This window comes from Acomys russatus, chromosome 9 (assembly GCF_903995435.1).
Source record: "Acomys russatus chromosome 9, mAcoRus1.1, whole genome shotgun sequence".
NCBI classification, from domain to species: domain Eukaryota; kingdom Metazoa; phylum Chordata; class Mammalia; order Rodentia; family Muridae; genus Acomys; species Acomys russatus.
The window spans coordinates 60,288,764-60,432,942 of record NC_067145.1 but is presented as its reverse complement, the minus strand read 5'-3'; the positions used below and the strand labels follow the sequence as shown (position 1 = coordinate 60,432,942).

General features: G+C 38.9%; 1 protein-coding gene and 1 pseudogene across 1 annotated transcript; one reads left to right on the top strand and one right to left on the bottom strand.

Moving 5' to 3' along the window:
* Nucleotides 1-22,806: 22,806 nt before the first annotated feature.
* LOC127193654 (keratin-associated protein 6-2-like) lies at nucleotides 22,807-23,788 on the bottom strand. Its single transcript, XM_051150880.1, has 2 exons — nucleotides 23,738-23,788; nucleotides 22,807-23,133 (listed from the first exon to the last, which is right to left on the bottom strand). The coding sequence occupies exons 1-2, from the start codon at nucleotides 23,786-23,788 to the stop codon at nucleotides 22,807-22,809; spliced, it is 378 nt and encodes a 125-aa protein (XP_051006837.1).
* Nucleotides 23,789-25,656: 1,868 nt separating this feature from the next.
* LOC127193690 (voltage-dependent anion-selective channel protein 1-like) lies at nucleotides 25,657-26,516 on the top strand (annotated as a pseudogene).
* Nucleotides 26,517-144,179: the final 117,663 nt, after the last annotated feature.

Sequence of the window (144,179 nt, the reverse complement as noted above, 5' to 3'; positions counted from 1 at the left end):
CACTACTCAGCACCTGAATGGCTGGAAATAAGGAAGACTTTTAAATAAACAATGAGTGTGTCATAGCATGGCTTGAGAGACTGGGACACAGGACTGGATGGGGGCAGTTTGACAGCTGTGGAGGCGGGGAATCTCCATCTCTCCTTAAGGCAAAGGCTCATAGCCTGAGGCAGTATGAGGGCCTGCAGAGCCAATAGGAACACTTGGTTATCTCCATCTGAGGTTTCCATAAATGTCAGGCAATTGAGGACCATAGAAGAGGGAAACACTAATGAGGGAACTAGGAAAAAGGAAAACTGTACATGACCCCAGTTCTGGGCCAAATAGAACTATGTTCGCAGACAAGTTGAAGAAATGGTTAATACAGCAGGAACCTCAGGCTTGGAATGGAGCTTTGGTAGCTTTGCTGAGTCTTTCAGTGGGGGCAAGGTCTTTATAAAGTTGGGAAGGGTTTGGCACTTCCCAGTGACTTAGACCAGCATGCAAATAGTGTCCTTAAAGTATAAGATCAAGATAGAGGAGATTAGAAAGTGGTAAAACAGAAGAAGAGGTCTCTCTAGGTTACTCAGAGACAAATGTGGCAAGGACTGTGTCAAGCTGTAGTTCCCAAGGTTAAAAAGAAACATGACAAAAAGCTAAGTTGTATGTCAAGGAGCTTCTGAAAATACTTAAAGCCTGAGAAGCAGTTATCAGCAAACACCCATGATAGAAAAAAGCAGGTAAAGATCTTGCCAATCCTGATCTGGGTAAGGATAAGTGTACCCTCAGACTAAGGATGGGGAATGTCCCTACAGCAAAAGGTTATGCTACAGGTGGAGATGGTTTACCCAGTATGCAGGTAGAGAGGAAACAGCTACAGCTACAGCCACACTGCCAACCCAGGGCCTGTTTGATTCAGGGAGAGAGCAGGTGTGACAGGGAGAGCAAGGCCACCTTACCTTTGACCCTGAGCAGGGATAATCAGATTAATCCAGGCCATCTGAATTCATCAGGGGGTAGAGAAGGGCAAGGAGCCTCTGTGGAAGAGCTCCAGGATATGTAAGCCTAATGGGCTCAGAGAGAATGACTGAGCGCTAGAGAGAGTTAATAAGGTTACTATCTTCTAGCAATGCTCGGCTCTCACCCCTGATCTGTGGAGGAAGCAGTTGATAAAAATAGATGGAACCTTTCCATGGTTTGTTCATGCTTGGCTTTAGTATGTCCTTTGTTATAAACTTCTGGGATCACCTGACATTTGCTGAGAACAAATGACAACAGACTTTCAGAGGCCTTCACCAAGGTTATCTTTGTAACCCCACTATCTATTATGGGATGGTAATTCAGGATGATGTCTTGTCTTACCCATTGTCTGAAAAAGGTTTCGTTGTGTAGATAAAGTAATGCTAAGCTCTGGGTATTTTTCAGAATCAGAAAGCCGTTGGACTTACAACCAGAAGATGTGACACTTCCGCTTACCTTCCAACTCTACTGGGCCTGAGTTAGTTGAAAGGAAAAAAGTCCAAATGGTACCTTACATAAGTGGAAAAAGACAGAGGCCATAGGGTGACTGAATGGGAGCCTTAGTACTGGGGTTCTTTTCTGTGAGTTGTTGACCAAGGAAGACCATGAGGCTCCACAACCATAAAGGCCTTTGCTAAGCAGAGTTGGTTGTATGCCCAAACTAGACAATGAGACCGTATTTCTGAAGACACTCCATGTGTATGCTATGATTGCAGAATGAGATTAAGACACAGAGAGATTATGCTGGGACTGATTGGAAAGTTCCACCCTGCTGGCTGGCTTTCATAGTGCCAGAGGTGAGCATGTAGACTGCTAGTGCAGAACTGTCACCAACATTTCTGCTTGGCTGTGGACTCTACAGATCAAAATATTGACCTACTAGGCAAGATATGCCTGCTTATGCAATAGTGGCTCAGCTATCATGGGTAGAACCAACAGCCTTTCAATCAGATTTAACACTCACTTAACAAAAGGTTATTTGAACATGCTATTATAAGCCAGGATGAAATCACTGCCTGGGGAGGTAGGTTATGTGCACCTATGATGAAGCAACTTATATTGTTTTTCTAGAAAGATGTGATGTACATGTCAAACATATGTATTTACATCTATAGATCACTGTTGTTGTCAGCCTCAATTCATATCCACTGGTGGAGGTCCAGAGAACAAGTGATGTTATTGTGGCATAGTAGCCTGTTTTTTAGCCATAAGTGGACATCATTTGTAGTCACCCCTTCCAAGGTCCAGAGGTCATTGAGAAATAGGGAACAGGAAACTGTAAGAGGTAGAGTGCTGTGTAATAGTGAGTGAAGGTAGAGTGAAACCTTCTATTCTGCATTCAAGCTCCTTAAAGAGGTAGGGAAATAACTCAAATAGCTTCAGGAAGTCCCTGAAACTGAATAGATTTACTGGTCCCCTTCCTACCAGAGTCAACAATAAAACTTGCAAAGAAGACTCACATAAGCCAAGCTGCAAAGAAGACCCTGACACCAGGTCAGCTGTCGGGAATAAGCAGCAACCAGTCAGTCAGTCTTCCATGAGGCACATGGAAAGGACACTTTTCAGCCTTTTGTTGATCTGCCTTTATGACATGAAGTACCATCCAGGTTCCCAGCTTTTGTGAGCTACCACTTGTACTGGGGTGGGCTTGGATGATGTGACCATCTTCAAGCCATTAATGCTTCTAACTAATCTTTCATCCATATTCCTGTGTGTAACTCCAATAAAACTCATTGTTTCATTAAGTTTGTCTTTTGTAGGATCTATACTTCATTTTGTCAAGGTATCCTTATCTGTGATGAGTAGACCTGTATTGTGTCTCCCCAGGAAATGTTCTGCTACCCATACTCCCCCTACTCAGTCACCCAGGATTCTCCACACTCTCACTGATGATGAGAATCTGCTACTTCGAGGTCTTTCTCAATATGCAACTCCTGCATAGAGTAGTTTAGGCCATATTTCTTCATGGCTCATTCTTTCTTCCCTTCATATCTGTGTACCTTCTTCTCAGACATCATTTTGTGGTATTGCTTGTCTACCCCATGTCAAACAATCAGCACTTCCTTCATTGCTTTATGTCTTTTTTCACCCATATTGCTATCTAATAAACTGTGTATTTGTTAACATATTGTTACTGTCACCATTTAGATTTTAAGTGGGTATTAACTGAATATTTCCTAGAATGTTAAATAAATAAGTTTTATTTTTTCTGCATCATAAACTTTTCTTCAACAGGATCTCATCTACTACCTTTTTCTATATTCTAAATTTGTATCTCCTGTTTAGTCTTTAGATAAATATCTGGAAATATCACAAACACAATCTCCTTTTGTTTATCCTAACTAGAACCAGAAAATTTTGTCTCCAATAACTCCTCACCTTTGATTCCTTTTGTCTCATCATATATTATCTCTGTCTATACTCTCTAAGTCATCCATTATTAAGAATGCCAGAAGATAATACACGTCATTAACCCATAGTTATTGAGGAGTAGTGAACATTTTGAAAGCAAAACCCCAGATGGAAACCTGTACTTGATCAAGACCACACAGCATTTTGTTTCGAATTCTACCCTGAAAACACTGCCCGTTGGTCACAGCTGAGTCAAGCCCCATACTCTGTAAAATCAGAATTGAAGGACACAGAGTGGAGCCAAAGAATGAAGGGTTTGAACAATGAGGAATGCAATTTCTAATTATATTTTGTGTATGTCACTATTTGATAACATCTGCGTATCCTAGCATGGTGTTTAATTGTATGCATCCACTTTTCTGGAGGACTCCGTGTGAGTGCGTGTGGAGGAAATTCACATCTAGCAGGGGGCTTTAGGCAGAAGGACTGAGTATATAAGATTGTTTTCCCTGGTGTGAATGGTTCACATCAGTCTACACAATTAAAGACCTGAAAAAATAATGAATAACAATCTGTCCCAACAGGACATTCTCCACAGTTGAGTGGAGAGTGGGTTTGACTTTCACACATACTCTGGTGCCTCACATTTCACCATGTCCCCTGGAGGGGGAGACCTGGTGGCACTCAGAGGAAGGATAGCAGGCTACCAAGAAGAGACTTGATACCCTATGAGCATATACAGGGGGAGGAAATCCCCCTCAGGAGCAGTCATAGGGGAGGGGAGTAAGGGAAAATGGGAGGGAGGGAGGGAGGAATAGGAAGATACAAGGGAGGGGATAACCATTGAGATGTAACAAGAATAAATTAAAAAAAATTTCGTCCCAAGTAAGAGGAACTCCAATTGTATGATTATCTCACCTATATCATTGGTCATTTGGGATTTGGACTCACACTGAATTGTCTGTTCTGTGGCTGAAGCCCTGGGACAAGAAATTAAATTATCAGCAACTTTTAGTCTAAGGCGTTAAGTCTTAGACTAGGATAAAACTATTGGCAGTTTCAGGTTTCTTCCTGGCTGACCACAGCTTTTGGAATATCTCAGCCTTCAGAACTGCATGAGACAATTCTGCGGAAAATCTGCCTGCTTGCCTAAGTGGGTCTACTTCTCTGGAAAACCCTGATGGATTCACATAATCTCAGTTGCAAAATGCTTAGAAATAGGAAGCTTGTGCAGTTTATCACCGTAGCCTCCAAGTCTGGCACAATGTTTAAAAACACTTCAATGCGTTCTCGGCCTAGTGTAAGCAATAGCTAAGCCTGTCATCTATTGAGTTTATTACCTTGATACAAAGATTGGCTTTGCTATATTTAAGATGTGTGATTTTTTTTTAAAAAAGGCAATTTACTTAGCGGTCCTGCGTCTTTGGTTATTGTTCTCAAAAAATGGACAAGTGGTGGCGCATGCCTTTAATCCCAGCACTCGGGAGGCAGAGGCAGGCGGATCGCTGTGAGTTCAAGGCCAGCCTGGTCTACAAAGTGAGTCCAGGATGGCCAAGGCTACACAGAGAAACCCTGTCTCGAAACCCCCCCCTCCACAAAAAAAGAAGTATTGTAACTAACACAAGAATAAACACTCATTAGGATTAAAACAGTATAGAGGTCATAGGAATGCCCCGGTGACATCAGCCACCGTCATTATGGGTGATGCATTGCCTGTATAGGAGCTATAATACTGTGGTGGAATGCTACAGCATTGCTTGTCTGTCCCTTATTTCTGGGAGGATCTTAGGTGATGATCCACCCTGTACTTTGGATACTACAGTATTGTCAATAGGACTTATATCAAGATGTAAAAGCTCATGGAATCAATAAATATACATGAATGAATGAGTGACTTCCTGCATTTTTAGCCATTGTTGCAATAATTAAAAAGAACTTGTCCAGAGTGCTTATAGAGTATAACTACATACAGACACTTGACTGTGACTATAACCTTTTAAAACACTTTTAGTGTAACAATTTTGTGTCTTCATCCTTGGTTCTTTTTTTAAACTTTCAGCCTCATCAGCTAACATCAGCTTCTTATGATCACCTTTTAAAAGCAGGTGTTGTAAATATAAATAAAAATTTAAAACAAAGATTCTGTCCAAAATGTGTTCTTCATTGGACAAAAGGTAACACAGAGCAATGACTTAAATTTTGAAAAATTTGATTCATCCTTAAGACTAAATTATTACAAAGAATTCTCTTTAGTTGCAAGGTTTCATATCTAGGACCTTACCCAAGTTCCCAAGAAACAGTGATGGGATTTCACTTTTCCTCACCCAAACTTTAAGTGTACAAAGTACATTTAGTTTCATTTCATGGAGGATTAGCTTACTTCTCTTACTAAAAGTAGAATACTATGAATAAATGTTTTTGAGGTCTCATGAACCTGAAGAATGAGGCAATTTAGTCATAAAATACAGATGAGCTAAATATTGTGATGGAGAGCAGTAAGTCCTCTACTGAGTTCTGATGCTGCTGAACAAGACCTACCCAGAGAAAACAAAAGCCCTCTGGAAAAGCATATTCAGCTTTCCAGATACATTTGTTGCTTTAGAAACGCTTATCTCTTTTAGCTTGCCCACTGTGGATATGAAATAGATTTGAGCGCAGGAAGGTTACGTGATGGGCGGACAGCAGCATGGATCAGCTGCCATCCTCAAACAGGACAGCTTCACTGAGGTGCCTCACTCTGTTCTCAACGCAAATGCCGAGGGCGCACGTGCTCTTACGTAGACAGCGCACAGGGCTTTTCATGGCTTCATTTGGGTTCTGTCCGATGACTCATGTTGGGTTTCAAAGGCCAAGTCAATGGAACTCTTAAATGTCTGTGGGATCTGTCACCAAAGCAAACAAGACATACCTCGAAGTTTTTAGTACAATTCTAAACCAACATAGGGAGAAAGCATCTGCCTGAGGCGTGCTTGATGTGCCCTGGTCGTCCAACCCAAGTCTTCTGGGGGGAGGAGAATAGCAACAGTGATCTCATGGCGTTCACTGGGTTTTATTGATACAAATTAAGAGAAGTGATCAAAATCTTGAGAACCATTTTTATCATACCCCAAAGTCTACCCGAACTGAAAGTGTGAGCTACCACATCCACAGTACAATGTTTTTTCTAGGACATAAAACAATGTGTCCTTTGCTTTACTCAAAAGGATAGTGTTTCAAATGGGGAATGCCTCCATTTACAAAGTTTCAGGGCAATGCTGTCTGGATTTCTCTAGCTTCTGTGTTATCGTTCACTGTGTTCTCTCAGGAACATTACCCTTTGCACGATCTTTCTGCAGCATATTTACATTTGCACACTACAAAAGTCTCACTGTGAGAACATTATTTAAGGAGTTTTAAATTTTTAAATTTTGATTTTTTTAATCAAAGTTTTCAAATGTTCATCATGTTTGAGATGTTTTTCTTCTTCAACAATCCCACCCTTCTTTATAACCCAACCAAAACATATTAGAAACATGTGGAAAACAAGGGATCTACCAAATCAGAAGAGTTCACATACACTGGACTGGAAAGAAGAAAGTAAAGAAGAGGCTGCCGAGGTGACTCAGAAGTTGAGAGAACTTGGTCCTGTGTCCTCTCAGGTGGGAATGGTCCTTCTGAGTTGCTCTGGTGTGTGGGTCAGGAGCAGTATTGAACAGTAATTCGGTATAAATTTTCTGATACATAATAGACAGGATGGGTCTCAGCAGCTGAAAGCAAAGGAACAAAGTTGACCACTGACTCCTATAGTCCTATCGGAGTGCCTACAATCCATTGTTAACTTTGTTTCATTCTATTATAACTGCATGTCTCTATGTATACATGCATATGTATACATACATATGGCTACATAGATAGGTATTCACAAATGTATAATGTAAGTTCACCATCATAAAATTTAAATGATTGTGTAATATGAACGATATCTAGAACAAGAGAGGAAGTAAGAAAATCAAATATGATATGTAGATTTGTTTAACTATTCCTTGAACCATTCACTCATAGTGCCCTCATCAGTGGTTATCTTTGTTGCTAAGCACTATTTCTTCCCTTCCCCACCTTCAAGCTTCTTGTCTGCGTTCCCAAGATGTGCAATAATTCATGATAATGCAGAATTAGCTAAAATGGAGATGGAGGAAGAAGAATGCTCAAAATCCCGCAGTCACAAGAACTCCCAGTCTGAGAAGTGAATTAATCTATCCTTCACTTTTCTCTTCATTCCCCAATGTGTTCCAGGGCCTCAGCCTTTTCTTCTGTCCTGTCTCATGGATCAGCCTTGCACTGAGTCACACTGCACAGTATAATCATCTCTCCAACTTTTCTATTGGAAGCATGAGCTCCACTCAGCAGATGACAATGGGCAATTCAGTCCTATTCGGTCCCTGACAGACAATTTAATTTGCTTTACCGAAACTCCTTTGTTTTACTTCAAACTCTTTCTAGATAACCTCTTCAGCAATAATTATATCTTCATGGTTCCCAGACACACTCTGTTCCTATCACAAAGACCATGTTAATATATGTAGGTTAAGGAGGTTCTTTTTGTCCTGTTGAAGGTCAGGTTTAACTCCTTCATTGGAGCTGTAGATAGCCTTTATACTTAGGAGAGTGTCATCACTGAGGAAGAGAAATTTACAATTACCTTAGAAAGAGACAACAAACAGGATCTTTTGTTGTTGTTTGTTTGTAGCTGTTTTTTGAGACAGTGCTTCTTTGTGTAGCCTTGAGTGCCCTGGAATCACTTTGTAGAAGAGGCTGTCCTTGAACTCACAGAGATCTGCCTACCTTTGTCTCCCAGATTGCTGGGATTATATGCACATTTCAAGGTGCTAGCTATCAAACAGAATCTTCAAACTATAAGTTTTAAAGCACCAGAATCTGCTTTGATATAAAACCAGTTTTTATAGTGGTGAATAAACTTTGAAACGAATTAGTTGTACACAATACTGAGAAGCTTAGATTTCTGGTGTGTAGTGTGTGTGTGTGTGTGTGTGTGTGTGTGTATGTGTGTGTGTGTGCTACATATGTGTGTGTGTATGTGTGTGTGCTACATATGTGTGTGTATGTGTGGGTGTGTATGTGTGTGTATGTGTGTGTGTATGTGTGTGTGTATGTGTGTGTGTGTATGTGTGTGTGTGTATGTGTGTGTGTGTATGTGTGTGTGTGTTACATATGTGTGTGTATGTGTGTGTGTGTGTGCTACATATGTGTGTTATGAATGTGAAGTGCGCATCTGCCCCAATACCAAAAGGTTAGAGTTGAAAGCCTATCCTATTGGATTTTGATTGTCCTTTGGTCTCTGCTGGAGTCCCGTCTTTGTATAAGTGATTTTACCATTCTCCATTTTAGGACCCAAAGGAAGGCAGTGAGAGCCTAGAAGGTTATTGTGACATGGATTTTTACACTTAAAATGGGCTTACAGATAGTAAACAATGAAAATTTATTAGTAGATTTCAGTGAAATATTCTATCATGAAATTGAATTTTTTAAAAAAAGATTTTTGAGGCTCTGATATAGTTTATGTCTGTCAAATTTCTTACTGCCCAAGATCTCACAGACACTGTGGATTAAAATACACACTGAAGGAAACCAGTGTTTCTTCAATACCAAGAATGTTTGAGTCACATGTCCCTCATAACAACATCCACAGCAAACAGCCCTGTAGATAAGGAACGAGGAACACAAGATAAGGCAGCTTCCCTAAGACCACGTGGCTTCTAACAGTCGGATTCCTAGGCCTGCCTCCGACTGTAAAACTCTGTTATCAAGTGGCCTTTGATACAAAAAGGCTGAATAAAGCGCAGTTTACAGACCTGTCACTCCTCGCATAGCGCAGTCTTTCCTCTTATGTGATCATTTTCCAAACCTCCCATTGAGTTAAAACTTCAGTAAAAATTCAGTGTAATTGCTTTCCCCCCCCCTTAAGAGTCATGTTTTAGAAACTTCAAGTATTCTAATAACAAAAATCTCAAAATAAAAGATCTTTTCACTACGTGAGAAAGTCCCTCTGGTAATTCTCCAAGCTTTTGCCTATATCTGTATTTCTTCCTAGGTTAATTTTTGTTACATTTTACCAATTAACTATGTGTTTTTGGGTGGGGTGCACATGTTCCAAAGTACATGAATGGAGGCCAGAGGACAGCTTTACAGAGTTGGTCCTCTCCTTTTGCCCTGTTGACCCCAGAGACGGCACTCAGGTCATCTGGATGCCTGGCAGGGAACCCTTATCTGCTGAGCCTTCTCATCGGCCCTTAGAGTTTTACTTCTTATAAACAAAATAATACACTTTTTTATTTAGGCCCTCTGATTTGCAATAAAATACTTATGGTCTAACTAGGTGATCATTTATGTATGTTTTTGTCTTGGTTTTATCACTGAGTGACATGTAGTCACAAAGCTGTCCTAGTTTGTTTGTACGCATATGTCTGATTGGAGATAGGCATTGTTTCAGTATAGGGCTGTGAGGCCTGACCTTAGGTGTCATTCCTCAGGTGCCACCCACCTGGTTTATGAGACAGGGTTTCTGACTACCTAGTATTCTTCCAATGCAATATGCTGGTTGGCCAGGAGGCAGAAGTTTCTACCTGTGTGTGCCTCCTCTGTGCTGGGGTTGCAGGTACATGCCAACATAACTGGTTCTTTTTGTGGGTTCTAGGGCCTGAACTCAGATCCTCATGCTAAGCCTCCAATTATTTCTTGGCTGAAATAATTCTAGCTCTTTTGAAATGTCTCGTATTTAATTTATATTTATATTATTTAAATTTTCAACTGTATTGGGCATTGTGTGTTTTTGAGCTATGCAGCTGGTTAGTTCTTTGGCATAATGGTTACATAATTAGGAGAGGAGGGCACATGGTCCCCAGACCTGGAAGTGGTGCCACTATTCTTAATTAGTGCATTGGATTGCAGAGGGCTTTGAGGCTTCCATCTCTTTCACAATATTCTTAACCATGAACTGTGTCTCTCCCACTGGAGAATTCTTAAGAAGAAACTGAAGCTTTCCTAAAAGGTTAAAGTTTATTGTCCTAGATTCCTGGACATCATAGAGAGTTTTTGCTCTCAGATTAACCAAGAAACCTATTTTTGTACAACCTTGTCTCAAAGATATAAGTGTTGGCTTTGTGGGTCCCAAAATGAGGTGTGTCTCATTTTTTGTCCCAACTATCTCCTAGCTATTTGAAGGTGTCACTTTGTCTGCACTCTCTGAGGCAGAACCTCAGGGTCTCTTCAGTTTTCTCTGGAATCAGCTTCTTGCCCACACTTTAGTCTTAGTTTTTGTTTGAGCAGGCCTCAGAGTCCAGTTTCCCATCTGATTGTTTGTTCAGAGTCAAGCACTCCGGCATCCTTTGCTGGTTGCTTGCACAGCACGCAGTGAAGTAGACAAGGCTTCTGTCTTATCTCTAGCTCCTGTGCTTCCAGTAATATAGGAGAAATGGAATATTTTGGTGTACACAACTAAAATCGAATTTCCAGTGATTGCAGAGTAATCTAGAAGATATTTCTAGTGAACATTATAGGATAATGATATTCTAGAAAATTGTAAGAGGATGGACTGAGGAAAGCCAGTTGTGCAGGAAAAGCAACTTAAATAAAGAGTCAACCTAGAAGTTCTATCCCTATAAAAAGCAAGACTGTCTAGAATGGTTGCCTTAATAGAACTTTCTTCACAGAATGGAAAATCCAATTTCTGTACTGTCCAGTATTGTAGACTTTAGAAACTTAACTTCTAAATTGTATTTGATTATAATTAATTGGAACAATAATAACCATGTAAAGTTATTAGTTACTGATGAAGCACTTTGATGATGAAGCTGAGAAGGCCGAAAGGTCCTAATATGGGAAGAGAAGTATGTTTTCCTTTCAGCACTTGCATAAGAGCCTTTCGGTCTCCTAATGGGGAGAAAAATTGGGTAAGAGGAAAGAGTCTTTCTGTAGGTCTCACTGTGTGCAGGACACTGAACCACACGCTGCATGTGCATTGTTTATTTATACCCCAAACAACCCAAGGAATCATTATTCTCAATGAGCAAGGAACAAAATTATTCATTAAAAGAGCTTTAAAAGTCATTATTCTAGCAATAATATTAAATGGTTTACTACCACTGAGTATTCTGTAACAAACATGTTAAAGTTTTTGCTCATGTATATCATTCATTTTGCATACATGTATTGAACTAAACACTGTCGTTAATTTCATATGTGAATAAGTGCATGAAAGTTGTCTAAGTGTGGGGCTGGAGAGACGGCTCAGAGGTTAAGGGCACTGACTGCTCCTTCAGAGGTCCTGAGTTCAATTCCCAGCAACCACATGGTGGCTCACAACCATCTGTAATGTGATCTGATGCCCTCTTCTGGCCAGCAGGTGTACATGCAGGCAGAGCACTGTATACATGATAATAAATTAAGTAATAAATCTCTAAAAGAAAGTTGTCTAAGTGTGCGATCTTAGATTGTATGCTAGATTTTTTTGATTAATGATAATGACACCTTATACTAAACAATGGTATAAAATGATAAGCTAAGCCCCTGAGAGTCTGAAGTAAGAGGATCAAATGTTCAAGGTCACACTGGGCTATAGAAGAAATATTGCCCCAAATAAACTTATAAGCAATCAAGTAAGAAAACAAATTGGCAAATCTTCATGTATACACTCATATGTATAAAAAGTGAGTTCATTATGATTTTATCTATGACATATATAATAGTATCAGTTTTAATATGTTCCACATGTGCACAGAGATTTTGTATATGCATGTATGTGCAAATATGTGTGTTATGTATACATTATGTAATTTTATTTGGACAAAGTGTATTTGTTGGGGGTAGTATTTTCTAAATGAGAGATCATCTTTCTATTAAAAAGTGATAGCAGGTTAAAATCACGTGAGACATGGAACCTTGAATGGAATCTCAGGCACCTACGTAATTTATAATATAAACATTTATATACTTCCTATCTTGGAACTTAGTTAATAATGACCTCTTGTTTCTCACAGAGATTGAGCACCATAACATAAAGTAAAAGGGTGTTCTGGCCTGGTCTGAATTTGTTCTTTCTTGCTTGACTCCAGTTGTGGGGCGTGAAGGAAGCCCGAGTACGTGGGGCCTTAGTGAATGTACACTGTTGATGGGAGTGGTCATGTCTGGGACCCCAAAGCCCCAGCCCCCAGGGAAATGACTGAGTCTATCCTTGTGGTCCACATCTGGATATTGATATTGTGTGCAGAAAATGCTCACCATAGTTTCTGCCTCCAGCTATTGTCAGCCTGAAGACTGCTCCCCTACAGAGACTGCTCCTCCCAAGATTAGCTAACGTGCTCTCCTCAATTCAGCTGTGTACAGCAATCTCTGCCTCGTCTTTCTGTATAGAAACAAACCTGTCTCAGTGTTCAGTTGTACGCGGTCGGTCACCTTGCCTCACTGTTCTACTCAACACAGTAGACATGCTGTGCTTCTGTGGTGCTGTGGTTTCTCAGAGAGCCAGGTACACGTGATCCAAGCTTTCTCTTCGTGTATCTCTCTTTTCTTCATGTCTTCACTGCTCCACCAGGTCTGTCCTTGGAGCCATACACAGAAGCAGCATTTGTGTTTTGAATTTCCTTTCTGGACAATCATAGTGTAGTAATAGTCTCTGCTGGAATATCATAAACAGAGCTGGAAGTCAATGGTCATAGCACTCTGAGCGCACCTGACCTGAAAGCTAAGCGGTGTTGGGTCTGGTTTGCTCTTGGGTGGCGTTTTATTTTGCTACTTCCCTTGAGGGCCTAAGCACTGAGTCATAGAACTAGAAAGTTTAAAGGCTGGTCATAACTGCCTAATATATGTCTGCGGGAGCGAAAGTCCCCTCCTGTAAAATCATTTACCGAGGCCTATAAACTGGCTTTTGTGACAGCTGAGTTTCATTATAATTACTCTCATGCTCATTATTGCTTTGATGATATTGCTGACTTTTTTAATCTATTGGCTCAGAATTTTGCAATTCATAGTTATTATACTTGTATTTTCTTTCTTCTATCAAAATCATGAGCATTGATGAACAATACCTGTAGGTAACAATAATAAAATACCTGTGGAGACAAATAAATGTGACACTGTTTGAGATGACAGAATAAACAGGAAGTAAGTAAAGCAAGTGATGGTCTGAGTGGTAACATCTCTCATTTCTGCTTTACCTATTGTCTTTCGCTGCCCAGGAGGAACTGCTGATAATTGTGAAGGCAGCGTTTGTAGATTGTACAGTACTTACTTTGCATATAATTATGTACTAATTTTCCCATGGGGTAAAAATAAAAAGCCCAGACTGGGTTATTTCAACAACAGACTCTTTCTTACAGCTGGAGGCTGGAAGTAGATTAGATATGAGCAAGGCATCTTCTTGGCCTGCACATCTTGGTCTTTTCCTTCTGTCCTCACCTTGCCACTCCTCAATGTACATCTGTGCCCCAACTTCCTCTTAATAAAGACATTAGTTGCATTGGATTAGCATCCCTACTTAATGCCTTTTTAAAAAATCTTCACTAGCTCTCTGTCCCCACATTCAACTATGCTTTGAGAAACCAAGAATAAGAGCCTCAACCTTAGAACTTTACAAGGGCACTAACCAGATTGAAACAGTCTGTATTTTACAATGATATAATTTCTATTATAAAGCAGTAAGATACATAATATTATCCCCATTTTTACGGAAAATTCAGAGCTATACAGTGATTCATTCAAGGGCATATGACTCAGTGAGATGAAGTCAGTGTTAGAACTATCCTTGCCCTCTTCCTAAGTCTTATCTGCTCCATCAATTCCCATATATTGGAGAAAAATAATGTCTTGCTAAGCAGAAGAATGAAAAATATAAACTTACATACATAGTGTGTGTGTGTATGTGAGAGAAAGAGAGAGGGAGGGAGGGATAGAGAGAGAGAGAGAGAGAGAGAGAGAGAGAGAGAGAGAGAACATGTGTGTGGAGAACAGAGGAAAGTTTCCAAAAGTTATATCCTTCCAGCATGTGGGTGCTGGGCATTGAACACAGGTCGTCAGGATTGGCTGCTAGCATCTTTAATTGCCTAACTATCACTCTGGACTAAGCCTGTCCTTTAGGATGTAAGGTGTTTGGATTTTCAGTTCTATTTGGAACACTTTTTGTTACACTAAAGTAGTAAAAACTAATCATAAGAAAACTTGTAAAAAATCAAGTATACATAAAGCATTAAGACTAGAAAATTGACATTTTTCCCTACCTGATTCATCTTCAGTTCTTTATATGAAAATCTCATTTTCCTTCTTCTGATGTATCACTTCTTAGAAAACAGCTTAAAGTAGATTGCTATGCATCAAGATTTTAGTTTTTTCCTATTCAGAGTTTATATCTGAACTAAAGGGTTGATTTGAATGGAATCTTTGTCATTTATCTTTGGTATAAAACATTCCCAAACAAGAATTTCCAAGATATCTTGGCAATATAAGTGTATAGAATAATTGACAATTCACTCCAATTACCCTGTCATAGAGATGAGCATATGTATGTAATTTGAATGGAGTCATCCAATCTTGTTATTTGTCATGTAGTTTTATTTTGTTCACTGTAATTCCTTCACTGTTATGAATAAAAATTATGACAAATCTCTACCCCTCATTTGTTTTCCAAACAAACTTGATTTTCACTACTTGTAAGCAAATGGAAATGCACCATTCAAGATCACCATTCCCATCAGTGGACCAAGCCTGACTGAGAAGATAAAGGCTGGGCAATATTCTAGACAGCAAAGTCTCTCCAAAACCCTTTTCCCTATGGTTTTTTTCTTCCATTTTTTTCTAGTGCAATTTATGAACTTTTCTTCTGCAATTTAAAGCTACTACAGTGGATATTAGGTAACAACTGACATAGATCCTAGGATAAATATTTTGGAAAAATATGCAAAAAAATATTCAGTGGTTCCTGCCACACAAGTATGCTATCTAGACTACAAGAAGTCATATAAAAAGTTAGTCTCAGTCGCTTGCATTTGTTATGGGTGCTGGGGAGTCAGACAGGTGGATCTCTGAGGCTTCCTGGACAGGGTAGCTCTAATTAGCATGCTCTTGGTCAACAGATGAACATTGAAAAGACAAAACAAAATAAAAAGGTGGATAGCATTTGTTGAATGACACTCAAGGTTGACCTCCAGACATACGCACTCAGAAATCTTTGAGTGCACGAGCACGTGCGCGCGCGCGCACACACACACACACACACACACAAACACACACACAAGCACATAAAAACACAAGTGTTGAAGCTATGGTTTCACAGATGGCGTTCCATAGAAGGTTAGGTGCAGAAACATGATGAAAGTTAAGCTTTTGTCATTGACCAGGGATTTGCGTTTTGAAGCCACTAATACTGTTTGCCATTAACATTCAGAAGAGAAACTTGCAAGAGAATGGCAGCTGACAAATAGCAGATGTCTTCCGTGTGGTAAATTCTGATATAGAGTTAATATATCCTCGTAGAAATTACAGCATTCTCTAGGCGGGGGGCCAAGTGATAAGCACCAGAGCTTTGAAAGAAGATAGTGGAAATGAAGTTGGCTGTGTTTGAACTGCATACTCCTGCCACACAGACAGGGCTCTCCTGAGTCTGTTAGAGTAAATTTAAAAAGCAGGGCCTGCACTGGAGGATTTTCTTCTGGGTTTCTTTTTAAAGGGTGTAGTTGAGGAAGGCAGAACTCTGACTCAGGGATTCTAAAGAAACCGACTTATTTCATGCCCTGTCATCCCACCCTAACTCCTGTTGTATTTTGGCATCATTAGCAGAGTGGGGACAGCTGGCTCAGACAAATGGGTTGTTGATGTGGGTGCTTGCCAGGGAGGGGATGTGCAATGACCCTCTTCCACCCGCTTGGCTTTCCCCTTGATACTGCATTGATCATTTCAAGAGCTTTCACAACATGGGTTAGGCTGACATTTTGCAATATCCACTGGCAATTGTGAGATTTTATGGTCATGAAAGAAAACTCTCTTAAGGGAATTTACTTCCACCCATAGCCTACAAAAGACACTTTTATATTTGATCATTATCAACTGCCTACTTGCTTGACATCTTTCTAAACAAGGAAGCAGCAATAACATGGTTGTAAATGTCTTTAGCTTTCATATGTCTTGGGTTACTTACACCAGGTTATTGTATATGGAATATTAATGGAAAGTTAAATTGTATATTGTATGTTGGTAGAAACTTAAGATCATTTTGTTTAACATTATGTTGGTAGAAACTTAAGATCATTTTGTTTAACATTTATTTAATGTATTATTCATGCACAATTTATTTTAAAAAGTGAAAAATAAGTGTTATAACTTGTTCAGGATGGTCAGAGATAGAAATTGGTAGTTGGTCACTTATAAATCTTACTAGATACTAAATTACTTAATTATGAAATAAGCTTTATTTAGTTTTTTGTATATGTTTTCAAAGGAATAAATAGATGATAGAATAGATAGACAGATGGTCTTCAAACACTTCAGAGATCCACAGAAAATAGCATTTAATAATAAAGGGCTTTTATGACAGAGACATATCCATTCCTGGCAGCACCTCCAGTCTAGTTATGCGGGCACCAACAAACGATAGTGGCAGATAGCCACTGATCAGAGGAACTTTGCTTATCTCTACTGCTGATGACAAACTGACCATCCACTATGATCAAGCCTGATATTGAGAAATTGGCTGCCTAGCTTTGCAGAGATTAGGTGGGTCAGTCCTTCAGGATTCTTGCTTCAGAGCAGTCTGTGAGATGCTTTGGGCTGGCTGATGGCTGGACTTCCTGCTAGCCAGAGGAGGAGGAGTTAGAAGAAGAAGTAAGGGATTCAGCCACAAGAGAGGAGACAGATGGAGAGAGGTGCCAAAACAGGAAAGGGACAAAGTGCAACCATCTCTGGGTTGTATGCTGGGAGGAAACCAAGTTAGTTAAGAGGCTTAAGAATAGAGTTAAAACTGCTCAGTTATTGTGCTGTGAAGCTTATTATTAAACAAATGTAAGAGTCTCAATTATTTGTGTGTTAGCCAAGTTAAGAGAGAAATGAAGAAACAAGCACAATTTTATAAAAGTGACATTAACACCCATATCTCCTTTGCTTGCAGAGAATGGGCAGTCTGTGAGATGCCTTGGGTTGGCTACCTGAAGATTGGATGTCCTGATGATGGAAAGGAACTTCTGACTGACCAGGTAGTCCACTCTCTGTCCTGTCAATACTTTTTGAAGTTTCTTGCCTACACTTCCTTCATATTAGATATTTTTTTCTTTTTGGGTCTCTTGTGGGGTTGAAGACTAGATATCCACAGTATTAATATAATATTAGTTAAAAAACAAAACACTTTAGACATTAGGATAAGAATCAGTAGCATAGTGGAATAATTTCTTAAAAATTGTTAACTACAAGTGGACTGACTAGTCCTTGTAAATGTGACTTAATGGATAATTCTTATTTTGTTGTATGTAGCTTATTTTATTTAAAAGAAAGGGGAGATGAAGGAGATGATTTGTTGTTGTTGTTGTTGTTGTTGTTGTTTAGATCACAAATAGGGGATGAGAAAAAGACTTTTGAGAGAATAGATGGTGTTTATCACGTTAGAAGTTGAACCACCGTGTTGGAGAGATTGGTTGTTAACCAGCTGAAAAATGTCCTTGAACACATTCTGAGAGGAGGTATAAATGTGAGCCAAAAACAAGAGGTGGGACCTTTGGAGACTTGGGATAGTTTTGCTGTTCATGGCTCCACTTCAAGATGCTCCTGGAGAGAACCGCTTGAGAGAAGGCTTAGGGGCTCCAGGCTCCTGCTGAGGTGCCAGCTTCTGGTTGCTCCAGGTTCTAGCAGAAGAAATCCTGCTGATTATGCCAGGAAAATTGTTCCTCAGAATTGATATACTTATGGTTTCATTATTGTATTCTTTAAGCTTCTTTTCCTATTGTTTAGGTTAGTTGGGTCATAAGTGAGGTACTTTTGGGTAATAAGTTCATAATAAAATAAATTTGTTAAGAAAATTGAGTCTGCACCAGGTAACTTACTGGCCATTATACTCACTGGTTCAATGATAGCTTTTGCTAGAAAGGTCTTACTTGACAACTGTTTACACGGTGTCATATTTGCTTAAACTGTAAATGTAGACTGGCAAGATTGCTCAGTGGGTAGCACATTTGCTGGGCAATGGGAGGACCAGAGTTTGGATGCTCAGTCCACACAGAAGACTTGGGTAAGCATGGCCGTGTGAATGCTATGCCAGGGCTTGAGAGGCACTGACAGGTGAGCATGGGCTTCGTGTAGAAATGCTAGCTCAGGACAACATGTGGAGAGGAGTAGAGAAGACATGCAGCATTAACCTCTGGCCTTCATGTGCATTCATATGTGCTCACATACAAGCAAACACATAAATATATGCACATGGGGCATGCATGCACACAAAAAGAACTATACATTTTCCTTAACATTTATCATTAGTTACAACAAAAATCCCCTCAATTAATACTGTCAAGTACATCTGATGTACCATATATCACACTATAGAGTTTGTGTACATTATCATTTGATGGCTACGGCAACTCAATGGCACTGATGTTACTTATTGCATTTTCAGTTTTACACACCCTGAAATTGAGTTGCAAGAGAAGTACATTTCTCCATCCGTGCACAGTAAGAGGTATAATTCTAGCCTGACTTGTTTTACATCAATGCAAACCCATACTCCAATTTTTCATGGGCTTTGCTTCTTCTGCCATGAATCTCAGACAGACAGGAGGGCATGGCTGGTTTCCTTGCCATAGCTCCTTGGCATCAAGCCCAGCTTCAGTGTTATTTGTGATTTTGAATTTTATGTGGCATAAGGCATGATAATAGGCTTTGAGCTATTCCTTAGAGAGCACTGGACCCTTGCACTCTCATGCTTTTCATGTATATGTACACCAAAGCCATTTGAAACATTATTTCATTAGACTTCTCATAATGTGTCTATCCGTTTATTGGTCTTTCTGTCTGGAAAATTAAAACGTCTGTAGATTTATTTTAATTTGAACCTTACACATATTAATAAATCAAGAAAAATAAGGAAGTGAATCAATCACTAATATTACTTGATAAATACTTTTTGGACATCTAAGTACTTGGCCACCTGTTAAGCATCAAAATATAAGCAGAAAGAAAGTGGAGCTGGATCTAGCACTTCATGCACAAACTAGCATAATAATGAATATGAAACAGCTTAGAGTAAGGTATAAGGATATAATGCAATGTCAGAAAGTGAGGCATTCCTGTGGGTCATCAGCACTGGGAAAAGAAGATAGACTGCAAAGGGTCTAAAAGGTTGAGAGTATGCTAGGAAGAAAGGGTGAATCCTAAAGTAATTCCTACTATTCCTTTATCCCAATTCTCTAACATAAATTTATATTTTTTATCATACTATACCAAGTAAGGATTTTTCAATTCCATTAAATACTAAATCTGGTGGAACTTGCTGCAGCCATGTTGAAGAGATCCTGTCCTTAAGACTAATATACAGATATGTTTGTTTTTTTCCTGATTCTCCCATATGGGTCAAGAAATATTCTTCCTGTTAGGCCCAAGGCCATGATTGTTCAGAGATTTTATCATACCCCATCCATAAAGCTTAACAGCCCCAAATCCATTCATAAGCCTAAATAACCCTAACCTCATTCGTAAAGTTCAACAACCCCTAAACCTGTTCATAAAGTTTCCAGTGCATTGCAACATGGCAATTTTCCACTGTTTCAGAATCATCCTTGATTCTTCCCCATAAGATTCCTCCTAACCTAACCTGCCTTTCTGATTATGCTCTCATCCCTCACTTATTGCTCATATAACTTCATGGCTTCCCTTATTCTCAGTATTGGCCGCTAAGTTGTCTGAGGCTCATCCATGTTCTCAAGTTGGCAAATTCTTTTACCCCTTTCTCAATGGCTGTTTTACTCAAAAGTCTATCATACAGACATGATATAGACATGCCTTTAATTTTCTCACACCTCCTAAACTTGCCAGTGTATCGGCTTCTCTTGAGAACCACATTATTAAATATATCGGGGAAAAGACTGAGAGAAAGAGAGATTTATATGCCATGTTTGTGTGTGTATGATCTCCTAATGCACAAACACATCTATAGCTATAGTAGATCTATCTATATGAAGAGATCAATAGAGCTGATCTTTTTAGTACAAATGTTGATAAGTATATCTTCTTGCTACATGTTACCTATGTTCCTAACTCCATGTTTCTACAGAATCAATGAAGCAAATCCTGCTTTAAGGACATCATAAACAGTTTAATTGTCCAACATGTATTGGGTATACTCAAAAAGCAACAAGACCATTTGTAGCACTTTTACTGTTATGGATGTAATATGAATTATTCACTAAAGGCATTTGGTGGCCAGAGGATCTTTTGAGAGGTTATGAAAATTATTGGATATTGGGATTATCTGACAAATGAAGTGCTGTAAGTCCATTGGGTCTTGTGGCTTATAGTCTTTCTGTCCCTTCCAACTAGTATCTCTATTTCTAGGTTGAAAACAAGCAACTGCCAGATACTCAATGATATAAAACTTCCTTCTGCCATGCCTTCTCCAACATGGTGGACTGTGTTCCCTCAAACTGTGAGCTATAATAAAGCCTTCCTTCCTTAAGTTGTTTCATGTCATGTATTTAGTCAAAGTAATAACACAGTTATAAATATAATAATGGTAATAAATATAAATATAACATGAAGAACACAAACAGGAGGATAAAGCTAGTAAGAGAGAAGCAAAGCTGACAGTATCTTAGTCCCTCAGCAGCATCTTGGAGGGAGTAGGTTTGATTATAGCATTGCCTCAATGTGTGAATTCTGGTAGCTGATGTTGTAATAGCTTCTATGTTCTTCTGAACATGGCCATATGTGTCTTTATTACTTGTAAGTAAAAGAAGAATGTATATAGACAAAGTCATGCTAAGTGAAAAATCATGTTTTAAGTTCATTTTCAAGTGATTATGTCCACTTTGTGAAAGTGAGGTGTGAAAAATAAGACACAGAAGGAACTGTTAGAATTGATGACATCAGTTATGTTAGGTTACCAAACTGTCTTCCATTCCTCCCAAAAATTCTATATATTAACTTTATGATGAAAAATTAAAGAAAGACTAGCATGAAAGAATTTTGAAACACAGCATTAGAGGTATTTTTAAAATTTAAATATCCTGACTCCTTTTACAGTTGACTACTGAACAGATCCCATCTCCCTATACAGTTGATTAGTGAGAATATCCCATCTTTTTTACAGTTGAGTATTGAGCAGATCTTTTGGTGTATTTGCACAATCTGTAAATATACTGTTTAAATATTCAGGGATACAGAAAAATTGACCTCTTCACAAATACTGCTGAATGAGGCTCTGACATAAATACAGATAGACCACACTGAAGCTATGACAAAATCCAAGGAGTAAACATGATACTGATCTATGAAATTTGATTTATTTATGGAGACGATATTTTCTAAATTAAAAAAAAAAACACTTCACATGTCTGTAGTTGATTTCTCTCTGTGTCTCTGTCTCTGTCTCTGTCTCTGTCTCTGTTTCTGTCTGTCTGTCTGTCTGTCTCTCTCTCTCTCTCTCTCTCTCTCTCTCTCTATATATATATATATATATATATATATATATATATATATATATATATATATATATATATATATATATATATACACACACACAGTGGTGAGCTGTGAGGTAATTTAGGGACCAGAACAGTCAGTTTCTTTGTGTTTCCATTTCTGGTCTCCTTTTCCAGAGCATTTGATTTACTAACTATCTTTTAGAAGTATAAAGAGAGATAATATCACTCATGCTTGGTCTTAACTGGAGGTAAGTTTCATCTGTGAAGCTAATGCATCTCATTTACTAGCTTGGATGTGTTAATAGAAAAATGTCTCCAAAACTCACCTCATTGTCCACACAATGTTTCCTCTCCCCCAGGTTTCATCCAAGTGATAGACTCATAAAGTAGCAGGGATGCCTCTTGTTCACAGGGAGATGCAGTAAACAGGAAGACATCATCAACAGTACTAACCCATGGTGTTTCTCAATACCAAGCTAGCATGCAGTGAGCTGGCTTCACAGCTGACTGCACACGTTCACGGTGCTTCTCTGCCTGCTGCTAATACATCAGTGAGATGCCCTCATCAAAGGCAGAACGCCCAGATGCCCAATTTCTAGTGAGACTCTTACTCTTCTTTGGGGATGATTAGGCTTTGGGGAAACCTATTGTTTTATTTAATCAGGTATGTTTTCGTGTCAAATATGAGTGAAGCCTCCTACAAATAATGTTTTAAACATCTTTATATAGCCATTTTCACAAGGACACGCATGGGTCTGGATGCCCCTGTGGAAAAAGGTTCCATCATGTACACATCCTAGTCATAGCGCCACCCACAGTCATAGCGCCACCCACAGTCATAGCGCCACCCGCAGTCATAGCGCCACCCGCAGTCATAGCGCCACCCGCAGTCATAGCGCCACCCGCAGTCATAGCGCCACCCGCAGTCATAGCGCCACCCGCAGTCATAGCGCCACCCACAGTCATAGCGCCACCCACAGTCATAGCGCCACCAGCAGTCATAGCGCCACCAGCAGTCATAGCGCCACCCGCAGTCATAGCGCCACCCGCAGTCATAGCGCCACCCACAGTCATAGCGCCACCAGCAGTCATAGCGCCACCCACAGTCATAGCGCCACCCACCCTTCAGCCATCAGATTTTGTGCAGGGCCTTACTAATTTGCTCATGCTTATTTTTATACTAGCTGTGACTTAATATCATTCAGTGTTTATTAGTCTTGCTCTTGATGGTGGCTACTTCTTCCATGATTTTGCCTCTGTTTGGATTCATTTGAGACTCGGCCTTCTTTTCAAAATGCAACTATTTCTCTTCATGTTTATATATATACACATATATATGTGTGTGTATATATATATAATTGTTAACCCTTTTCCTATCATAAAAATGTCATGTATTTCTCTTGCAGAATAGAAGTAAAATTATCTTATTAGAATGGTCAATAAAATCAGAAAGACACATTACCTACATAGACTGAGAAGGTTGTATTTATGTATTTAGGAGCATATGTAAGAAATATAACTATATATTTATATAGTTATGATAATATATATGCACAGCAACAATTAATGAAAAACTAGGCCATGAATTTGGAAGAGAGCAAGGAGGAATATATGTGAGGGTTCAGAGGTAGGGAAGAGGAGAGGAGATTGTTTAATTATATTATAATCTTAAAAAATAAAGTAAATATTTACAAAAGACAAAAGAAGGACTGCTTTGTGATACTCACCTTGCCTGGACAGTCAGCTATTGAACTCACAGTGTGATGACACACTGTCATTCTTGGGCAAGCTGAGCACAACTGTCTAAACCCTTCAGTGTTTTCTAGCACAGGTTTCCAAGAGCGAGGACGTCTGATTTCTGTGAGCATTTGGCTCCCAGTGGCTATCTCTGTCTTTCCACTGCTGCACCGTGTGCTACTAGGTTTCACCCGCTGTCCTTATTTCCTCACTGTAGCGCAACCGCACTTTGTAGAGGAAACATGTATGTGTCATTAAAATATCTTTTACCTAATTTAGATTATTGTGGGTTAATTAAACCTTTCAGTATAACATCTTTCCTGCAATAAATATAAACGTCTTCATAAAAGTGAACTATTAGAAATTGAGTGATACTAAATAGGGGTTATCCACTGTGAATCAATCACAGAGAAACTCATTTGATCCATCACGTTATTGACACTGTTTTGTCCTGAAGATTGTCAACTGTGACATCATTTAGGCTTAACACAGTCACTTATATAATGAGACTAGATTCTTAGAAAACTAAATCAAAGATTACATTATATAAGCACCCAGCACCCACACATATGTTACATGATTAGAAAATGGAAATTGAGTCATGCTACTCCTGCAAGGCCATATTTTGTGCTGAATAGAAAAATAAGCACAATTTTACACATCATCTATCAAGATAGAAATAGCCTAATCCTTCATGCTTCCTTTTACCTCCTGCTCTGTTACCAATGATGACATATATCAGAAAGATGGTAGCCTGATGGATCTCTCCTTACTTTCAAAAAGCTTTTCAAATTTTCAAAAGAGCCAGGCCTGGTGTTATACAACTGAAATCCCATTTACTTAGGAGGAGGAAGCAGGAAGATCAGAAGTTCAGCTTGGAAAACTCAGTGAAAGCCCATCTAAAAATGAAAATTCAAAATAATCCGAGAATGCAGATTATTGGTTGAGTGCTTGTCTAACATGCTCTATGTCTTAGATTCAACACACACTACAAGAAATATATATATATGTGTGTGTGTGTGTGTGTGTGTGGGTGTGTGTATAAAGACTATACTTACATAACCAAATCTATAGATAAACTACTCACAATTACCTTTTTAAAAAGCCAGATTGTCCGAGAAGAGAGTCACTCATAAGAACATGCCCATGAGAACTGTTTATTCATAAATGACCTCTTCAATTGTAAAAACATAAGATTGTTTTCTGACCATATATTTGGAAAGAAGAGTGTTAAAAAGCAGAAAATGAGCCTGCTGTCTCTTGGATGCCAATTTCACTACAGTGGGAAAATAACTCTGGAAGCAATCTTGACTTGAGGAGCAGAGTTTGTTGATATTTATAGCCCGGGAAAACTTTTCACTTGACTAGTGTTCCGCTGGACCTGAGACAGAATGCAAAGTTCTAATAGTTTTGAGGGAAAATTACTCTCTGTGGTTCATGAGCCTTTGGAAGGCACAGACTGTACTTCTCGCCAGCCCTTGAAGGGATGCCAAACATTTAATAGGCACCCAACCACTGCTTGATTGAATAAAAAAACAGTGGAGTGTTATCTGTATAATTGGTACTACCAGCTCCCAGGAACAATCCAAAACACGACTTACTTTCCTTCCTTCCTTCCTTCCTTCCTTCCTTCCTTCCTCCCTCCCTCCCCCCTCCTTTCCTTCCTTCCTTCCTCCCTCCCTCGCTCCCTCCCTCCCTCCCTTCCTTTCCTTTCCTTTTGTTTTTGCCTTTTTCTTTGGATTTTATTTTTGAGACAGGGTCTAACTGTATTTCCCATGTATCTCAGTTAATGTAGTACCTACTACACAATGAATAACCTACAGATATTTATTAAAAAGAAAACATATCAATTCCTCACCTCAACACCGATGTAGCTGCCGGTGCTCCAGCCATGCCCAGCTCTGAGAAAATGGCTGTGTCTCCCACATACACTGACCTTGGCAAGTCCACCAGGACTATCTTCACCAATGGTTACTTACCTCTTTGGCTTAATAAAACTTGAATTAAAAACGAAGTCCAAGAACGGATTGGTATTTACCAGCCCAGCCTCCCCCAACACGGAAACCACCAAAGTGAACGGCAGCCTGGAAACCAAGTATGCATGGACTGAGTCCCGGCTGGCATTTACAGAGGTATGAACCACAGACAAGCCCCTGGGCACCGAGATCACCTCAGAAGACCAGCTCGTGCCTGGACTGACGTTGACCTTTGATTCATCTTTCCCTCCTAACACTGGGGGAGCGGGGGATGCTAAAATCAAGACAGGGTCCAAGAACTTGCTTATCATCCCTGGGCCTTGATGTGGACTTTGACATCACTGGGCCCTCAGTCTGGTGCACTCTGATGCTTTGCTAAAGGGGCTGACTGGCTGGCTACCAGATGAGTTTTGAGACATCGAAGACCCGAGTGACCAACCCAGAACAACTTCACAGTTTGGGTACAAGACAGACAAATTCCTACTTCATACTAATGTGAACGACAGGGCAATTTGGTGGCTCCATTTACCAGAAGGTGAACAGGAAGGTGGAGACTGCGCTCAATCTTGCCGGAAACAGCAGGACAGCAGAAAACAGTAACACTTGCTTTAGAATAGCTGCCAAGTATCAGGCCTGCTTTTTGGCCCAAGTGAAACAACTCTAGCCTGATTGGCTTTGACTACACTCAGACCCTAAGCCAGGTATCCAACGGGTGCTGTCAGCTCTGCTGTACGGCAACACCATCAATTCAGGTGGCCACAAGCTTAGTCTAGGACTGGAATTTCAAGCATAAATAAATATTGTGCAATCGTTAGTTTTAAACTACTTTTCAGCGTAGCTACCTTCAGAATTTAGTGTTATCTTTTAACGTCTTAGGCCTCCAGGCTAAGGATGACTCAGCTTTAAGGTGCTCACCATCTCAGAGGTATAGCATCAGCCCATTCCAGAAAGGGTTCTTTAGTTATAGGCATGAGTCAGGGAGGAGCGTCAGGCTACAAGTGAAATCTGGGAATGGGCTGGCCCTTTGTAGATCTCAAGCCAGTCCCCAGATGAAATCATGACTTTCCTGAGCATCAGACCCTGGTGTCCTGCTCCTGTATGCTGGGAAGCACGTACACACCTATGTGAAAGGAGCACTTTAGATAGATTGTCATGCCCTGTTCCCAGCTCAGCCCACCAGTGACTCATTTTACACCAAAAGTAGACATCACAGTGTGTTTAGCTATTTCTTTTGTGTCATTTTAGGGTGGAGAGGGTGGTTAAGATGGAGCCAGTCATTCAGGACTTAATCTTTCCCTGTGTTGTGGCGAGGTTTTCTTTTCTATTCTTTTTTCCTTCCTTCCTTTCTTCCTTCTTCCCCCTCCTCCCCCTCCTCTCCCTCCTCCTTTTCCTCCTCCTCCTCCTCCTCCTCCTCCTCCTCTTCTTCTTCTTCTTCTTCTTCTTCTCCTCCTCCTCCTCCTCCTCCTCCTCCTCCTCCTCCTCCTTCTTCTTCTTCTTCTTCTTCTTCTCTGAGTTGGTCAAGTGATTGTGGTCACAGCCTGACAACGCTAAGGATCTAAACTGACTTCTGTTATTGCCTCACCACTTTAGTTTTGTTGAGCAGTTTAATGGGTACGTTGCCAAGTTTACCATTTTGTGTGAAATTAGCCCTTCCCCCTTCAAATACTGTAGTTAAGATCACGTAAAATAAAGCTTGAATAAAATATTGAAACCTAAAAAACCGAAATACCCGATAAATAAGTGCATGCATAGCATTTCAATACTATTTAAGATAATGCTGACTGTCATTGCCAGAGACCATTTCCTCTTTTTCTTCCCAAATCTCCTTTTCATTTCTTCTACAGAACGAGACTTTTGTTTGCCAAAGGTTTTTCATCCAGAGACTAATTGCACCAATATCCAGGAGATGGAAATGCTTTTGTGGAGGTTAGTCCAGAAGAATACAACCAGAATAAATCTGTGAAGTGTTGAGAGCTCAACCTAAAATCTCGATCCATTTATTCCACCCTGGAAACACAAGGAAACCAGGACTTAGTTTGGCCCAGTACTTATAAAGAAGTACTTATAAAGATCAAAGCATGGCAGTCACACACTTTGAGCCCCTCCTACCTCGGTACAGCTATGCAATGTGCAAAGAAGCTTCTGTCTCTGTAAGCACTGCATTTGAAAGTTATTTGTTATATTTAACAAGTTCCATGTCTCATTTAATCAAAAGGTGGTCTCCACCGCAGTCATGTCAAGTTCTTATGCATTTTCCCATTCTATATTTAGCCTGTTTGGCTTGAGTTAAGTGTCTTATACAAGAGGAATCATATAATATTTGTCTTTCTTTGAGTTATTTACTTCACTTGACATGATACCGTCAAGGTTTATCTTTGTTGTACATGTGTCCATTTTTTTCCTTTTTAGGCTACATAGCACTTAACTAAATATAACACATTCCTTATTCGTCAACAGGCCAATAAACAGTTGGGTTATTTTAATGTTTTAGCTACTTTAAAAAATTGTTATGAACTTAATAAATGCATACTTTTTTCTTAAAGACTTTATTTCAATAGTTTCAGAGATATATGAAATTGCGCAAATGTATGACATTTCTATTGTTTGCTTATTGCCAGAGAAAGCTCTCTATAAATTTTCATGGTGGCTTCACCACAAAAGATATTGGATAGATTTTGCCTTTAATAATTGGAAACGAGGTATAGAAATGGACAACAATGATACTGTCTGGACAATGTAAATATATTTAATAGCATTGAACACCACATTAAATGAAATCTTAAAAAAATTAAAGTTTAATGAACATGATAAAGCATCATTAATTTCAAGTGGGTTGAGGAGAGTCAAGAACAATGGTATTTTTGACCACCTGAGCAGTGAGAAAAAGAAGTCCAACTGTCCGTAAGGACGACAACACATAATATTCTTGGAAGAGGCAAACATTTGCAAGGCCTCAAGGGCATGAAACAGAACATCACATTTTCAAAACTGGGAAAGTGAGTGGAGTCTTGGTGAGGGTTGGAATGAGGAAAGTTTACACGATGACAGGACTTGTTATGTCATGTGAATATATTTGCATTTGATTTGCAAAGTGATGAACTGGCATTGCAATGATTTTTTTTTTTTTTTTTGGTCTGGATAAGCTATGATGTACATTAAATAAAAATAGCTCAGCAGAAAGACATGGATAACAGTAACATATTGTATGCAAGGGGTGATGAAGATGTCCTTGGGATAAAGAGAAAAAATGACAGATTTGTGTGAGGTCTTTGAGCCATGCTGACAGAGTAAAAATAAGTGTTTTACTTCCTTTGTTGCTTTTATGGCTATTTATAAATGCTAAGCAAGCAGGCCTTTGAGGACTTCACATGATTTATAATGTGCTTAACACACCGTAAGCACTTAAGAGAAAATACTTATAGAATAAATGTGTAGATTGATTCTGTATATGCATTCTTACAGTCAGCCAAAGAATAGTTAATAATAAAGAATCTCTCTATATGCAGGTTGAGAAATTCCATGGGATCCAGTGAAAATATACAAGATATTTTCAATAAGATTTCAAGTTTATACTAGTAAAAACAAATTAGGAATACATTACTTCACAAAATCAAATGTCATTTCAGTACAATTCACCAAAATTTGGGTCATGAATTTATATTCCATGATGTGCAGCCTCTTGAATCTCTTATAATTTTTTGCATTTTCTTGCAATCTTTGGAGCATGTGTTAGTTGAACTACAAATGAGGTAAATCAAATGATTTCAACCTTATTATATGTTAAAGTTTTAATTGATAAGCAAGATTGAATATATTCTGTAGGCAGTTAAAAACATAATGTGGAGGCTCCTCAGAACTATACAGTGTCTAGTGCATGGCATATATTTACTTTATAAAAAACATTTGTGAGATGAATAATTCAATATCATTCTAGGAGACATTGAGAATTTAGTATAAGAGCAATAAAACTGTTTAGTTTCATTATACAGTATATGAAAAGTGGCCTTAGAACTATGCTTTGAACAGTTTGAGAAATCCTCCGAGTGTGTCCACGGGGGCTGGATATTTTATGTCATCCATGTAATTATTAGTCATGTATCACTGAAACCATTTTATAAGTGATTCTTATAATAAATATGGTTATTGGGATGACATTTTTAAAGCCATAATCACATGTCTCTTTCAGATTGGATTGTATTCTATGGACTTCAAAGAAAAGAGAAATTAATCCACACAAAGTGTTCTAGATTAAATTTCTATTGCTCTTATGAAATACCATGACCAAAAGAAAGTTGAGAGGAAAGAATTTATTTGGCTTATACTGCCAGACACCAGTCTGCCGTTGAAGGAGGTCAGGGCAGAACCTCAAGCAGGGCAGGAATCTGGAGGCAGGAGCTGATGCAGTGTCCGTAGAGGAGTGCTGGTTATTGGCTTGCTCATCATAGCTTGCTCCACCTACTTTCTAAGAGAACCCAGGACCACGAGGCCCAGGGATGGCACCACCCACAATAGGCTGGGCCAACCCCAGCAATCAGTAATTAAGAAAATGCCTTACAGCCATATCTTATGGAAATATTTTCTCAGTGGAGGTTTCCTCCTTCCAGGTAACTCTAGATCATGTCAAGTTGTCATAAAACTAACTAGCACACATCATGCATCCAATGATGATAGAATCTCACCTATGCGGATAAGTCCTCTGTCATCCCAACAGGAAGTACAGCTTATGGTTTCCATCTTACCTTCTACCTTGCTATTAGAATATCCAACTTGCTTTTCATCTGGATACATCTATGCTGGCCTTGAACTTGCACTCCTTTCCTAGGACTTTGCTTAAAGGGATATGGTAAACAGCAGCAACGGCAACAGCAGCAGTGGAGGAGGGCAACAGTCATGGTATGAGAGCCAAAGGGTAGTTCAGAGATTATCATTCTATGACCTCATTTCTGGAACTAGCAATGGTTTGGGTGTGCAATATAAATAACAACCCTGTATATTTATTTTTAAAGGAGATAATAGTCTTCCAGTTAAGATGAGTTTAAGTTCTGATGGGAGCTATAGAATTAAGACCATTTAGTGATTTCCAAAAAGTGAAAACTAATCAGGATGAGAATGATGGAAATTTATAAAAGACTCTACTTAGACAAGATGTGACCAGTAGCGTGTGACTAAACCCCTCTTGGTTGCCCCTCACTCTCCTCGAACAGTAGTGGCCACTGTAAATTACATGCCTAGTTCCACCATGGTTTCTTTTACATGATTTTACTTTCAAACATATTTAGTAAAATGTAATTCAATGGTCCACATTTTGAAAATGAGATAAAATTGAGGAATAAAATGTAGAAATAAGAGTACTGGTATCAAATGCACAATGGGACATACTCAGACAAAAAGTTCATGCAAGCCTTTACTTTAATTTTAACTACTTTTTTTGTCATTTGATCATTTTACTATGTTTTTGGATTTGTGTATTATCTTCTCTTAAGGATTAATTTTCCAGGAATATTCCACACAGTGTTATTTCATTGGCTTGGCGACATTTAGACTTGGAGATTAAAGAAAGACGAATCAGCTCAAGTCACTGTGTAAGAACTAGAGTCACAACTGTCTTTAGTTTGAGGACAGAAAGTCACATTTCTTCAGTTGTCTGAATCTATTCATGATCTTAGAAAGTCCTGACAGTTTGGCCATGTTGCAGAGAAGCATTTAAAAATATTGGAATACTATTTCATCTTCTGTGATTCTTTTTCCTTATAATGGTTAAGAACTTCAACTATGCTAAAAAATAAATAAATAAATAAAAGCAGGAGTAATCAGTTTCCTTGTTAACATCTGAAGACAACTTCAGGCCAGTTCTTAGGGATAAAATATTCTTCCTCAAGCAGCATAATTATGGAAACTTTGCTTGAATCCTAGAATCCTAAAGTAGAAATTTTGAGTGCTGTCATTCACAATAAAATCATGGTATTTCCTTTTAACACATCTGTGAGGTTTTTGAACTTACTGTTTAAGCCTCATTTTCCCCCCTCATAAGTGATGTATGTTCTGCCTGGAATGTCTTGCGTGTTAAGGGCAATGACTCATGTGGTCCCTTTAGTGTGGTTCCCAACAAAAGGCCTGACTCAGGGCTTGCTGCCTCTTTTGTTATATCAAATACTTTCCCAATACATTTGATGCAAGGGCTAGATGTGTCTATATGTGTGTGCTCAGGAAACTATTATTGCAACAGCACAATTATCATAACAGTACAGTGATTCCTAGCGTAGTTTTTAACTTACACACACACACAAAAAGTTATATTATTTTTTAACTGCTAACTTAACGGAAAAGTGTTTGGCCTTCCCACAATTATTTTGCACCCAGCCACCTTTACTGAGCTGTCTCATCACGATTTCTATCATGTGGAGATGCATGGCTTCTTCACATTTTAATGGCTCTGAAATCAAAGCATGGTTTATAATCAATGTCAGTAAAAATGTGCTTTCTACAGCTGTCGTTGGAAGAGAGAAGTCGTGGCAGAGCTGTCACTGCTGGTACATTGCTTTCATCTGGGCACAGAAGCCATGTTCATTTGGCTGTCGCATGGGCGGCTTGCACTGGTAGCACTAGATGCAATTGGAATTTAAATAAGCATCATCACTAGTCTGTTGAATGATTCTCTATGATAAAATATTGAGACGAAAATGTACCACATGCACAGGCTATGGTTTTATAGCTTAATGTAGTCCCGATCCTTAAATGTCTCTAGTAGATCATGCAATTATTCATCCCGGAGAGCTGGTTGTAACAGCTTCATACATCATGAGATGCTTTCACTAATGGCTCAGTGTCTACCTAAAGTTTCTAACGTTTTCCACGGAAGAGTTCATTAACTTTTGTCCTTGTGTAATTTAATTAAGAATAAACAAATAAAACTATAATTTTGATCAAACTAAATTCTGGTCTGTACATAGCCAAAGCAATAATTCTATTAGAACTCCCTTGGTAGTTCTACCCATTGCTTGAACACAGAAAGTGAGCGCTCAGAGGTAAGGATTCAAGGGCATGGACATCCTAGTCTTCACACAGTTCCCAGGTAATAGAGAGAGACTGGAGGGCTATGCCAGTTAGGCAAGAAATCAAACATGAGTTGGCCATGGCTTGTCCAACTCTGAATAACTGCATTATAAGCACAAGCTTACTATGTGGTCTCAAGGTTTCTGCCTTCTGACATTAACCAAGTCCCTGTCCCATTCTGCTTTTTATTTGTCAAATTCAAGAAAGTATTTTTCTTTGCATGCAAGAGCTATAGTTTCTTGCTTTGTGGTATTTATAACTCTTGTGAAGTTAAAAATTCAGTAACTGTATCCATACAGATACCATTCTTAGCTTGCCCGTGTGTGTGTGTGTGTGTGTGATATGCCATTGGTTTTCTCAGTATAGAGGTCTTGCTTCAGCTACTGGGCCAAAAGAGAGACTCTTGTTCACACCCTGTACTTAAAAGAGACTCCAATTAGAGAACCAAGTAAAATTGAGCTCACTAATTGTATCATTCTCCCTGTTTAATGTTTGTTATAAATAGCGTAATTCCCACATCTGAAAAAAGAAAATGTTGTACCCTTCAAAATCACATCCATCTCCACATGTTTTGTAAGTGTGTTTGAACTAAAGTTTAAAATAAATTGTATTTGTCTGAATTTTCCAAATTAGGTTATCATGTCAATTTATGACAGGAATTTCCTGTCATGTAATATGGTTACAGGGGCTTTATCAGAAGTGACACATTGGATGATGTATAAGATGTGTCAGCCAGCAAGATACCAAGGCAGATAATTTCCTGTAATTACTTTTAAGGGAATTTTGAAAATGGATTTTAAATAAATAGCATGTGACTTACGGTTGCACTAATTTTAACAGATCATTCCAAAGCATTGACAGTAATGAAATAATCAAAGATGTAAAGTTTTCTCAGGTATTATCTAGCTTATTTCTTTTTTTGACACAGGGTCTTCTGATATGGTGTAATCTGACCTTGAATATTTTGTGTATCCATAGGTAGCCTAGAACTTGAGAGCGACCTGTCTCAGCAGCACTATCTGGGTCAGAGATACAGGGGCATCTTAGTGGCATCATGAGATGATGTGCTATTCACTGGTCCAACTGTGAAGAAAAGCAGGATGATTTCTTTCCAAGCTAAGGATCGTTCGTACACTGAGGCCTTCACATGTCTGGACATGTTATTGACCATTCTCCATTGTTTCCCCTTTCTGTTAGTCTAGCTCTCGCCTGACTTTCTGTTCAAGCACCTTACACCTTTTGCATCAAACAAACAAACCATACCACAAACAGTGAAAAAACAAAAATGAAAAACCTCCAAGACAAAAAATAAAGCTTAGAAAAAAATTACATATATAGCATTTACCTCCACTCCATGATTTTTAAAGTAAACTCCTAGTCCCAGATCCACCTCATAGTCATTACAATATATCTTGCACACTGAACCTTAGAGTTATTTATTTCCTGTACTTGTGATTAACTTCCAGTGGTAACGTACCATAGGTTGCCACCACTTGTTTTGAGTCCCTTTATGGTTTCTTCTTAGTCCTCCTTTTTGATATTGGACTTATTTTATTTTTATAGAATATTGCTCCACAGGCCTACACACAGTCACACAGCAAGAAGAATCAGAATTGCTGGGGCACACTGCCCCAGGTTAGATTTCAAAGTCTCCACGTACACTCAGAGGAGTTCTGAGACTTACCTCTGATCCATTTCCTTGATTCAGTGAATGATGCTAACACATCATTCTTAGGAGAAACCATCAGCTGACCAACAGCTTGCTCTGTGCCTCTAATCCCAGGATCTTGCATTTAGCACATTTTAAGTTATGGTTGGCATTCAAATGTTGATTGAACATCAACTATCATATGATGTTTACATCTGCCATGGCCTATAAGTCAGACTCTCTTACCTACTACCATGCCTCCGGAGGACTTAGGCTAACATTTTACATAGTTTGGTCCCACTATCCAAATTCTTTCCACTTTTGCTGATCACTTCATAGGATTAGGTCCATCACTACTGGATTTACTTCTACTGTCCCTTTTCTTTCACTTCTGTGTACTGTCTAGTCTCTCCATTAGACAGGCAGTGAGCATCCATGTCAGTGTTTAGACATTAACACTTGGGTTGGGACCAAAGTTAGTCCATACCAGATAGTCATGGTATATATTGATTAAATTGTGATTTATAAAATATACCCTACATGAAGGGGGCACACAGGAAGCATTTTGTCAATATATGGGTATTCTGACCAGTTAAATAAATAAATTACTAAGCTGATGTTTCTATGTCTTAGATTTCATTGAACTTCACTCATGGATAAAGAGATATGCCATTTTGTTCATTCTTTCTCAATTTCCCAAGGTCTCAGACACTTTTCACGTGGTATGAAATATATGATGAATGAGCAAATAAATGAATGGTTTTCTTGGAATGGTTTCTGTGGTTTCTATGAAACATCTCTATTTGTATCAGAATATATATTAATCCATGTTTTATTAGAAAGTATCCTTTTGGCTGGCCAGAACTCAGGTCCACACACTTGCAAAGCAAGCACTTTACCTACTTAGCTAGGCCCCAACCCTGCTTTCCTTTTTTAATGTTTAAGCTCTTGTAGAGTTTTCCAGGGCTGATTCTGACATACAAGACACTATGCTCCTGGGCAGCTTTAAGAGAGTTTGATTGTACACATTCTCAAAGCATTCTCCTTTTAACGCCTAAGAAATGTTTATTTATTTTACTTTCAAGATCCTTATTAGCAATTGTAGAAAGTAAAGATTTATTCATCAATACAATCCAAAGACTCCATTTACCAAATTTTTCTTCCTTGCTTTAATGAAATTTGTCTGTAGGGCTTTTAAAAATCATTTATAAAGTTAGAAATATATTCAGCTCTGCTGTCTTATAGATAGATGACCACATTATTACTTGTCTATCAAATATAAGTAGGGTTGTTAATAATATAGACACAGCTACTAAAGATTCCAAACAGGAGCGTTTCCTTTAGAGGAAATTGCAATTCTAACCTCTGAATTCCCTTTGGAATCAATTATCTGACATTTCCTGTATTATGCAATTGCTTACTTCTTAGTTTGAGGAACAAGATGCAAGTTAATATTCTTCAGAATATTTTCCCCAAATGTCAGATAAAAATTACAAATAGAAACAGAAAGATGAGATGATGGTGAATAGACAAGAAATGTCATATAAGGACTGCTCTGTTCTATTCACTCAATAAGGTACAATACTCTTTGTGGGTTTCTGTCCTCTGAGCTTAACAGCCTTGCCATCTTAGCCATCTTAATTAGAACAGTCTTTATCAGCTACAAGAAACCTTCAGGATCATGGGGATTTGATGGTCCATCACAGAGAAAAGACATAAGGAGGTTCATTAGAACCTCACCCTGTAGAATAGACAGACATTCATTAAGTTAATCTCACTCACCTCCTGGTTGTATCTGATCCTGTATCCTCAGGAGGTGCTAGAGGATTTAGAAAAGAGAAAGACAACTGTGCAGCTGTAGGGAAGCCATCATACTTACTGGAATGAAACTTTTGGGTGATATGGCTGGTTATTCACACTCTGGTAGTAACTCCTCACCCAGGCTCCTGTAAGCCATCTCAATAAAATAAAGTATCGCTATTCACAGATATGATAAAACATATAAGTAGCCCCAAAAATTCTACCAAGGAACCTTAGATAAACCCCTTCAGTGTCTGGATATAAAACTAACTAGAAATAATCAGTAGCACTCCTATATACAAATGAGAAATGGGTTGGAAAAGAAATTAGGGAGACAGTACCCTTCACAAGAGCCACAAATAATGTAAAGTATCTTGTTGTAACTCTAACCAAGCAAATGAAAAACCTGTACAAGAAGAACCTCAAGTCTTTAAAGAAAGAAATTGAAAAGATAGCATAAGATGGAAAGATCTCCTATAGATCCATAGAAATAACAGTAAAAATAGCCATTTTAACAAACCCTATTACAAATTCAATGCAATTCCCATCAAAATTTCAACACAAATTCTTTATAGACTTTGAAATAACAATATTCAACTTCATATGGAAAAATAAAACAAAGCAACAACAGCAACAAAAAACCCAATATATATCTAAAACAATCCTGTACAATGAAAGTACTTCTGGAGATCTCACCACCCATGATTTCAAGCTGTACTACAGAGTAATATTAATAATAACTGCATGGAACTGGCAAAGAAGTAAACTGGTTGACCAATAGAATCAAATTGATGACCTAGAAACAAACCTACATACCTACAGACACTTGATTTTTGACAAAGAAGCCAAAACCATACAATGGAAAAAAGACAGCATCTTCAAAAAAGAATGGTCCTGGTCTAACTGGATGCCTGCATGTAGAAGAGTGAAAATAGACCCTGCAAAAAACTCAAGTCCAAGTGGATTAAGGACCTCAAAATAAAACCAGATACACAAAACCTGATAGAAGAGAAAGTAGGCAATAGCCTTGAACATATTAGTACAGAGGACAACTTCCTGAGCAAAAGAACAATAGCTCAGGCACTAAGATCAACAATTAATAAATGGGGCTTCATGAAATGGAAAAGTGTCTGCAAATAAAGGATTCTGTTGATAGGACAAAATGGCAGCCTAGAGAATAGGAGAAGATTAAAAAAAAAACCCAAACAGTAGTTCATGTTTGTGAGGATGTGAAACAAAGAAAGGAGGGAGGGGCTATGATAGGGATGCAAAGTGCATATATAAATTAAAAAGAAAATAAAAAAGAAATATTAACAAATAAAAGAAAATCTAATGGATACAGTAAGTAGCAGATCATATTCAAAAGATGACAAAAGTCTAAAGACTTGAATAAACTTCTGAAATGCTTAGCTTAAAAAAAAAGAAAGAAGAAAAAAAGAAAGAAAGAAAGAAAGAAGAACATTTGGTACATTTACACAGTAGAATATTAGGAATATTGCTCAGCTATTACAAACAATGACATCATGAAATTTACAGGCAAATGAATAGAACTAGAAAAGATCATCCTGATTGAGGTATCGCAGACCCAGAAAGACAAACATGGTATGTGCTTACTTATAAGTGACTATTACCTGTAAAGGTAGCCATGCTACAATCCATAGACCCAAAGAAGCTAAGTAACAAGGAGAGATCAAGCTAGTGCACATGAATATCAGTGAGAATGTGAAATAGAACAGACATTGTAGATGGATGGTGTATGTGGTGGGGTCTGGATGTGAGTAAGGGTTGGGGATAGAAACAGGAGAGATCAGGTGGGGAGAGGACCAAAGGAGAGAGTACTGTAGAGACAACTATAATGGGAGGCCATCTCTGGGATGAGCTAGAAACCTAGGATAATGGAAACTCTCTGGAGTCTATGAGGGTGACCCTAGCTAAAACTTGTAGCAATGGGTAATATGGAACCTGAACCTTTCATCTCCTGTAACCAGGCAAGATTTTCAATGGATGGATAAGTACACCAACCCAGCCAAAAAAACCTTCAACCTACAGTTTTTTTCTGCTCACAAGATGTTCAGAGGTGAAGATGGAGCAGAAATTGAGAGAACGATCAATCAATGACTGGTCCAGTTTGAGACCCATACCATAAATGGGAGTCTACTCCTGACACTGTTAATGATATTTTGTTATACTTGCAGACAAGCGTCTAGCATAACTGTCAACAGAGAGGCTTCACCCATCAACTGATACAAACAGATAGAAAAACAACAGTCAAAAATTAGGTGGAGCTTTGAGAATCCTGAAGAAGAGGGGTTGGTGGTGGGGTGCGGGGAAGATTACGGTAGCCAGAGAAATCAAGAAAACCACAAGAAATACATAGAATCAATTAACCTGGGCCCATAGGGGCTCACAGACTCTGAACCCCCAACCAGAATGCATGCATGGCATGAACCCAGGCACTCTTCATATATGTAACAGTTGTGCAGCCTGGTCTTCATGTGAGACTCACAACAGCGGGCTGTCTCTGACTCTGTTGCCTGGTTTTTTGACCCATTGCCTTAACTGGGCTGCTTCATCTATCCTCCATAGAAGATGCCCCTAGTCTTACTGAAAATTGCCATGCCGTGGCTGGCAGATACGCCTCCCCTTTTCTGAAGAGATAGGATGGAGTGGTGGAGGAGAGGAGGGGAGGGGGAACTGCAAGCATAAATTTAATACATATATAAATTAATTAAAGGAAGAATTATTAGCCACAGCAAAGATCCAGGTAGAGGAGGAATGGGGAGTTTCTGAAGAAAGAAGTTTAGTGTTAACATGTGGATGAGGATAGAGGACAAGCTATTAACGGAAGAGTCATGGTCTGTCTCAAACTTTTGATTTAACATGATATACACCTTTTATTTTCAGTTACTTCATAAAAGAACAAACCATTTTGAAACATTTAAGTTTTTTTAATGTGGATATGTTTCAGATATTGGGCGGTTCAAAACTGTGGTGAGAAAATAAGCAATAGTAAGAGTAATTACTTTTTTTTTTATTAATTTATTCTTGTTACATCTCAATGTTTATCCCATCCCTTGTATCCTCCCATTCCTCCCCGCCCCCATTTTCCCATTATTCCCCTTCCCTATGACTGTTCCTGAGGGGGATCACCTCCTCCTATATATTCTCATAGGGTATCAAGTCTCTTCTTGGCTACCTGCTGTCTTTCCTCTGAGTGCCACCAGGTCTCCCCCTCCAGGGGACATGGTCAAATGTGACGCACCATAGTACGTGAGAAAGTCATATCACACTCTCCACTCAACTGTGGAGAATATTCTGACCATTGGCTAGATCTGGGAAGGGGTTTAAAGTTTACCTCCTGTATTGTCCTTGGCTGGTGCCTTAGTTTGAGCGGGACCCCTGGGCCCAAATCTGCCTATCACATTGTTCTACTTGTAGGTTTCTAGGACCCTCTGTATCCTTTTATTTTGCTATTCTCCCATGCGTCTCTCATTTAGAGTCCCAATACTCGAGGGGAAGGCATCCTATTGAGTAATTACTTTTTAAAGTTGCTTTTTTATTTAATTAATATATTCATATTACATCTCAATTATTATCCCATCCCTTGTATCCCCCATTCCTCCCTCCCTCCCACTTCCACCCTATTCCCCAGCCCTATGTCTGTGACCGAGGGGGACCTCCTCCCCCATAGGCTATCAAGTCTTGTCTTGGTAGCCTGCTTATTCTATCTCTGAGTGCCACCAGGCCTCCCCACCATGGAGAAGTGGTCAAACATAGGGCCCCAGAGTTCATGTCTGAGTCAGTCCCCGCTCTCCACTCAGCTGTGGAGAATGTCTTATCCGTTGGCTAGATCTGAGAAGGGGTTCAATGTTTACTGCAATTATTGTCTTTGGATGGTACAGTAGTTTGAGCTGAACCCCTGGGCCCAGATCTGCCCATCATGATGTTCTTCTTGTAGGTTTCTAGGACCCTCTGGATCCTTCTACTTCCCCATTCTTCCATACTTCTCTCACCTAGAATCCCAATAGGATGCCCTCACAACTATCCCAGTCTCCTGGTAAGTGAAGACTATCATGTGACATGCCTCTTGGGCTAGTGTCTAGTTATAAGTGAGTATATAACATGTGAGTCTTTCTGCTTCTGGGTTAACTCACTCATTATGATCATTTCTAGTTCCATCCACTTTTCCACAAATTTTAGGACTTCCTTGTTTTTTATAGCTGAATAGTATTCCATAGTGTAAATATACCACAGTTTCTTTATCCATTCTTTGACTGAGGGACACTTAGGCTGTTTCCATGTTCTGGCTATTATGAATAAGGCTGCTATGAACATGGTTGAGCAAATTTTCTTGTTGTGTGCTGGAGCATCTTCTGGGTATATTCCAAGGAGTGGAATAGCTAGGTCTTGAGGAATCCCTATTCCCAGTTTTCTGAGATAGCACCAGATAGATTTCCAAAGTGGCTGTACTAGTTTGCATTCCCACCATCAATGAAGGAGTGTTCCTCTTTCTCCACATCCTCGCCAGCATATGCTGTCACTTGAGTTTTTGATCTTAGCCATTCTGATGGGTATAAGATGGAATCTCAGAATCGTTTTGATTTGCATTTCTCTGGTGAGTAAAGATGTTGGGCATTTCTTTAAGTGTTTCTCAGCCATTCGATCTTCCTCTGTTGAGAATTCTCTGTTTAGTTCTAAGCCCCATTTCTTAATTGGGTTTTTGGGTTTGGTGGTATTTAATTTCTTCAGTTCTTTACATATTTTGGATATTAGACCTTTGTCAGATGTAAGGTTGGTGATGATCTTTTCTCAGTCTGTGGGATGTCACTTTGTTCTGTTGACAGTGTTTTCTGCCTTACAGAAGCTTCTCAGCTTCATAAGGTCCTATTTATTGATTGTTGATGTTAAGGCCTGCACTGTTGGTATTCTGTTCAGGAAGTTGTCTTCTGTGCCAGTGTGGTCCAGGCTCTTCCTCACTTTTTCTTCTAACTGATTTAGTGTCTCTGGTTTTATGTTGAGATCTTTAATCCATCTGGACTTGAATTTTGTGCATGGTGACAAATATGTATCTAATTGATTTTTCTATATATAGACATCCAGATAGATCAGCACCATTTGTTGAAGATGTTATCCTTTTTCCATTGAATAGACTTGGCTTCTTTGTCAAAAATCAAGTGACCATATGTGTGAAGATTTATTTCTGGGTCTTCAATTCAATTCCATTGATCAACCAGCCTATTGCTGTGCCAGTATCATGCTGTTTTAATTACTGTTGCTCTATAGTACAATTTGAAATCAGGCATGGAGATTCCTCCGGAGGATCGTTTATTGTACCGGATTGTTTTAGCTATTCTGGGTTTTTTATTTTTCCATATGAAGGTGATAATTGATCTTTCAGTGTCTTTAAAAAATTATACAGGTATTTTGATAGGGATTTCATTGAATCTGTAAAATGCTTCTGGCAAGATGGCCATTTTTACTATGTTAATTCTCCCAATCCACGAACAAGGGAGATCTTTCCATCTTCTGATGTCAGCTTCAATCTCTTTCTTCAGAAATTTAAAGTTTTTCTCAAACAAGTCCTTCACTTGCTTGGTTAGAGTTACTCCTACATATTTTATATTGCTTGTGGCTATCATGAAGGGTGTAATTTCCTCCTCTGCATGAGTGTCATTTGTATATAAGAAGGCTACTGAAATTTTTGAGTTAATTTTGTATCCATCCATTTTGCTGAAGGTGTTTATCAGCTGTAGGAGTTCTCTGGTGGAATTTTGGGGTCACTTATGTACACTATCATATCATCTGTAAATAGGGATAATTTGACTTCCTCTGTTCCCATTTGGATCCCGTTGATCTCGTTTTGTTGTCTTTTTGCTCTGGCTAGAATTTCAAGTACCATATTGATGAGATATGGAGAAAGTGGGCAGCTTTGCCTGGTCCCCGATTTTAGAGGAATTTCCTTGAGTATCTCTCCATTTAATTTGATTTTTGGCTATTGGCTTGCTGCATATAGCCTTCAGTATGTTGCGGTATGTGCCTTGTATCTCTGATCTCTCCAAGTCTTTAAACATGAATGGTGTTGGATTTTATCAAATACTTTTTCTGCATCTAAGGAGATGATCATGTGTTTTTTTTCCTTCAGTTTGTTTATATGGTGTATTACATTGACGGATTTCCATATATTAAACCATCCCTGCATGCCTGGAATGAAGCCTACCTGGTTGTGGTGAATGCTATCTTTGATATGTTCTTGTATTTGTTTTGCAATTATTTAATTGAGTATTTTTGCATCAATGTTCATCAGAGAAATTGCTCTGATATTCTCTTTCTTTCTTGGGTCTTAGTGAGGTTTAGCTTTCAAAGTGACTGTGGCCTCATAGAATGAATTTGGTAATGTTCCATCCATTTCTATCTTTTGGAGTAGCTTGAAAAGTTTCAGTATTAGCTCTATTAGCTCTTCTTTGAAGGTCTGGTAGAACTCTGCACTGAAACCACCTGGCCCTGGGCTAGTTGTTTTTTTTGTTTGTTTGTTTGTTTGTTTGTTTTTTGTTTTTTTGTTTTTTGTTTTGACTATGAATGATTGCTTCTATTTCTGTAGGAGAGATGGGACTTAGTAATTACTTTCAAGACCTTTCAAAGATATCACTTAATGATATCTCAACACACCCCTCCCCCCATAAACTAGTGAAAACAAGCTGTGAGGATTTTTACACTCTATAGCCATGAACATGATTAGATAGAGTGAGAGGCGTATTGCCTACATTGTTTTATGAGTGGGTATCAAATTGAAACTTCATGAACAGTTGTGACTGGACAAGCAGGAATCTGGTGCTAGGGTTGGTGTTTCTCTTCTCTTTTGTTTTCATGCAAAAAGAATAACTACAGGTGTTTATGTAATTCTTAAATGCACCATCTCTGCTGAAATAGGGGGAAAACCCCATGTTCATTAGAAGTATTAAATCAGAAGAGCTTTAGTTAGTATTGCTAAAATCTGTGCTATATTTGTGGTAATCACTTCTGACATAACATCTCTCTTAGTAATTGAAAATGTGAGTAATACACGTTTATATGAGAATAGTTTTTATTTTTATCAGTCATTTAACCCCAATTTGACTGACTGAAGATAAACTTTGTTGAATTCATTAAGGAGTTGTTATTTCTTAATGCTGAGATCGTTGGCTCTGACATCTACACATGACTTAATTCTACGTGTTTACTGATAAACTATAGAGCAGAGGAAAAACTGTTTCTACACCCGGGGTCTTACGTTTCTTATCTAGAACTGGCCAATAGGCCTGGGGAGATGGCTTAGCAGACAACACACTTGTGAGAACGTGAGGGCTAGAGTTTGGAGGCCCAGCATCCACATAAAATCTGGGCAGACATGATGCTCTAACTCAGGAGGCTTAGACAAAGGGTCCCCTGGACAAACTGGCTGCTTAAACTAACCACATTAGGAAGTCTGGGTTCAAAGGGACGTCCTTCCTCAGAAGTAAAGTATCTCATGATGGAATAAAACTCATGATATCAAATTATGGCCACATTCATGTGGGAAAATGTGCATATATGCCCTCTTACATTCTTCCACACACGTGATAATGTGCATGTGCACATATACAGCATGCTCGCATAAAACAGAAATTAGACAACAATAATATACATTTCACAGGGATTCCCTGAAAATCACATGTAGCATTCATATGTTGCTGGGAAGAAAACTTGTTTAAGCAAGTATTTGTGGGTCTCTAACATTAGAGCTCGAGGCCAGCCTGGTCTACAAAGCAAGCCCAGCACAGCAAAGGCTACACAGAGAAACCCTGTCTTGAAAAACTAAAAAGAAAAGAAAGAAAATTAAGCATGAAAACCTAGAAAATAAAAGCAAAGATATAAAGATACCTATTCAAATATTGTATAGATTTTTTTATTAATTTATTCATATTACATCTCGATTGTTAGCCCTTCCCCTGTTTCCTCCCATTCTTCCCTCCCTCCCACTTCCCCCTTCTCCCCTCCCCTATGTCTGTGATTGAGGGAGACCTCCTCCCCCTATATATGCTCTTAGAATATCGAGTCTCTTCTTGGTAACTTGCTATCCTTCCTCTGAGTGCCACCAGGTCTCCCTGACATGGTCAGAAAAGGGGCACCAGAGTTCGTGTGAGAGTTAGATCTCACTCTCCACTCAACGGTGGAGAGTGTCATGTTCGTCGGCTAGGTCTTGGTAGGGGTTCGAAGCTTACTGCCTATATTCTCCTTGGCTGGTACCTTAGTTTGAGGAGGACCCTGGGACCCAGATCTGCCTGTCATAAAGTTCTTCTTGTAGGTTTTCCAGGACCCTGTGGGTCCTACTATTTCCCCATTCCTCCATGCTACTCTCACCTAAAGTCTCAATAGGATGTCCTCTCCTCTGACCCACTTTCTTGGTAAGTAAAGATTTTCATGGTACGTATCCTTGGACTAGTGTTTTGATACAAGTGAGTATATACCATTTGTCTCTTTTTGCTTCTGGGTGAACTCACTCATTATGATAATTTCTAGATCAATCCATTTGTCCACAAATTTCAGGAATTCCTTGCTTTTAATAGCTGAGTAGTATTCCATCGTGTAAATGTACCACAGTTTCTTAGTCCATTCTTTACTGAGGGACACTTAGGCTGTTTCCATGTTCTGGCTATTATGTATAAAGCAGCTATGAACATGGTTGAGCATATGTCCCTGTTGTGTGGTAGGGCATTTTCTGGGTATATTCCAAGGAGTGGGATAGCTGGGTCTTGAGGAAGCCCTATTCCTTCGTTTTACAATCATGAAAAATGTGTATAGATTTTTATCTTGCCTTCTATGATTGGTCTTAGGACTCTACACATTTTTCATGATTGCAAAACAAAGACCTCATATCCTTTAGCTGAGGTTAAGACATGACATCAGTTTATGACACAGTTCATTTACTAATAAATGTATATAGTTATATTAATCATACAGATTAACCCTTTCCAAATTCCTTCAGTGATAATTGTAGCTAGAATTAAAGTCAACACAGAACTTCTATATGCTTATTACCCAACCCTTCAGAATTTTAATACTGTGATTTTAGTTTTTAAACACAATTTACTTACTCTGAAAAATTTTTTATATACATAACTATGTTGGACAGGTATATATCTCCAAAATTATTTCCTCTATTATTACTTTATAAGTTTAAGTCTTAAAATATTTATTCAACATAATTTTCTAAAATGTGGTACAATCACTGTTTCTAAATGAAGCATTCAAAATACGTTAAACTATTTGATGAATCATCTAAACAGTATTTATAAGTATGTTTTAATGTCTACAGAAAATGGCTTATATATTTTTTTACCTCCACCTTTAAATCCTTTAAAAAAAATAATTCTATTTTTAATTATGTTTGTGTGTATCTTTGTGTGTCACCTGGGTCTGGAGCTACAGGCAGTTGTGAGCTTCCTGTTGGGTGCTGAAAAATGAGCCCAGGTCATCTGCAAGAGCAGTACATACCCTTTGCCACCAAGCTAGCGCTATTTCTATTTCTTCTCTTTGGACTGAACAGAAAACATCATCCTTTCTTCTCAGTGTCTTCCTAACAAACCAGCTCAAACAGACTTTCAAGCTTTGTGATTCTTACTGTAAGCCTCAAAGCTCAATAATAATAGAAAGAAGGATCTAGTTTACAGGAGTGTCTTAGAAAATAAGTGTAACGGGATTTCTACTATGGATTACCCTGTAGTGAACTGGAAACACTTAAAGGTACCTGTACTTACATTATGCAGAGTAAATTTTCTGCACTAAATGAGTAGACTTTATTTCATTGTCATTATTATCTAAGAAAAGTAATATAGACACTATTAACATTGTATTTTTATTATTGTTTTATGTATATGATGTGTTTGATATGTAATCTAGAATTAATTTGAAGTACACAAGACTAGTATACATATTTTATGCAGATATAATGTTTTGTATGAGGCATAATTCTCTACAAATTTTAGGATCATTGGGGTGTTGGAAGCAATTAGTCATAGACACTGAGAGATGTTTACACGGCACATATTCCTGGAAGAAATCCTATCTCCAAACAATTATATATTGGTCTTAAACACTTCCTTGTAAGTACAAGAGGAATAATTTCCTACAATTTAAAATGCAGTATTCTTTCCCAATTTGTGTTTTATAATTGTACAGGCAAGAAGGAATCTGGTTGCTTAGTTAGAACGTAATTTATTAGTAATGAAAATGGAGCAAGGATTTAGCTGAGAAGTAGACAAAAATGAAATTATGAATGAAAATGTAGTAACTACATTTTCTTAATTAACTTCTTAAAATTAATACATTAAAATGGAAAGAATAAAAAATAAGACCCACACTTTAATTAAAAAAAGAAATCAGAGGGATTACTTCTAAACCACTTGTTTTACTAATTAGTCAGGCAAAAGTCATAATTATAGTTTTAACAAACTAATTAAGAAAAAGTTGAAAAGTCACAGAGAAGTAAATATTTAAAATAGTTTCAAAGTCCAGACATGAAAAAGTGCACTAAGGTTATTATTGCATCCATTCCTGGTGTCGCTGTAAGTTGGCATAACTCCCTAGGAAAGCCATTTGAACCGTATAAACAAATATCTCCTTTGACGCAGTAATCCTATTTCTGGGAATTGGTCCAAATAAAAGAAGGCAAATGCTGGTTGAACAAAAGAAAATTCATTGTCTAATGTTTTATTAAGAGTAAAACGTGAGAGGATGATAAATATACACAATTAGGAAATACATGATGGGGCCCTGACTGAGTAGAACATTGTTCTATCACCAAAAGAAAATGAAGATGCTTAAAGTGTTTGGTGCAGAACACTGCTGTAAGGCTGGGCAGAACACTGCTGTAAGGCTGGGCAGAACACTGCTGTAAGGCTGGGAATTTTGAGCTCGTGATAACAAAAGACAGAAAGTTATTGCCTTTGCTTCCTAAAACACCCCTTGGAAAGAATTACAAAAGAATTATTCATAAAATAGTTGCCTGACAAGGGAAAATAGGCAGCAGAAAATCAGAAATATAAGTATTTGAACTGTGGACAACATTTGGAATAGGATACATAAAATAATGATATTCATTGTTACGTATGCTCTTAGGAAATAGTATGAGAAAAAGTAAAACCCACACTGTTCTAAAGGTTCCTGAAATAAACCTAAACTTTTTACACAAATGTTTTAAAAAGCCGCCTCCTCCTCCCACCTTCTCTCTCTCTCTCTCTCTCTCTCTCTCTCTCTCTCTCTCTCTCCCTCGTACCCCTCCCCTCTTTCCTTCTCTCCCCATGCTCACTTAATAAACCTCATAAAAAAAAAAAAAAAAAAAAAAAAAGAAAGTAGGAAGTACGACAGAAATAACATCAGATAAAGTAAAATTATCAGAGTTACTATGGAAGTCCGTACAGGCATATACACCACACACACACACACACACACACACACACACACACACACACACACGCACACACACACACACACTCACCACACCACACACACACATACATTACACCACATACACACACACACACTCACCACACCACATACCCATATACACACATACACTACACCATAACACACACACACACACACACACACACACACACACACACACACACACCATAGTACATTGCTTCTTTATGGGGGTACTTTTTCCAGGCTAAGTGTGGTGGTAATTGAACACAGGAAGAATCAATACTGCTACTATTCAATCCTGCTGCCCAGAGCCAAACCTTCCTTATTCCCTCATGGGTGGACACAGCATAGTGTTTTTTCTTGCTAGCTTTTCTTGCATATCACACGGTGATGTTTCCAATCACCAGAGCTTGTGCAGGGAGGAAAACATAGCCAGGAGGCCTGGGGAGAAAGAAAACCCTCGAGTTATTTTGAGTAACTTTTAAAAAATGGATATGGTCCTTCACTCATAAACATGACCAGAAAAATCAAAGTCATCCACCACTTATGAGATCACTGTAAGCTTCCCCATTCTAATTATTGCAAATATGAATAAATGGTATCAAACAATAAGGAAACAGAAGAGGCTTAGCCCTTAGCAGCGATAGAGAGAATGAGGGCAGTGCATCGGTGAACCAAGAGAAAACGGTAATTAAAATGTACCTCAAATTACAAAGGAATCCTTAGAACCTTCGTAAATTTAAAAGTAGTATTATACATATTTAAAATGTATTTTATTGTGATTCATTTCTTGACTTTGGTAATTAATAAGCTTTTTCAGAAGAACATTGGGAAAGATTCAGGGTTAAGATGGTACCTTTGAAATAGCATGTTGTAATGGTTAGTATCAGTGATCACCTTGACATGGTCCTAGAATGACCTGGGAGACCAGCCCCGGGCATGTCTGTGGTATGTTTTCTAGATTTGGATGAGGTAGGAAGACCCACCCTGGATGTGGACAGTAGCATTGCACAGGCTGGGGCACTGGACCCAAAGGGGAAAGCGAGCTGAGCAGCATTCCCCCAACTCTGCTTCCTGACAGTGGGTGCAGAGTGAGTCCGGTTCAAGTTCCTGTTGCCATCCCCTGTGGGCTAAAATAAACATGCCTGTCTTACTTGCCTTCGTCAAGTATTTTGTAATGGTAATGAGACAGTTGCTAGCACACATGTATTGCAGGACTTTTATCCTTGTTAAATCTACAAGTTAAAGAAATCTCTCAGATATAAACTAAAGTGTAGTACCTCTTATCAAAATTTGTTGGATATAATGAAAGCAGTGCTCAGAGGGAAATTTGCAGTTTGAAAAAATGTGTTCGAAAAGAAATGAGAGCTAAAATTAGCAATTTAACTTTTTATTCAGCAACACACACACACACGCACGCACGCACACAACTAGTGTAAGAAAAAAGGAGAATAGCCAGGAACAATGGCGCACACCTGAGAAGCAGAGGCAGTCAGATGGCTGTGAGTTCAAGGCCAGCCTGGCCTACAAAGTGAGCCTAGAACAGCCAAGGCTACACGGAGAAACCCTGTCTCAAAAGAACCAAAAAACCAAAAAGAAAAAGAAAAAAAAAGAACAAAAGTTAATGAAATGGATATATGATATCAACAGAGAAAACCAACAAACTCAAATGGTTCTCTAACAGTAGCAAATGATATGACAGAGTTGTAGTCTAGTTAACACAGGGAAAAAACAGTGATGATTAACACTTCTTGCATTAGAAAACCCCACCAGGGACCCATCATCTTTCAAAGGAAAATGAAAGGCTCTTATGAAAAAAAAAACTTTGCCTGCAAATTCGATGACATTTATAAAACAGATGATTTAGTTAAAAGAGAACCACACAACCTGATCAGCCCTCATATCTATTCGACAATGAGGCTGACAGCTCATCAGGTTGTAATAATTGAATATTATCCAATGATAAATAAAATGTTTTATTCTATCCTCATAAGCATCTTCTAAATCAAGCTTTCCTCTGTCAATGTAAGTTTTCCATCTGTATAACTTCCTCTTCTTTAAATGTAGCTCTCCTGGCAGTAAATAATGTCACTGTTTGTTTTCCTGTGAAAACCTTTGTTTTGCCATGTCTTTTGAAGAAGGATTTCACTGAGTTCAGGATTCTAGACTGCTTCCATTGTTGAAATACACCAAGTCTTCCTTATGCTAGCTAGAGAGAAAGCCAATGGAATTCTTGGCTTTTTTAGCTTCACAGACAAGGTTGCTGGCTTCCCTAAAAGTTTTCCGCAATTTGAATTTCTCATAGCTGACAGTAGGTTTGCTTTGATACTTAGGTGCATTGGTCTCAAGCTCCCTGGTCCTCTGGTTTACAGTCCATCTAATATCCATTTTGTTTAGTTGCCTGTTTCTGTATCTTTTGTTGACCCTCCTATTGTTGCTCATACCCTAGTGTTGTAATGATTATGTTTGATGGGAGGGAACATGTTTGCTGACCCTATTATTAGATATCAGTATTTATAAGTTTGTTTGCTGTGCCTGGACTGTGGCTTTGAAAACTATGTATAACACCATTCCTGCTGATCGGAAGGAGCTAAGATTGATTTTTCTTTTTTGCTGCCAACATGTCAGTGTATCGAGCTCAGCTAAAATGGTTTCTTTCAATGAAAGCATGGGGAAAAAAAGCAATAGATTCTCTAACTTATTTAAAAATGGCTGCCTTTATTTTACCCATACTAAAGCAGGACAAAGTAGATGGCTTTTTTTTAAATTGTCATCACTGTGAAAACCTCATACACCTACTTGAAGGAAACTGGATAAAAGTGCAAGGTCTAAAGAGAACTGATCCTTTGGGCTCCTACTTTCTAGGACTTGCCCACCCTAAGCATCCAGGTATCCACGTGCCTTGGATCAGGCCTTCCTGCCACATTTCTGTGTCTTTCAGAGATTTTTACTTCATGGAGTTTCGATTCAACATGTGCTCTCTCTCTCTCTCTCTGCTTTCTTATCCCCAGTTTGCCTTAGGAAGTCAGCTCTTCGGTGGATTTAAAAGGAGATTTTGATTTCCATCTCATCCAGCTTTTATATTGATAAGGAAAAGAGAGAGAAAAGGAACTTTTCTTCCATGCCAGTCTAGAGAAAGTCTTTGTTTCAAGTTTGACATTTTTAAATGAAATGTATTTCTAAATACTACGTGAAAGGTATGAAAGAAAGTATTAAGGAAATTTCTCCTATTTTGGGCAAAAATTTAAAAAGTCAGAGATTGTGACAAGGATTATGTCAGTGAATGGGTTAATATTAAGGTAGCTGAAAAGATCCAGGAAACAAAAGTAAAGGTCACAATATAAAGTGGAATTTTCTAGAGTTAAAGAGAAATAAGGGGCTTTTAGAGTAAAACATCTCATTTAATGGCCAAAAAGGAATGATCCAGAGTTAGGTTGTCTTAGATGTTAACACACCAGGAACAAAGGATATGTCTTCAAAACTTCTGAAGAGAGAGACAGGGTGAATTTTGCACTGGCCTCAAAGAAAAATCAGACAGACATCCACTTGGAGCTTCTCAGCAGCAGGGAAGGACAGGTTGAAGTCAGCAGGACTTTGCATCAGAGTTCTGAAGATAAATCATTATACAATCTCAATGTGAATCAGTTGGGACAGGAAGAGATGTTATATCTCATATGTGATCACAAATGGACACATCTGTTGTAAAAATGTCACAGCTAAAAAATAAAGTACAAAATGGCAGGAGACGGAGCAAGGCAGAAAATATATAGTCCCTACTAAAGGGAGTTAAATTTAAGGAAACATCATAAGAACCATTTCAGACAAAGAGAATTTGCCTAAATATCAATCGTTGGCCTTCAAAACATCTACAGACTAACATGGAGAGAATAAAAAATACTCATCAACCACAACATCTAGAAAAAAAGAGTAAATAATATAGAAGACAACACAAGGCTTAACTACTTAGTAACCAGGTTTGCAGCATATGGCCTAAAAATAACTGTGTCATATTACAGTAGGAAAGAAAAAAGGCCCAATGAAATTAATGTGAGGCAAATTTACTAGCAAAATGAAGTTACACATTGACTTTGTTAATAAAAAAAATGGGTGGGAGAGCAGGGGTGGGGAGGAGAAGAGGGACAGGGATGTGGAGAGGGAGAGAGGGGGAGGAGGTGGAGAGAAATCCTCAGAAACACCAGAGCTTTAGGTAAAGGTGCTTGGGAGGAAGCCCGAGGCCCGAGGCCCATTGCTGAGACCCACATGGTGTAGAGCTGGACCTCTTCCAGTTTATTCTCTAACCTTGTGTGGACAGTGACAAACGCGTCGCACACACCTACACACGAGATAAGTGAATAGTAAGACAAAGGGGCAAATCAATTCACACAGTTAATGCATTCCTGCAGCTCTAGAAGACATATACTCATGAAGACGCAGCTTTGTGGTCAGCAGAACGGACAGTTCTGAGAACTTCACAAGGGACAGAGTACTCACTGATATCTGGATTTTTGCCAACTGGCACATATTTATATTATCACCATATATGTAGCTAAAACCTGTTAGGTACGTATGTCATTGGCTTTGTTATGGTTATGAAATGATTAGGCTATTCCAAATTTATAGCTTGCTTGTCTGTGGTTAAATAAATATATAAATTTTAAAATATGCCTTCATAATTAAAAATGGAACAGATTCTTCCAGACTTTAAAGTAATTGAGCAGATTTAATTATCATGTGTGTAACAGCCACACCTGTTGTGTCTTCTGGATGCCAAGAAGCATCTTGGAAATGTGTGAGTGCATCTGCTACCATGGCTTCATAGAAGCTGCTTTGGAACTGCATGGTGGTGACATTATTCAGCTTTATGGCCTCCCTGGTAAAAGGTAGGGGCTTGGCCGGAGGTTCTCTGGTCCTTAGAGGCCCTTTGCTGCTCACATTGTGATTAAACACTTCCTTCTTTCAACCACTGAAGCTATAAAGCCAATACTGAGCAAATATAACAACTGAAAATATGTTAGTATATATATATATATTATGAAAATGAAATGTTATTAATCTTAAGAAAGGCCAAGGAATATCTGCTGGTATGTCTGATCTACATCTTCTTTTCAGCCTTTGACTGCACGGAATTAAAGGTCTGTGGCCAACTACTCCATGTTTATGTATCTCCTCAATAAAATAAGGTGACACTTGTTAAGCAGAACGGTATTTTGAGACCTGTGATCTAGCGCTATGTGTTTTACTAACCATCTGCGTAGAATGGAGAACATAGCTTAGAAACATTCCTGTTCGGCAGCTCTCTAAAGAAGCCTTTGCAGAATCAAGAGGCAGGTCTCAAACTGGAGGAGCCTGTGACTTCCTCACAGCTCGGGTCTTGCATTTTCAGTGATGGGTTGACGTCTATGGGGACCTAGTTCAGGCTATCAGGTTCCTGCCCCAGTGACGCAACACCTTCTCTCAGTATTGCTCCTTTACTCTGTGGGAGGAAGACATCGGTCACCACTTAGTGTAAGCAGGTCAGTGGTTGTAGCTCTTAGGACTTCATTTCTTTATCAGACAGATTGTTCTGGATGTGATAAAAAGGCTCTGTGGAGTTAAGAGTCCTTCCTACTTTTGTAGTGGACCTAGGTTCAGTACCCAGAACCCAAATCTGGTGGCTCACAATCATGTGTAGCTCCAGTTCAGGGGATGTAATTCCTTCTGCTGAACATAGAGAAGCAGGCACACACATATATGAACAAAATAAGTCATTATTTTAAAAAGTGCTAAGTGAACAAAGCAATAACTTCAGATTACACGTCTATGCAAGTACATATCTGTGAAAGCACTATAGACTTAAAATTCTATAGACAATAACATTATTGTGATTAAAATTCACCATCTTATCAATAAGGATATGAATGTCTTGGTATATTGTATACATCAATCATATATATAACTTTATATAAGGTTTCGTTGAAAAACAGTAACAAGCTCTATATTTTATAGACTGAAAAAGTATAAGCATACTACATTTTAGCAACTTAATTTTCCTGACATCTCTAGTTTAAGAAAAGCATTTTCTTCTTTTGGTAAAATAGGGATAAAATAGAGATAAAAATAATTTTGTAAGAAACATGATAATATGGCATCCAGCACACTCTTTCAGATGTGATAAGACTAGGTTTGCTGTAAATATGGCATCACGTTTAGCCTCTGGTGCTTCTGGTCGCTTTATAAATACACTGCACTTGGCTCTCATTTCCAGCATTAATTTTCATGGCAAATTTTCCAAGTGTTTATTTCTTCAACCTACCGTATGCAGGCCTCTTTCTTTCCTAGTGTCAGCTAATGCTGTCACTGCACTTGATTCATATAAACTTAATAGCTACACATTTTAAAAAAGTAAACATTTGCATTCACATGGAAACCTCAACAGGAAATGCATGCTAACTCTGCCTTACTAGACAATGGAGACTACTCCAGGCTGGAAGTATCTATGTTTTAAAAGTGTATTAAGTCTGTGAGCAAGACTGCTTACTGAGTCAAGGCACTCTGCACAAATCTGATGATTTGGATTCAATCTCAGGGATTGATAGAAGGTGAGAACTAATTAGTCCTCAGACACATCCACATGCATACCATGGCCACCTGCTCACATGGACACACACACACACACACACACACCATTTACATAACATACCTACAAACAAATGCACACACAAAACACATACACACAACACATATCACACACACACACAAAGACACATAAACAAGACACCCATAACATACACAAAAACAAATGCATACACAAAACACATACACACAACACACACACATAACACACATATGACACACAAACATACACACAAAGACACATACACAACACACACATAACATACTCAAAAATAAATGCACACATAAAACACATACACACAACACACACATAACACACATATGACACACAAACACACACAAAGACACATACACAACACACACATAACATACTCAAAAATAAATGCACACATAAAATACATACACACACAACACACACATAACACACATGACACACAAACACACACACAAACACACATACACAACACACACATAACATACTCAAAAATAAATGCACACACAAAACACATACACACACAACACACACATAACACACATGACACACAAACACACACACAAAGACACATACACAACACACACATAACATACTCAAAAATAAATGCACACACAAAACACATACACACACAATACACACATAACAGACACAAACACATACATACATAAAGACACATACACAACACATGCAAATGCATATACATACTGCTAAAAAATAATTATATAAAAGTTGAGTTTTTTAATGCACAATGTCAGTTGATATATTATTTGAAAATGTATTAAATTTTGTCATAAGTCATACATTTAAGGTCATCTCAGACAAAGATTGTTAAAAATAGACTTTGAGAAAAACTTTAATCTTTTCAATAAGTCATTTTAGATAAAAACTTATTCTTCATGAGGGAAGGAGTCTCTGATATTGCGGTCTAAGAATAGACCACATGCCCATCAAATTTTCTTGAAAATTTTACCCCGCATAAGGAAGTTCTTGCTCTTCCTTATCAACAGCCACATTAGATTAAGTGTGAATATGCAAAAAGACATAGAGGCCTATCTCCGTATTGCTACTTGGAAGATGCTAAGGCACAAACAGCATAAAAATGCACCTCATGGAAAACTAAAATGAGAGACTTGTCATGAAATAAGAAATTGAACATACAAATCTATACATAAATATAAAAGTTCTGGAGACATCACCAGAGGAAGCAATAAGGGAAACAGGTATGTCTGGAAGCCATTTATAAAAAGCTAAAAACAATTATTTGTTAAATTTTTATTTGTTGTGCATTACAGTTTTTTATATTCACTACTTTTTTTCTCACAAGGATTCATTCTTAGGCTATACTTTAGAATCCTGCAGTTACTTTAAATATATAAATATTCATTTATTCATTTGCATAACGTGATAGTCACTATCCTCTCACCTCATATCGAGGCTCAGAGTTGGTTTTACTAGATAAAAATGTGAAAATGACAGCTGTATTAGTTATGCATTTTAGGAAGCATTAAGAGTTTGTAAAATACATTTCCTTTTTTAGAATGTCTTTGCTATGAAAGACCAGGCCATCTAAAATAGAGAATACATGCTAGATTTGGTTGTGAAATAGCTTACAGCAGATATATTTATTTCCTGTGTTGTCTCTAGAGAAATCTGTTTGCCAGTTCTGATGTGAAGAGTGTGCCTGTAAGTGTTTCAATCTGACCAGGTACAGATAATACACACACAAACTTGAGTATATGTGCACTGTGGTCACAAGGTGCCTAGTGCTGAACCACCAGTGTTAGAGGAGCTGGGATCTGGGCAAACATCTCCGTCTTCACGCAGGCTCAGGGCCTCTCCCACTGATCTTTCCACTCGAGGTCCTCTGGCATTCCTCACAGCAGGGCAGCAGCAGTGCTGTCAGAGGTGGCCCAGGGCTCCTCAAATGAGGCTGTGGAAAGCAAAGCCGAGGATCCAGCACCACTGGGCCTCGTAGTAACTAAAGACCAACCAGATTTCAAGGATAGAGAATTTACCCATGTCTCATCAGTAGGAGGAGAGTTGATGTCAACAACACATGAGCAGTTGGCAAAGCCTACATGGTTGCCCCACTGTAGGAAATAATACATGTCTCAGAACTGGTCACCCCTTTGAAATAATAAAGCTAGGAACAAACTTATTTATCTACTACAATGGTAAAGTATAATGCATACAGTATTTAAGAGTACTTTAAATAAAATACAATGGAAGTGAATCAAGAGTTAAAACACTGAAGAAGTATTAACTAAGGACTAAAATTAATCAAATTAAGAGATCCTATATAATTGCTATATAATAGGATGGAAATATATACCCTCACTGGTTCTGGAAATGGAATCTCATTGACTACTGAAATGTGTGTTTTTTACTGACTTCTGTCTTTTAATCTTTTATTTTAGTGAACGTACCAAAGATGGTTGCAATTTCTTTTAAGAATTAATGTGACCGAGCTCAGTCATGACAATAATCTCTCTGGCATAGACTCACAGCTCTTCATAAGTCCTGGTGGCACACAGCCACTTAGAAGAGAGACCATATGGCTGTGTGTTATAATGTGTCATGATGTATAGTCTTCTAAAAACCCATGCAAACAAAACCCGTGCAACTGACTGCAGCCACTAGCAAGAAGATATGAGGAAGCTATTCTTAGAATTTTTAGTCCAATAACTACACCTCATACTTTAGGTATTCTAATTGAATTGACTCCTTCAAAATGAGTCAAAAGAGATATTTATTCAAATCAGCATAATTTATAAGTTCAGACACAGTCAAAAACAACTAGATGCTAATGTCCTGGGCCATTCAAATAACACCAGGTGGTGAAAAACCTGGTCTTGAGCTAGTTGTTCTACTCAATGGCTATCTTAAGTCACAAACACTAAAGACTGATATAGTCAGACCATTAGCTGATATTTACTGTCTCGTTCCAAATTTGAGTTTTGAATATCTAAAATATTTAAACATGTGATTCTTGGAATAGAATTCTGTCCCAGTAGCTCACTGAAAGATTTTCCTGAGGAATCTTTAGTTCTCCAGGATAACATTTCATAAGCTGGCATGGCAAAAATCGCCTCCCACACAGCGTTAATGGGTGCATCATCATGATGGCTCTTATTGATGAAGGCTTCATTTCCATAGAGAAAAATATTCACATCATTCAAGAAGTTACGTAGCACACCGGGGCACTGAAGTTCATGAGCAGCCGTAAGCAGAAGGCTTCTGTTTGTTAAATTTGGAAGAAATCTCAGCAGTGGATATCCCCTTTATTTTATTTGGTATTTTTTAGTAGTGCTTAGGGCTTGAGATGCCTTTCTATGTCCTTTCTCCCAGCCGACACTCATCAGAACTTGGAGAATCTGAGCTTGAGATACACAATCTGTCTCCATAATGTTCTGCTCAAGGCTGAATCCAAGAGGTGACAGAAGTGGCTCAGTTAGTAACGTGCTTGGTTTTACCCAGATGGAGCTTCATTCTCAGGTCTCAGGTTAAAAACATAGGGAGTGGCGATGTACACTTATCACCCCTAGTATTTGGGAGGAAGAGACAGGTGAATCCCGGGGACCACTGGTCAGCCATCCTGGCCTGCTTGATGAGCTCCATATAGACCAGTGAGAGATCTTGTCTCAAAAATTAAAACAAATAGACAGGTAGGCATGGAGGCAGGCAGGAAGGCAGACAGACAGGCAGGCAGGCAGGAAGGCAGACAGACAGGCAGGCAGGAAGGCAAATTAATAAAGTAGATAGATACTACCTAAGGAATGATGTCCAGGGTCATGCTCTGCCCTCTGTACACACAGAATAGGGTGCGGGGATGAAGCGAGAGAGAGTGGGATGGTGAGAGAGAGAAATGGAGAGATAGACAGAGACAGAGAGACAGAGGGCACAGAGTCAGAGACAAATGAATTCAGTACGTCATGAACCCGAAGCAGTTCTCCGTAGGTCCAAGTGTGTTTGTAGAAATCGAGAATCCCGGGAAGGCACCTACTTCACAAGTAAAATCTCTCCATATGCAAGAATGGAGACAACCAGCCATCCCACTCCACTTGCACCATGTTGTTGTTTAATGGACAGATTTCCTCACAATAAATGACAAAGAAGAAACCTCCCTTGCCCTCAGGTGACCTGAGCTTAATTAACTACAATGAGATCACTGGGTAAAACCTAAAGCCTGTTAAGAGTAAGAAGATAGCTACTGTGGAGAACCAATTGTAACACCACATTTATTTTGGCGCTGTAACCTTCATACAAGTCTGTTCCGTGGCAAAACCTGAATGCAGAACTGAGAGATGGAGCCCTTTCTTTTACAGATTTGCCACGGTGCTGAAATAGCTACGCCACTACCCTTAGGTATGGGAGGACTCGCTGCCAGCAGAAAAACACAATAGAGAAATTAAATGTCATTTTCTCATTCACACGCTTTATGTGGTGGGGAAGATAGTTTTCTTTTCTCTCGTTTGGTAATATTACTTTAATAACATTCCCTCCCTATGTTATAAATAATCACTTTGCAGGTGCTCTATAAAAAGTTTTAATATGTAGAGAAAAACTGTCTATGGCCTCAGATGAATACCCTTCAACCTAGGTCCTTTGTGACGTGTCTGAGTGGGTATGGAACATGCTGAAAAGTGTCAGTTTTAGGGACTAAGTTTCCACAGGTGCACATGAAGAAACTCTCTCTAATCCCTTGCAGCCTCATTAGTCTGCAGTTTCTGTACCTTTCTAAAAGATTGGTTAATTACGTAAAGGTCTTTTGAAAAAGTAAACTTAAAAAAAAAAAAACATAAACCAAGTAAAATTTCTAGAATGCATGAATTCTTTATTTATTTATTAATCTTTTGTTTCTCAAACTCAATTTACATTTTTAGAGATCTCAGGTAGAAATTTCATATGATTACATATTGTAAAGCATCTAGTTGTGTGAACATGTCTAAAATCTGAACACCCCACTTCCCTATCCAACCTTATTCCACAAGATCTTGCTGGAGTTTACACTAATTGTCATTCTTACGTCATACAGAAGCAAAATTGCTGGACACAAAAGTGGTCTCTTCTTTCATTAATCTGATCTACTGTAAATCTTAGAGGAAATGTCAAGAGCAGTTAGGAGATATTTAATGCAAATCAATACATATTTTAAATGGCTTTTTAATAGACATGTACATAGAGTTTTATTTTATTTTCAATTCATGCTTCCAGTAAGAGTACTTAGCAATGATTTTTGTTATTTGCTTATGTTTTATTAGTATACTTGATGGTTTACTAGGAAATGCTAACACCTGGGAAACGGGCATGAATTTTACCTATAACCATAACTCAGTAAACCTTATTTGTAAATATATATATCCTTTTAGATAAAGAACAAAGAATATATTTGTCCAAGTGTATTAGTGTTTTGTCTCCTAATTCAAATGGAAGCAAGACCCTTTTGATCTTACCTGCTTGACGTGACCATATTTCCCAAGTCCGCTTGTTCTGTGAAGTCAGCTCTGATTTTACAGAATGATTTTATGTGCTAAAATGCCATAACTCGTACTTAAAGAGAGTTGTGATAATTGATTGAAAGATAGGAAAAGGCAGTAAGAAAATTACAGTTTATGCAAATAAAGTTTTACATTACTATAGAAACCTTAGGTTTTACACTAATGGAAAGCTAAGTTTGTTGACTCACTTGCATAGTAGTGTTGAAATGAGTCATTTCCTTTCCATTAAAGCAACCAAAACCCTAACTTTCCATCCTGTTGTATAATCTGTCACCACCAGGAGATTTGAGATCTCAATTCTATATGTCTTTGTTATTCAATAAAGAAAGGAAGAAAATGAGAGAAAAGAAAGAAAGAAAAAGAATTTAAAAAAGAAAAAAAGAGATGAAAGAGGACATCTCAGGGTACATTGGTCCTTTCAGAGGAATCCTAACTAATCCTAAGAATTAAAATGAACAGTGAGCACGAAGCAGCCAACAGCAGCCTGAAAGATTTCACTTTCAGAAATGCAATGAGATCTCAGCTAAGCTCTCCAGGTACTGTAAAAGGAAAAGTGAAAAAAAGGCACTTTCATTAGCAAAGTGAAAGGACTAGCTTTTAAACTCAGGACTACACACACACACACACACACACACACACACACACACACACACACACACACACACAGAGAGAGAGAGAGAGAGAGAGAGAGAGAGAGAGAGCGAACAGACATAGTAAATGAAGACTTTTGTTTCAATTTCATGATGACACAAGATAACCTTGCATAACTTTAATGATGCAGCTTACATAACATCTGAAACCAAAAGGAGAAAACTATTGCCAGCAGTTATTTTCTGTCTTAATAACATGATTTCTCTCTTGACGTTTTGATTTCTTCCAAAATACTTAACACATTTTCAAATTCACCCTTTTGTTCTGATGAAGGATCTTATTGTGTGTAGACACCCCCACAGCTCTGGCCTTTCTCATTAGCCTCGATTTTCATCCCTCTACTTTCTTGCCTGGGAAAGAATGGCTGGTAATGGCCAAAAAGCACACTGTGATGTCAGTTTCTGTACGATCCCCTCATTTTCAAAGAATCTGAGGGAACAGAGTATATATGGGAAAGATCAGATGGACAAGACCACACTGAACTACCAGGTTACAAGAAAAGCAAAAACAAGCCATGTCTAGAGAGGCAGGATAAATGAAATGAGGGTAGAATCTGTGATACTGGAGGAATTATGAAGTCCAGAAATGTCCTTTAGAAATGAAGGAAATAACTCTCAAAGAAAGGCTGGGAATTCTGGGTGACCCTTGGTGCAGTAGAGAAGAGCCGTTTTTGTGGCCTGCCAGGGAGGACAATGTGGTCAGTCAAGGCTGAACAGAGAGGAATGAGACAAAAGCATAGGCCACAAACAAGTGCAAAACTGAAGCCTTAGGTGACAGCTGATGTGACACATAGGTCCACAGACTTGGTGAGAAAGGTGGTACAAAAAGCATGTTTCTTTTACTAGCAATGACTGGTTAAAGAAATCAGTGAGAGAAAATGGGATTTCTAGGAACTGTTGAACATGTGGGATGAAGGGAGGAGCACCAGTCAACAGACTGAGCTAACCCAGGAGCCAGATAGCCTTGATTAACAGCGGTAGGCAAAACCAATCATGCGCGGCTTGCGACGGTGCTAGAGACACGAATACGGTGTGTAGAAGGTATTGTCCACTTCCTCCAATTCCTTCAGTCCTTCAGTGTCGCATAGGGCACCACTATTAACTAAGGATGAGAGTGGCCGTAGAAAAGATTATGGAGATATATTTAGAGAAGAGAAGCTGAGTGATGGTTGTCTAGAGCAGTTTAATAAGCTGTAGGTATGAAGCCCATGTGGGGTTCATGTACCTCAATGTGGGGCTTGCAAGAAGAATTCGGCAACAGTAAATGGTTGCTTATTGTTTACAACCAAGTTTTAAATAAAAACAAACACATAAGCAATCTTAGATTTTTCTAGGAGGTCTGATTGGAACCCTATCTCTCCGCTGCCATCTTCGTTCTGTGTAAACAACACTGGCAATTCACACTGCGAGCTGTCAAACTACGCAGTGTTGCCAGACCTCCCTGAGCGATCTCAGCTCAGATTCAAGACTGTCACGTGGCATGGATTGCAGAGTTTCTAAAATTGCAGCATTTTTACTGTGCATGCAAAGATTTCAGCTATGAAAAATACAGCATTTTATTAGAGGATACAAAAATCCCTTGATATTTTTCTACTATCATTCTTTGTGTATTAAATTAGTATGTCTTCCTTAGGATATGTAATTTTTAAAATTGCTTCGGAGTTACTAACTTAAGTTTTACACAAACCACTTATCACTTGTATACCAACTTGATTTTGTCTAAGGAGTTGCCTTCAAAAATTTCAATTTACTACCATTAAAATTTTATTCACATGACATTTGCATAGATAGAAACCCATCTATGGTTATCTATGGGTATCAAACATACACACAAAAGCACATATCTATTTAAATAAAGCCAGTTAGAATTTGGAAAACAGACACTGCATTTTTCTCATATGTGACATCTACATTTAGAGAATAAGAGACATTAATATAAAAAGGGACTATTTGAAAAGAGTAAAAGGACAAAAACGAGGATGGAAAAAAGCCAGGCACAGTGAAGCACACCTATAATCCAAGCACTAGGGGAGGCAAAGGCGGTTGGCAGATCTCTGTGAGTTCGAGGCCAGCCTGATCTACAAAGTGAGTTCCAGGACAGCTAAGGCTACACAGAGAAACTCTGTCTCAAACAAAACAAAACAAAAAACAAAGCAAAACAAAAAAAGAGGATAGAAGGACACACAGGGGAATTGGGTGGACATGATAAAATACCACATGTACACAAATGAAATGTAAGTATGAAATACAGACACATCTCTATAGTTAGTATATGCTAATAATAAAGTGAAAAATATTTTAAAAAGCAACACAGAGGAAACAAAAGTTATGAAGATAGAAAAGAGTCCAGTCAGATAATTTAGCATCTTTCGAATATTTACCATAAGTGTCCCAAGTCCCCTATGCGATGGTAGCTGCCACATGCGCCCCTGTGCAGCTCCTTCCTCCTCAGGTCAAGGGCACTATTTTCCTCAAGGGCAATTGTTGCTGAAACAACACAATTGTATTCTATTTCAGAACATCCTGGGGTTACCACTGCAAGGAAGAAGAACTAAGATTCTTGTTAATTATTATGCAGAGCAAGGAAAATTGCATTTATACAAAAGTCCACATCACCTGAGGCAAAGAATTAAGTCTCTCATTACCAAGTGAAGTAATGAAGACATCTTCCCTAGGTTCAGAAATGCAAAGCAATGAGTGGAGTTTTAGCCTAACCATTTTCTTTCTTTTTTAAAAAATATTTTATTAATTTATTCATATTACATCTCAATTGTTAGCCCATCCCTTGTATCCCCCCATTCCTCCCTCCCGCTTCCCCCCCCACTCCCCTCCCCTATGTCTGTGACTAAGGGGGACCTCCTCCCCCTGTATATGCTCATAGGGTATCAAGTCTCTTCTTAGTAGCCTATCCTTCCTCTGAGTGCCACCAGGCCTCCCCATCCAGGGGACATGGGCAAAAATGGAACACCAGAGTTTGCGTGAAAGTCAGACCCTGCTTTCCACTCAACTGTGGAGAATGTCCTGTCCATTGGCTAGATCTGGGTAGGGGTTCTAAGTTTACTGCCTATATTGTCCTTGGCTGGTGCCATAGTTTGAACAGGACCCCTGGACCCAGATCCGCGTGTCATAATGTTCTTGTGGGTTTCTAGGATCCTCTGCATCCTTCTATTTCCCCATTCTCCCATGCTTCTCTCACCTAAAGTCCCAATAGGATGTCCTCCCCTCTGTCCTACTTTGCTGGTACGTGAAGACTTTCACGGGACATGACCCTTGGGCTACTGTCTAGATATAAGTGAGTATATACCAGTTGACTTTTTTTGCTTCTGGGTGAACTCACTCATTATGATAATTTCTAGTTCAATCCATTTGTCCACAAATTTCGGGAATTCCTTGTTTTTCTTTAGTGATAGTATGATGTAAAACCACCATGCACAGTAAACTGTTCAGTCGTCTGACTTGAGTTAGAGAGTGAGGTCTCGTACTAGATGCCCTGCTATATTCACTGCTGACTCCTGTATATGACTCCTGACTCACATCGCAGCTGTCTGTGGGTTACAGATGCAAATGTAAGAGGAAACTAATAGAACCTCCTGAAGAAATAGGAAGCCATGGGCATCTCCTGGCTATAAGAAAGCATTCCTTAAGAAGGAACTAAAAGGTATTGAGTATAGAAGAAAATTTCACACACTGAACTTATTGAAAAGAAAAGATTTTTTAAAAACTCCATTAATGAAGAGAAGAAAGGTCCTCACACAATGGGAAGCAACAGTTCACTTGTACCCCAGCAAAGACTCATACCCAAAATGTATAGAGAGAATTATCTAATAATTCAAAATATGGCTCTCCACAGACGTACAGCCCAAATGACAGAATAGGTGCTTGAGAAAAGAGTGTGCACACCAGGAAGCACAGGAAGCACTTCCGTCGCATTAGAACAAATACAACTGAAAATGCATGGTTTCCTTCATTTATCCCCTAATTGGAACTCCTCAATGATTTGAAGAAGTAAAGAACCATATTCAGGTCAATACCTCCACCATATACAAAATAAATAAGTAACAATTTAAAACATAAGTAAAATGGAATGTGTGTACCCAGTATTGCTTTTAGCAGCTGACCACATCAAAATGGAGCCAAATATGTCCCACAAAATATGCAATGTGCAAAAGAAAGGTCACAGAGACACCCTCATGATGGCAAAGGTGTTTGGTAAGTGTCTTAGAATGTAAGTTGTACTTCAAAGCATCACTGAATATTTGCCTGTAGTAGTGATTAAGTTTCTAGAATTATTTTATAATAAGGAATGGCACTAGAATGCGCAATCCACTTAGATGTGCAGTATATCAAAACAAGCACACAAATAACATACAACTGGCATGGGATGCACTGCTCAAGCCACAGGGCTGTCTGCATCCACTCTCTGGTCCCTTGGGGAATCACAATGAAGGTTCCAAAGCCCACTAGATTTTTCTGAACAGTTTTTGCATTGTCACAGCAACACTTCTTAACAAGGTATCATAAGACATGATCTCACTCTTTCCATGACTGTTATAAACATGGACATTAAGAGATCTTAGTGCCACAGTAATGAACTCTAATTCCGAAGGCTGAACATGAGCTATAATAGGGCCATGACTTTGTAATATTTACCAGTCACTGCACGCCTAAGCCGTTAATTTGCTAAGGACTTAAAAATCTCAAGTAAGAAAACATTGGATGAGCCTGCTCTTTTTCATTATTCATATTTGATTAATATGGTATGAAATATTATTAGATAATTTTAGTGCAGGTATATGGATTAAAGACACTAGAGAGCTTTCATGACATAAACATTGACAAATGATGTGCAAGTTTAAGTTTTCACAAACGATTAATCTGCTATCCTGTGGTTAAAATTAATTGTTGCACTCATAGTCATTTGGCTGGATAAAATATACCCAACATCAACATACCACATTTGCACAAAATTATTGTTAACATAATGGAATTTTTTTATATAACAAGTACAAAGAACAAAGAACAGATCAGAATTTTAGTTTTTATGCATTTTAGAATCAGGTTTATCTATTAATTATTTTAGTTTAGTGTGGCTTAAATATTTTCTTTCAGTTTTAGGGATCACAAAGATGGGGCTGTTTAAAGCAGACACCCCCTTTCTGGAGTAAATCACACACGTGCCATGCATGAAGCTCTGATTTTGATATCCATCAGTAAATAAAACAAATAAATAAGCAAAGTTATTAAAATATTTGTTGTCACAGGTGTGTAATAGGATAGTTGTATTCTTACAGGAAAGTGGACAGGATGCCTAAATTTTAGCTGCAGCTACCCTCATGATTTCTTTATGAAAAATAAGTTCAGGTGTTCTCACCCTCTCACACAAATTCTCAGAAATGAACAGAAGGAAACTTCTAGATAGTGTGAGATTAGTAGGAAATTTCTAAAATTAAAAGAGAGACATGGAGCCTGGAGTCTCTCTTCAGACCCGTGGACTGGATGCTTCTCTGGAACAAGCTCAGAGAGATGGATACTGCTTACATTGCTCTCCAGAGGCAAAGATTTCATAGCTTGCACACACACACACTCAACAAATTTTGCCCATTCTTTCTGTAAGAATATGAGATTGTCATGAAAATGATGTCTCAAGGAGCCAGGAGTGCAAGCACTCTTATTTACAAAGTGCGCATTTGGTTGTGAACAGTGTTTTAAGACTTTTACACTTATACCTCATTAAGATTATTATTATTATGCATCTATTGGAATCAACAACAGAGGCTTAACTTGTCGAAGCCTAGTATTTACAAAGGTCTAAGAATGAGAAAAGAGAATTGAAGAAGCGGAACCTTCACTGGGCAGAAAATTCTCTGCATGAAACACATTTTTTAATGTAAATGTATCCTCATTTTCTTTTTGTATGTGGCCAGACAATTTTCTATTTGCTTACTTAATTTTGAGAAAGATCTTAGAGTCCAGAATATACATCAAATGTTTCCTAGTTACTGTTTTTGGAGTCCATGCTTCAACTGGCTTCCAATCAAAGCTGGCATCCTGTACGAGTATTTAGAAATAATGGAAAATTAAGGAGGATATAATACAGTGCTTAGTGGGATATTTGTAAATCCAGAGGCACAGAGAAGCAAGAAGTAGGCAGATCTGTAGAGTGACAATTTAGTAGTGATGTGAATTGACACTCTCAGTTTCTTCATTAACTTGTATTGCTTTAGATCTTCATGTTGGCTTTCTTTTTGCTGCATTGAGTCTACTCATGAGTCTGTTAAACACATTGCTGAGTGATTTCCATGGGTAGCACTTCATTAGGCTTTAACTTACAGTACCTACCCTTTGCCTCAATACACACGCTCTCATGCTACACAAGACATCTCTAAGAGTTGTTAACATAAAGTACTGACCTTAAACCCTGTTCAATGTTGTATCTACAGAAAAGAAAGATATCTGCAGGGAAACACAGGACAAATATGAAAATGTAAAAAGGTACACACATGTGGGAAAACAACAGAGTGGTGTTTACTTGAATATTTGTAGGTCTCTGCACTGATAACAACTGTCCCTAATGAAAAAGGATTACATCCTCTCTTTAGATTTTTGGTTTGTTTATTTTTAAAGCAGAGGATTCAAAGGTATTTTATTCTGTTCTATCTTCTGAATTATTATTACTCAAAAAACAACTGAGTTACAAATGTTTGCTGATGGTACACACTTGTTGCTTGGCTTTTTAGTTAACATGTCAGTGTAGGACTTAGAGTTTATCTAATCAGAAGGTAAGCTGTGTTTAGATGTAACATATCTTGTTGTTGTTATTATGTTTTCTGTTTGCTTTGCTTTGTTGTTTATTTGTTTTTGTTTTGTTTTGAAACAGGGTCTTACTATGTAACCCTGACTGTCCTAGAACTATGTATATAGAACAGGTTGGCCTTGAACTCACAGAGATCCATTTACCTCTTCCTTCCAATAGCTAAGATTAAAAGCATGCACCCTTATACCAGACATGGCATGGATGGATGTTTTCATTGCTGTGATGGTAGGATGTTTTTCACGTTCCTGTTGCATTTTTATTCTTATTTCTTTGAGCTACAAGTAAAGCCCATCTTTATGTTCTGGTTTGCTCTAGATGATAGAGAGCTTTCTACATGGTCCTCTGTCTGTCAGACTGGCAGAGCATTTGGTCAAGGAGGGAGCTCTCCATGGTCCTGTTCTAGCTTCAGTCCTTGATAGGTCCTCTGTCTCAGAGGAATTTCTTGATCCTTCTGTCCACCGTTCTCATGGTGTTTTACCTTTTTACTTTTCTTTCCTTCTTTCCTTCCTTCCTTCCTTCCTTCCTTCTTTCTCTCTTTCTTTGTTTCTTTCTTTCTTTTTTTTTTTATTATTTAAGATTTTTACTTAGCCATGTGTACAAACATACCTGAACTAAATAAATCTGCAAAGACTTTCTTTTTTTAAAAAAATTATTTATTCAGATTACATTCCAACTGTTATCCCCTCAATTGTATCTTCCCATTTCCCCTCCTTTCTTCTTTTTCCCCATTTCCAACCCCCAGGCCCCTGACAGAAGAGGACCTCCTCCTCTACCATATGACTACAGCCTATCAGGTCTCATCTGGATAGTCGGTTTCCCCTTCCTCTGAGTGCCACCAGGCCTCCCCACCATGGGAAGTGGTCAAGTAAGGGACACCAGAGTTCATGTCAGAGGCAGTATCTGCCCTTCCTACAACCACAGAGAATGAGCTGTTCATTGCCTATATCTGAATAGGGTGTCTAAGTTTACTTCATGCATTGTCCTTGATTGATACAGCAGTTTGTGCAGGCCTCCACTGAGTACAGATCCATCAGACTTGATGGTCTCTGGGTCCTATTATCTCCACATTCTTCCGTACCCCTTTCACCTGGAGTCCAATAGGAAGTTTCAATATCTCTCTTGATCCCCCCATTGAGTGAAGATTCTCAGAGGACATCCATGTTGGCCTAATACCACTTATGAGTGAGTATACACCATGTGTTACTTTGTTGGTTGCATCAAATTCTTCCTTTGTATCTTCTATACCTGAGATTCTTTCCTCTATCTTTGAATTCTGCTGGCAATGCTTACCTTTGTAGTTCCTGTTTTCTTCTCTAAGTTCTCTCTTTTCAAGATTTCCTTTGTTCATGATTTTATCATTGTTTCTGTTTTCATCCTCAGATCTTAAGCCATTTTATTGATTTCCTTCAACAGATTGTTTGCATTTTCCTAATTTCTTCCAGCGATTCCTTCATTTCCTTTCTATAGGCTTCTGTCATGGCCTCTCTAAGGTCCTCCATCTGTTTGGCTACATCTTCCTGTATTTGTTTATGGATTTTATTCATTTCCTCCATTATCATATTTATTATGAACGATTTGAGGTCATTTTCTTGTGTTTCAGTTGTGTTTGAGTTTCCAGGCTGATTGCTTTGGGAAAACTGGGTTCTTGAGATGCCATATTATTTTGGCTCTTGTTGTTTGTGTTTTTACTCTGGCCTTTAGTCATCTTGCTGTTTTTGACATTGGGTGGTAGTTTCTGGTGTCCTTCACTTGCCATTGAGAGCAGTTCATAGGTGAGTAGCTTATAGGTCAAGACACCTCACTTACAGGGATCAAGGAACCCTTCCCTGGATCAGTCAGGTGGCCTGGGTTCAACTCTGGGGACTTTGCTCCACACCCTGGGCACCCTAGTGTGGCAGCAGACTCGGAAGCTAATGTTCTGCAGCCCATAGTTCAGTTGGAGAAAGAGTGCTGGTACAACCCACTATCCTGCAGTTTGCTGAGCTTTGGAGACCCTGCCCATACCTGCTTGGGCACTGGGGCCTTGGTTCAAACTGAGATTGCAGGGATAGTATGCTAGCCTGTGTTTGGCTGGGCTTTGGAGAAGATGCCCTCATCTTCCTGGGCCTTGGGTCCATCTGTGGACTGGTGGGGGTGATCAGAGGTCAGATCTATTCCAGCTCCACACTCTTGGCTTCCCCCTGCGTGAGCAGACACAGATGGTGGTGTTCTGTAGCCCAAAGTTCATTCAGAGAGAGAGAGAGAGAGAGAGAGAGAGAGAGAGAGAGAGAGAGAGAGAGAGAGAGAGAGAGAGAGAGAGAGAGAGAGAGAGAGAGAGAGAGAGAGAGAGAGAGAGTGTCTGAGTTTCGCTTGGCTTTGGTGAGCTTGCCTGGGGCCTTCTGTGGATTGACAGGATGGTCCAAGGTCAGATCTACCTGTTCTTTTGGGTTCTTATGTGCACCAGCACATCCAGATGCTGGCGCTCCACCAACAACAGTTCAGTCCCAGATACAGAGTCCACAAGATGTCGAATGCCCTCAGTGAGGGGGGTCCACAAGGTGTAGAGCACAGGTGGGTCTGGCCTTGGGCAATCCAACTGGTCCACAGAGAATGGGTGCCTGGTCCCCAGGGTCTGGATGCTGCATATGTGCTCTGTATCTAGGTCTCTAGGCCCTAGACAGAGTGCGTGGTCAGCACCACCATCTTGGATCCTATCTAGCCTTGTATTTCTCTATTTTCTTTTTTTAAAATTAGTTCTAACATACACATTTATATTATTGTGCATGCATAAAATAAACTACATACAGTAGGAAGAACCATGAGACAATCAGGAGTTATATAAATGTTACATTCATAGTGATTTGGCTATTTGTATTTGTCAAACTTGAAGAAAACATCTCTCCTATCTTATCTGGTGTAAATTTCTGAGTGAAAATCAGTATCTATCATATCTCATCTCTATTAACTTAAACCATCTATCTTGACCTAAAAACATCCTATCCCCTAACCAACTAAGCTTAATTGTAAGACTAAAATATCTGGTCTTCAACCCCATCAGAGACTTGAGAAGGAATAAACTTATTTTTCAAAGGTGATGTATGAGAGGGAAATTATTGCCCTTTTTTGCAGTAATAGGAGAAATCCTCTATCAGCGTTAGATTATTTTAATTTTTTTGAGAAATTCATATATGAGTACTGCATTTATAACCTTCCTCTCTCCATTTCCTCCTTCCAATTTTTCCTACATCCACTAGCCACTTCACAAATTCACGGCCTCTTCTTTTTTTTAATATTATTGTTGCATATACACAAATTTGTAAATACAGACTGCTTAGCTTATTTACTCATTTATACTTGAGCATGTGTATCTGTACCTAGACGTGGCTTGTTGGGATTGGAGTAATAGGTAATCTAGTACATGACCTGTGCCTGGGGAAGACTGATTCTCCAACTTTCATCTGCCTTTATTGCCTGTAATTCCTCTTCATTGGTGGAGTCCTGTGATATTTTCTTCACTCACTTTGGTGCAACAATTGTTATTATCATTTTCAAGGTCTTGCCTAGGCACCCACAGTATATATACTTCGTGTTTCCATGTCAAATGTTGAAGAAACCATCACACATCAGGCATCCTAGTCCTTTGGCATTTGCTATCTTTCTCCCCCGTTTGCAGGAAATATCGTGAGCCTTGGATGGAGAGATTTGTGATAAATGTATCATTTAGGGTTAGACTCGCGTCTTTATCATTTGCCATCTTTGATGGTTTATATCTATGGGTGGTGAAATTAGGCCTTTTATTTATTCCCAGAGTATACTGCTGGTCTCTTCCTCTGTCTACAACCTGCTGGAGTGTCTTAGAGAGGCTCCTCCATAGAGTAGCAAACTCTCTTGTGTCTTTGTGTCTGAGGCATTCAGCTCTCACAGGACTATCAGTGTTTAAATTTTTTAAAATGTGTGGCATACCCCAGCTGTCTCCTTAGCTTCTGACATTTCATCAGGCCTGCTTCCAGCCTGTGCTTCACTGATTGTGTGCTCTCTTCTTTGTTTATTGATCTTTCTTAAGATTTCAAACTATTTTGTTGTTGTGTTATCAGTTTTCAAATGACTTCAAGAAAAGCAAAATATAGCTTATTTCTTTGTGGGAGCAACTATTTCTCACCTTTCTATATCCTGGGAGGAATTAGAAGTTATTATAAACAAATTTCAACTTAAATTTCTTACCTTAAAATGCAAACTTGAAGTGGGCACTTGAGCCTTTCATCACTATGAGTCATGTACTCATGACTTTTTTCAAAAGTTTTCTTCACTTGCACACAGTTTTACATAAATCTATGAATGTGATCTTAAAATGCAGTGATTTTTTTAAAAGTAGATATTATGATTTACATTTCAATTGCTAATTTAAAACAGCATGCCATTTCTATATGTTAGTTAGCAATCGTCACTATTTTCTTCCTGCCCAGTGAATATGTAATGAGTCATTGTCACTGTAATCTGTTTCTCTCTTGTAAACTCTAACATTTTGCTATACATTCCATAATCATTTAACTTTGCACTGCTGCAAATTGCTTCTTTTTATTTTGCCCATCTCTGAATTCAATTGTCTGTTCTTGTCAGGTGAATCTGACAAATCTTTACTTGATATTTTATTAGCATCCCCTTTCATAATAACTGCCTGTCTACTTGCCTGTGGTATATTTGGCCATGCAAATATTTTATTTGTACATGGTATGTGATGTGTATATACTTTAACTAGATTCTGAGACTCTCATCATTGTTAACTTGGCTTCTCTAATTCTTATTACACGTGTGGTTGTTTAAAGTTATGAAAAGCACAGCAACATAAAGAAAGCTCAAATGGTGTTAGGTAATTATGCACAAATGTACATAATGAGACTAATTTACAAATGGCATATATGTTGCACTTCTCCTGCTTAGATGGCATGTGTATGGACTTTATAGCACTCTATCTGAGTATATAGAATAAATTCAGCAACTTGCCTGGGAGTGAGAGGATGACTAACCTAGGCATACCACAGTAGCTTCTGTTGGGAGTAGAGAAGTGTCTCTAAGGTCCTGCTGTGTTTGTTTTGACTTCAAATTCTTTTCCAAAAGGACATGATCATCTTATCTTACTTCCAAGTGTTTAATCACTTGTTATTTATTTTTAATATGGGGAAGAGTGTTAATATCACACCTTTCTAAAGACATGTGTCTATTTAATGCTGTTTTGCTAATGAAGAGTCTTTTTTCCTCACTCAGTAGAAACATGGCCCTTATTGTGTATTAGCCTAACCGCTCTTCACTTTTCTAGGAGGGTAGAGGGGTAGGCACTCTACTAGTGACAGACAGTCACAGGACCTACCTCCTTATACTTTGAGGCACAATCTCTTTAAGTTTCTCATGCTGGCTTAAAGTCAGTATGTAACTAAAACAGGCTTTATGCTTGTATTCCTCCTCCTCAGCTGTGGCTAGGGACACATATGGACATCTCCATGACAAGAACATGTTATTTTTTTATGGATTTATATTTCTTCCGATATATGGGAATTCAAACCACTCATTTCCTAGTCTAAATATTCAGAAGATTTTACTTACTAGATATCAGAATTTTTCTTGGCTATATGTATACATAATTTTAATAGTAAAATATTTTTAATGAAATTACATGTAATAATTTTACACATTAAAATTTTATATTCTGTATTTGAAAACCTTATCCTTCTAAACTGTTAAGACTTTGCATTGTTCCATATGTTATATTCTTTAACCAAACAGTAATTTACTCTAGATATAAAGTTCCCTTCTCATGAAATCTAGACCTGAAAGTATCATTCCTCTGTCACTATTATGGGTTATTGTTCTCATTTTACTCCATTTTCTCATTATTAATACAAACCCCAACATTTTCATACATTTGCCTTCTACCTATTTACCTTGATAATTTCTCATGTTAATTCCAATTGTTTATAGCCTCCCGCGCTCTCTAGTTAGAAACATATGTCCTGAAAAGGAGATATTTTTATCTTCTGAAAACTCTGCCCAATTTATTAAATTATGTCTCTCATTATAAAGCCTTGATTGTGGAAGGCATTATTAAATCAAGACATAAAAGTACAAATACATACCCAGCTTCTGATTTCAATTAAAACCGAGTTTTCACTTTAGCATGTAGAATAAATCAGCAAAACAATGCAGCAATCTTCATTTTTTAAAAGGAAAACTATGAAGAAGAATGTCTAATGAGAATTTTATTAAACATCTCTCTTAATAAACTTTTATATCAGCTTGATTTTTAGGCTTACTTAATGGATTTTACACGACCAAGAAGTGATTAGTCTTTCTTCCTGCTCCACGTCCACATCTGTTACACTGAAGCTGGAAAACAAAAATGAACCAAACTTTGCTAAATCTTAAAATCTTTCCACCAAATACACTTTATTTTCACAGTCCTTTTCTTACACGACTCTATCTTAAATGCATGTCTGTATTTAACACACATATATACAATTCTATATTTTACATGTAAACATTTTATATATTTACACACACACACACACACACACACACACACACACACACACACACACACACACACACACACACTCTCCTCAGCGATTCTCAGCACTTTTACTATCACCATTTTAATCCAAGGCATCTGAACGCCTGTGTCAGGTATTACACAACACTTCCACTTGGTTTTCTTCACTTCAATCTGAATACACTGGTCAGAGTGACACACTGAGGCGGAAGGTAACAGTGATGGCAGATCTTTGTTGAAAGTGCTGCAACTGTTCCTCCAGGGACAGACTCATTTCATCCAATGACTTGCATGATCAGGGCACTACTTTTCTCTGACTATATATTGCCCTGTCTCCTGGCCGTGGTTTGAACCAGGTACATGGTCATGCGTGGTGCTTGTCAGCGTTCTTCCCTAACGTTTCCCCTGCCCGGAATGGGCTCTCGTAATATCCACACACATGCACCCTAACAATGCTCTCCACCCGGTTCCAGGCTGCACTGATTGCTTCTCTGATAAAATCTGTATGTGTAATTCAAAATGGCTAACCGCCCTTCTCTGTCCACATCTCTCTTCAGTTTCCTTTCTTTCATTTATCATCAAGTGTTTATTTACTTATTTTACCCTAATATCCATCTTGCTAGACAGAAAGCTTCATGAGGGCATGGTAGAATGCTTTGATTTTTTTTTTACTTCATTTCTGTTACTTTGACACAGGATAATCCATTGAACATGTTAGTTAAACGACAACAACAAAAACGCATAAAGGAAACATGGCCTTAACATAATTCCTTACATTTTAATACATTTTCATCTTTGTTCATAAACAATATCTTTTTATAATCTTCTTTTATTGTTCTATTTTCCCTATTTTGAAAGTTCTATTGCCTCTGTAAAATGAACTGGGGAAGGCTTTTATCCTTTTTTTCCCCCTAAGGCCTGAAATAATTTAACTTTGAACAGCTCTCTTTCTTAAAGGTTATATAAAATGCATGTTACATAAACCTCAGCTGGGCAGCCATCTGTTCTCACTGCCTTTTTCAATGATAGATCTTTAAGCATCCTTTGCTAAACTCTTTTATGGTAACTGGTGTATTTAAGTTTCCCTCTTCTTCTTGGGTGAATTTTGGCAATACATATATTACTGGGAAATAATCCATTTCCTCTAAACTTTCAAATGTCTTGTCAGAAAGTTTTGTTTATATTTTTATGACTGCCTCAACCTCTTCAAAATTTATGCTTATTTCTGATTTTTTATCTCTGAGTTTATTATGTTTAAAAAAATCATTTCTTGTTTTTTCTTAAATGAGCTAACAAGCCATTAGTACTGTAGTATAAAATTTTATTTTATTTTATCAGGATGACTACCATTAAAGTAAGAACTAAGTATGGGGAGGAAAAACTAGAACACATGCCCACTGTTGGTGGATTTATGAAATGCTATCCCCGCAGAGTAAAACAGTATGATTTTGCCTCAAAAATGTGAAAATAGAACTCCCATATGATCCAGAAATTCCAGTTCACAGTGTGTGCAGTCTTTCAGAGGTATTTTTATAGCTGTGTTGATAGTAGAATTTTTCACAATGATTAAAACATAGGGAAAGCCCAATTATCTAACAGATAATAAACAAATAAGCAATATATAGGGCACACACAGAGAATGAAAAGTTACTTAGCTAGATTAAGGTAACTCTGATGTTTAATACAATACTATTTACTTTGGAAACATTGTGTTGAGTAAAATAAGCCAGTCAGTAATAAAGCAAAAATACTATTTGATTCACTTATGAAATACCTACTGTAATCAAATATAAAAAGATAGGATGGTGTTTACCAAGAAATATAAACAAGGGGATGAGGAGACATCTAAGGATACAGAGACTTTGTCTTAGAACAATGAAGTTACAGAGTCAGATGTTGATGATCTGTTGGTAGAACGTCACTATGACTTCGTATCACTTAACAATGGATTAGATACTGAATTTTATGTGGGTCTTATTTGTAACAAGACATTGGTAAAGTTATCAAGCACATACAAAATTTTGTTTGCATTTAGAGATGCTAAGGTTTTGCTTCTTTTTAATTTTAGGTTTTATATCAGTTTATATTTATTATTTGTTTTTCATTGGAATTATTTTCTATATTATTAAAATGATCATAAGCTTTCTTAATTCTTGCCATATCTTTCTAAATGAACACATTTTATAGAGACTGCTTCCATCTCATTCTATTGGTTTAGCCAACAAAACTATTTTCTTTTAACTTGCATTTACTTTGGATGTTCCCTTGTGATTCTCTCTGAGTCAAGTCTTGCCTATTTATGAGAATATTTATAAATTATTGTGTGTTCTGTTCTGCTGTTTCATAATTATTTTGATGTTATTAGGTATTTTAATGTTATTAGTTTATGCTCAAAAAAGGGTTCAACAAAATTTTTATTAAAATGTGTTTGGTTATTCTTTTCATTTAATATTTAATGAATATAATATAATTGGATAAACAGTATGATCATTACAGAAAATAAAATAATGCTATCCACCAGCTTTTCTGGTCATCTTGATGTGGAAGTGTGACATAGTTGCTAAAATCTACTGCGCTAATCAAATATTATTAACATAGTTCTCAAGCCACAGGTTACATGGCTACCACTGTTCTGTGGGGATCAAGAAAAGTAACTGATTTTGTAAACATTCCATGAAAGTTTGAATAAAAATATCCCTGATCAGGGAATGCAACTTTTGGGCAACTGCCAGTTGTAGCATATATGCAGGGATTTTTTAAAAACAAAAACATTTTAAATCTTAATTTACTTCAATATTTAAGGCTTTTTGTGGAATTTTTGTGTTGTCTTTTAAACCAGTCCATTTTCCAGTCAAATTAAAATACACCTGTTTTAGTCACATTCGTCCCTGTGGCAAAACAGCAGAAACAATGCAATTGATCAATGTTTTAGGATTCTGAACTTGGCCATCTAGTTTAGTGATGACGCAGAGCATCATAGGAAGACACATGATGAGGAAAAGAGAATGTGAGGGAGGGGAGCAGTGATGATGGAAGAAAGAAAGAGAAGGGGGGAGAGGAGAACGGAAAGGAAGAAAATTAGGATGAGGATATGAGGAGAGAGGGATGAAGAGGGAGGGAGAAGTGAAAGAGACAATGGTGGAGACAGCTAGAAGAAAAATCCTTCATCTCATCAGAAGCACATCCTCAGTAGGTGCTTCCTCCAATTCGGTCCCACCTCCTTCTAGACCATTCCTTATAACATCGTCTTCCAGCACCCTCATGATCCAGTGACTCTTGCACAGTGCCACTAGCTGATGACCAGTGTTTTAGCACCTCAGTTACTACGAACACTTTACGTTCAAAATACACTGCACCCTAAGTTTATAAAACTAACTCACTTTCATTTTGGTTTTATTTATTTATATCTGTCTAGTTTGGTACACATGACAATGGAATGCTCCCCTTTTACGTCACGCACTTTTCATTTTAAGCTTGGTCTTTCCTAGTCTTTTAAAAAATTGTATTCACAAAATTCTTATTACCCATGCAAAAACTTCATTTTGGGTGTATTTACTGTTTTTTTTTTCAAGTGCATTTTATGTACAGATGTTCACACCATTTTCTAAGTGATAGTGGACTCCTAATGGCCATCTTTTACTTTGAAAGGTGTTGAGCCAGTCTGCCATATTGTCTAAGGATGTCATTGTAGTTTCTAACGGACTTACTTAATCCTATACACTTGGGGTGTTATGATGTCTTGTATCATGTCTCCACTAGCATCTGTATTTCTCAAATCATATTTTCTTCTCTTGATGAAGTATATTTGGAGACTTCACTTTCCTATTTGAACTTTATCGCTTTCTCTTGGCCTTACTTCCACTCACGGTTCCTCTACACCTGCCACTTCTACAGTTCTTCCCTGAGCCTTGGAGGAGCTCTTAGACTGAGAGAGAAAAACACCTACAAGAAAGATCCCTCCCTCAGAGCCAAACAGAGCTGCTATCTATGTTTTCTTCATCTCTCAGGCCATGGAGTGTCTAGTTTTGCTTTGTTCACTGCTTAGTACTTAGACCTGGTATTTGTAGTGTTCCAGATACTCAAAGTTCTTAAAAGAATGTATTCTTAAATGGCCAAAGGTAGAGAAGTAGCCAGTCTTTAATCCATCTTCTGTGCCTTCTAAAGAACTGTTCTTTCTTGTCCGGAAGTCTTCTACTTTGCAGAGCAAGTAAGACTCTGTCTATGTCAGTTGTTCATTTGCCTTTAAAACAGAGAGTTTAGGCTTGATTATATAAAGGCAAGCTAATTGTTTCCCTTGGTGTTTTCAGGTAGTCTTAGCTTCTCCTAGGATTCTTTGACTTATGTTCCCCAAATCTACGGTCTGCAGACTTGATGCTGTACAAAGTAATCTTTAGTATGTAGAGAGGAATCTTCATCCAGTTTCTTTGCAAGCTCCATAGGCCATAAATTATCAGCATACTTGATTCAGTGGCCAAGACACCACTGACAATTAACAAAAGGAGTCTAATGATGGTATGTAAGACTGGAGAGCAAGGAAGACATATGTGGGTAGCCACTTTCTCCGAGTCCTCTGCATAGTGTCTCTCTCTCCTATTTCTTCAATGCAATATGGAAGATGTTTAAAATTGTCACTCTTTCTTCTTCAATAGAAATGTTTTTAATGGCTTCATATAATTATATGGTTTCAAAATACTGAAGCAAACAAATCATCAAACTTCTTAGTATTTAAAAATCATCTCCATTTACATTTTATGATATATGTCACAGAAAATCAATTATTATATTTAGATAGAAATATATTTTAGACTGTGCTCTTTTTCTAAACAAATATTCAAACCACTTTAATCATTACTGCTTTGGGTATTCTGATTGTATGTGCTAAGTTCCTTGGTTGATGTATAGTTCAACACAAATCATTTATCTTCATTGGTGACACAGCTTTCCTAACTCAAATGACAATTACTTGTGACCTTTGGACACAATAAATGTTTGATTGAGTATCCATTTGTTTTTCTAAGATTTTTCAACATGGCCTATGGCAGTGTATTTGCACAAGATGCACAGAGCCCTCAGGGCAACCAGTTGCTGAGTTATATTTGGAAGGCCACTCATATTATATGTTTCTGCATAAACACTGAGCAAAAATACTGGGTTGATTAAATCCAACCTTTGTAGGCTCAATTTTCTTAACCAATATATTTTATTATAAACTTATTAACTGAGCCTACATCACTTATAACCTGACTAACCAAAACAATAGTAAAAGAGGATTAACAGACACAATAACAAAACCGTAAGGATATCAGTTCTGAGGAACGATTCTCCTGGCTTAGTCAGCAGGATTTCTTCTGCTGGAACCTGGAGTAATCAGAACCCAGAACCTCACCAGGAGCTGGAGCCCTGAAGCCTTCCCTCTAGCGGTTCTCTCTAGGAGCATCTTGAAGGGGAGCGATGAACAGCCAAAACTATTCCAAGTCTCCAAAGGCCCCACCTCCAGTTTTGGGCTCATTTATACATCTCCTTCCAGAGTCTGTTCATGGAATCCTTTCAGCTGGCAACAATCAAGCTCCTGCAGGAGGTGGTCAACCATCTAGTGCATTAACCTCACCTGTTCTCTCACAAGACCATTCCGATCTCACACTTGGGATCCTAAAAAAGAGGTTTATCTCTCCTTCAAACTTTTGATTTGTACTTTGCTCTCTTGTAGACGCTAACAGGGAAATCCTTTTCCTACTTACGTAGCTACCGCATCTGACACTTCTCTTCTGTCACTGGTTCACTTCTGACACTTCTCTTCTGTCACTGGTTCACTACCAGCGGGAGAGTTAACTGTGTTGCTGCACTAACTCAGGAAAAGCCTGTTTGATTAAAGTTGTCATCATTTATCTTCCACCAACTGAGGGCTTTCCAATAAGCATTTTCTTACTGTTGAAAGTACAAAAGTAAAACCTAGGGACTGTAGACTTTTATCTTATGCTTCACTTTGCCTCCGTTTGTTTCTCCTGCCTTTCTTTCACATATGGCTCATCACCCCACGATTATCTCAGTTTTAAGATACGATTAAGAAGATTGAAAATAGTAGTGCAGAGAAGCAGTCTCCTTAATATGATTATATCTGAGCACTATTAACAGATTGTTTAAACATTCATAATTTCGTAATTAATTTATCATGGAAAATCTATATTGCTTCATGATTATTAGATTACAGTCCCTGAAATAGTTGGAGAGAAATTTGAGCAATATTGGAGGGGGCTTCCTTATGCAAACTGATTTCTGTAATATATGTATAGTTTCCAACTGTTTAAAGATAGTCCAAGACCTAAATAAATTAAAGACAGCCTCGTTCTTGAAGAGTGATTCACTTGGCATCTGTAGGGGTCAAGGGCAAGTGGAGTTCATGTTGAACTCTAAACATATTCTGCTTTCACCTAGAAGCTAGTGGTTTGTGATAGGCTCAGGAGATGTGCCTGCCCCTCCGGAGTGTTTCTTTCCTGGCTACATGGCAACTCTATGCCCTTCCTCCAAATCTCCGTGGCCTGTTTCTGATTTTCCAGTTTCTCCTTTTCAACATGCAAGAGGATGTGTTTTGTTGGTGGTGGAGGAGGCAATGCGGTCTTTAGCCTTTGAGAACGACCTGCTATGCAAGAAGCCTCTGTAGTGGATTGTCCACATAAACAGCAAGAGAGAAGCCCTGTGCTCACTCCAATCCACACAACGCAGGGAAAGAGAACTTTTGGGGAAAGCTGCGCTGTAGAAGAAAGGTGATTCTTAACTGCCTGTTCTTTCTGGATTCTTATTTCTGTTTCAATCCAGACATTTCATTGAATTGCAGTGCCACATTTCTAAATACAGTTGTCAGCTCAGACTTCACTTGTTTGCAATTTCTTCCCTCTTTTTGTCCTTCTGACAGGAGCCAGCAGGATTCTGAGAACAGATGATCTGGGATGTCTCTAGTGCTTCTTGGGTGTGGGCCCAGTGCCGTTAGAACATTTCCCAAGAAAGATATAACTAAGAGCATCATGCTACATGGTTAGTAGCTGAGAAAAAGGACATTTATTGCATGTTGAAATACGGCCGAAGATGAGTCCCATGGAGAAACTCTGAAATATGGCTTAAACGTCTTTGCTGTGGAGGCCAGATGCTTGTGAAAAATCAGTGGTGCTGAGAGTAAAGGAGATGTTTGGCAGATCATGTGCACACTTGATGGGGGTGGGACTGAAGTGAGGTAATATAGATTAACCTGGAAAATGGCTTGTGTTCCCAAGATGAACATTCACACTTGTAGTGGCGGTTCACTAGATGAAAGGAGACAGTCAAGGCCTTTGATGTGTTAGACCAGCCCATTGAACAACCCATGGTAAGGGAGATGCAAGTCAGTCCTGAGGAGTGCTAGGGCCTTTTGTTTTATTTTATTCTGCAGATGATTCTCCTAAAAGTATCAGTGTGAGTCTTCTTTGGGTTGATATAAACATTTTAAAATTTAAATTCATTTTACTGCAACAGACATGCATGTAGCAATACTTGGAAATAAAGATAATAAAGTTTGGAAATACCATTCTCTCCGGATCAGGCTAATATTGTCTACTCTGGTCATTTTTAGGGCACCTTTATGTATCCTGTACTTAACTAAAACAACGAACAAGAAATAACTGTCATTTATTTCCACAGTAGGGAGTCCACAGGACGTGGAGGCTTTACTGTGTGTCATATTATTTAGGGAGAATAATACTTATAAGAAAGTCATCTGTGTGTTATTGTGAGAGTCATTTTTCTGTTGCTGTGGTAACACAATAAAGAAAGGGTTTGCTTTGGCTTACTGTCCCAGGCGTTGACAGTCAATGATGGCAGGAAAGACATGGCATAGCAGCAGAAGTAGGGTGGTGCACATTTCAGTGGCACATAGGAAGCAGAGAGGGGACAGGGCTGGGTGAGATCAAGATTTGGGACAGGAACACAAACACTGAAAGTCTCCACCCAGTGGTTACTATAAACACTACTTCCTCCACCAAGGTTGTGCTTCCTGAAAGTTCTATAACCTTCCCAAACCAAGGGACCACATGGTCAAACACATGAACCGACGGGTGAAATGTCTTCCTCAAAATCAAACCATCACTACAAACAAAGCTAGTTCAAGACCAAGGACTCTAGATAACTATAGAAACCCACAAACCTTTCAGCTAAACATGCTGCTTAGCAATTTTGCTTTGTTTCAAATTGGAGCAGAGAAAAGATAACATGTCCATGGGGATTTAGGCAATTATCAACCGGGTACATACATACATACATACATACACACATACACACATACACAAACACACACACAAATACAAAAACACACACATAATTCTTAAAGAAGAAATACAATGATCTATAAATACTTGAAACCTGTTTAGTATATTTAGACATCAGGGAAATGAAATTTTAAATTGCTTTGAGATTTATGTCATGTCTTGTGGAACAGAAAGCATCAAGTTCAAAACAAGAGTAATAAAAACTACCCCAAGCCCCCCCAAAAAGAAGAACTGTCATGAGAATGTGAGGGGCAATTATTTCTTTCTGTGGCAACACAAGCATTTGCAGTCACTATGATAATCAAGATGGAGGTTCCTCTAACAATCTAAAAATAGATCTACCATATGACCTAATCATACCACTCTTGAGTAGATTCCCAAGTAACTCCTAAGTAACAAGCCTCAGAGATACTTGTTCATCTATGTATGTTATGTCACCAACCACAGTAGCAAGAAATGTGTGTGTGTGTGTGTGTGTATACGTGTGTGTGTGTGTGTGTGTGTGTGTGTGTTAATGAATAACATGTGGCTCTAAAGAAAAAGGAGAACATGGAATTTGTAGAGAAATGGATAGAACTGGAAACCATTACATCAACTGGAAATAGTTTAACTTAGAAAAGAAATTACTGAATGTTTTATCTTACAAGCAGAATGCAGATTTAAAATTATATATGTGTGTGCAGTTTTTTATGATTTTTAAAATATATAATTTTGGGGTGTATTTATTACAATTGATTTTTCCAAAGTGATATATTCTTATTAATTGAAACCATTGGTGTATGTCACAGCCTACTCCTTCTGCTATAGGGTTCTATAAACGTTAAGAATGAACACACTGCTTCCACTCTCATTGTAACAAATAGCCATCCTTACCTTGAACCCAGTCTCAGCAAGAAAGTATCCAATTTCTCACTAAAAATACTGATGACTGCCTTGGAGTTTGATGTCAGTTTGAGGAATCTCCACTCTCTTTCAAGGTTCTTGAATTGTATGTGTGTATCATGGATGGACGTTGTACTTTATTAATGCTTTTCTGCACACAACTTCTTTCTCTTTTTCTTCAGCCTGGTGGAATGGTGTAGTTCACATAATTTACATTTGAAATGCCCAATCAGCCTTGCATAACTGAGGTAAATACTGTTTACTTCAAATAATAACGACTGAAAATGTCCAAAATAAATGACCAATGTAGCTTTATGCTAAGCCATACATTTTTACCACACTCACTCACCAGTAGGTTGTAAACTGTCATTCCTTGTACCGTCTGCTTCTCTGCAGGCTGGGCCTAGTACTCGACCCTCTGACGTCACACTTCTGTGAGTTGTTCATTTTCTTTTCTGGACTTTGATTGTCCTGAGGATGTGTGCAGTAGCTTCCTGGCCCTGTCGATGCCAGATGAGAGCTCACTTGATAGTACCTTTAAAGACTGAAGTCTTGGATATGTACAAGCAGGGCCTTTGAGGCTTTGGTCCACTGAAATAAAGCCTAATAACCTGTATCATTATCTATGACAGAAGACCCAAATGAAAAGGCAAAATAAGTGCAGTCTCACCTTTGATTGTTGTGGCTGTGCATGTGTATACAAATCCATGAATTTGCTAGTGCATGCATGTGCATAAGGAGGCCAGAGGATGGCCTTGGATACCATTACCAGTCAGCCTCCACTGTGTCTGAAACAGAGACTTGCACTGGCCTGGACTCACTGATTGACCAATGAACCAGGAGGGTCTGTTTGTCTCTACCTTTCTAGAACTCTACCTGTGTACTACTGTGGCTGGGTCTTTTTTTTTTTTTTTTGTAATATTACTACTTGGATACTGGGATAACAGTGAAGGCCTCATGCTTGCAAGACAAGCTTATTACGGACTGACAGAGCTGCCTCACCAACCTAACTTTTCATTTTTTTTAAACTTCCCAATATAATTTTTATTTATTTTTCAGCAAAGAACTGTAAGCAGATGGAGCCTTTATTTTTCTTTAATGCACACGTATCTTAAATTTGAATATATTTTGTTTATTACATAAGGAAAATGCTCCTGTATGCTCTACCACAGCACAGCTGTCACCTGATCACTGCCTGTGTATCTCAAGTCAGTGTTGTGCAAAGAGCTAAGTCCTTCATCTGCACAATGATTAAACTGTTAAAGCACATCTCTATTGAAGCTTTGTCATACCGTAGTCTCAGAAATGTACTGTTGCTTTCATTTTCTTTGAGTATCTTTTCCTATAATATATTTATTTTATGTATTAAAATGTTTACTTAGACACAACATTTTACTTAGATAATTATAGTTTATTAAGCTCAATCTTGCCAACACTGGCACTCATGCTTGTAATGGACAGTTCTAGTTTTTTGCCTACAACTTTTTCTGTCATTTGTTGACACTTCAGGAATGTTTTATGTTTAAGGGGTGATAGTTTCATAACCTAGGTTAGTCTGCATTGCAAATGTCCTGTTACAGCTTTGCTCGTCTTCACAATGGAAACATGGGAAGCTCACTGACTCAACCTCTACCAAAAAAGCCGGGCATGGTGGCGCAAGCCTTTAATCCCAGCACTCGGGAGGCAGAGGCAGGCGGATCACTGTGAGTTCGAGGCCAGCCTGGTCTGCAAAGTGAGTCCAGGATGGCCAAGGCTACACAGAGAAACCCTGTCTCGAAAAACCAAACCAAACCAAACAAAACAACAACAACAAAAACCCTCTACCAGATACAAGAACAGTCTGCATGTAATTCTACTAATGTGGGGCGGGGCATGATAGGGCTGTTGCCATGTAAACTTTTTATCTGTTTGTTGTTGTTCTTTGTTTGTTTGTTTTTGTTTTTTGGTCAGGCATGTCCGTGCTTGTTAAAGAAGAGCATAGAATATATTTGGAGAAAACTAAGTTACCAGGTTGGAATCCACGCCTTTGCCTTTCTGTCTGTATGTCTGTGTCTTCCTAGGGCTCATAACCATGCAGCCATACATTGTATAAATGTCATAAAGCGCTGACTCTTTTCTGATTGATCTGATATTGCATTTGATGTCTTTGTTAACATCCTGCCCTGGTGATCTCTTTGCTCCAAGATTTTAATAAATATTATCACTTTATAAAATAATGATTAGATTTCAGTATCTACATAGAAAATGGACATTAGGAAATAAGAATAGTGGTACAATCAATTTCTGTGTGTCCTTCAGACTTAAGAACATATCTGCGCATACATGTGCACATACATATGTCATTGTTTCATGCATGTGTGATCCGAACCTTTAACCTGACCTCCCTCATGTGGTCACTCTGCAAATCCTCAACTTTCTTATTTAGTTGAGCTTCAAGACATACTATGTAGAAATCAGTTCATGATGTCTGTGTGTGTGAGAGAACAGGTACATACTGGTCATGGGACGAGTTTTGAAAATCAGTTCTCACCTATCGTGCTTTTGAGGTGGGACCTCTCCTCCTCTTTGGCTTCAGTGTTTCCAGCCCATTCTGTCTCTGCCTCTCATCTCAGAGGCTGGTTTTATGATGCTCTCCAGGGCATCCAGCTGTTGGCGGTATAATAGGACTGAACTCAGCCTTCATGCCTGCTGGCAAGTATTTTAACTTTCTGAGACAACACCTCACCTCTGAAAACCTACTTCTGAATGTATTATTTAGTTCTGCATATGTTGACATTTAGGTAATACAATATTTCTAGGTATGATTAAAACCCATGGCTATGTGTTTGTCCAGTTCTTTTCTTTTTATTGATAATATCCATTGAAATATTTTTATTCATTTTGTAGTGATGGGAATTTAGAGTATCCAGGTATGTCTAGTTATATTGCTGTGACTGTGCATCTAATAGCAATACAATCTGGGCCAATGTCAAATAAATGTGGAGTTTTATTGTGTTTTATGCCAAGAATAGCATAAATGCATGCATGCATGCATGTGTATGCACACATACATGCGCGCGCACACACACAGTGCTATATATTTATGCCATCTTTACTCAACGTTTGATTTTCAAAATGTTTATTTAAAATTATACTTTTGCTACTTTTAAGAAAGCGTTTCAATTATTATGTATCCTCAAGAGGATATCCATTAGAATGCTTCTGTATATTAGCCAATACATTTGGTTAGGATCTGTATTCATTTTATTTTATAATTTGCATTTCTTAACATATTTCACAAATTATTTGGCTAGTCACTATTGCCTTTCTCTCACGTATCTCTCTTTTGGTCTTGTTCATTTTTCTATTGAATTATTGAATTTGTCTCCTTAATTTGAGATCAACATATTATTAAAAAGATTGGTATTTTTGCAGGTCCTGAGAATGCTCATCTTTTGCTTAATGTTTATTTCTTTTCACAGTTTTTATGGCACTATAATTCTAATGTAAAATGTAGTTCCAATTATTATTTTGGCACAACGGATTGTAGTTTAATCTATTTCCTTTATGATTTATGCATTTTCGTGTACTTATAAAATCATTTCTTATTCTGTAAGTATAAAGAGCACAAAGCTATTTTTGTACAGTTTTCTAAAATCTCTAAATGTGTCTTTGACATTTGTGTCTTAATGCGTGTGATATAGTAACCTAATTTTATGTTCTGAAAACTCTATCCAGTTTTTACTGACCTATAAAACATGCTCTTTTACTTCCATGTGTGATTTTTCCCTTTAAGTGCTCATATATTCTATATAAGTATACTCATCTCAAAGTTCTATATTAGTCTCTATCAATATTTATTCTCTTTCTATACATGGTGATATCTTCTTTTTTTCTATTCTCACAAGTTCCACCTTTTGTTTAAACATTCTTTTGCCTTTTATAAATCCATCTTAGAAATTATGCTAAATTAGTTAATGCATGTAATGGTGCATTTTATGTGTTTGCATATTTGTCTATATTGTATGAAATAACTTTTGATTTAAGTATATATTGCACATATTTATTTAGGTTATTTTGTATGGATGAGTGTTTACCTGCATGTATGACTGGGTACCATGTGTTTGGCTGGTGCTTGTGGCAGTCAGAGTGGCCATTGGTTGCCTTGGAACTAGAATTATAAGTGGCTGTACGCTACCATGTAGATGCTGGCAGCCCAGCTTGTGTCCTCTGCAAGAGAAACTGCTGATTCATATTTCCAATCCTTGTGTATATATTATTTTATAACTTGTTCTGTTCTCACTCTTTTTTTTTCCTTAGGCAGCTTGTTTAATTGGGCAGAACAAAGGTTGTTTATTTATTTATTTATTGCTTCTGGAAAAGTATTCAAAGTTGTTTTATTAGGAGCAATGGGAATAATTTTTTTACATATACATTTTTAAAATTTTATTTTATTAATTTATTCATATTACATCTCAATGGTTATCCCTTCCCTTGTATCCTCCCATTCCTCCCTCCCTCTCATTTTCCCCTTACTCCTCTCCCCTATGTCTGTGACTGAGGGGGACCTCCTCCCCCTGTATGTGCTCATAGGGTATCGAGTCTCTTCTTGGTAGCCTGCCATCTTTTTTCTTCACAAAGTATTCTATTTTCATGACTGGTCCATGAAGATGTGTAGATATGAGTTGTTGGCTCTGATTTGAGTATCTTCAATGCATTGCCCTACATCTATGTCTATCTCTCTCATAGAAATGGGAAGACACATTCAACTCCTGACCCACAGACAGTGCTACAATGAGCATGCCAGTACATCTTTCCTTGGTGAATCATATTAGAATCAAGGAGGGGATTGAATAAATGGGCAGAGTTTATATATATTTAGATTGACCATAATGAGAGATTACTCTACTAAGCAGCTTTCACAGTTCTCAACCCTACTATCTCAAGTGGGGAGGAGTTCTACTCCCCTACCTACTGAAATTGGCATAGCTTTATTTCAGTAAGATTAGCTGTCCCCTATATGTTCTGCAAAGAGTCTTTTTCTCTATATTTCTACTGCATATCTGTGTTTCATCACCACCAATACCTATGGGGCTTAACTTTGATTGTGTAGTTGGGTTTCTATTTTGTATCATTCTGTGTAACTTCATCCAGTCTTTCTGGATGATTCCTAAGGCACTCCTCTGAGTGGACATCTGATGATATTTCTAAGGCTCCTAAATGCCATGGCCTACAGAATGAGTTACTCCTTCAATGAGCTCATAGTACAAAGTTTTATTGGAGAGGGTGAGTGGGAAAAGGACATAGATTACTGATCAGTTGTCCTTGGGTGGGGCTGTCACCTCACCTGGCTTGTTCTTTAGTCCCCTTTTGTTTTCTGCCTGCCATGATCCAAACTGTTCCATACCAAAATACATTTCCCACCATGATGATCTGACTCCTGTGAACCCATGAACCAATCACGTTCTTCCCCTTTAAAATAATTTCTTTTAGGTATTTTGGACACTGTGGTGAAGAACCAAGTAAAACAATATCTTTGCAATCATATATACATGCGCGAGTGCACGCACGCACACACACACACACACACACACACATACACAAAGAAGTTGTGGTCTTTTGTATTTGTAGAAATTCCTTCCAAGTATTATAAGGTTGTTAAAATTTTAACACATTGTTAATATACATAATATTGTGTTTCCTTATGACATTCTCATGAGTTATATTTGATTTCTATCATATTCACTCTCTGCTACTGCCTCTCAGCATTTCCCACATCTACTCATGAACCCTTCTCTCATTCCAACTATTTTAATATTTTCTATTTCATCTCATTTTAAGACAGATTCCTATTTCTTTGCTTAATAAAACTATAGCTTTATTTTTGTTATCTACTAAATTTCTGCAGTGTTCTTCACTTCAAGAATAAATTATATTAAGTTTATGCCTTTTCAACATAGCGAGAAGAAAAAACACCCAATCCCAAGACCTCCTCTATTCTAGGCAAGTCCTTTACCACTGAATTACACCTCATTTTTTTGTTGTTGTTTCTAAAGCAATTGTCTTCTGGCCTTAGGAAATATACTATTCTACTGATTTTTTTTTTTTTTTTTTTTTTTTTTTGCATCTTAAGCACCCTATCATGTCTTCCAATTTGTCTTTTAGTTCAATATTTTCTCTTTAGATTATTTCTTTTTTCTCTATTAAAAATAGATTCTTTTTTTCATATAATATGTCCTGATTATAGCGTCCTCTCCCTTTACTCCTCCCAGTTCCTCCTCTTCTCCCTTCCCATGTGGATCCACTCTCTTTCTTTCTCTTGTTAGAAAAGAACAGCCTTCTAAGAGATAAAATAAAATAAAATAAAATAAAATATAGTATTTCATTGGGTTTTAAAGCAGCAGAGGATCCAGTGTGCATGAGCAACAGCTTGTAGCTTCAAGAACCATGGCTTACCAAGGTTCCTCACACACAGTGGATGTGAGACATCTATCAGGAAGCCATCCTCATTCTGGGCGCCCTGATGCTATTGTAATGTTTTCTTAGTAGCCCTTCCTATTGGGGCCTACATAGATATGAACATAGAAGCTACAGCTACAGTGCCACAGTTATGCTCACAGTTTACTGTACACCCCAACTTCAAAATCCTGTTACTCTTGCTATGTGGTCTCATTGTGACTTCACATTCATTTTGTTAGTTTATTACCTTAAGATACTTAAAAATATTTTCATAAGATATTTTTAGTAGAGACCTCATGTGGCCTCACTTTCATTGCTCATCTATGGAAAAGCTAGTTATCTTTTTCTTTTTAGTCTGAATCATGAGTCATTGTGGTTGGTAGCATCCTTGTTCAGGGAGTATCTCCAAACTATGAGCTTGTCTTATCAACAGTCCACAGAGACTGTCATGCGAAACTGATTTACTTCTCTTTTCTGTCTTCTGCTTGTCGTACTCAGTGTCATTTCCCCTCCTTGTGTTGTTCTAGTTTCTATTCTACGCATGCCTGCAGATACGTTTGAGCATCAAGCATCTTGCTCCCTTCACTTCAATCATATAAGTCATCTACATGATTTTTTTTTTTTTTTTTTTTTTGGTGCCAGATATGTCTCTCATTCTTACACGTATCTTTCCTCATCAGTGTACAAGCACCTTGAGCCCACAGCTCTAGAATCTTCAGGAGCATACATAGAGCATGTAGACACTGCTTCTACTCTTTAAACTGCTTCAAAATCTGATTTATTTGTAGATTTTTGGCATCATCCTGTACGTCATTGGTTCGATAAGCAGCTGAGGTGTGGAGGAGCCTTAGGTGATTGATAGGCACTGGGAAGGGGCAGTCCTTCTTTGGTGATGTGAGCACTGCCTCCCGTGCTCCCCCGGATGCCCACATTCAAGCACATATGGTCAGCACTAATTAGGCTTAGTCGGTTGTCAGTGTTATAAGAAGAAGTCATGAGGTGCAGAGAGTAGCATTCTGGGGAAAGGAGGGGAGCGGGATGAAGAAAATGGGAGGCAGATATGATATTTCCCAGTATACATGTAACTGGAATATTGTTAGTTAAGCACAACTTCTGTTGTTAAATAATCCTGCTTTGCTTTGACATTTTGTCCTTTCCATTTAACTTAATGACAAGCTCATGTATTTTCTTGTGACTCTAAAGAAAAGGTGAATATCTCATTCGTATTGATTTGTGTGCTCCTTTTAGAAATTGCCACCTAGGGTGTAGGCTTATACATTGTTCAGTGCTCATAAAAGATCAAGTCTTAACTCTCAGGAGCATTACTGAGACAACTGGTCTCTGGCTCAAAGCTTCATTATGTATACAGAGTCCGTGTGCCCTCCTCATTAAAGACTTTTCAGTTAAAGATGATAATCGCTTTAATAATTTCACTAGCTTCCCAAAAATAGGACGAGAAAGATTGCATTAATAATTATAAAACTGAGCCCTTTCGCAGCAGTTGCTCTCCAGTCACATTTCCTTCACTGTAGCAAACCAGTGCATTTAAACAATAAAAAACAGTGCATTTGTTTATAAGCCAATTTGTAGCTTTTCAAAGAACAATTTTGTAAAACACTAAAATTATTTTATTCATCAAACTCAAAATATTCTTGCTTTGCAGAAAAGAAATCAAGTAGTTTTCTGCAGGCAATACCAACCCCCAACTTTCCCACCAACTACTAGAAAAGATGAACAAAGCCCTGAGCTGAGGAGAAGCAAGTGCAGGTGTGGGGATGTGCTATTACAGGTGCGGGGATGCGATGCTCCAACTTGAAGACTCTGAACGATGGGTGTGGCCTGTGTTTCATCCTTCCGTTTTATAACCTCATCCAGCTCTTCCTGCCTCACCAGGTCTGAATTATGAGACGCTGTTTCTTTTGAGTTGTTAGAGAGAAAGATTCCACAGAGAAGCTTCTCCCTGTTCGTTGTCTTTGGCTACAGCATAAAGCTTCCCTTATAGAAATCTGAGTTTCTTTACTTATTTCTCTGTATTTTAAATTTTATTTATTTGTCTGGCATCTATCTATCTATCTATCTATCTATCTATCTATCTATCTATCATGTTCTATCTTTATTATATAGAGGTGAGGTGTTTGTGTGTGTGTGTGTGTGTGTGTGTGTGTGTGTGTGTGTGTGTGTCTGTACTATAGTGGACATGCTGAAGTCAGAGGACACTTTGCTGGAGTTGCTTCTGTTTTTCTATCATGTGGCTACCAGAGACAGAACTCACGTCATCAAGCTTGAGGGCAAGCTCCTTCACCCTCTAAACCATATCCCAAGTCCTTCTGTTTCTTGTTTGGAGAGCAAATCAGAGGTCATTCAAAAGAGCAGGGCTATCTGAAAGCTAGGATTTGGGTTTGGCCCTGCCCGATTTATATGCTCATTGTGAGTGACCTTTAAGTATACATACCTTAAATCTGAAGGGACCTTGATCTCCGAGTTAAGCTGCAGATCATTGATAATGTCACTCAGAATTATGAGGGAAGTCTTTTGGGGGCATAGAGAAGCATGATGTCAGGAAGCAGTGGCATGAATAGAACAAACACAGAGTTGTGGTTTGGTGACACCAGAAGGCACATGTGTGGGGCTGGACTAGTACCTGTGCAGCAAAAGAAGATAATCAGCTTTTAAATGACCAGAAAAGTACACAAACAACTATGAGGACTGGTGGCTCCTTTGAGGCAAAATGTGAGTTTTCCTTTTGGTGTTGAGCTATGCACTGCTTCCCTTGTGCATTCTCACTATGGAGACTTTCTCTAGGAAGACAATTTTGTCACCAAAGTGTATTTGCTTCTGCCTCTTAGAAAAGCCAGAATCAAAGCTGAAGTTCTACATGCCTTGTTAGAACTTTAGAAAGATTCCATTCACACTTAATTAGCTCATTTGGAAAATATTGATCAGAACATCCCATTTTCTAAAAATTACTTTTCAATTAGTACTCCAATCACCATATTATTAACTTCATCTCCATAAAATTAGATGGTCTCTATTAGCCCTTACATTAGGAGAGATGTCAGTTTGATTACTTAAAAAAACAACAAAATGAGTTGCAATTTCATATCAGATTTTGAACTATATGTGGATTGATGAACATTCTCAAGTCACTGTGCTTTAAAATGCAACCAAACAGGTAATTATCATATACCATCAAATGTAATTATATATGTTAATCTCCATAACATCCTACAAGTTAATACCACACATTATCAGTTAATCATATAGCTTAAATGGGACCATGATGCATTTTTATGAACTTTCCAATCTGCATCAGTAGGAATACACAGAGATGGGAGAGGGAGGGATATAAATGAATGTTGACGTGAAAGAGGATATATTTTGAAACTCTTACCTCTCTGAAGGGATTTTTCACTTCCAGGGCCTTGGCATTGTTCTAGGAGGCACCACCTGCAGAAGTCACTGTCAATCTCAACAGTATGCTGGGAAGCTCTCAGCATTGCCAGGACAATAAGATCTTATCCTTTTCCCTTTCTTCCACCCACAAAGAACACAATTAACTATAATATTTTAATCATTTTCTTCATTGGTTTTCTTTCTTTTATCTCTGAAAATGCACAAGTAAAAACTCTTAACCATATATGCCTTCTCTGAGGCCCCGAATTCTGCTACTCGGTCTACAAATAATCCTGAACAATATTTATTCAAGTCAGTGTTCACTGTCTTTTGCCACTCCCATTTAAGCTGTGAGATGTTTAATGGAAGCATATAAAGCAAAGAGACGTCCCATAATCTGTACTTATATTCAAATGGGAAGGCAACCATCCGGGTCATTATTGTCCTAAAAGAGTTTGTTATTTTTAAAGCAAGAAAAAGAACAGTCTAGATACATAAGGCCACCCAGGCTGAAACTTTACCTTAGAAACAGTGAGGATTCTATTTGTAAATAGGAAGGAGGTTGGAGTTGGTGGTAGAAAAAAAACTGCTTCAAAGGAAGCTACAAAAGTCGCATGAGAAATGAGGTGTGCAAAGGAGCCAGTGTTCTACAGTAGACCTGAGTGCTGTGGCCCTTAATGTGTATGTCATTCTAGTGGATAGACTGGAAGACACAGCACTATTTACTGGAACATGGTACTATGTGGAGTTTGGGCACCATGCAAGCATAGAAAGAATCGTATTTAGGGTTCACTGTACAGAAAGCATAGCCAAGGATGATGGCCAGGTAGGAGGGATACTAAGTACTCTGAACTCAGAAAAGCAAAAAGGCCCAAGGTTATATCTTTGATGGATGTCAATGGTTCATTTCCAGACTGGAAGTGAAGGATTTGTCACAGCAAGTTCAGCTCTGAGAGTAAAACCACAGCCAATACTATGAGTTACTATGAAAAAAAATAGAATTTAGTATTAAGAGAACATTCAGACTAGAGACAAAGGAGAGGTCTAGATGCATAATGAATTGGCTTCCACTGCCAGAAAAAAAGCTTTATTTTTAGCAAAGAAGAAATTATCAGGGTAAGATACACAATTTAGCTTGCTGTTGCTTTCTGGGTTACAGATTGTGTTTTCTTCTCTCAATGGCTTCTATTGCATTGTTTCTCTGTCATTTCTTTCAGATGCCTTTCAATGATTCCATACGTTGATCTACAAAAATGATTGACAGAGAGAAGTACAGAAAGATAGGACATGAAAGGAAAAGGAGGCAACAGATAAGAGGCAATTTAATATTTTGGAATACTCCCACCATACAAAGCACTGTAGTAAGGATTTATACCAGCTGTGCCATTTAATTTTGTTCCAGATGAAGAAAAAGAGAAGATGATAAGAGGGAAGGAACTGGGTGGAATGGAGAGAGGAGAGGAGAGGAGAGGAGAGGAGGGGAGGGGAGGGGAGGGGAGGGGAGGGGTGGGGAGGGGAGAGAAAAGAAGGAGCAAAGAGATCTTTCCACAACCTACAGACATGAATATCAGGCAAGTAAGTGGGCCTGAACTCATTAACTTCAAATATGAGAAGCTGTAACATGGTCATATATTTAAGATTCTAAAGTTCACTTTTATGTCTTAAAAAAAAAAAAGGTGGCATCTTGTTACTAAGTGTGTTGGGGTGTTTCATTTCTTGCTGAGCTGATTACATTCTCTAAGATTATATTTTAGTTGGTGTGTGTGGGGATCAAGCAATCCAGAGTCAGGGAGAAAAGTCACAGAGAATGTGGTCAGAAAGGAACTTTGGCCTTGAGGAAAGAGTGAAATTTTAACAGGCGATGGTGAGAAACATTGCTAGCTTACAATCTAAGAATGCCCACGGGAATGGCTAGGCACTTAGGCAACCAGCTTAAGATTGGATTCCTTATAGTGTTGCATAAGGTCGTCATTATATTTGTAAAAGTTAGGTGCCAGATATGTCTGACTGATCATGACTGCGTCCCTCTTTTCATCTGTAACACAGGAGACCACAGTGAAAGTCAGTGAACAGTGAAGAACCCTCCCTCCCAAGGTGTGGTGCATGCTCAAACAACCTGCTTCTGGAGCAGGTTTGGTCAGGCTCGTAACTGTGCTACTCACAGAAATTCTGATCTTTATAACAACAACAACAACAAAAATGTCTGTCAGAGAAGCACGTTTCTCCATCTAAAGGAGAAGCTTCTAGCCTACATTTGTGTGATTGTTCTTGCTGAGGTGCCCATGGCTGATTAATTAGGTAAGGAATTCTTCTTCCCAAACTGAGCTACCCACTTTCTTCTCTCCAGATTTGGAATGAAAGCTTCTAGAATGCAGTCAGTTTCACACACACACACACACACACAGAGAGAGAGAGAGAGAGAGAGAGAGAGAGAGAGAGAGAGAGAGAGAGAGAGAGAGAGAGAGAGAGAGAGAGAGAGAGAATATTTTTATGGGAGGAAAGCATGTTAGTCACAACAACATGGCCAGATTTTCCTGTAAGAGAATTGTGGATCTCTGTGAGGTCAAGGTCCACCTGGTCTACAGAGAGCATTCCAGGACAGCCAGGCCTGTGGCAGAGAAACGTATCTCAACAAAACAAAACAAAACAGATAAAAGAAGGGACACAGGGAAGAACCATTTGACAGTCCTGTATTTTTTTACACAATGCTTTTCTTCTTAGCACAAAGTAAACACAGGAAGAAGAAAAGAAACATGTGCTAAAGGTGTCAATCAATGCCCAGATGATGCTAAGTTATGTTGAAGGTTCAACAAGTAGAAGCTACCATGGTAAGACAGATAGTAAATAGATGGACTAATGGTACTGTGAGCGAGGCATTTATCCTGAAACAAAGGTGTAGGCATTAAGTGTGCTGTGGTCCCTTGGGACTTTTTTCATTATTCAAATATATGCTGGGAGGACAGGCTCTCAACATAGCAACTTGAGTTTCTTATTACTAGTATTTTCCAGGGCCTTGGACATATCTATGCCTATCAGCCCTACAAAAGACAAATCCAGTGCAAAGAAGAGACACTTGATACCTTGGTAATTCATTTCAGAGACTATAGAGTCTTGCCCAAAGAAGATTTTAAGCATACATTAGGCAGTAAAGTGTACCTAGCTCATAAACAAATTCGTTTTTAATTCCAGTGCTTGTTTTGTGGTATTTTTCACAGCTTGAATTAAACTACTTCATTTTCCTTGGCTGGGGCAAGGCACTAAACCAGACTAGTCTAGCTTGCTTTGTAACTTGCTTTGCAGGCTCCTAAATACATACCATTTCTGTATTCACAGAGAGAATTTTCAAGTTTTATTGGGTGTGCTGAGAAAAATGATAAGAATCTGTCTAGAGTGTAGCAAGATCTCAGCAAAGTGACAAATGTCCCATGGCTGTAATTCAGCCAAAGGTCCTTGGCAAAGGATGACTTGGGCCTGGCTGGCATACCAGATTTTAATGTGTCAGTGGGTGGGGCAGCGCTTCTATGAGTGTGATTGGACTTGTTACTAGAGGAGAGGCTTAGTTGTTCAGGGAAATCTTTTGTGCCTCCTTTTTATTCCTGACTCTGGGAGAATGCTAGGGTGTGGGGCTGACTCAGCTAGCTGTAGAGCTGAGTGTGCCCCTAGCAAGTGTAAGTTCAAGAAGTGTCACAAGGTCAAATGTGAGGCACCAGAGTACGTGAGAAAGTCATATTGCACTCTCCACTCAACTGGGGAGAATGTTCTGACCATTGGCTAGATCTGGGTAGGGGTTTAAAGTTTACCGCCTGTATTGTCCTTGGCTGTCCCCTGGAGGGGGAGACCTGGTGGCACTCAGAGGAAGGACAGCAGGTTACCAAGAAGAGACTTGATACCCTATGAGAATATACAGGGGGAGGAAATCCCCCTCAGGAACAGTCATAGGGGAGGGGAATAAGGGAAAAATGAGAGGGAGGGAAGAATGGGAGGATACATGGGATGGAATAACCATTGAGATGTAACAAATTAATTTAAAAAATTAAAAAAAAAAAAAAAGAAGTGTCACAATGCCGTGGGATAGAAATGGAAGCTTTACTGGAATAAGTGGGTGAACAACAATTTCAATCAATGTTTTCTTAAATTCCAAAGATTCTGGAACTCAGTAACAGACGTAGGTTCCCATTTGGAGAACACAGGAAAGCTGAAGCAATGCCAAACCAAAATGGAAGGTCTCCTTTGACTCCATCCTTCTGTGACTAACCAAGGACATCTGAACTATGCAGACATGTCTTTATATTTCTATGTTATCCCGGGGGGATCTTATTTGCTTTATTTTGTTATTACTAGTATTGCTAAAATATCCAAAATGTTTCTATTTCTAACTTGAATATTAACTAGGAGCTAAATTTTTAGGAATATGCTCTACTTTTATCTTACTCCAAAGATTTGGAGGTGCTTTCCAATGGCCCATGACATCTTGAAATTCTCTGAGTCTCCAACATGGCATCATCTTTTGCATCATGGCTTGGAAAATGAGCCAATTCTGAGCATCTCCTTGTGTGGGAAGTTCTGAGGAATCCCTAATTGAGTAGCCTTCTTGGAAATCAGTGTGGCCTTTGTCGAAACTTTTGTTTCTGCCACAGAAATAGTATCACTTACAACTTTTCCCCAGTACATCTCATTAGTGAGATGAGTCAAATATGTGAGGATTCAGGGTATTGTTTCCCCCCAGGTAGTAGCTGGCCACATTGGATATACTGGGTAGAATATTTCCTGCCTTGTGATCAATTGTTCTGAGCATCACTGTATCTGGCTCACAGTCTGTGATCTGGGAATTAAGGGTGGAGTTGGCAGTTGTGATGACAGAATGAATCTTGCTGAGAGGAAACCATATTTTCTGAGGATCTCGGGGTTCTTCATATTGATAAGATGTCTCACTGGGATAAAAATAACACTGCTTTCCTGTGTCTCTGTTCTGATTAGGGCAGTAGAGAGAATGGTATAGGAGAAACCCTCAATGACACCTCATGTGTTTGTGTGCTCATCTTTTAGACAGATATGTCACCTTAGAAACTTCATGCATGGGGCTTGGGTGCAGGTGAGCTACTTAAGCTTTACCTCGCAGTACCATGTCAAGCCATTGGGTACAGTATTCACGGTCAAGAGCATTGGACACTGACAGACTTTGATCTTCATTTCTAGCTCTTGTCTTCTTGCGCACAGAAACTTTGCATAACTTCTCTGAGCCCACATTCTATTTTGTAAAAGAGTCTATTATAATTGTTTTGTTGATTTAAAAACCTTTAAGGATATAACTAGAAAAATAACAACATGAATCAACTTCCTTTTCAATGCTTTTTAAAAGAAAACATTCTTTTCTTTGTTCCAGAGAAGTTCTCAGTTCACGGGAACCTGCCCTTATGTTTAATCAACTTCCCTGCTTATTAAATAGACCTGAGAATGGATTCACTAGCAAAGCCTACTTTCCAGGTCTCACGTCTTTATATTGATGGAGGTGGTCTTTCAAAAGGTCATTCTCAACTACCTGCGGATCCTTCCATACACAGGGGACACATCTCAGCAGGTTCTATACAGGAAACGGGCACATGTAAGCAAACACCATTCTTCCTTGGCCCCTAGCCTCCAATACTCTGACCACCCCCTTTCTCATTGACACAAAAACTCCTTGAAATGCTGCCTGAACATTTTGTCCCAACTTTCTTACTCCTTCTCATTTCCCCTTTACAGTTAACAGTTGTGATTTTATTTTCGGTGTGTGTGGGGCCGTTATTTGGGCTTTGTTTCCCCAGGTCGCTCTTACTGTTCCATCCCCAAACCTTCTCCAAGGAGCTCATGATTTTGCTCTGAGTATTGGAGGTAGCGCTGACGTAGATCTCGCCCAGAGTTGAGACTCCTTCACACTGCACGCACTGCCTGTATGACCACTGCTTGCTGCTCCATGGTCTGCCCTCAGCATCACAGGACCGAGCCCCCTACATCTTTCCAGTAGACTCAGATTTCTCGTTTCCTTAAGTTGTCATCTTTAAGGATAGAATCAGTTCTCGAAGCAACGCCTAAAGACAAAATGTTGGTGAACTAACTGGGGGGTGTGGGGGCGGCATTTTAGCTTTTGCAAATGATAGTTGAATGTAGGACCCATCGTGGCGATCCATCATTATTATGTTGGAGTTATGAAGGGGTGCCCTGCTGCTTCAAAGCTCTCACAGTTGCCATAAAGAAGTCCAAAGCCATGCTGGCCTTTGATCTGCTAACTACGATCTGGTTTTAATCTGTTAGACGCTCCCCCCCACCCCATCCGCCTTTGTACACACTAGGCTGAACCTTCTCGGCAGAATTATTTGCTGTAATTCTATTTCCATCTCTTGCTGTGAGCACTTGTTGGGTCTTTTATTTTTTATATTTTGTATAGCAATCCTTTGGTTCTATGAAATATGGTTGAAATAGTCCTTTGATGGTTTCTTACTCAGAGTTATCTCCTTTTTCTTGTCTCTTTGTTAACTAAAAATTAGACATTAGTGATTCCTCCCACTTTAAAAACCTCTTTCCTAAGGTTTCTCCTTTGTTGTTTCTTTCTTTGCCTAGCTGTTCTTGTAGGGCTCCTCAATATGAACTCCAGACATTCTCTCAGTGATCTGTCTTACGTCCTGAACATAATTCAGAATACTATTTTTAATTTCTAGATATTTCATATTTTCTCATATACCATGTGGTCTTGCTTCCCAGATGCAATCCTTGCTTCAGTCACTAAGAATATTAAAATGTTTTGTTTACATACATGGGGATTTTATTGTCTCTGCATTGTCTCTGTTTCTTTCAAGTTCACTTTGTTTTTATTTGTTGCTGTTTGTTTTTGTGTTGATGTAAAATGTTTTCATGTTAGAGATTCTTCTCATATGTCTATTGGTTCCTTGCTTTCTGACATTAATTATACAAATAATAGGCTACATAATTTTCCCACTACTAGGCTTATTTTATTTATTCTATTTCTCTGGGTCAGTTTTTACTCAAATTACATTTGCTTTGAAGATTTTTATAAACTCAGCCAATTTTTTATGCTATCCTCTTAATTATGGGTTTGTGTCTTTAGCAATTGTTTAAAATTACTTAGTTTGACCTAGATGGGAGAAAAAGTAGAAGGCTGTGCTATCTCTGGTCATTGTTACCTGCCAGTCTTCCACTCACGTTCATGGCCATATCCCTGGTAGACTGTTCTGGCAGGGTTTCTACAAACCTTGTCTGTACAGTAATCTCGTCTGCCACATCTACAGACCATTTTCCCTTTACATACTTCTTAGACCACTCCTGTCCTTTCCTTCCTGCAGCGCTGTTCATTAGATAATGTCCCTTGTCACGATCCAGTGAGGAGCAGGCAGCCCATAATATAGATCTTCACCCTGTTGCTACGCCAAATTGAGTGCCTTGGCAGGAGACACATCCCAGATGGAGGACAACCTTAGATTATGTAGATTTACGATGTTGGAAACATCTTTGTTACCTTTCTCACCTTTGTACAAATGGGCAGAGACCAGGCTCCAAGTTCTGCTCTGATCTGGTGGGCAGACATTCTGCACTTCTGTGTCAGTACCTAGGAAGAACAATATAGCTCCACATGCATTTGTAACAGCAATCTCTTATATTTTGGTTTCATTTTGTTGATTATAAGCTCCAGTTAATTGCTTTATGCGCTTTACATTTGTTGTAGAATTTGTCTAGAATTGGCTTCTTGATTTTTCTTTGAAAATCATGAAAATGGCCAGCCTGTGGCACACTTTCCTTTTACTAAGTCTCTCTAGTGTTTTTGTTTTTTATTGCATGTGTGTAGTCTACATTAGCGCTATAAAACACCATCCTGTTCATTAAATGTACAAATATATTACTTGACTCTGATGAAGAGATCATTATCTTGAGATAAATTAGTAACAAAAGTTATAGCAATACCAGGAAGTGACCTTTGCATTGTTTATCTCATGTCAGCTAGATGTCCCCCAAAAACCTGATAAAAACAGAAAAAAGTTTTAGAGCTATTTATCTTAGTTTTAATTTTCAAGATGGAAAGACAGCTCAACGTTTACAAACATGTACTATTCCTGTAGACAGTCCAAGTTAAGTTCTTAGCATCTGCATAGGAAAGTGTACAGCAAACTCTAATGTGTTTATCCATCTCTGGTCTCCTCCAGCACTCAAAAGCATGTGGCATACATACACATGTGCACACCTAAGAGTGGCAGGCAATGACCTACCTTTCCTTGACTGTGCATGTATACATATATACACACACATAGTTACACATAAAAAATAACTTTTTAAAGGTAGAATTCATTCTGTCTTATCTCCATTTCTTTTCCTTCTCCTTCCACCTTAGATCATATTCTCATAGGTCCCAGAAACCATTGTATGTCTTAAGGCTTAGAATACATTTAGAAGAAGGCATCTCATTGTCCATGTGAGGAAGGCGGGGAGCAGGGTCTGCCTCTGACAGGAGCTCTGGAGCCTGTGATTTGATCACTGCACCATGGCAGAGAGTCCCTGTGGGCACACAGAGGAAGAAGCAGGCTATCTAGATGAGACCTGATAGGCTGTGGTCAGAAGGTGAGGGAGGACCCTAACTGTCAGAGGTCTAGGGGAGGGGAATAGGGAAGAAGAGGGACGGAGGGTGAGAACAGGAAGATGAGAGTGAGGGGATAACAATTGGGATGTAATGTGGATAAATTATAACAAAAGAAAAAAGAATAAAGTATCTGTTTCCAAATATTATTTTTTTTAAAACATGTCATGTCCTCCATTCATTCATTCTTATATTTTTGGTGGTGAGCCTTTAACAGCTGAGCCATCTCTCCAGCCCTCATTCATTCTTTATACTTTGGGATCTTCATATTTTAGAGAGATTCAATTTTGAATATATAGTTAAAAGTTTGTTTTTGTTTGTTTGTTTTCTTATTAGGTAATTGTCACACTGTGTTCTGGAGCAAGGAACCATTCAGTGAGAATGATTTTATCACCATGAATTCCACTTTCTAGCCAGAAGTAGAAAAACAAGATTCTAAAACCAATTCTGCCTGATATAGCCATTCGTAAACAGCTTACAAAGGCAAGGAGTCTGTGTCCTTGTCCTGCACTTGTGTTGGTCAGAACCCAGACTTCAGTGTGATGCTACATTGTTGGGTTTGAAACCCATTGTTCTGGCTTAAAAGGAAAGCTATGATTATTACACAGAACTTTCTGCTTCCCTGGGTTCCAACTCAGCTCATGAAAGAAAGAGCAGAAAAGATGGACATCGTGACATGGATGGGAATATGCACTAACATTTATAACTAGTCCAGCTTCGCCTATGCTGTATTTCTGATGTCATGCAGATGTCTAACCATATTGCAGTTCAGTGGCATGGACTGAATTAGAAAGAGAAACATGGCTCAAGAGAAATACAGGTGACATCCAAGGCAGGGTCTTAGGACACACACACAAGAAGACTTTTTGGTAATTCAGAAGCAAAAATTTCAAAGTAGGAAGAAAATTAAACCAATATGCAGCCAACAGGGAGGGCCCCTGTAACCCCACATTCTAAGAACACTCACAGAGCAGTGGTAGCATGTACATTTCCTTGTTCTCCTCCCGGCCTGTTTTTAAAAGCTGCTAAGACCACACGAGGGCTGGTGGACCAAAGAGCTTCTATTCTCAAAGGGAGAGAGAACAGGGTTGGCTTTGCCAGTTCTTTGGTGCAGAGATCAAAGATTCCAAGAACAACTAGCCAGCATAGAAATGCTATGTGCCTAATACATCTGTTTCTGAAAACCTGGCAGATTAAAGTACATGGTGAACTGAAAAAAAAAAAAAAAATGGTTAAAAGGAGATCCACTATGAATTTTCTGTTAAAACTGTTTTAAAGAAGCCAGTGGAGTGGTATAAAAATAGACTATCCTTTTTTCTAGAAAGAAGGGAAGTGCAGTGACCTGGCTCTGTTGGACTATGCATACATACATGTGAGGGCATGAACATACGTGCTCATGTGTTTGTACTCATGTCCACGTGAACTCACGCATATTTTAATGCATGTATGTTTAGTGGGATAGAGTGCATTTACATCTGTGTATGTGTGAGTGTGTGTGTGTGTGTGTGTGTGTGTGTGTGTGTGTGTGTGTGTTTGCTATGATCAAATGATGTGTGTGTGGTTTTGAGAATGGCTGGCTGGAGATGGTTGACGCCGTTTTGGGACATCATCTTCCAATTAGCCAGGTTCAAAGGCAACCTAAGTGGGCTAGAAGAGAGCCAGTGCTACTGTATGGCACTACAGAAGGCTTGATCCAGTTGCCTAGCGTCAAGCTGTAAGCAGCACATTTCCGTACTGTTTGCCAAGAACAGTTAATCCTTTAAATTTTCAGTTTAATACACATTAGTTCTATGGCTATGCTTGAATCTGCATGCATGTTGTTTTATGAGGTTCAGAAGAATTACTCCGTGTTTTAACATTTAAAATCAAGTGTCTCATGATGTCCCATGAAGCCAGCAGTCCTGAAAAGTGAAGCTTGTCTGCCTGGAAATAAGGATTTTATTTTTAAGTATCATAGTAAGCGCTATATTTTCTTTTCTTTTATTTTATTTTATTTTATTTTTTTATTAATTTATTCTTGTTACATCTCAATGTTTATCCCATCCCTTGTATCCTCCCATTCCTCCCCCCCCCCATTTTCCCATTATTCCCCTCCCCTATGACTGTTCCTGAGGGGGATTACGTCCCCCTATATATTCTCATAGGGTATCAAGTCTCTTCTTGGCTACTTGCTGTCCTTCCTCTGAGTGCCACCAGGTCTCCCCCTCCAGGGGACATGGTCAAATGTGAGGCACCAGAGTACGTGAGAAAGTCGTATCACACTCTCCACTCAACTGTGGAGAATATTCTGACCATTGGCTAGATCTGGGAAGGGGTTTAAAGTTTACCTCCTGTATTGTCCTTGGCTGGTGCCTTAGTTTGAGCGGGACCCCTGGGCCCAAATCTGCCTATCATATTAAAAATCCTCTCCACCGCCAGTCTTTTTAAATACTGTTTAATCTCATTTATCCATTTAATGGTATAGAATACATCCAATAGTTTATATGGGACAGCCCCACAGGAGGAATTCTATTATCGTCCTTTCTACTGACATAGCACAGCATAGCACAAATGAATATGTGTAGAAATATCTATCCATTTCATGTACAGCTTTCCTAACTAGGAAAAACATATGTTTTTGAAAGAGTATACATGATATTTAAGTTTGTGAAGAAAAGAAACAAATATGACATTTAGAAATTACATTTAGAAATATTTTATACAAATGTAACACAAATGCCATAAATTTTTAAAACATACTGCCAGTTTTAATGGTCACGTGCCAATGATTACTGCTGCTTGTGGTGACAGTACTTATTTACAGTCTAACCTTGTATTATGGAGACAATCAAGCCATATGTATGTATATCTGCTTTTGTGCTCCATGTACAGTTCGTCCTACATTGTACAACTGATGTAAAAGAGACGTCAGTTTTGATTCAGAACAAGTCAATGTGCTGTGTAAATTTTAAAATAATCTAGAAGATAATGCCAAGAAACTTTATTTTTAAATGAATTATAAACAGACAGCATAAGCTGGCTTTGTCACATGACACAATCTTGGTGCTGTGTCCTTCATGGATTTGGAAGGTGTTTCAAATGTATTTCATAAATCCACAAGGTCATTAATTTAATTTAGAATGCATGTAGTGTGGAAAGAAGGGCATGGCTCAGAAAGTATGCATGCTTCTGCTCCGATGTTCCCCAGGGGTGGGGCTTGCATATTTATTTTTCAATTATAAGTAAACATTAGTTGACTCCTTACCTATTTGCTGAATCTCAGACCCATCCTATCATTCACATGCTTTTATTTTATTTTATTTTGTTTTTTATTTTTATTTTTTTGGCAATTTAGTGCCAGAACTTGAGGAAAATTAGTCCTGTTGTGCCAGAGGATTGCTAGATTTGGTTGATCTGTCTTGCCTGTTTCTGATCTGACTTTCAAGCTGACTTGCTTTCTTAACTCTGGACTGCTTTCTGTAGTATAAAACTATTCTGGTGGATGGATGTAAATTCCACATTAGGCTTAAAAGCTCACCTCCATGGCATTTCACAGGTGTTTTGAAATCGCTTACATCTCTTAAAATAAAGTGCTTTGGAATATTAGATTAGACTAGGCTCCAAAATTCATAAGCAAAAGTAAATAAATACATTTTTCTTTACTCTTTGAACCAGAAATGCATAAGACCATATGTACAAGAGAATGAAAGTGGAGGATTAGGAGCTAAGCTGATCTTAAACTTGTGCTAAGTGTATGGTTAGTCTTATCCCCAACTTTCAGCAAGGTGAGGATACAGTTGGGTAGATGCGAAGCCCAGAGTGGGCAGTCTGTGAGCACACAAACCTAGAACAAGGCAGAGATGCCATAGGAAGAGCAAATCCACGCACACATGCCCACCAAATGTGCAGCCGAAGGAAAATGCTTCATTCTAGACTAGACAACACTGACCAAGACATTTCGCCTGAGACACTTCTCAGACAACCCAAAATGATCAACTTAAAAGTCTTCCTCTTCACTTCACCCTTAGCAGGTACCATGGCTACAGGCTGTCAAGTAACCATGGGGAAGTAGTATTTTGAAAGAGAGGATGCCCCACCTTCTGTAGTTTCTTCTCATTTACTGCCTAAAATTAACAACAATTTAATGTGGCTTTCTCTTTTGGGAGTTGGTGCATAAGGGTTCTTTGGGAATGCTGAATTAGAAGCAGATGGGATTCTCTATTCAACTTTCTTCCCTTTCCTGTTATTCTGAAAACAATTCCAGATCGTGGGAGTCCCTGAGAGGAGACAGTTTCACAGCTCTGATGGGATTGCATCATCGCATTCTAATACTACAAAAATAGTCACTATAAAAGACCCTTTTCTACTAAATAATATAACTGAGTTTATTTTCAAGCAATAGTCTGTGGTAGTGACTTTCCTTAAGGCTGTGGCCAATACCTGACAAGGAGCAACTCAACAGGTGACAAGTGTATCTATCCCTCAGATTACAGGACACACTCCATCATGGTGGCTGTATTTCGGGTAATTGCTTCCTCACATTTGACACACAGGAAGCATATGAAGACAGGCAGTGGAGCTGGGCTATAAGCTTTAAGGCCCAGCTCCCTCGAAATTTACTTCCTGTTTTTATGTACCACCTCAAGAAAGATCCACGACCTCCCAAGCAGGTCTATCACCTAAGGACAAAATATTAAAACACAGGAACCTAAGGGGGACATTTTATTTCCAAACCATAAAAGCATCTAAATAAACCACTGTACGTCTGCTTCTCTCTGACATTTTGTAACTTCTCAACATATTAAAGTTGGACATGAAAATTTTTATATAGTTAGAATTATTTTTTTGCAAATTAATAGTGAATAAAAATATTCTATTGAAAAACCACTAGAAGTTCTGGAATTTAACTTAAGAATTTTTTTTCAATATGGGTATATTATAATTTACCTCTGAGATTGGAATGGCCTATTACAATTCAACATTCTTTTTTATTCTACTTCAAAACCATATTAATAATTCAGATATTTTATTATATAAGTTGAATTAAAAAGAGACCAGACAGGATTGAGCTTTGCATTGTAGTCCACTTACACACAGGTAGTTAAGTAACAGATAGATCCATCCATTATCCTTTGTAATAACAGTGCTCCTAAAGAAACAAGTTATTATATGTCATTTCTGTAGGCATGAATGGTGACTGCAGTATTCCAGAGAAATGATTGACATTAAAATAGCTGCCTTTGCTGTCATACTGGTGACAATAGATTGTTACTGACATCATACAATTAGCAAAAAAAAACTGACTGGTTATAAAGTCGTGACAGTATTGCCACAGTTTTCATTCAAAGCTTGTAAAGTGGCCACAAAAGTAAATCTATATTTGAAAGTAGGAGCTCCGCAGATAAAATTGTTCTTTTTCTATGTTTTCTGAATGTACGCTTTTGGTACTTTTGCCTACTGACTGTTTGAATGAAGTTAGGCAGTGCATTCACTCAATCCAGAAAAACAGACAAACAAACCTGTTGTTTTTTAAGAAATAGACATTCCTCAGTAGATACATGAGGCTCATAGATGAGAAAAGTACTATATGACTTCACATGACTAATGACATCCCTTGGAAACGACATCTACAAATCTATTCAGGTGACTTGTAACAAAGTTGCCTCTAGCTTCCCTGAGCTTTCCACAGGGACACCTTGCATCCTCTTATTGGCAAAGCTGGCATTCTCATTGCAAATGTCCACATTCCTATACCAAAGTCACTCTAGCTACTGTTTTTCTTTTCTCAGAGACATCCTGTGGATGAGCTAGGGACATACAGATTTTCACCGCTTTCCTTTTTAGTATATCTAAAGTTTGAGTAAGCTATGTCTAACAGTCTCACACCCTATACTGTAAATAATAGGTAAGACTTATATTGATCTCTTAAATAAAGTAAAGTGGAGCACTTGGATCTAGCCTAGAAAATAACCAATGTGTTTTATTATACTTGGATGGTATCCTCTGGAAACAAGCTACACTACATTTACTACTTGTAAAGAGGCTAACATGTTGGTGAAGCCAATACCACAATGACTAAGTCCTATTAAGAGTTATTTATTTATCCCTTTCAACAGTTATTTAGTCCTAAGTCCAACATTTCAGAAAATGGCCATTCATTATTTTACCACCAAAACTCTCTACTTTGCAAGCTCATTTTCTTTCTTATAGATAAGAGATGTTCCCTCCATGGCTACCTACTTGGTCCAAAGCCAGTGTAAAAATATGTACAGCTTTGTTCCATGAAGGTGACATTAAAGTGACCTAGGTGGAATCATGCTTGCAAGCCCAGACTGACGGAGCGTATGAACCTTGAGAAAGACAGGATTGAATTTCTTTTTTTCAGTTTTTCTCATGTGAATTCCGATTAGAATCAGAGAAAAGAAAAAGAAAAAAGAAACCTGAAACAATTTTAGCTCTCAGTATCTGAATATCTCAGCAAACAAAAGGACATTTTTTAAATGGCAGATCTCTTTTCAATATTTTCCTTAGTGGCCTAGTCTGAGACCAAGGTATCCTGCATACTGACCCATCTACAGAGCTTTGTTGTCAACATTTTCTTTTGAAATAGGCTGTGAATTTTCATTCTTTTTACATTGTTTTGTTATTTTCATGTAGAGAATAGAATTTCCTCTCTCATAGTGACACCACAGAACTCCTAACTATAGAAAGCTGCACAAATAAACTTTGAAGATCTTTCTGCGGTGGCCACATGTGGTCCTGGTCTGTGCTGCACAGTCTCTGGCCACCCTGGCACCATATGCTTCTCTCACTTAGAGAGACACAGCATGTGGCTGCAAAGGAGAAGTCTGCTCTGCTAAGGAGGGGGAAGCTAAAAGGGTTTGATTACAAAGGCATTTTTTTCAACATTTGCCTCTTAGTAGATGATGATTCATCTAAGCAAACACCCATTAGCAGATGTGATCTGGCCTCTCATCAAGTGCTGCTACAGTGATAAAAACACAATAAAAGATCAAAATGTAACAGACTCTTCCACTGGTGGATTTCAGAGACAGATCATGGAGGGGGTGTCTTTGACTTGTTAGGTTTTTAAATATTAATATCAAATATCAAGTACTACTTAGAACACAGAAACGTCATTAGACAGATGTGAATTTGTTTAAGGAAACCACTGATGCGATTTCAAGCTCTAAACAAGATTAGGATCGATTTTTCATGTTTCACACCTCCAAGAGGCAAGCCAGAGGGCTGTGTTTATTTGGTAATGCTTCATGACTCCACATGTTCATTGCGTCGTCTATGTTATTACAGTTACACAAGAATTTTAAATAGTGTTTTGATTGCTAGCTAAGGAAGACGCACTTCTTTATTTTATTTCCTCTGATGCTCCAGAAAGTGATTTTTTTTTCAGGGTTGGTTTCTACCTTTCTTTGTCATATTTTGCTATGAAATTGTGCAGCCATTAATATTCTGTGACTGCACACACCCCCTGTGTCCTAATTGATTGATTTTTGGCTTGCTCTGAAATGACATTGTATCCTTTAGGATATTATAGGTTACTTAATAAAATATTTGCTGCAATATTGTTCAAAGTAGACTAATGGTGGGATCATCAAGAAGTGAGTGACTGGGTGAAGACAACCAACCCAGTGTGTCTATACACTAGAGTCATAGAGAAAAGTGAAATCATTTGCTTTGTATGAAGATGAATGCAGCTAGAGGCCATCATGTTACAACAAAGATGCGTCTCCCGGGGAGCATCTCAAGTAGAGGATCGTGGAGGAAAATCATGGGCATGAGAATAAAATGAATACAAACAGCAATGTGGAAGGGCTGGGGAAAACAGGGAAATAAGGAGTGGCAGCAATATATAGTAGAGGGGTAAATATAATCATAAAATATACGCATATCAGGGAAACCATGATGAGGTCATTTACTGTGTACAATAAACAAATACAAAACAAATGCGAACAAGTACAATACAAATACAGAAACCTAGAAAATTAAGTATTCCTAATTCAAAGGACAGTATGAGACATGGACTAAAGAAACCTCTCTTGTCTTAAACAAGAAGTGGTAAGAATTGTCAGTTTGGTTTGTGTTGCTTGAAAGTACACAAAGTACACATCTTGTCAGTAGGCAAACAAGACGAGAGAGGAGAAAAAAATCTGTATGGATCAGAAATCAGAATAGTGAGAGGAAGAGAAGAGGAGGAGAGTACCTGTATTGATATTTGATTTTGGAGCATATTTTCAAGACTTTCGGGTTATGCTGTTTTTAAAGAAACATCTCTACATAGCTTGCTGAAAGAATCCACTGTTTTCTCTGTTGTATCACAGGAAGATTCCTCTGGAGTTGCTAGCATCTCACGTTTTCATCATTGCCCTCTCCAGGTCTGATTTGATTCACTTAGCAAGTTCCCCTGAACTCGTTTGCTTAAGTATGTTTTCCCTCCCACGTGTGCACACACAGAATCACCTGGAAAGTTGTAAAATGATTCAAACTTCTATGAGAAGGGTCAATGCTTGGTCCTACTCCATTTAAATGCTCAGGAATCAAGTTCATTCTGGTAAGTGTAACCTTCAGGATGCATAGGGGTTTTTGATAAATTGGGAGGGAGGTTGTTTTTTTTGTCTAGATGCTTGTAGGAGTTCTTGAGTAGAAGAGATGAGAAATGTATCTGCAAAGACCTGTACAACTGTGTATCAAGGGAATGTAGTTAAATGTGGGGGTGGGGGAAGTAGAGAACAGTACAGAGGCAGAAGCTGAGAGGTGCACATCCTCTTGGCAGAAAGGCAACAGTAATTTGTCTGAAACATCTCTAGATGGGATGAAGGGTGTAATGAGAGAAAGTGGTTTGAACAACAGTTTGGGATTATACCAGAAATGTTAACACAAACCTGAGAAATGTTTAGTGTTCAAGTAGTGACAAGGTGTCCAAGTTTTAGAGCCTTGGTCCTTCCCTTTTGCAGGGGATTCTGAGCATGTCTGCCTCCATCACTGTAGGATGTATTACTCTCTGTCCATTTCTGGTGGATTTTTAGTTACATCTTCCTATGGGCGCCCTCTGTCACGGAGCCGATGCCTGTGCATTCTAGAGCCCCCAAAACACAAGGCAAAGTTCTTAATATTTTCATTCATGTATGCAAGAATACAGGCGGTAAACTTTAAACCCCTACCCAGATCTAGCCAATGGTCAGAACATTCTCCACAGTTGAGTAGAGAGTGGGATATGACTTTCACACGAACTCTGGTGCTTCATATTTGACCATGTCCCCTGGAGGGGGAGACCTGGTGGCACTCAGAGGAAGGACAGCAGGTTACCAAGAAGAGACTTGATACCCTATGAGCATGTTCAGGGGGAGGAAATCCCCCTCAGGAACAGTCATAGGGGAGGGGAAATAATGGGAAAATGAGAGGGAGGGAAGAATGGGAGGATACAAGGGATGGGATAACCATTGAGATGTAACAAGAATAAATTAATAAAAAATTTTAAAAAACATTGATACAAAAAAAAAAAAAAAGAAAAAAAAAAAAAAAGAATTCAGGCGAGCAGTCTGCACTGTGAAGCCAACGCAAACACATTTGTCTCTTTCATGGAGCTTACCAGGGACAAGGGAACTAGAGTGAATCCATCGATTTCTGAGGCCTTAATGAAATGTCTAGGGTAAGGGCTATATAATAAAAGGGGTGTTTTAGCCCACAATTGTGTGTGCTGAACACCCAATTAGCAAGCGCGGAGGTGGGAAGGATTGCACTCTGAGTCAAGAAGCCCAACAGCCGGTTCAGGTCCAGGGACAGCGTTACAACTCTGTCATGTCAGGAGCTGAGTCTCTCTCGGCACAGTAAGTACCCTGAGTGACCTAAGTAGCCATTGTGAATCATACTTCTTAAAGGTTCCATGCTTCCTATACATACCACTCCCACCCAAGGGAACCAAACAGATTTTAAGAGACGCACTGGAACCTTGTCTAAAGGACAGGAGGGAAATCCCTGCTTAGGCAGACTACCTGGCAGTGATGTGGGTTGGGAAGAAAGGCTCCCAGCATTCCAAGTCAGTCTTTGCAAACTGTAAAGTGCAAATTGGTCACTCACGGTTTTCTTTCTTTCTTTCTTTCTTTCTTTCTTTCTTTCTTTCTTTCTTTCTCTTCTTCTTTCTTTTTCTCTTTCTTTTCTTGTCTTTTTCTTTCTTTTTCTTTCTTTCTTTTTCTTTCTCTTCTTTCCTTTGCAAACTGTAAAGTGCAAATTGGTCACTCACGGTTTTCTTTCTTTCTTTCTTTCTTTCTTTCTTTCTTTCTTTCTTTCTTTCTTTCTTTCTTCCTTCCTTTTTTAAAATAAACAACCAAAGCCCTTCCAAAAACCCTTCTGTCATTCTGTCTTACTTCCATTGTCAGGAAGCCTCGACATGTCTGTAATTCTGTATTAAGTGGCTAAGCTTGACTAAGCGGATGTGCTGGACTATCACGGCTGCTGGGATCTAGGAGACATTCCAGATCCCATCAGAGGGGTAGTCTTACCAGGTCTGGAGGATTTGGAATCCGAACCCCAATGCCAGTTTTTGGGAGAAGCGCCCCAGGAGACAGACGCAGGGCCCCAAGTTTGTCTGGGAGACGAAGTGGGTCACTCCAGAGATGAGGCAAGAGGCCAACATCTCACCACCTGTGAATACCCGGAAGTCTGATTTTTGTCAGTTTCTCCACCATTCTGAATTGTGGTTCTTTTCTCTCACCATACCAGTACACTGCTGTTTGTGTGGCCCTTTTGTGTCTCTGTTTGCTTGTAACTGTCTCAGTTCTAGAAATGGGCCAGGTCTTGAGTGCTATTCTGGCCAATGCTTTCCACTACTTGCCGGAAACATGGCAATTGGAGCCTGGTGTTTCCCACTTCCTGCTTGAACACTCCGTTGCTGCTGTTTCCTGGGTGGAGAAGCCTAACCCAAGCATGGAAGGCCCTCTGGCTGGTGTGAAACACCTGAAGGCTCAGCCAGCAGTGGCAGGCTCTGCCCCCACCTGTTTGTGCTCTCTCTATGGCTTGAGCGCGCAGCATTTGAAGAGGCATGGAAACAGGATTGCCAAGGTCTGCCTACTCCCTCCTTGTCTTTTAAAATGTCCCACCACTTCTGCTGAACAAGACCAGGTTGACACAGGAACCTCATGGCTTTTAGGCGGCTGCTTTTCGGCTTGGTGAAAGCTTTTTCCAGCTTGCGGTCTGGTTGCAAGCCTGGTCCCCCAAGCATGGTACACTGCTCACCTGACCCGGGACCCCGCTGGAAGACCCCAGCTCCTGCCTGTATCAACAGGGGTCAACAGGTAACAAGGTACTTTTCCCTTGAAATTACAACTAGAAAAAGTAAAAACGTTTTTTCTGCCTATCTTAAATGTATTAAAATGTATACATTTATTGTGTTCTGTACACCTTGGTTATAAATTACTGGTATTGAAGATGGTTAAAAGTCTTTAACATCTGTAACAAAAATGTTAACTTAAACTTGTAATTTAGAGTTGGAGCCTTTCTAAGCAGCAAGTGGCATAAGCCAACAACAAGTCTCCAAAGGTACTTTTAAATTAAGGCTTTTATGTAACTCTTGTCTTGTACTTAAAACTAGACTTATAAAAGATAGGATTTAAAACAATGTTTCTTTAATAAGGTATTAAAGCTGCAACTCCAGCCTATATAGTTTAAGACTATACTGTGCACTCTTATCTAGGGATTTATAATTTGCTTATTGGGTATAATGTTTAAAATTTAAGTTCAAACTTTTGTTTAGAACATATATGTGTGTGTATGTGTTTATCACACAGATGTTTTTAAATAGCAATCATGTGGATCATGTGATCTGCAGCCTGCTATTTGACTCCACCATCTTGAGTTAGCCCGGTGGTATAAGGCAACAATCTTAGAGCCTCTTGTTTCTTATGAGCTTTCTGCTTATTATAAAGGTTGATTCAGATTAACTCTTATAGTACAGATATCGGAAATGGATACTTCTGAAAATACTTTTAAGTTGGGATATTAATTTTAGAGATATTCAATTGTTGAAACTGGAATTTTGTCTCCTATATTTATGATTATTATGCCAACCTTCATTCTCAAAAAAGTTAAAAAAAATCACTGCTTTAGGAATATGTTTGGCCTTATTTTCTGAATATGGCTATGTTTTTAAATTGCCCACCATGCCCTCTAACAACTCGTGGCTGGCCACCATGTTGATTCTGTGATAAAAAATGTGGAGCCACAGCCTCACTGCCACCATCTTGGCTAAGGGCAGTTACATGATTAGCAGCCATTTTGGTTGTGGGAGACTCAAGCCTCTCTATTGAAGGATGCGAACTGCATTCAGTTGCATTGCTTAGCACCCAGGGCAACCTCTATCCTTTAAGCTATCTTTTGCTGGTCAATCTTAATAACGAAGTGCGGCAGAATCAGCAAGATTTCCAGTCCCTCAATGGACTACATCTATGATTGAAAGTTTTGCTTTGGGCTGGGTGGTGGTGGTGTATGCCTTTAACCCCAGCACTTGGGAGGAAGAGGCAGGTGGACCTCTGTGAGTTCAAGGCCAGCCTGGTCCACAAAGTGAGTCCAGGACAGCCAAGGCTACATAGAGAAACCATGTCTCAATAAAACAAAAAACAGAGCAATACAGAAAAAAGTTTTTCTTTGATACTAGTTTAGAAATATATTTAAAGTTATACCAATAACTGATGCAGTTGATGGTCAGCTATTATCAGGGAATTAGTTGCCTGATAGTTAATAAAACAATTCTAAGAAAATTGCTTTATTAATTGCTCCATTCCCAAGGTGGGGTTAATGGTTTTTGGTTGTTCAGGTCTTTGTATGTTGATACAAAATTAAGGTTAATTTTTGATTACAGCTTATTATCTATCAACTCTTTTAAGGTATTGGGCTTATGTAATTCTTAAAATGTTATGTGCAGTTCCAGTCCTTTTAAAAGCTACTATCACAAACTATTCAGGATTATTAAATCTTATGGTTTCCATGTATATATAGCTAGAAACAAGCAATTCAGATACACTAAAACCAAAAATCTACCCAACCCCCATTAAAGGAAATGAGACGTCATTCTCTTAAGGTTTCTTCTAGCTGACGGGATGAATAATACCTTTGCAGTGGGCAAAATAAAATTGGGGAAATGGTTAAACAAGCTAGGAATAGCCCTTATGGTCCAGTTTCTAAAGGTTGAGAAATTTCAGACTTAATTAGAGTCATGTGTGGGACAGTCTGAAATGCTGGACCAATTGAGATTGGAAGCTTTCTTCAAAGGTGTCTTATGAGCTGTCTTGCTCTGATGAGGAACAGCAGTTGAAGCAATTGGTGCTGGAACATGAAGGATGCAGGATGTCAGTGTCCAGCATGTTGAGAGGAATGCATCCTATCAGGTCTGATCCAATATCAATGTCCAGTTCTTCTGTTCTGAAAACATAATTTCTCACAGGCATTATACAGTCCTAAAATTATAAATGTATAAGGTGTACGTGATGCACAGAACAATTAAATCTGGTTCTCTGCTCTTTGTATAAGCAGAAAAAAGACATCTGTAGTTATTATTATTATTATTATTATTATTATTATTATTATTATTATTATTATTATTATGCATATTCTGCTGTGGGTTTGTGCCTGAGACACCGCATTTGTCACATATTCTGTGGTGAAGCTGCTGTTTCTGGACAAGATGAAGGCAGAGGCTCTAGCACACAGGCCTGGACAACAAGAGGAAGGGGCTGATTCTATAGAGATGAAAAGATTGCATAGCAGAAGTTTCTCAGACTTGGAGCCAAAGGGCTTCTCATTGAAATACACCCCAGGAACCTCACATGAAGACCAAGATGGATGTTTTCCTTTGAGACCCTCTACTTCGCTCTGCTTTCCTCCTCTTTAATTCTTGTTTCTTTCCCAACCATCTTACAAGAAAATAGCCATAGCCGTAATTAACATTTGGAAGCCTAGGAAAAGTTGTATTCAGAGTAGAGTGTTTGGTCATAATTTGGGTTGTAAATGTTCTAGGTGTGTAGTTGTGTGGGAGGTCTTGGCATACAGCAGAGAGGACAAAGTTGATGAAGTTATGATATGTGGATCCTTGGCTCTCAAGCTGTAGTACTAATCTCCCTGCTCTCTCTTCATCCATCCATCCATGCATCCATCCATCCATGCATGCATCCATCCATCCATGCATCCATCCATCTATCCATGCATCCATGGATCCATGCATCCATGCACCCATATCTCCACATCTCTCTCTCTCTCTCTCTCTCTCTCTCTCTCTCTCTCTCTCTCTCTCTCTCTCTCTCTCTCTCCACACACACACACCAATACCAAAGCTATTATGGTAGGATCTTTTCTTATTCACCTTACCCAGAATTTACCACCTTTGGGAGTTTAGACTATGTATTTCTATTTCATAAGCTTCCCAACAACATTGTTATAGGTTTATGTTACTGCATTTCTGAACAGCTAGTACATACCTCACTGCTCATGGACTGATCATATATTCAATTTTATTTCCTAAAGTATATGGAAGAGCTCTCTGTGAACAATACATAATTTTCAAACATGCTTATTAAAACATTGAAAGCAAAAACAGGTCTTGATGAATTAATGAATTGTTATTTTTAATATATCCATGCTATTTAGTAAAATATATAAAGTAAGATTTCACTAAATATATAGAGATACATGTACATGTACACACACACACACTTGTTGAGGCGAGTGTTGTGCGTGTACATGACTGTTTAGGTGTGAGCAATCATGTGGGCAAGGAGACCAAAGCAAAAAATGAGGTGCCTTTCTCTCTCTCATTGTTGGCTTCAGTCCATCTGTCTGAACCAGAAGCTGATCTGTTCCACTATACTGGCTGGCCAGAAGCTCTAGGGATCTGTCTATCTCTCCTTCTCAGTGCTGGGATTGCAGCTGTAATACACACATTTTATATAAGTATAGGACATTTGAATCCAGATCCTCGAGCCCTCATGCTCCTGGCTTCCATAAATATTTTATTGTTATAATATTAGTATGGAAAATGGTATAAATACAATATACTGAAAATGTTTTCATCTTCTATAACTATAATTTAATTAGAAATACATGACCAAAATACTACCAGAATCAAGTATTTGAGTTTAATATTTAAAAATCTTACAGCATATGCTTGGCCTTAGCTCATGACTGTGTACTGTACACTACATGTCTGACCGTGTAGCCCTCTTAATTTTAACAGTGTTGACAGGTTTTACAATGACTGCACTGTTTCTAGATTAAACATTGAAAATTCATTTGTTAGAATGAGTTCCATCAAACTAGGCTCACCATGACACATGTGTGAAATATGGAAATAGCTATTTGCCATTGTAGCTTTTCCTCCTTGTCATATTTACAAGAGTTAAAAACATGCTTTAAATATGAAACTCCAAAGTGAGTGGCACAGCCTGGAAATCACATACAGAGAGGTGGACGAGACTTTTCACATAAGCAGAAAGCTTGGCTGATGGAGACGCATGGTGCCCGAGGAAGCCACTGGCCTATAGAAGTGAGGTTGTGTTTCCCTTCTCTGGGTCTTGTGTTGTAATACATAGCTGTCTTTGTGCCTCTTTCTGTTGCTGTGATAAAATGCCCAAGAAAAAACAGGCCCAGGAGACAGAGTTCATTCTGGTTCATAGTTACAGGGTACGACGCACTATACTGGAGAAGTCACAAGAACCGGAGATGGCTAGTTGAATTGCAACAGCAGCCAGGCAGCAGAGAGAGGAGAGGACTGGGGCTGTGAACTCACCTTCTCTAGTTTTGTACAGTCCAGGGTCCTAGCGCAAGCAACAGCTCTACCCACAGTGGGTGGCTCTTCCCTCTCAATTAACTTAACTAACATCATGTCCCATGGGCGTGCCCAGAGGCTCATCTCCCAGAAGATTCTAGATCTCATCAAGCTGAACATCGGGATTCACCTAAGCAAGAGCTGAATCTCATTTTATTGCCGACTTTCATTTCTGTAGCCTTAGTACACAAGTCAGATTAACATTTAAATTTTTTTCTTTCTGTCTCTGTCTACTTTCCAATGTGTGATGTGAAATTCGAGCGTATTTCATTAACATTTCAGAGCCAGAAATTAAAACATTTTATTGGCTTAACTGGTAAAGATGATCTGAAAATTCAGTAATCTGAGTAAAATACATACAAAATTATATAGCTAATGTGTGGTTCAACTTACTTCCATTCTAACATTTTTCTAGGAACTTCTCTGCCTTGCATATAGCTTTGATTCCGTTCAATGCCTACTGTATGTATTTTTTAAAAAAGCATTGTTCTGGCATTGAGAAACCCGGTACCATTGTCGACTGCCATTGTGCTATCCAGGGACCAGAAAGAAAGTGAAAACGAACAAGTCCCTTAACTCTTCTCTCTGATACTCATTTCCATCCCAGAACAGAAAGGCAAGCTGGAGGCCAGAGAGATGGCTCAGCGTTTAGAGCACTGGCTGTTCTTACAAAGGACCCAGGTTCAATTCCCAGCATCAAATGCCAGCTTACACCATCTGTAACTCTAGATATGAAATCCTCCTCTGGCCTCTTGAGGCATGGCACCCACATGGTACACAGATATACATATGGGCAAAATACCCATACTCATAAAATAAAAAGTAAATAAGTTGTAAAAAGCAGCATGTGGACTGGCATCACGCTTGCTTGGGGCTTGTTTAGACAACATGCTCTTGCGATGTCGTAGCTGTAGCTTCCCTGACTTTCCGGGTGCAATCTCACACCAAAGTTTCTGCTCCTCTGGCTCTTGCACTCTATTTGCCTCCTCTTCTGAAATGTCCCTCGAGCCTGAGACATGCTGAAATTGACCAGAGGAATCTCACAGGAATGTTTCCTAAAGTAAGTAACCCAGGCAACCAAGGACTCAGACAGAAGGAAAAATAGATTTTACGACAGAAGGGCCCCCCAATTGGTTATCCAATATAAAACAGTGAGCTGGCCCTAAAAGCATATTCATAGACACACAATTAACATCAAAGAAACTGAGTAGGTTGTATAATACATAGTTAGGAGTATGTGTATTCTTTTTTTTTTATAGATTTATTTTTTATTATGTATACAGTACAGATCTGCCTGCATGTATGCCACCTGACACAAATCATTAGATCACATTATAGATGGTTGTGAGCCACCATGTGGTTGCTGGGAATTGAACTCAGGACCTCTGAAAGAGCAGGCAGTGCTCTTAACCTCTGAGCCATATCTCCAGCCCAAGTATGTGTATTCTTAAATATGTACATACACACACATGTGCGCACATGCACGCACATGCACACACACACACACACACACACACACACACACACACGAGGGATTAAAGGGAGGAAAAGTAAGGGGACAATAATATAATTCCATTATAATTGAAAAAATAAGTGAGAAGAGGCAGCCTGTACCATAACCATCTCTAGCCTGGGAGATTAAGCTTTGATAACAGTTTCTGGCTTTCCCTATGGTAATGGACCTAACCTTTGACAGAGCAGATTGTCTGGCAGTACTGTGATAGCCCAGCGGTGTATCACCAACCAGTATCTCCAAACAATCCATTGCTAGACTGTAGTGCACACTTGTCTGTGGATGGAAGATCCCTTAGTCTCTGGTGTCAGAGAACAAAGGAAACAGCAAATTTAGTCAGACAAATCATAGCTTCCTTTTCCAACCGTTTCCATTGTCAAACTGAACAGCTGTTCTTTGTAACTAGCAAACTGCAATAGTAACATTCCTATAGAGGGGTTAATGTATTATTTTTTTTTTTTAAAAGCAATCAGTGAAAACTAATAAAAAGGACTTATAGCCATAAAAGTGCTAAAATGATGGCCACACGGCGCTCATTCAAATCTTCAAAGAACATTAGAATTAATGCCTAATTAATTAGCAGCACATCTACTAGAGTCAGGTTTATAAGGCTTCAACGTGAAGACACTGAGAAAAATGCCCAAGGCTACTAGGTGAATTATTACCCAGCTCTCTGCCTTTTGCCGTCCCAAGCATAGGTGTGTGTGTGTGCTTTCTGAGCATGGGAGCAAACTAAAGCTCATAAAAGGCGATTACAACACCAATGCCTGATGTTTTAGGTATTTGTCATGAACTCACAAATAAAATCTATCACCCATAAAGTGGCTTTATTAGAGCAAGACCTGACAGTGATTTATGAGCCTGCAGAGCTACTATAAAGTGCAGCGTTGACACCCCGTGCTTTAAACAGCATGCGAAGTGCAATAACCTTCCTCAAGTGAATGGACAGGAATATCATTATGTATCCATGTTGAAATATATGTGCCCCAAATAGGAAAGCTGCCAGCTAGGCCTGTTTGCTAAGGAATTGGGGCACAGGTGGGCCTGCTTCAGAGCCAACCATAAAACGCTTGCTGGGCTGGGCTACTAAGGAGGCTGGAGCCAGCATCACTGATGAGTCTTAAGGAGTAGATTATGAGGCAGACACAGGAAACATTTATTTATTGCCTTTTTCTCCATTTCATAACTCAGAATGGCATGTGCAATGACAGTACAAAGGGGCGATGCTGCTTGGAAGACTGTACTGCGTTAATGGAGAAATTGGTAGGTGGGGAATTTAAGGGCCTAAAAGAGTGGAGCTATCGGTCCATATTCCTCCCCTCCCTGATCCCTTCCTGCAGTTGGTGGTACCAGCACTCATGCCCCAGTTCCTGGGCTAAAGCTCCTAACCTCACTTCCAGGACTCGGACATTTCTTACATAGGCACCAGTCATTGTATTGGACATGTATCTAAAGAGATTGGTTCTATAACTGGTGAATGCCTCTCTACTCTGACTTTATTCTTTATTTTATTATTATTTTTGACTCCAGTGCATCCTGGTAACCCTCTGCCCCACCCCAGCACCCTCCTTGCACGTTTAGTTCCTCTCCTCTTCACAAGTCCTTTTCTTCCGGTTATGTCCTCTCCTTTTTGTTTTGTGATTTACTGTTTTTAAAGGGGATGCCTGTAGTACCTATGGGTTTTTAACTATCCTGGGCTGGAGAAATAAACTAATCTTAGGGGTAGGCTGCATGCCCAGCTGTAGACAGCCAAGAGAAAATGAGTCAGTGGAATATTTGGAGATCCCTCATATACTAATGTTATGTAAGGGATTTCACTTCATTATCTTTAAATTTTATCTTATTTTTTACCTTTATTTCATTTTATATGTGTATTTTTCTCTCTCTTACCCTACAGGGAAGTCCAAGGCTTCATTTTACTTATTTTTCTCTGCCGATTATCATTCCCTATTTTCATGGGTCTTCATTTTTGCTCAGTCAATATTTACTCAAAGATACTTCATCAGGAAAGACTTCCCTGCTTCCTTCCAAAGAAGTGAAATTACTGAATGGCATGCCTACCTGAGTGATGCCAAATTGAAAAGATACCGATCACGAACACAAAAATGACCATGGGCAAGTTGACTCTCAATTTCTTCTTATTTAGGCTTCTGACACTACGGTACCCAGCACAGTTTTTAGAAACTGTGATTCTTTGTGATCTCCGTGTCTCCATCTCACATTCTGTTCACATTTACAAAGCGCAGGTTTTCTCCATTTCATCCTGTAGTCCATCATGGCAAACAACTAACTGAATAATTCTTACTAATAAGCACAACAATTTGATATGATAACACTGTCATAGTAAATCACACTTGGTCAGCTGTGGAGCCAAGCACAGTCCAAATCACACACCAGGCTCACCATGGACTCTGCCATGACACAGAACTGGTTCTCTTGGCATTAAAGTGCACTTAGCACATGGAAGATGTCCTCAGCTGTCCTCTATTGGCTGGTGAATAAATAGGAGGTGAAACAGCAGGTCAGTCTGACTCTGTTGCATAGCAACACCATGTTGTAAGAAGGAAATTATTATCCAAAGACACAGATATTTTAGTACTCAATGGCAAAGGTGTCCCCGAAATTCATTTTTATAGTAAATTATACCAACTTCTTAAAGATATGCATAGATACTCAGAAGGATCTTTGCTTATCTGTAGTTTTGGGTCTTGATTCTACACTGACAGGGCTAAAGTAAGAATCCAGCTAAACCTATCTGTACAGGTGGTTTCCATGCATACAAACAAGCAGAGGCCGGAGACTCAATTTGGCCAGCCTAGAAGCTGATGGCTTTTCTACACACTCCTGATGTCATTACGAATTATAAAGCTGATGATAATATAGTTATTCGTGGGCACACTCACTCATCTTTATTGAATCTTAGAGGCATCAGGATGAAGTTAGAAGCAGAATGCACAAGCCTCTCCCCCTTTTCAGAAATCATAATCAAGTTTTAATTGAATGAATTAAAAGTAGGATATTTTTCCAAGTTAACATTTGTGTGGTGGTTTTCTTATAATGTGGTGTGACGATTCTGCATTTTAATGTGCTTTTTGTAAGGAGATTAGAGTATCTAGTCTCTGAGGTTTTTATGTGTATAGTGTGTGTGCGTGTGTGTGCATGTGTGCATATGTGTGCTTTGTGTGTGTGCATGTGTGTGTATGCGTGCATGCATGTGTGTGCATGTGTGCATGCATGCGTGTGTGTGCGTGTGAGTGCGCAAGCGTGTGTGTGTATGTGTGTATGAAAGAAGTTAATTAATGTCAGGTGTCTTCATTCTTCAATCACTTTTCTACCTTTTCTTGTTTTGTTAGTTTGCCTTTGAGACAAAATTTCTTGCTGCACCTGAAGCCCATTGATTCAGCTGGAAGCATTGGCCAATGAGCTCTAGAGACACTCCTGACTGCTCTCCGCCTCACACAGCACTTGGACTTCCTGGAGACTGCTCTGACACTTGGCTTTAAAGGTGGGTGCTGAGGATTTGAACTTGGACTTCCATGCATGCCCAGCATTTTGTACACTGGAGTATCTCCCCAGAATCTTATACTTGATATGTATAATGAAGAGGCCCTTCTTCTTCTTCTTCTTCTTCTTCTTCTTCTTCTTCTTCTTCTTCTTCTTCTTCTTCTTCTTCTTCTTCTTCTTCTTCTTCTTCGTCAGAGCTTTGTAGTATTGTCTCCTCATAGCCCCTGGATTTGCCATAAAACCAGCTCAGCCTGTGTGGGTAGGCTGAATGAAAACAAAACAAAACAAAAGCCAGATGCTGACTTCTGAGACCTTCCCGCTGGAAACTGGTCAAAGCATCTGCGTATAATAACATAATAGTTATTGGCTTTTTCTTTGGACATAGTGTCCAAATTCCTTATACCTAAGAAGTATTTGGTAAAATGAGTATTATTTTACTGTTTTTATTCTCCCATTTCTTTCTATTAATAGCTATATAGAGATAATTGCTGCCATATAAAGACCATAGTAGCCATATTATCATTGCATGTCTGAATATAGCTGTGTGACATTAAATCAGCCGTTGATTCTTGTAATTTTTCTCAACTGTAACATGGGGATAGATTCTAATTATTTAATTTAATATATACTTTAAAATCTGATGATGGTTAGGTGTACCTGAATATTTGCCATTTTTCTCATTTTAACTGTGACCTCTCTGACACATAACCTATTTTTCTCAATCACTTTAACCAGGAGAGCCAGGCACAGAATACAGTCCTCCTCCAGTTACTTGAAAAGGCTTAACAAAAATGCAACAGCATTGCCTTGTGCTGCTGAGGGTGTTTCCCTTTCTCTCAGACCTTCCCCATGATGAGTGTTCACCCAGCTGTATTGCTGTAATAGACCTGTCATGCCAGGATTTACTTAAGCCCAATGGGACCTAGTTTATATTTTCAACCTATTATCTTTCTGTTGAACTAAGTTCACACTAATCATGATACATTTCTTTACATCTCACTTTTCCTCTGAATAGACCAGGTCAGTTTACAATTGCTTTTTTTTTTTTTTCCCTCCTACAAAAAGAATGCCTTCAGGCGTATTTCTAAAGTATTTATTTTCTACCTGTGTCATTGGACTCTGATAATTATATTTTTCAATAAAAACTTAGGACATGATTTTATAAGGTGTTCCATGCTGGCAATATATGTAATAGAACACCTTATGTATAAAGGTACACACTGTTGCTTCCACTTGTCATGGCTGCTGTGTTTTACCTGCAGTGTATTATAGAGAGGTATCCCTGTCGAATAGAAAAGTGCTTCTCATTCACACACTGTCATCATTTTAATCCTTAAAGGAAAGTTCAATATGCATTATATTAGGTACAGTGTGTCCCATCAATCAAATGCAGTGGAAGATAGATGGCATGCAATAGACCAACTGTCATACCATTATTGACAGCTAATGTCCATGTGACTGCATTTCATTAATCTGCCTACCAGCCTTCTTGTAATAAAAAAAATTGACTTATTTCTTCAGTCTTTCTCAAATGTTCTTACAAGACTTCCATTTAAAAGTCCAAATTCTAGCTGGAGGACACTTAAGGAAATGAGTCTTCAGGATGAACACAACCGAAACACGGAGAAAATTACCCCATAAATTGTTGAATAGTACCAGGCTTCCGGACTATGAAAAACGTGGCACAAAAATAATGTCATATTACAAAAAGGCTGAGCAAACCTTTTTACCCAGAATTTGTGCTGTGTTTTGTATTTAAAGAGCCCATGCTATACCTTGAGAGCTTTGTATTTTATTAACATAAGATGAGGTAGTGGCCCTAACCCTAGACTGGTTTACAGTTCATTAGGGAAGTACAGTTTCAGTTGTCTGTAGCTATAACCACAATATGCTGTGGTATTATAACCAGAGAAGCTATTGTGCTGCGTAACTACCACACAGCTCCTGATTTAGTTAGGGATATTGGGTCAGGGCAGGGGTAGTATGCTTGCCTTGGATGTGGGATTAGTAATTCTACAAGTGGTGGAGAGACTTGGAATTCTGTTTCTAGGAAAGTAGGCATGTGTACGCAATATAGCATGATATAGCCTTGTTGAGGGGTGAAGGGAGAAAGTATATTGCAGAGGCGAAAGCTCCAAGCCATTTAAGAAATTCACAAAACACATGTTGAGTTCTAAGTACCAGAAATAATTTGTTACCAAAGCACAAACTGTGAGAGAATCTAGAGGTGAAAGTAGATACAAAGAGGTCGTTGTCAGATCATAATTCTAGACATTTATGGAGAGAGTGTAGCTGGTGTTAGCTACTTTTTTGGTTCGTCTTTCTCCACTCCTTCCTTCCACCTTTTTGCACCCCCAACTCTTTTTAAGAGAAAAAGAAAGATAGTTAGGAAAGCAAAAAGATCCCTGAGTAAGGTCAGGGGTCAGAAAGAGAGTGATGTCATCTTTAATTAGTTACTTCCTGCTGACTGGGTCATCAGGTTCCTTGATCAAAGCTTGCTCTTTGCCTTCAGGATATCTAATTTCTTTTCATTGTTGCCTCTTCTTTGCACATGACTACTTAACAAAACATGAGCAACAACGATCAACAACCACCCAACAACTCACCATGTTTCTTGGGCCTCTAGCATTTATAAACTCTCTGAAAAGTCCTCAGAATTTCAAATGTCGCCCAATCGCAGAAAGTATCTGCAGCTGGCAAAAATCACGCCCCCACCGGGGCAGAAAGCAAATCATAGTCAGCTGCTGCGAAGCATCCCCAAATCCTCACACCTCGGATTAAAATAAACACATATTCTTATAACATTTCTGTGTTTTTTAAAGAAGCCAACAAGTCTCACTATAGAGACATTGTAAATCATATTACACTAGAAAAATTCCAACCCCTTGTTTCCTGCAGGTCATGCTGTTCAATTACATGGCAATTAGAGATTGACATCCAAGAAATGATCCTTCATATAGTGGATAATTTGTAAAGTATCAAGCATACGCAAATGGCCCCTTTCCTATCCTTACTGTTTCTCAGTATTAGTGTATATACTGAAAACTTGATAATCACTTGGTATAAGAGAACTTATTCTCTGATATTTAACCAGAAGGACGGGTGACTACAGCATCGGCATAAGTGAGCCAGATGTCTGTACTGATACGGACTAGGACATTTTCTAGTATGTTTTGAAATCTTATTATTACCACATCCAAGATTAGATGTTAATTACATGGTTTTGTCAAGTTAAGTTTTTGTCATGCTTTTTAAATATTTAACTAAGTTAAGTTGAGCTGGCATCTTTGTCAGAAGCCAGAACTCTATGTGGCACATATTTTGTAACCACTCGATCCTGGAAAGTCTGCGCTCTTCATATTAAATGTTAATGGTGCATTCCTGTGGTTTTCATTGTTGGTTTTTATAAAATTGAGCATAATTCTCAAACTCATTTCCAAAAAATTTACTGCCACTGCACTAGACTTTGAAATAAAATACTGTGCCTTTCCAAATTCATAATTCTAAGCGCAGCGAGCTCTCAACTTACTCTCTGCATAATTTCGCATCTTCTCTACTTTGTCCTTTTGCATAAACTAGGCTTCCTGCTGAGAACAAGTCTCCTTATTCTTCCCTGGCCCTGTCTTAGCTAGAGTTTCTACTGATGTGCTGAAACACTGTGACCCAAAGTGAGTTGAGTAGGAAGGAGTTTACATGGCTTACACTTCCACATTGTAGTTCATCGCTAAAGGAAGTTGGTGCAGGAGCTCAAACAGTGAGCACAAACTGCTTAGCTTTCCTAAAATACTGTATAGTTTACTTAAGACCACATGGCTGAATACTAAGCCAGCAATATAGAATAGTTGTACTCCGGAGATTTTTAAAAGATCTAACAAATAGGGAATGCTCCTTGTTTACTAAAAGATTGATTATTATACAGATTCACTGAAGGAACACCCAGAACTCTGCTGGGTGCTATCTTCTATTTCAGGCTATGGGGTGCACTGTGTTAGTCTGGAAGACAGATGCATGGGTGGACAGCCTTTAGCCTGCTTGCGCTTAGCTTTCCATGTTTGCTTTCGCCAAACACTCTTCCTATCAAATCAATTGGGCTCTTAGGTCTTCAGCATCTAATACTCCAGGCTCCCTCTCTGAGACAAGAAAATGATTATAGTGGTGTGAAAATTAAATATAAAGCATTCGGGACACTTGCAGCTCTATGAACTACCGCCAACTGCTAGCTCTTTCACTCCTCACATGGCCTCAGATATTAGTTCTTATTTCATCAGTTTTTTGGGGGGATGTTGAGATAAGGACTCCTGTAGCCTAACTTGGCCTTAAGATTGCAATGTATTCAGATCTGGACTTGAAATCCAGATCCTTCTGCCTCTGCCCTCATAATGTAGAGATCACAGGGCTCTAACAAAGAGATCACTATGTCATTCCACAAATGATCAACATTTTACACAGAAACACGTCTCTTATACTGTAATGCCCAAATTTTGAGAGACCCCCCCCAAATAGACCACTCAAAAGCTGAGTCCAGTGAGAGAGGTTAACTCCTGACAACACCAGCCTACCTCAAAGAGGATGATGAGCATCAAAGAACCTCCTTATGGAGATGGCTTCAAATGTGGCAAACAATCCACTGGGCAAAATGTCCTCGTTTCTACCACAGACAGAATTCTGCCTAAAAAAGGGCAAACTTGGATGCAGGCAGTCGATGGCCAAACTCTGACAAGACAGGGTAAGCAAGTCCTCAATAGTTCCTGCCTTACAAATATGACTGTCAGAAATATTGGGCCAGAAGGATGAAGAAGATGCTGCAACATTATAGAGAGATTGGGTGACTATTCAGGTAGCAAACTGTCTCTGCCATCTTCTCATTTGGAAAGCTACTTACCTACACTCCTGGCATACTCAGGTAATCAAGTTTATTCCTTCTCAAGTCTCTGATGGAGTTGAAGACCAAGTAGCCTAGTTTTACGATGTAGCTTAGTTGTTTAGGGGTTAAGATGTTTTTAGGTCTGGATAGATGTTTTAAGTTGATAATGACAAGATGTGATGGAGATTGATTTGCTTTCAGAATTTTAGATGCAGCAATATAGGAAAGAGGTTTTCTTCAAGGCTGTCAAATACAAATAGCCAAAACATCAAGAATGTAACATTTATATAACGCCTGATTGTATCATGGTTCCTCTTGCTATAGGTAGTGTATTGCATATATGTATATGCAATGTAATATAACTGTTTATGCATATATAAATATACAGAATAATATATATGTATATGTAAAAAAAGCCTAGTCCAAATGCAATTGCAAGGAAGTCTTTATTGCATATTTGAACCCAGGCCATACCTTCTATGCACTGACACAGCAGATGCTGGGAAGTGGCCCCAAGTCTCAATCGAGAGAGGTTCTTATAGGTTTTAGACAAAGAAATGGGTTTTACAGTATATGATTGGTTGACATTTGGGGAGAAAAGCTGTAAGCAGGGTGTTATAAGCCTTGGCATTTCATGGTTGGGTAATAGGTATAGAAGCAAGTTGACCTACAGAAAAGATTGGTTGAAACAGTCATGAGGGAGTTAGGAACTTTGGCCTGTCTTCTCCTAATTGGGTGTTGCTAGGTGCCAGACCACCTGCTGGTCAGCTAGACCAGCAGAGAGTACATTTGGATTTTCCCAAGGTGAGCTGATTGTATTACTAGAGAATATTTTTCTGTTTAGACTAGTTTGTGGTTTTCCTGGAATCTGGGTTCAGCCCTTGGCTAGGTTTAACACAAAATGAAATTTCTTTTTCAAAATGGAGTTTGTCTGATCCTTACAATACTATATTAATACCATTTCTTAAAATGCTAAGATTATAACAGTTTTCTTGGAGGATATGATAAAATATTTTCCTCCTGAGATAAAACATGATATACAAGGGCAGAATTTCAGGTGGCATCAGTTGCTGATGCCCACTGTCAACTCACGGATGCCCTGACCACCAGTGAAAGCAGCATCAAGGTTTGGTTGATGGGGAACGTGGAATGTCTAGAGTTGGCTATTCCTAGAATGAATGTGATTCCTAGAAAAGTTTAGGGAGCAAGGACTTGAGCCTAAACATTACACAGTGATTTAATAAGATAAAAACCTGGCTGTATCTTGTAGACTGCAATGTGTTAGACAGTTTTTAAATGAACATGGGATCCATTTGTTCTGAGTTTACAATAAGGGAATGATTTAAGGATGGCTGTCATACCAGGTAAAGAGAAAATCCTAAAAGAATTCCCCATAATCATATTTATTATATATTCTTGGTAAAGAATTGATGTCATGATGGTTTTAAAGAGCCACAGATGTTCACAGAATGCAACCAGTCAGATGAGTTCATGGTTTCTGGGGACAGAGAAAAAAATATATGTGGAGTAAGTCTCATAGTCTATCCACTAAGCAATGAAAACAGAAAAATGGCAACAGAACAGAATAGAAAAGAAAAGAAATATTTGATAAAAGGAAAAAATCGTACTTAGATATCAAGGGTAGAAAGAAGTGATTTTGGTGGGATAATTAGAGGATCAGATATCAAGGGTCAAGGGACTCTTGCTAAGCCAACTAAATTTAGTATTGAAACCAAGCTATCTAGAAAGAAGCCAAGGTCGTGACTTCATTAAGATGATGTCTCACTGTGGAACTGGTGTTGAGGCATTGAGCAGAGCTGTCCTTTAAGAAGTTGGATTCTCTCCCTCTCCTACCTTGTTTCCTCTCTTCTAACAGATTTAGTGTTTCCAGTTTTACGTTGAGCTCTTTTATCTACTTGGACTCGAGCTTTTTGCAGGGTGATAAATATGGATCTATTTGCATTTTTCAACATGTAGACATCCAGTTAGACCAGCACCATTTGCTGAAGATGCTATCTTTTTTCCATTGTATGGTTTTGGCTCCTTTGTCAAAAATCAAGTGTCCATAGTTGTGTGGAGCACAGAGAGAAATAATGGTGGAGATCAGACCTGTGGAAAGCATGGCCAGGAGGACAGAAGGCCTGCAGAGGAAAGAAAAATTGTGGGTGGATAATAAGAAGACCTAAGTCAGAATAGGCCTCTGGGAAGATATATGAGGGGGACTATAGTTGACACTCCTAGTAGCAGAGGCCACGGAGACAGAAGAAGACACCCTCTAACTAGACAAGACTTCTATTGAAGGGAGGAGAACACCAACCCACCCATAAAAACTTTGATCCAAAACTTAGCCTGGCTATAAGATATGCAGGGATAAAGATAGAACATATAAAGCAGAGATCGAGGGAATGTCCAACCATCGCCTGGTCCAACCCAAGACTCATCCCATAGAAGAGAGCCGACCCCTGACACTATTAAAAAAACTCTGCTATGCTTGCAGATAGGAGCCTATCAAAATTGTCCTCTGAGTGGTTCCACCCAACAGTAATTCAAATCAGATGCTAAGACTCTTAGCCAAACATTGGGAGAATAGTAGGAAGTCTTATGGGAGAGTGGAAGAAAGGATAGAAGGACCTGAAAATGACAGGAGCTCCACAAGAAGAGCAACAGAGCCAATAGGGCCCAGAGGGACTTTCTGAGACTGAAGAACCAACTAAGGACCCAGCATGGACTGGACCTTGGTCCTCTACATAAATGTAGCCATTAGGTAGCTCAGGCTGCATGTGGGTCCCCTAGTATGGGCAGTGAGGACAGTCTCTGTCATGGATTCTCTTGCCTGTTTTTTTTTTGTTTGTTTGTTTGTTTGTTTTGTTTTGTTTTGGTGACTTCCCCTGATGGGACTGCCTTGCCAGGCCTTGGGGGAAGAGGACAAATTCAGTCCTGATGCAACTTAATGAGCTTGGGTGGGTGAATGGGCTCCCCTTCTCCAAGGAATAGGGGAGGCAGAGTGGGGAAGGCAGGGTAGGACTAGGAGGAGAAGTGTGAAAGCCCACCCTAAAATTGGTGAACCATGCCCTGGCCTTGCATCCTGCACTGAATAAAAGGAGATGCTTGCTGCTGTCTTCTAACATTCATCCCCTTCTGGCCCCTGACTGTAGATGCCATATGACCAACTGCCACAAGCTCTTGTTACTATGGCTCACATGCCACAATAGATGGGGGAAAGTTATAAGCACAAATCAACCCATTCTCTCTGGACATCTGATACTTTTCTTATATACACTGCAACACTCTTCCTCGAAGAGACAGCTTCTGAACGGAATCTGCAGATGCAGATTCTACCCTTAGCTTACACTTGTGTTCTCACTTAAAAAAAAAACATACAAAAAACCAAGGCTTTCTAAAAAACAATACTTACACTATATGTATTATGACCTCACCTTTTTATGATGTTTTAATACTTTGACTTACAATGTAAAATTATTTCCAAAATGCCTATAATTTAACACAGTATGTTTTACACATTTTTTGAAAAAAGTAACTAAAAATGCAAATAATATAAAAACAACTACTTTAAGTTTATTAGTGATTGGTGGCTAAGAGAATTACTCCATGCCTGTAGTAATTTTTATAAACCTATGCATGTGTATGCATGTCTTTGTGAGTGAAAGAAGACAGCTGGCAAAGCACTGTGTTGAGGTAAAACACCATCCTCAGGTGTCTGTCTTCACCTTTTCTTTCTTGAGAAGGAAGGAACACTGTACTCTAAGCCAGCTGCCTCAGGAGCCTCCATAGATTCTCTTGTTTTCATCTCCCATCTCTCACAAGGACTGGTGACACACAGACACATGCCTCTTTGTATACCATTGTGTGTATTTTGGAGTTTTGAGCTCAAAACCTAGTTCGTGTGTGAACTTTCTCCCTAGCCCTTTGAAACGATTTTAAATACCACCAAGTAAGATAAGGTCAATAAATTGGCAAAATTTCTGCTTACTTCCCTTTTCCCCTAATTCACACACAACCCGTTTTACATTCACCACGCCATTATGGTCTCCTGCCAGCTGTGCGATGTCCATGTTTTACAAAAGGGAGGACTCCAAAACATGTCCGTTGTCTATTTACTCATGCTTAATCAGCAAAATCTAGGAAACAGGGGACACGGAGGGCTGGAAGGTCTCCTGCAGACTGTGCTCTTTCTCTTCTTGGGCAACACCGATTTACTTAGAGGATTCCAGAAAAAGAGAACTGCGGAAAAACGTAAATTTCTTGCTGTGTCTTTAAAACTGTGCCAGCAGAACACGATAATGGTATGTGTATACAGCTTGTAAGAAATATGTCTATAGAACAAATTGGCGTGACAACTACTGACTTTTCTCTAAACCATACCCTTTCCAGGTGAGGAAACCAAAGTTCTGACAGGTTTCTCCAGTCACTTCTGGTCATACAGGCACCCAGTTGTGAAGTGAGTATTTTTCGGTTCAATGCTCTTGTTATCACACAAGGGCAGGAAGTCGGTCACGTATATGAAACCACTTAAGTTTCCATCAGTCAGTCTTTCTGCTTTTCTGAGCTTCTAGTAAAAGGAATGAAACTTAATGTGCTAAGCAGTTATCCACTAGCAAAATCATTTAGTGGCAACTACTGACCCTTTGAGAAAAAAAAAAAAACACTACCGCTATTGTCACATTTGCTCAACAGAAAGGTACGCTTGGACTTGCGTGATAGAGTGCTGTGTAGACCATCAGCTCCTGCAGGAAATGCTTACGCTATTATTTACTAGGTTACAGTAGCAGTCAGGTGAAACTAAGAATCTAAAGCTCAATAGAAATTTGGAATGGCATGCCTTGTAAAACTTGCTCTGACTCACTTAAAGAAAAATAAAACTACTGAAAACTGTTGAGAGTAAAAAGCAAGAGGGAGGGCTTAGCAGATAGCTCAGTCATAAAGTGCTAACTCCACAAGCCTGTGAACTTCAGTTCAAGCCACAGCATCCATGTTATGAAAAAAAATATGAGCCATGAGCACAGTTGCTAGCCCTTGTCATTTTAACAAGGAGGAAGTCAACACAGGGGAATTCCTGGGGCTTTCTGGCCACCAGTCAGGGAGCCTCAAGCCTCAACAATAGATCTTGTTTCTAAAAACGAGAAAGATGTCTTCTAAGCACTCATACCTGAAGCTGACCTCAAGCTTCTACACGCCCATACATACAGGTATACCCTCCATGTCCCAGCTGAACACACACACACACACACACACACACACACAAAGACACACACACACATACACAGACACACAGACACACAGACACACACACACAGACACACACACACATACACACACAGACACGCACACACAGACACACACACATACACACACACACAAAGACACACACACACACAGACACACATACACAGACACACACACATACACACACACACAAAGACACACACACATATACACACACACAAAGACACACACACATACACACACACACACACACACACACACACACACACACACACACACATACACCACAGGATCATGCAGAGGAAGTAGGGTGAGTTAAATTCAGATGTAGCGTGAAAAAAAAATTAATCAAATAAAAAAAAATCCTGAGATAATCATACACTGTTTTCCTTAGCACTCTTAATTTGCCCCATGTTAGGAAGCAGGCAGGGACATATTCTGGAACACAGACAGGGAGTGACCCCTCTTAAGGAATAGGAATACTTTAAGTGTTAACTGCTGTCTGCGTAGCTAACAGTGTGTGACAGATAACATTTTTTAAAATTTTTTACTAATTTATTCTTGTTACATCTCAATGGTTATCCCATCCCTTGTATCCTCTCATTCTTCCCTCCCTCCCATTTTCCCCTTATTCCCCTCCCCTATGACTGTTCCTGAGCAGGATTTCCTCCCCCTGTATATGCTCATAGGGTATCAAGTCTCTTCTTGGTAACCTACCCAGATCTAGCCAGTGGGCAGAACATTCTCCACAGTTGAGTGGAAAGTGGGGTATGACTTTCACATGAACTCTGGGGCCTCATATTTGACCATGTCCCCTGGAGGGGGGACCTGGTGGCACTCGGATAACATTTTTTATGGGAACTTCAAGCCACTTTCCAGCCATCTCTGCATGTTATAAAGTTCTGTTACCACTCATGGAAAAGTTTGTAATCTAAGAGGCAATCAATTCACATTTAAGAGGATTCTCTGTATAGACTCATAGACAAGTAAACAAAGAATGTTTGGAATTCCAAAGTACTAAGAGACCTCTTGCTTCTTTCAAATAAGTACAAGGACTTTTTGGCAAAATCAGGCATATCAGGCAACTTTGCATGGCCCTGTTGTTTGCCCATGAAGATACCATTTTCCATGTTTCTGGTAGCCCTGCCCTGAGCTAGTCTGGGACTTTTATCCAATTCTAAATAATCCTAACACGGAGAAAACGTTAGTGAGTTACTCCTCTCTGAATACATTTCACTATTATAAGAAATTCCTCCAAGATATAAACGTATAGTGTTGGAATTTTCATCACTGAGATTTGTCTTTGAGGCAAGGGAGAGGCTTAAGGACAGACAGCTAGCATCCATAAACCCTGTTCTCAAAGTCAGCACGTTGTCCCTCAGAGTCCCATGCCCATTTGCAAGTCTGAGAACTGTTTTCTTCATGCATTCTCCAAGGAATTCAATGGGGGAGAATTCTTGCCTTTATCTGCTGGCTAACAAATCATATTTTCTACTCAAAATGCATTTATAGTACTGCTCTCTCCTTGGCAACTGAGCCAAACACATAGTGTCTGCACACTCCTTTGAAAACAGAATGACTCTCACAGTACAAGGCAAAGGAACTGCATCCTAAACTGCCAAGAACATGTCCCCACTGTCCTTCCTGTACAGTGCTCAAGGCTGCAGTGATTTAATTCCTAGCAACATTCTAGGAAGGTATAGCTTTTCACAGGCTGTGGTCCAGAGTGCACAACCTCATCTTCTAGCTCTATCTCAAAGCATATACAGGGAGAAGAGGTGCCCCCGAGTCACAGTCATAGGGGAAGGGAATAAGGGAAAATAGGAGGAAGGGAGGAATGGGAGGATACAAGGGATGGGATAACAATTTAGATGTAATATGAATAAATTAATAAACTATATTTAAAAAAGAAAGACTTGGATGCCAAGCCACCCCATGTCAAAAAATCAGTTCCTAATTTTGCCTCATCTACAAATGAATAGAAAATGGTCGCTGTGCTAGAAACTCTGTTATCATAAACACCTCTGTGAAAATTAAAATCATTATGGATCCCAGTGACTATTGCTCTTTGTTTTGCTTTTATGTGACATGGTCTTATGCAACATAGGACAACCTTGAACTCTTGATTGTCCTGCCTCCATCTTGTAAATACTGAACTTTAGCACTGTTATGCCAGCATACAAATTATTTGATGTTATTATTTTAGTGCATGTACATCCATGTGGTGTGTTCATCCTAAAGTAACAACAACGCAAGCACAAACCTGTGCACACATACATATACCACACGCACATTTGTGTGTGAGTGTGCTCATTCTTGTGGGCGAATCAGAAGACTAAAGGATGATGTCAGGATGTTTCCAAAATATCTTAATCCCCTCACCACCTCGTTTCTTTTGACACAGGGTCTTTCGCTGAACCTGGAGTTCATCATTTTAGATAGGCCTACTGCCAGTGAGCTCTGAGGGCCTGCTTGTTTCCATATACCAGTTACCTGTGTGAGCCACCATGGCTAACTTTATTATGGGTATGGGGATCTGAACTCAGGTCCTTGTACATACATAACAAGTACTTTACCCAGTGATCCATCTCCCTGGCACCTATTCAGCTTTTGAAACCTTCACCATTCTACATTCTAATCATGCAGTTGTTCATGCAGTATGTATTGGAGAATCTCTCTCTCTCTCTCTCTCTCTCTCTCTCTCTCTCTCTCTCTCTCTCTCTGTTTGTTTGTGTGTGTGTGTGTGTGTGTGTGTCTGTCTGTCTGTCTGTCTGTCTCTTTCTGTCTCTCTCACTCTCACTCTGTCTGTCTCTCAGTAAAATCTGTCTCTTTAATAATGGGCTTACTGTCTAACATCTTTGTTTTTTTGTTTGCTTGTTTGTCTGTTTGCTTTTATTGCCCGAGTGCTTTCAGGTCCTTTCTCAAAATCCTGAAGAACCAACATTGTCTCTCTTTTGCGGTCAATGCATCCTCAGCCCATGGTGTCAGTCTCTGCTAGAAATAGCTTCCATACCTTTCCATTTATACCTTGGGTACCAGATAAGTGTCTCCTGACACCATGTCCCACCAGTGTTCTCTTTGGTTCTAGCTGTTTGTGATTTCTTTCCTTTCTGCCTCAAGTTTTTAACTTCGGCATCCATGTGCTGAATGCTTTGCTCAAATACTACCTTGTTTTTAAGCATCCTGTCTCACTCTCCTTGTTTGAATTCTTCCTTCTTCTCAGTGAAAACTCTGTTCTCTTTTTTATTTTTCTCTTCAGGACACCTCCCTCCCATTTCATTCAGTCTGAAAATTATAGTCTCCTTTTACAATTTCTGGTTTTGTCTATAAAAGCTTGTGCTCCAAAAGAGCCAAGGTTCCAGGTGTCTAACTTGTTGTATCTTATTGCTCAGGAAAACATGTAGTTGGGTAACCTTGAACATCAACTTGTTTGGAAGAGGTAGAGGCTTCGGGGTGACACAAACTGAAGGAGAAGACCTTCTCCAACACCAGTCAGCACCTTCCAGGCCTGGCCGAGGCACCAAGGTGGGAAAGGAAGTCAGTGCTTGTTCTCTGCTTCCCTTTGTGACTTCTGCTGCAGCTGCTGGCTTCCTTGACCTCAGATGTTAGCTTCTCTGGCTTCCAGAGTGGCCTGAGGACCAGCAACTCTCCAGAAATAAAGCCTTCAGGCTTTTAGAACTAGATTAGGGCTGCTGAGGTGCCTTGACTCATGGCCTGAGAGGCTTTCAGGTTCTCAGCCTCTTCAGTGTGCGGAAGGCCATTGTGGGCCTACCCAGCCCATATCAAGTAAGTCAGAGCACCACATCCCCTTTCATAATATAGATCCCCTCTGCTGCTTCTGTGCCTTGAGGACCCTGACTCTCACTGCAGAAGACATGCTATTTCAAAGGGATTCCACAGGCATTCATCAACTGGTTGATTGAAATTTTTAAAAAATTCCTTGTTTTTTGTATTTGTTTTTTGCATATTTTTATTTTTATTTATTTATTTTTCTTTTTAAAATTTTTATTAATTTATTCAGATTATAAAAGTGCCTCATTTTTATCAGCAATCCTTTTTTAAAAATTTTTTATTAATTTATTCTTGTTACATCTCAATGTTTATCCCATCCCTTGTATCCTCCCATTCTTTCCTCCCTCCCATTTTCCCCTTATTCCCCTCTCCTATGACTGTTCCTGAGGGGGATTTCCTCCCCCTTATATGCTCATAGGGTATCAAGTCTCTTCTTGGTAACCTGCTTTCCTTCCTCTGAGTGCTACCAGGTCTCCCCCTCTAGGGGACATGGTCAAATATGAGGCACCAGAGTTCATGTGAAAGTCATATCCCACTCTCCACTCACGCTATACATTTTTTGTGTATGTAGCCCATACATTTCCATTGCCTTGGATTCTCTGAAAATAAGACTCTATGAGAGTCCAGCCTCAGTCTTCACCTGTGACATCACCTAGCCTGCCCCATCCACCAGGAGAAACTTTGCATGCTTTCATGGTCCTTCCAATGTTTGAAAGAGCCATCAGGAGCACTTCATCTTCCATGGAAGCAATTTTATCCATATAAATCTCCATCGTTATCAGAAAAGGACATTAAGGGGGAGACAAGCTGTTTCCTGAATTACCCAGGATTAGATTAACAAAGTTCATTCATTATTAAACCAAGATACTATTAGAATACACTGGCTGATTATGGAATAATAAATAATTCAGCATGATAATTAACCTATGAAGCTCTTTAAAATTCTAAACTGAAAATATTATGAAGCTTATGATGGGGAGAAAGCTCAGCAAGTAAGGAACTTGCTGCAGAGCCGAGAGGACCTGAGTTCAGATCCAGCATGACATAAAAAATAGCCTTGGTGACAGTGTGTATCTTTAATCCCAGTGTCGGAGCTCATAGTCAGAGATGCAGCTCTATGGATTGACAGCCTGGCTAACTCTGTGTGTTCCAGGTTCCTGGAGACCATTTATCAAAAAATAAGGTAAACAGGAGCCGAGGAAAACAGTGGAGGTTGATATCTGGGGTGTGCATGCATGCACACACATACATTCAGAGAGGCAGAGAGAGACAGAGAGACAGAGACAGATAAACATATCCGTGAAATGAAATACACATGCCAGACAATTTTTACACTAAAAATAAAATTACTTCTATAGTTTTAAAAGTAAACTTCACGTACAAAAGATATGCTGTAGGTATACCTCAGAAGGTTTCTGCAACAACAGGCTGAGATTCAGTTGTATTCATTTCCCATCAGTGACTAAACATGCTCGAAGGGACAAAACCAATTATGTCCTCACTACTCAGTGGTGGTCACATTTGTAGGCTTTAGTGTCCTTGTGCCTAACACACGAGGAAGGCCAACATGGTTAATACTGCCTATCTTTTCACAAGAGAATGCCATAGGCATGCGGAAGTGACCCAAGAAGAGCAGTTGTTCTCAAGGGAGAGGAATGCTACATGATCATGGAAACTCCACAACAGAACACTAAAGGGACACGATGGCAGAGACATTGGCACAATTCAAGTGAATAGAATCTACCAGCACTGAAGAGCATATAGCTTACACATGTGCTGTGTCTCAACATAAATAATTTTGATACAAAAAAATGTACTCTTGTTTCCTAACATGTACTTATCTAACTTTATCTAACTTGGGCCACATCATTATCTAAGTGGGTATAGGCATAAACCAAGCTTATGGAAATATAACTGTCCATTTGTAGAGAAACACTCTAATGACCTTTAAGTAAAATACTATCACCCAGAAGGAGAATGTTGAATCTGAAAATTGACCCCTAAAATTTTCATCTCACTTGATAGGGCAGCAAATTTCCATATGTAGCCATATACTCAGATTAAACAAATATAGCATAACAACAAGATGGCAATGTCAGCTCTTTGGAGTGCTTACAGGTAAATGCAAACAAACAACTTGGATAAGGCATCAGAAATACATAATGTGAGCAGGACAGGAGAAATCCATGAGGGCAAGGTGAAGAAAACATTAGGACATGCCAAGAATGGGAGAATCAGAGAACGGGAAAGGGAGGGAGAGGAAATAAGAAAATGAAAGCGAGGAAAATAGAGAGGTGTCCGTGGAGACACTCTGTCTGCCTTAAGGATGCTATTGCTGTGGTAAAACACCAAAAGGATAAGCAACTTGCTGTGGAAATGGGTTATTCCAGCTTAACCTTCTCAGGTCACGGTCTATCACTGAGGGAAGTCAAGGCAGTAACTTGGGGACAGGAACTGATGCCAAAGCCATGGGGGGTGCTGCTTACTAGATTGCTCCTGATACTCATGTTTTCTTACCTACCAGGTGTAGCACAATGGGCTGGCAGGCTGGCCACTCCAACATCAATTACTAGTCTTAAAAGATTCACCTCAGCCCTGTCTTGTGGAAGCATTTCCTCAATTAATTTTCTTCATCTCAAAGGACTGCAGCTTGTGTTAAGTTGACACAAAATCAAAATGCAGAGCTGTAGAATCTAATCCCAGTGAATACATAGACGGAACGCTCCTGCAGCAAAGCTCAGGGAGCACTGTGGAAAAGGGAGGGAAAGATGCAGAGAGTCCGGAACTTTCCTGTGATACTGTGTCCCCTAGCAATATCAGAAGCGACACGCACAAAGTCTCACCAACATGACCTCGCAAATGTGAACCAAAAAAGGATGACACTAAAATATATGCCAAACACACGTGAGAAAAGTCCACTGAGGCTTCATCCTACATAAAAAGCAACAGACAACTAAGGGAAAATGGGAACAGGAGACATTGTCTTCCACAAGGAAGACCACACCAATTGGTTGTGCAATGCCAACCACTCAATTCTGTAAACATATGTACAGCTAACAGTACATGGACTGAACAGGTTATAGCTCACGCACTAACAATGAAAAGAGAGGCCATGAATTTGAAGGAGAACAGGGAGGGATATATGGGATGGCTGGGGGAGGGGGGAAGGGAAGGGATAAATGTAATTAAATTATAATCTCAAAAACAAAAATAATGAAGGGAATTAAAATAAAGGGACACAGATTAACATAAAACCAAGACTAAACAGCACAATCTGTAACCTTTTATTTCTTTGAAGATATTTTCTAAGTCTTAAGCAGCTCAGAAGCAGAGATACTAACACAAACCAAATAGAAAAACAAAAGCAGGTTTTTGTAGGCTCAATTTTCTTAGCAAATATAATTTATTACGAACTTATTAACCAAGAATACCTCACTTATAACCCGACTAACCTAAACAATAGGAAAAGAAGATTAAAGAATACAATAATGAAACCGTAATGATATCAGTTCTGAAGAATAATTCTCCTGGCATAACCAGCAGGATTTCTTCTGCTGGAACCTGGAGCAACCAGAACCCTGCCCCGCAACCTCAGCTGGAGCCTGGAGCCCTGAAGCGTTCCCTCTAGTGGTTCTCTCTAGGAGCATCTTGAAGTAGAGCAATGAACAGCCAAAACTATCTCAAGTCTCCAAAGGCCCCGCCTCTTGTTTTTGACTCACATTTATACCTCCTCTCAGAATTTATTCAAGGATGTTTTTCAGCTGGTTAACAACCAATCTCCCCCACATGGTTTGACTTCTAAGAGGATAAACATCACCTGCTCTCTCACAAGTCTTTTTCTCATCCCCCACTTGTGATCTAAACAAAAAACATGTTTATCTCACCTTCAGGGTTTTTTTTTTGCCAAATTTTACTCAGGCTGGATGCTAATAATCTTCAGAGAAAACAGCCATGGCATTAAACAGGCATCTTCAGTGTCTTATGGTACTCAGGGTGCAAACTTTGGAGTTTAGCTACATGAAATTTGAGTAGCCTTGATCATGTTGATGGTAGAAAAGAATAGGGTTATGTTATAAAAACTGACGGTAGCTCTCCATCAGAGACTTATATTGTCGGATTTAGATGTAAGGTCTAACACTGAGTATAGAACATAATAAAACAGTGACTGTCTCCTTAACATACATGATATCCTACATATATATATAGACATATACATATATATATGTATACACACACACATACACACGTGTGTGTGTGTGTATTTATACGTATGCATTTGTGTGTAACAAATGCACATTCCTCACTAAAAGATGACTAGAGATATTAAAACAAAGAGAAAGTAACAAACAGAAGTAGAATCAGAAAAGATCTAATGTGTCTAAGGTGGAATAAGACTTCAGGTTCTGTAGACTCTAAGAGCTCGTTCACTGCCTTGGTGCCCTGTGAAGTTCGGAGAGCACTGTCTCCCAGGCTGCTTGCTGACTCTTCTGGAGTCTAGAACTTGAAGGTTGTTACTGTAGGAGGAGCTGGGGCCCAGTGTAAAAAGGGAGCTATGTATGACTTAGGATATGACAAACTTCCCCAGCTATCTACTGCCAGCTCATCAAGTGTTAAAACTTTTATTATTTCCAAGACACTAGTTAATTTAATCTCTGGTTAGTAATATAGTCACTGGAAAAGAAGGGCAGGAATCAACTCAGCCCATGGTTTTCTTTCTTGTTTCCTTTACTTTTCCTGAGGTGTGTGTGTGTGTGTGTGTGTGTGTGTGTGTGTGTGTGTGTGTGTTTACATGCTAAGCCTAAATGTCATATCCTTTTCAGTCACGCTCCACCTTGCTTTTGTAAGACAGGGTTTGTCAGTGAACCTGAAGCTCATCCACTTAGCGAGGATATTAGCAGCTACTCCTAAGATCTGCCTGTCTCTATCCTTATCTTTCAGGGCCAACATTACACAACAACAACAACAAGAAGGATCTCTCCACCCAGATTTTTTGTAAATGTTGAGGATCCAACCTCAAAAAGCACGCAACACTGAGCTACGTCCTCAAGCTTCTTTGTATATGTTTCCTAAGAATAAACTCCTCATGTGTCAGTCAAGTGGAATTCTTGTATTCCTTCCCAAAAATAGCAACAGTCATCAGTGCTGAAGAGCAGGCGCATCGTCTTGTTCATCCCTGTGTCTACACAGCTCAGCATAGAGCTGTGCTGAACAAATATTTAGTGAGTTCGGCTGAGCGTGTCATTGTCATAACCGTCACCTCTATAATCTTCCTGCAATTACATCCTTTATACTGAGTAATAAATAGAGCACATGGCAGAACACTCACCTGCCAGAGGTAACAAATGAACATGAGGAACTTTCCAGCACTACAGCAACTGCAGGAACAACCTTGCCATTTTTGTTTTGTTTGACAGTATCCTGTATATCCACAATTTCTTTTCCTGGACATTATCCTCCCTTCCCAGGAATGACCTACTACTTCCTCAAGTTCCCACTTGACAGTTTCCCCACTTCATGGCACAACCGTGATGCTACTTTCTCACAAAAGTCTTCTGCTTTGACCTGCAAGCAAAATAATTTATCTTTCCTTGCACCTTTAATTTTTTTTTATCAGATATCAAATACGTACTTATAACTAACTTATATCTCCAGGTTTAATTTTGTATCTTAAGTATACCCACCCTGGAGCATCTACTTTTTCAACAATCATCAGTGGTAAAATTTATATTGTCATCAACTGCCATGTAGCCAATTGTTTTTCATTTTGCATACAAGCTCCTTTTTCATTAAGTATGAATAGTGCTAAAAACTCAAATATACCATACATTAATTAATAATAAACATTCTGTTCATTAATAATAAACAATCTGTATGTTCTGCATTTTCTAATTTCTAGAAAATCAAGGTCTGTTTTTTGACGTTATTTTGAGACATATGGGCTGGTGCTGAAACGTTCCAGGTTTAAATTAGGAAAGGCAAGTAAACACGTATCTTGAAACTGCTTTTTAAAAAAGATTTATGTGTTGTTTGGCTTTATTTTATTTACATTAGTATTTTGCCTACATGTATGCATACCATTTGTGTGCCTGATACCCACAGAGGGCGAAGAGGATGTTGGGTTCCTAGAGTGGGAATAAAGACAGCTGTGAGCTGTGTAGGTGCTGAGACTTGAACTGTGATCTTCTCAAAGAGCAATCAGTAATCCCAACTGCTGAGCCATCTCTTTATCCCCTAAAATGTTTTTTTTAGCATCCCAAAGTTAAATTTACATACTTACATTTATGTATATACATACATAAATATACACATATATGTAGAGGGAGGCATGCACAGCATATATGCATACTTGTCACTTAATTGACAGTTATGCCCATAGTTAAATGCTACATGATAACCTTCTTCTTAAACCATATAGACGTGACAGCCTTCTATGACAATGAGCTTTTTTTGATAAAAGTTCAAAAACATTCTTTAATTGAGGAGATTCCAATTACTTGTCATAATAACTTCACCTCTCCAGTTTCTAGAAACAGACATAAGAAACTTCAAATTGACTCACAGACATGTGGGGGCTTTAGTTGAAGTACCTTGAAGATCAGCTATCAGGTTAGCCAAGTCTAAAAGAAGCCACTTAAGGGTGATGTGAGCGTACTTTTGCCAAAAGATGGGTTTGCAAGCAAAAACTTCATTAGGAGGTTTTTAAACAAGAATTCAAGAGCTTGGTAATTAACCTTTATTTTTATTTTTATTTTTTTTATTTTTGTAAGCTCCATCGACATTCCTGCAAAAAGTTTGATGTCCCACCAAGCTACTTCCCCTACCCTCTTCAGGAATGTCATTGTCATATTTGTTTGGGTGGGAGGTAACAGGGTAGAGAAAATAAGAACCGCTTGCTGTGCAGTCCCGGCTCACATTTAGCTTCTATTCACTCGTAATGCCAACATCTGTCAAGTGTCAGCTGCATGTGGCAGACAGCAGTTTTGCACGTTAACATAGGAGACGGATGAAGAAAGAAAAATCTCCAAAGCACCATGAGGAGACTCAAGCCTTCGGGGAGAGTTTTGGCACATGAGGCATGCACACACAGCTGAGCATTCGGGAGATGATGCCTGACAGCCATTAATGAGGGCACCGTGCAGACAATGGACATAGTAACCCACAGACTACTCAATAACTGACCCAGGCTGGGCCGCTGGGACTCAGGGCTGTGAAACAACCTTTCCAAGTACGCTCTGCTCTTATCACATTGAGCAACAAGCTTTGCCGTTCATGATGCATAGTTCATATGGAGACACATGGAGCCAGATCTTGTCTTAGCACAGAAATTGTAAGGTTCTTGTATAGAGAAGCAACCCTTGCCTATGCCCCCACCCCCATCCCCTTGGTTTGATCTATTTCCAAGCAACGGTGAGTGCATTGCCAGCTTTATCTATAGGAATGTGCAAGTGTTTGCGTTATGTATGTCCAAGAAATGGTGTAAGTGGTACCTTCTTACAATTCAAATGTTCAAGGGAAACCTAGGACAATGGGTCAACAAGAGAATTTAGATGTAGAAAAACTATGAATGTGCACTTAGACACAGTTTCCTGGGCATTCCACAGGGTCCTCTGTCCAGTTTTACACAGGCAGAGTCCCTGAGAAGCCAGTTGACCTGAGTTAAATTTCAAAAGATTGAGAAAATAGAACATATGCCACTGAAACTTAAAATGACCATAGGCATAGCCCCAGTAGTAACCATGATGCAGGCCCACTGTTATTGGGTTCTTATCTGGCTTCTTCTGGAATGTGTCCAAACTTTCACATTTATCATGGACAATCAACCCCACAGTAACTTTGTGTTAGGTAACTAGGGCTTTTGTACCCGAAATGTGAACAATAGAGATTTATAACCTCATAGTTATAGAGGCTAAAGTCCAAAGTTGGGGTGTCAATTGAAATGTTTCCTCGGGTCCTCTTGCAATCCCCTTCCCAGCTTTTTGTGGGTCATGGGCAATCCTTGGCATTCCTGCGTTACAGAAGCATCACTCAGATGCATTCCGTCAACTTGATAATTTCTCCATCAAACTTCGCCTTGC

What these genes read in the sequence shown, in the direction of transcription:
- LOC127193654 (XM_051150880.1), bottom strand. Translation starts at nt 23,788, where the DNA reads ATGACAGTGTGTCATCACACTGTGAGTTCAATAGCTGACTGTCCAGGC. An exon ending in TAGCTGACTGTCCAGGCAAG is followed by an intron (nt 23,134 to 23,737) that starts GTGAGTATCACA and finishes TGATGGCTGAAG; the next exon opens with GGTGGGTGGCGCTATGACTG.